Genomic DNA, 144,179 nt, shown 5'->3' with positions numbered 1-144,179 from the left:
ATGTCAATTCTTTTTTATTTGTTTAAAATAGCTATCGTTTCTATGAAGCTTTTTTCGTTTCGATATTTTCCTTTAGATTAGATAAATAAAGTGTTATGTTAAAGATTTTCAGATGTAGATTTTTAAACATGCACTTCTTTTTTTCTAATATTTACTTTACAGCCCTTTCTTTTCTTACTCTTGCTCAGTTAACTGTGAATTAAATTTTAAACAATCTCCAGGTCAGGCGCAGAATAGATTTAATAACACTTTAGAGTAAAAATTACATAATATCAGAATAAATTCTATAAGTTTCAAATTTATGAAATACGAAAGAATGAAGCTAATGGTATGAAATAAATTTCATATTATTTCAATATATCTGTTGAAGCATATGAGAGTAATTTGTAAGCTAACAAGTAAATTTGTTAAAATAAAGGCAAACGGATGCAAAGGATGTTCAAAATGTTTAAGCCTAATTATAACTAATACTTCAAAGATGGCGAAAACACAAACTATTGATCAACTTTCTGGGATATTAAGAGCCCACCAGCGGCCGTAAAGTCGCTGAACACTGGTAGTTCGGTCCGAGGTTCGAATCTCGCGAACGGGCTGGCTGCATGGGCGTTTTCGTGGTTTTCCCCATGTGTAACGTGTATACGAGCCAGTTTCCCTTAGAAAGTCCTCCACGAAGGCACCCCTCCCCTTAGGCAGATAGCCCTCGTGTGCTTTGCCATAACTGAACACATCATCATCATCACCGGGATATTAAGAGAATTCCAAGAGTCTCTTTTTTCTGGGTCTGCGAAATGTTTGTCAGTAATGTCTGAGAAAGTCAAAAACATCAAATATCGTTCAGCGATACAGCTCTTACCAAAAGAAGACATAATATCAGAAAATATTCCTAAACATATGATTGTATTTTACCATTCCTTCCACCCCCGTATTCTCTACACACGGCTTCAAGGTCTTAGTGTCGTTTCATCTTTTCCCGTTTTATCCTCACCTCAAAATCGTGTCGATTCTTCCGCAGGCCACCCATTCTGATTCCCTCTTTCCCATTTCATCCGCTCTTCGAAAAGTCACTTTCTGATACAGTGAACACCTACTTTCTTCAATTAAAACGATTTAGAAGAGGTGTCTGGTATTGCTTTGACCTGGTTTAGCTTTCGATTTCTAAAATTTATTAAATATTTTCTTCAGACTATTTACATTTTGAGCAGAATAATGAATGGCAAGTTCAAAATATGTATATCTAAATCTAATTACGTTTTTGTTATATAGTGACTTTGTTTTATTTGAAGTAATTTTATAGCAATAGAAGTATAGTCGCATTGCTCTGAAAGAAAATGAACACGAAACAAATCGCTAATTAACATTAATGTACATGCTTTATTAAAAGTTGTCCTCTTTAAACATAACCATCCACGGTTCTAGAGGATTTTGGAGCTCTCTGGAAATAGTGATCTTAGAGAGATGGTGTTCAGTCAGTACTGTTAGATGGTGATGTTCTCAGAAATACGGTTGTCTTTCAGAAGTGGTCGCCTTAGGGAGATGATAGCCAATAATAATTCTTTTTTAGACAAAAATTCTACATAGCAATTGTTACATCATGTTTATTTTATTAATACCTCCATTAAGAGGTCCGAAAATAAAACTTTCCCTAGGGCACACGAAATGTTACTTACAGCCCTGACAAAAACTGTGTGATTAATGTGAGAGGAGAAATATTTGAAATTTTAAAAACAATATTTTAGTGGAAAGCATTATTAATTTGTTGTGTTCATCATTACGTTTTCATTCCTTGCAATATATTCCCAGACATAATTTTTAATTTTTGAAAGTATGTGTTCTTACTAGCTGTATTTGATTTTACAGTGAATGAAATACATCCGAAAAGAATCGACTGCGAAATAATACATTACAGGTATAACTTATTGCATACCTTATTGTTTGAAATGCATACTCTAAATGATATGAACCAAAACAGTAATAAGCTGTTATCTGATATAATAATTAAATAATGTGTATGAATTAATCAATGTAAGGAAGATACAATGAATTATCGAAAACTTCGTAGAAAAATAACTTAAAGCTAGCAACAAAACAAAAAAAAAAAAAAAAAAAAAAAGAGGTATATTGAAAGATTATTAAACCAGAAACAAATATGAAAATAGAAACACTTTTATCTTAACGAAGATGCAGAGGCATGATCAGATTTAAAACTAATTATAATTCGTTTATTGCAGATACGAAACATTGAAGACTTTTATTCAAATTCATATATTTTCACTGTTTTCTTTTAGCAGGCATATTACATTCGAATACAGTTCCTTCATCATCGAAAACGTGTCTAAGATGCACCACAGAGCGACCAGTTTCACACCCACGAGAAGTTCCGTCCCAGTTCTGACGGAAAGCACCTCGGGGGGGGGGCGGGTTCGAGCAACTTTCATTCTCCTCTGCCACCAAACCACTCAAGAGAACTTTTGGACTATTTTGAGATGCCTCCCCTCCGTATAGACACTATACATTTACAAACATCTATATCTTCTCCAAAATTCGAACCCGAGCCCAATGGCTCAGCAGGCAGGAGCACTAAGCCATCAGAGCGGCAATTTTCATCATTTACATATAGTAAGGATGGGCAGTTATGAATACAAGAAAAGTTGTGTTGTCCGGAATGGCGTCATCAGAAAGTGTGTGTGTATGTGATTATGGCAAAGCCTCGAGGGCTATCTGCCTAAGGGGAGGGATGCCTTCGTGGAGGACTTTCTAAGGGAAACTGGCTCGTATACACGTTACACATGGGGAAAACCACGAAAACGCCCATGCAGCCAGCCCGTTCGCGGGATTCGAACCTCGGACCGAACTACCAGTGTTCAGCGACTTTACCGCTCGGCCGCTGCTGGGCCCGCATCATCAGAAAGAAAAGAGCGTTTGTGATTCAAAAATAGAGACGGAGCAGGTGTTACCAGCGAACGCTCACCATAGTTATAATTAATTTCTTAATATATATATTGTAAGGATCTTAAGTTTTACTAACGTTTATTTTATTTTAAATCTTTACTATCACTTCTTATTTTCTACTTCCGGCCAGAATTATAAGCGTGAAGGTTTTTATGCAAAGTTTGTCTGGCGAACGCCAAGTATTTAAGTGTGGCCTTTTTACCAAGCGAAAGAGAGGAAGCAGTGAGTTCGAAGCAGGCCGCTTACCTTAGAAGTTACGCAGTTGCTATTTGCCTTCCAGGCCAGAGGTTTTAATCCTCTTGATAAATTAAACGTATTGTAGTGTTCACAGTCTCTGTGCTACATACGCTTCCTGTTATTATAAGGCCAATCTTCCACGTGTGTTATTCTAAAGTTAAATTAGAGTTTAGTTTTATTTTTTATACCTTTTACGTTAGACCCCGAGTGGAGGGTCATTGTATTCCGAAGTACGGAAGTCATTGTATATAAAGAAAAATAAAGGGTTTTGTATACCCTTCGTCTGTATCCTGTCTACTTACTACAATTAGTGAACATAGCTTTAGTAAGCTCTCTGTTCCTAGTCAGGTCATTGTATGTTTCCGAAGAAGGTTAGAAGAAACATTGAACCTGATAATATTAATAAAATATATTTGCTTTGTAAGAAAATTTGGATTAATAATTTCGGTCATCTGGAGTATCTACGATCTCTTTGGCGAGCCATCATTAAGAAAAATAAAAAAGTATTTCCGTTAGTCGTTGATCAACAAAGAAGAAAGTTCTACTCATATATCGGTGTAAATCCTGATTCCTGAACTTTTTTCTATATTCACTAATATAAACGGTAAATATAACTAATGAATATAGAAATATAATGGGAATTATAACCATTAATTTCGGAATAAGGAAATATATTCTGTAACGATGCGGCATAGCAGTTTCAAAATCAGTTTTCTAATATTTAGGTGGCTATTGTGGAAAGCGGTTTTTCATTAATTTCAGTAATTTTATGTATGATTCTTCTTTATTACTCGGTAATAATACCGGTATCAATAAGGACTTTTGGGGAAAAAAAAGATGAATCGAAAAGAATTTGCCTTCTGTACGTAGAGGTTATTGATGAGAGGAATAGTGGTTATTAACGGATGAATCGGGAATGATTCCGTCAGTAGAAATTACTGATAAGGGAAATGAGGGATAGCAGAGGAGGAATCGGCATGATTTTGACCACAGGATAAAGCGGGAAAGAAAGAAAGTGACAAATCACTACTCCAAGTAACTCTTCTTTCCTTTTGCCTGCTGATATTATTCTTTTGCTTTGTTTCAAAAATTTAAGCATTGTAGCAGCGCATACTGATTCACGTTACAATAAGAATGATGACATAAAAGTTGGGATTTAGGAATGGTTTCATATCTGTGACAAAATACTATTCTCTGTTTGCAGAGAGACTTCAGCAGTTTTACAGCTTTTTATTTCTCATAATATTAGCTATGTAATTATTTAGTCATCATCTTGGCTAATAGTGCTTTGAACCTACTGCTTTTTGCATCCCCCTTCCTCCAGTCAATAAAGGTTGCTACTATCTAGGGAAGATAAATAAACAACAAGCAATTGTTAGAACACTGTGGAAGATATATGTATGAATCCTGGTTTTGATCAACGTTTGAAAACTTTGAAAATTATTTTATGTAAATTTAAATTATCAATACTCAACATTATAGTTTATGCGTCAGGCATATTAAAAGTTTTTTTACCTATTTATTATGAGACAATGCATTGTCTCGTAACAAAGTTTCTTTTCAAAGCTAGTTTTTATTTCTCTAAGCTTTTATCTCTACTGAGCTGTGAGGAATTTGTGATAGAAGGTAATCCCTGATGAATGCAATATATGTCAAATGTCACTTCTGTTTTCTTGTGTTTGTTGCTGTACAGACTACACATTCGTTTTCTGGCAACAAGCTTCCAAGGGTATGAACCAAATAGCTCTAAAGAAGAATCTCATTCTTAAAACAAACAGATATTTAAAAGTGAAATTCTATTTTAAAGATAAATTGCAAAAGTTATAAAATATTTTTATTTTTTAATTTTCATTTTTTAAGTTAAGATACTAATATAAAATTTCCTTGCAAGCTTACATGAGAAGTTTTTTCAACACATTTATCTTACAATAATTCAAATTTTAATACACTGCCACACTTAAACTTCGAAATCTTATAAAAATAGTAGTTTTATTTACCTGAAAGTGGGATAAAATCAAACCAATGAAATGAGCTTTTGTAACCGCTTTTCTTAATTTAGAATACTTTACTCTGCAAAAAACGTTTGGAGCATATCATATTTTTAAACATTTTACCGTGTATATCAGTGCCCAGTATTGCACTAAAGAAAGGAATCAGAAAAGTATTCCTCTGGGGTAATTTAAAGATATGCGTGAACTTTTAATGTGGCCAAAAGATGACGATACCTATATTTGCGTAGATAGTATGACTAATTGATAACTTAATAGTAGAGATTGATAATAGTAGAGAGGATAAAATAATAAATATTACTAAATAATACAAAAGGTAAATGTTACAAACCAAAAGTAACTTTGGTGAAAATTTTTAGCAAAACTAAACTGATTTTGAAAGAACTTAACCCCACTTTGTTAATAGGACCAGAAGTTTTCAAATATCATAAGATGCAAAAGTTTTTTTATAGTACCATAAGATAACTCTGCTGATTCTCATCTCTACCTAGCGAGGAAAACGAAGACGAAAAAGTAAGTGCATTTAGATTTATTAAGAGAAGTAAAAGATTACTAAGACATGAGATGCTTAAGAGAAGATTATAAAAGATTACCAAGAGAAGTAAAAAGCGCTGAGTGTTGAATTTTGAACTTGCTCTTCATAGTCTTATTTGAGTGTCAAATTTTTTCAGTGCATTCTCCGGTCAATTCTCATCTGCTTCTTAAGGGCTCCGGTCTCTTGAGGGGAATATCGCATGCCTTATTGGTTTAATGGTTATTGAGAAGAGTGGTAATTTTACTGAGGGTAATTTTTTGGCAATATTTGTTTAAAATATGATAATCCTTTTGGCGTTGCTCAAAACAGCCTGTTTAATTCAGAACATACGCTAACACCTAGTTGGCATTATTCTATCATTTATCATCGAAAGCTTAGTAAACTTCGCGCAAGTAAATGGAAAAGATTTGATTCATGAACGAATATAGCAGTGTATTTTCATTCTCCTAATGCGAAGGAAAACCAGCGAGTAAATTTGAAAAATATGTTGTTGGAGAAAGTTTGCAGGAAAAGCGTATCCAAAAAGTTTTCAGTCACTAAGACTTTTTTTTTAATGTGGGAGACGTGAAAATGAGAAATGCTCTCGCCGAGACTCGAACCTGGACCTCTCGAATATGCGCCGAGTGTGCTAACCGGTTACACCACGAAGGCATGCTGGAGAGAGGGCGAAAATACCTACTCCCTTGAAATTGGCCTGTTAAGACCATAAGACCAACTTGTTTGGTTAGGTAGGTCGGGCTGCGCCCACTTCTGGTACCTTAGATACTCCCCATTTTAAAGGGCGACTGGGGATTAGAGGACCCAGTCGCCAAATCCTAGTGGTGGAGAATAATCATCCACCAACATTTTTAGCTAAGGCGGCACTGTAGAGTCATTAGAATTTTTTTTTCTTTTTTTATGTGGGAGGTGTGAAAAATGTGTAGTGCCTTCGCCGGGACTCGAACCTGGACCTCTCGAATACCCGCCTAGTTCGTTAACGGTTACGCCAGGAAGACAGACTGGAAGAAGGAAAAAAATAACTTTAAAGTTTTAAAGTTATACTTGATAATATGTTTCGATTCTTTCGAGACAGTAAATTTAAAATGTTAAAATTTTCTGCTATTACGATACGTAGAGCTGAGAAAAATACTCAAAATATACATTAATATTTTCAATTAAACTGCTTAAAACAAATGAAAAGAGAAACAAAATTAATGAAATTATTCTCCAAACAGTTTATCCCTTCGTGAGAATAGCATGATCATTGTAATGTAATTCGTAAACAAATGATTTTATAGAATCAGCTATCTGCCTTCATTTATAACGTGGCAGGATATTTGTATTAATTTTATCAGGTATCGATTTCAATTTAAGGTCTGACCAGATGAGAGGTTATCACATAAATGAGAATTCTGTAAAAGCATTAATTTTAAATTTGCGTATTTATTTATTTTACATAGTTTTATATTCATCAATATTTCCAGCTGTTAATTAACATGAAGTAATTTAGGGAATACAGCAGCAAATTTTAACTTTTTATGTTGCCGGCTTTCTGTAGAGCTGTATTTTAGATTCCTTTATAATTAATTCATTTATCTGCTCTTTTTCTATATCGTAGTGCTTAAGAAAATAAAAAAACTATTGTAATTTTGTATAAAGACTAATAGGATTATGCTCTTAGCAATTAAATTACCTTTATTAAAAAAAACTACTAAAGAAAATAATTGAGAGAAATTTATTTCTTCGTTACATTACAAATGTTTTTCAGGAAACTTAACTTCACGATATCTTAATTTACTTAATGAGAGTTGAAATATTAAAATACGTAACGAGAGCAGACAGGAAATTAGTGCAATACGCACATTTTCGAAAGAGGTTTCATTCAATTGACAACAGTTCATTAAAAGCGTATAAATTTGTCTCCTTTCTTTATTATGAGTGACGTAGTTTTTTCTCCTTTCTCATCGGAAAATATTTGAATGGTTTCTTTAAGCAAATTTTTGAAGCTGAAGTGATAATTTAATATGAAATATTTTCTTAATTAGAAATTATTTCAAATATATTTCGTAGCTGTACCAGTTACAGTGAAATTTTTAATCGTGAATTCAGATTACTAAGGAAAATCTAGGCAATGCCAGGCGTATGATTTAAAAGCTCAGCATCACAACTCACGCGGCAAATGATTACAGTTGGAAAAGACTAGTAAGAATTTCAAAACGAAAAAGTAAAAAATTATTTTGCAGTATCCTTACCATATTACTGCTTAAAGAATATGCTACTTTGGTTTATACCTCATTTGATACCGTTTTAAATCGTGTACCTGAGAGAATCCCGAAACAAATATCATCTCCCTAGACAATCCCTGCGTACTTTGCGTAACTAGTTATCAAATCTAACCAGTGTCACATTTATGTCAAACACAACGCGTTTAATTTCGTTTAAAAAATTTATATATGGTTTGTTATCAAAAATGTACACGAGGAAACCGTCTGTCAACTCTCTTGGTTGCAAACAGACGCGAAAATAAAATTAGGCGGTATGCAGCTACAATGCCATTTTTTTTCATTTCGATAGAAATAGCATCTATTTATTAATTTTAAATAATTTGCAAATTAATGTTAATACAATCACTTATTAGCAAAAGCTCACTTCAGTCATATAATTTCAAATCCACTTATGCAAAATTATAAATCACACAAATGTTTAACATTACTAAAGTTACATCATCAAAAAACCGTTAAATTTTCTAGCCATCCTTAATTTTCTCTAAAAGACCAGAAATGAATAATATAGTTTAGGAAAATAAGCCAGCTTTTCGGATTTCTTTGGTCAGGAAACATTATAAGGTATTTCTCCCACTTTCCTAGCATGCCTTCGTGATGTAGTGGTTCTGCACGCTGGGCCGGTGTTCCAGAGGTCCGTGGTTCGATTCCCGGCGAAGGCGGTTGCTAATTTTTCATCTTGCTTGCTTATAAAAAATCCTAATGTGTCTACATTGGCCCCCCGAACTAAAAGGGTGTTGGATGAGGTTTCTCCCCACCCAGGATTTGGCAAAAGGGTCCCCTAAAAACCCCAGTCACCCTTTAAAAAGGGGACTAAATAAGGTATTTCTCCCACTTTCCTAGCGTGCCTTCGTAGTGTAGTGGTTCTTCACGCTGGGCCGTTATTCCAGAGGTTCGTGGTTCGATTCCCGGCGAAGGCGGTTGCTAATTTTTCATCTTGCTTGCTTATAAAAAATCCTAATGTGTCTACATTGGCCCCCGTACTAAAAGGGTGTTGGATGAGGTTTCTCCCCACCCAGGATTTGGCAATAGGGTCCCCTAAAAACCCCAGTCGCCCTTTAAAAAGGGGAGTATATAAGGTATTTCTCCCACTTTCCTAGCGTGACTTCGTAGTGTAGTGGTTATGCACGCTGAGCCGGTATTCCAGAGGTTCGTGGCTCGATTCCCGGCGAAGGCGGTTGCTAATTTTTCATCTTGCTTGCTTCCAAAAAGTCCTAATGTCTCTGCAACATTACGTTTTACTTTTATCATCTACTTCAGAAAAACCTCTCTGCTGATAACAGGGAAACGATTTCATCCTTTCTACGTAAAATTATAGAAACCGTCAAATACAGAACCTATTTCTTGAATTTATCAAGCAGCTGATCTCTGTTAATTCTTTATCTTAAAACGCATGCAATGTTCCAAGATACATTGCAGTCTTACTGCCACCGCGATCCCTAACCTCACTCCGATGCATTTCTGGTTCTAGAGTTATCTGAAATATAGGGTGTACGCGTCTCCACGAGATTTGTCAGAAATGATGTTATGAAAGGTGAGTTATGCAGACTCCTCCTGCGATGTTACGTTCATACTGTCATCAACAATCTCCCGCATGCAATGCGTTATCGTCTGCGACAGAAAGCAGTTGAAAACTTGTAATTCCTATAAAAGCTTCTTTCTCTCTCCCTTCTTGTGTTGTCATTGGTTCTTTACAGTACTGTTCTTCGCCGGCAATTTTCAACGTACGTGTATCGTTCCAACGCCTATGTTTTTTTCAATGCGCGGATCAATTTGCGCAGGAAAAAAGTAGGCGTTACCATTGGAAAATTTCGAATTTGTTTCACTGTAACCGTAGCCGTGAGAGCTCTGTTGTTTTAAATCATCACAATCTCAAACGCATACCTTCAAATAACAATATTTGAAACATCATTTCGATTCGTTGAGCAGGTAGACGGCTGTGTATTCTTATACCGTGGAAGTATTTTATGACCACCTTGTATATACGTAAGATGAAAAATATGTAAATCAAAATTATAACTTAAATTGGCAATAGCTCCGTTAAAGTTCATTTTAGTTTGTGTATCTCCCCTTTTTCTATTCTAAAAGTAGCAACTGTTTATAATTTTCTGAACTATGCTTTTTCAAAATTACACCGTTTCATGCTTTCGTATGTAATCCTGCAGTGCGAACAGCTCTTATCTAATTACAGAACAAAATTTCAGCAAAGACCCGTCACTTTATCTCTCGCTGCTTCTGAGTGCCTGCTTTACTTTCCCTCCTCTTTGCCTTTATTCTTGCTAACACGCGTCGCTGTCCTCTCTGCTTCATCCGTTGTCTAAGATGTAAAGTTCAAAGAATCTTATGAAGATTGGGTGCATATTGCACCCATGAGGATATATGAGCCTGATTATGCGTCTCAAGGCATGCTTTACCAAAAATTAAAATTATGTGATGTATCTACGGCCAAGTCTTTCTGAAAGTATCTTCTTTGTATGCATCATTCGAACTACGCAGTACAAGTACCTATAACTGCCCAAATCCATTCCAACTCTCGCACAATCGACAAAATAATTACATATTATATGCCGCCCAACCGGTAGAGTGGTTAGCGTCGTTGACTGCCGTGCCGAAGGTATATATGTTTGTAAATGTATAGTGTTCGTGAGGCATGACGGCACTCTAAATATGAGGCATGCCGAAAGTCCTCTCGAGAGGTTGATGGTAGGGGAAGAGGGGTGAGAGACCCTCGGACCCGTTATCCCGGGGTGCTTTCCATCAAAATTAGGGGGGGCGGAACTGAGATAAATCGCACTGTCACCTGTAAGGTGCTCAAGGATGTTGCCAACGACAGGCGTATCTTGCGCTCCTTGCCACGAGGAATTTCGTGGACTTGGGCTGACTATGCATTAATTATTAACAGATTATATTACATAAATATTACATATATGTACGCATTAGTGAACAAATGATTATATTACATACACATATATATATATAATTACAAAAAAATTATTTTGAAAACAAAACACAAACATGCGCAGCATTTTCGCGCATTAAGCTGCAGAAAAATAATCATTAAAGATATAAAGTAAGAAATTTAGAACTAATATTTCACAAAGACCAGAAATTGAAATTGATAATTAATATATATATATATATATATACAATTAACTTTCTATATTTCTTTCCTTCATTTTATGTCAACAACATCTTTTTGTATTGAAAAGATGAAATTTTTGTCAAAAACTGATCTTCAAAACATTTTTTTTCTTATTTTGCGCAGAATCGGAAATCATTCCTCTAGAAAACATTTTTCAATTTGAAGATTTGTACTTTGAAACATCAACAGTTGCATGCCCCTCTGTTTTGCGTAAACGTTGAAATTTGAATGATTTCAGAAACAACGAAATGTAAAAGGATATTTTAAAACGTTTTACAGTTTAAAAATATTGTGGAAAATGAACGTTTTCGTTTAGAATTTTAAAGAGGAATGTCTCCAATAAATTTTAATTCCTGATAAGGCATAATTTATTTAATATCACAAAACCAAAATAGTTTATGATTGAATTGGTGTATTTAATTATGGAAAACCACACTAGGGCGATCTGCCTAAGGGGAGGGATACCTTCGTGGAGGACTTTCGAAGGGAAACTGGCTCGTATACACGTTACACATGGGGAAAACCACGAAAACACCCATGCAGCCAGCCCGTTCGCGGGATTCGAACCTCGGGCCGAACTACCAGTGTTCAGCGACTTTACCACTCGCCGCTGGTGGGCAGTTTATGCTTAAAATATTTTCATGACGTGATTGTAGTGTGAAATCTATTCGTTAAGGAAGATAATTCGGCGAATAATAAAATAATCTACTTTCCTTGAAATTTTCATGTCGCATCATTTCTTTGCACTCTCCTATAAAAATACTTTAATACATTTTTGAGTAAAATTTTAGCTAAAAAGATAGCTACTTAATATATCAGTTACGTCTTCCAAAAACAAAATTCGTAAACAGGATTTATGCCTTCGGATACTGTCAGGCATCTGATGATAAAAAATGCTCGGCTACGTCTTGAATAATGAAGTCTTTCCTAGTTAAATAAATGCAAAAGATTCCATCTGGTATTAATTTCTGAGAGTATAGTCCTTTTTTTTTTTTACTTTACTTTTATTGGTTTCATGAATATTAAACGTACCGCCTGAAAAACAGAGAATTGGGTTTATGTTCAGTTCGCTCAGTAGTAGCAACTACTTACTTAATTAAGTTATCACTATTTGTACCACAAAATCCTTACTATTTGTTGCCTCAGGAATGCAATTTTAGTGTGTTACTCGAATGAAATTTTAGTAATTTTAGTGCAATTAACTCGAATGCAATTTTAGTGTTTTTTGTTAACTATGATGAAGAATATATTTTTCTATAAAATTAATATCATTTAAAGGGAAAAATATAGAATCCACGTATTTTCTCGAGAGGAATTATTTAGGCTTTTGGATTCTTTTTCCGTACATTATATTTTATTAGATTCTACATATGTTGCTCCTGAAAAAGAAGAACTGAATCGACACTTAATGAAAAGGTACTATATTTAATCTTTTAGGTCGCTAATTATTCATTCGGTTAATGAACAGTTATTAATAATTATGAATTAATATTAACTTCGTTCAAAATTTAGAATTTTTTAATTCATTTTTCGTGAAAGACTTAACTTTCTTATTAAAATTAAGTTCATAAAAATGGTAAGTATGCTATTATCGATGTGTTCGAATGTTGGCAACGTAATGGGCAAAATATAGTGCTACTATTCTCTTCCATAGGAGGAGACTTCATAAGTTAGTTAATTTTAATCTGCGCTCAGTTCCCGCCTCCTCTTCGTGGGGTGTGAATTTTTTTTCCCTATATTACATTAAATTTAGCGTAGATCGAACGAAATGTACGGAAATCAGGAATTCTGTTTAATATAAACATTTTGTTTCAAACTTAAAAACATGAAGGATTTTCAAAATATAATACGTAGAGCTACACAATAATGTCTAAAATAATATTTACATTAACGAGAACTTTTTTTATAAACACCCCTCCCCTCTAATTTTTAATGATAAACTCGTACTCTGAAGTTTTAAAAAAGGAAGTTTTATTGCTGTTATTATTGTTTCTATTTACTTTTAAATTTCGTTAAGCTCGCCGAATGCAATTACTATTGCTAAAAAATATACATTTCCGTATTTCGCAACATTTACCGTATGTAAGTATTCCTCTTATGTTTCTTTGTAATGTAGTTCTCAGGACTCCTAACTAACAACTGAAAGACTTGAGCTTGATTCCGCAGTTGATTTCTCAAGATTTTATGACTCAGAAAACCTAATATGTCTACGCACTGATTGCGAAAGATGTTCAGAAATTATGGTGTATTTAATTATGGCAAAGCACACTAGGGCTATCTGCCTAAGGGGAGGGATGCCTTCGTGGAGGACTTTCTAAGGGAAACTGGCTCGTATACACGTTACACATGGGGAAAACCACGAAAACACCCATGCAGCCAGCCCATTCGCGGGATTCGAACCTCGGACCGAACTGCCAGTGTTCAGCGACTTTACCGCTCGGCCGCTGGTGGGCTCAAAGATGTTCAGAAAACGCGGAATCTAGAACGTTATCTCCGTTTTCAAAATTAATATAAACTTTCAGTGGGTCTAAAATGAGTTGAACCAAAATAGAACCAAAATACAAGTTTTTTAGATTACTCTAGGAGATGACGTTTCATGTAAAAGCAGTTTTATTCTAAAAGCAAACTGAAAGTTCTTATAAACATTTTCAAAATTTAATACGAAAGTTATTTTGACTCAGTTTCCATCCCTTAAAACCCTATTGGGCCACTGTTTTCCGTAATAATATCATCAATTCTGTCACTGATAGAAACGTTTAAAAGGAGAAGAAAGCCGTTCTGAATTCCGAATAACATTTCTATCGACAGGGTGAAAGTTACATATTAGATGAATGAAAATACTGCCGTATTATAATCAATTAGAAATCAGTAATTCAATCAGAAAAAACAGAAAACAATCACTCAAGAGCAGCTTTTAACGAAAAGACTGCCAGCCTGAAATTCTTTGTGAATGGAAAATTGTGAAGACTGGACATGTTAATCAAAAATGTACCGGCGACAAGCCATGAAGAAAACCTCATGACTTGTCGCCGGTGATGTTGTAAATCTCATTTCAGTTTTCCAATTGCACTATGTTTAGCATTTGAAGTAAAGACTGCTTGCACTGTTTACAAACCTCAGTTTGAGATCATAGTGCTTAACAAGCCAAGTAATTCCAGTCAGAGCCGGCTAAAGGCATAAGCGATATAGGCAACCGCCTAGAGCTCCAATTTTCTGAGGACGCCAGCTGTATTGGTCTAACAGCTTAGCTGGTGGGTAATAAATAGTGGATGCGTAATAAATAAGTAAAGGCATATTTTGCTCTAAATTATTAATATGTTTAATTTTCACAGGACAGCAAATGTACTAAGGTGCCGAATGTGCTGCAGTCGGGGCAGATCACTGCAATCAGCGCAGTCCATTTGAACATGCAACTGCGCAGAGAGACTGCCAGTGTTCTACAAATGCTTCTGATATACATGAAGACAGACTACAAAAGACTATCAATAAGCTAAAATTGCGTTTCCTGGAAATAATTAATCACTTTAAAGGTTATAACAGATTGTAGTGGAAGATGCGATAACGAAAGGTCAGTGTTTCCTGACAAGAATCCGTTATCAAAATAGAGATTGACTGAGTTCGTTTCCCTAATTGTGCCTCTGACGATAGAATAATATGTTTCCAGTATTTTCAGACGTAATAGGAGGAGCTATGACACAGTGTGCTGCACGAATAGTCGATAACATAAAGATCAAAGTACCTTCGTTTATCCTACGAAGAATAAGAAAACCTTTCAAGCAAAATGATTATTTCTCCAATGGCATTTCACCTGAATAGCTTAAGTTGCTTATTCTAATGCCACTAAAATAAATATCTAGAAAATGTTTAACTCTGTTTTCTATTTGTAAGCAACTTGACTATTAAACACTTCTTCTGACGGCCTCCGCTAGTCTTCAAAATTATCCAACTGACGTATTCTTGCTTAATTTTATCCTTTCTTGAAAAGCAGTTGCTTTTTTTTTTTTTTTTTTTTTTTTTTTTTTTTTTTTTTTTGCGAGTTGGCCACAAAATCGAGAACTTACAGGATGTTTCTGAAATGTTGGTCACTTTTTCAGAATCTCAATTAATCGGTTTTTCGAAGACGGAAGTTAATTCTTATATATTTTCAAAACAGTTCTGTCCAGTTAAGAAAGATTAGTTTGGTTTATTTGATTGTGTAAAGCTCGCGAGGTCTATCTGCCTAATGGAAAGGATACTTTCATGTAGGAATTTTTAAGGGAAACTGGTTCGTATACACTTTAGACATACGGAAAATCATGAAAAGGCCCGTTCAGTCAACCCGTTCGCCAGGATTCGATCCCATGTCAAATTACCAGTGTTCAGAAACTTTACCGTTCGGTCACTGGTAGGCCACAGTTAGGAAAGGATATTACTGTTCTGTTATCTCACAAGCATAACAGTAATATCTGCATGTTGAGCTTGTGTCGGTGTCAGCTGTAGGGGTGTCTTAAATAGTATTAGAGGGGTGTCTTAAATAGTATTAGAGGGGTGTCTTAAATAGTATTAGCGAGGAAAATCACTGTTTAACACAAAAAGTAAAGAGCTAGTGTTATTGTGTACCAATATTTTTTCTCAAAATCAGGAAGTAATACTTAACCTTCATAATCTCAGAGATTCCCGCCCCCATCAGAATTTTTGACTGATCAAACTAAATTTTTTGCTGCAACTGCATATTATTTATATCTTGATCAGTAACCGTTCTATCCTGAATTGAGACTATTGAGGCTATTTTTGCTGTAATAGAAGTGACTAACTAAACTTCTTTCCCCCCCCTTTAACTAAGATGAAGTCTTCGGAACAAAACTTAAAATATGAACATTTATAGTTAGGTTATAAATTAATGCATAATGATTCTTGAAAAGGTTCATGTATCACTGATAAACTTGACTGTTCTGAACTACAATTCAGCCGGGCCCAGTGTGTAAGAAATTTTATGTGGAAATATATTTTAATCGCCAAAGAGGGCGTAAATCTTTCATGATGTTATACTTCTTGTTCTTGGGTCTGGTAGTGCCAGTTGAATGTGTGTTAGACGTGAATAAACTTGGCAGTTTTGAAAAATGATTCGTAATGTTCGTTTACCTTGGTGATTACTGTGGGTAAAAAAAGTATTTGCACACCTATATTTTTGCTTGCAATTCATAAAAAGAAGCATTGAGAAATAAAAAAATTGTATTGCCAAATCAAAATAAGTTTAATCATCCAAAACAAACAGAAAAATTACAATAATATAAATAACAATGCTTTTTTGTAACAAAATTAAAATATCTCGTATCAAAAAAAGTATTTGCACACGTGCATGAATACAAAAGAAATAAAATATATAAGCAAATTTCAAATAACTAATATTTAGTATGCATTCCTTTAGCATCTATTACTGCTTGCAATCTTGCTGGCATTGATTTAATTAAATTTTCTGTAACAGTAGGGTCAGTATTCGACCATTCTTCAATAAGAGCTTGTTTAAGGGCAGATTTGCTTGAAATCTTCCTTTTTCTTATTTTTAAATCCAAAGAATTCCACAAATTTTCCAAAGGATTTAAGTCTGGTGATTGTGGTGGAGTGGCAAGTTTTCTGAGTACATTATAAAGCATCCACATACGTGTTATACCGGCAGTGTGCTTGGGATCGTTGTCTTGCTGAAAATAGTACGAATTACTAATACCCAATTTTATTGCACTTTGTGGCACGTTATCTCGCAACACATCAATATAGGTTCGAGCTGACATATTCCCATCAATGAAACACAAATTACCAACTCCTTTGCTAGCCATGCACGCCCAAATCATAACAGAACCTCCTCCATGTTTAACTGTAGATAACACATTTTTGGTATGAAAAGCAGTACAAGGTTTTCTCCAAACTAATTTCTTGCCATCTGATTTAAAGATATTAAACTTACTCTCGTCGGAAAATATGACATTTTTCCAGAAATCAATTGGCATATTGATATATTCCTTAGCGAATTCAAGTCTCTTCAGTCTATTTCGTTCAGTTATGAGAAGTTTTTTCCTTATCTCCCATAAATGTGTGAATTTATTTATAATGTGCAGAACATTTCGAACACTTTGGACACAAATTTGAACTCCAGATGTTGAAGCGACATCATTGGCTAAAGTAATTGCACTAACAAATGGATTTTTCGATGCTTCTCATGATTTTTCGCTTTATTCGCAGCGAAAGTTTCTTTGGGTGTCCAGAGCGCAAGTTATTTGATGTAGATCCTCTTTCTTTATGACGTTTTATAATATACCGAACAGTAGAGAAGCAAACATTTACTTTTTTACCTATTTCTCGATAACTTAGGCCATTTTAACGTAGAGAAACAATTTTTTCTAGCAACGAAATCGGCAATTCAGATTTCTTAGGTGTCATTACAATTTGAAATCGACAATCAACTGATAACGTTTCGACAACACCTCCTATTATAGTCGTCTTACGTATGTTATTTTATGCGGGATGACTGTCAAATAATAGCATAAAAATGCAAATTTGCTAAAGTTGAGTTGAGTGTGCAAATACTTTTTTGACATAAGCTATTTTAATATTGTTGCAAAAAATGTTTTTTATTAATATTATTGTATTTTTTGTAATTAATTTAAATGAATAAGCTTATTCTATTTTTTAAATGCCAAGTTTTGTATTTCTTAATGCATTTTCTTATAAATTGTGAACAAAAATGTATGTGTGCAAATACTTTTTGTACCCACTGTATGTGTGATTTGAATTAGTGTTTCTTGAACTAGGATAACTTCAAATCGTGACGGTTATAATATTTTACAGTAATGCTTAACCTGACTGTTTTTGCTGTAATAGAAGTGACTAACTAAACTTCTCTTCCACCCCCTTAACTAAGATGAAGTCTTCGCAATAAAACTTTATATGAACATTTATAGTTAGATTATAAATTAATGAAAAGTATATTTTTAGAGCATTTTTAATATGATGTGTGAATTTATTTTGAATCCGTAAAAAGAATATTCAGAAAGTTGCTTGGCACTGAGATTTTATTCCCTTCAAAAGGCTAGAAAATCAGTAATAGGGAGCGAACAATAAAACGCAAAGCCTTACCCTTAATAATCGTGGCTTTTCTTCACTGGTCTAAAATTATAATTCTTTTTAAATAAATAATTAGCTAAAATTATTTGTTTACATTTTACACATACACTTAAAAAAAAAGAGGATGCGTTCTGATTATTCCCACCCCTGATTCCAGCTTTCGGTAAACAATGTACATGTTGGTACAGAATTGGTTATCAACATTTTTGTTTTTGATGCAAAATATGCTGCACAGGTAAAAGAATAAAAGTAAAATTCTGCAGGTGAACCACATGACATGTCATGTCAGAAATATATTTTATTAATTATATTAGCGTTATGAATGCCTAGAACATCTATGAGCCCACCGATGCCCGAGTAGGTAAAGACTTAGGCTCGAAATCCAAAAAATGCGCTGGCTGCATGCAGTTTTTTTTCTCACGTATAACGCGAATATGAGGTAGCTTTTCTTCAAAAGTCCTGCAGGAAGACTCCCTTTTCCTTAGCCAGGTAGCCCTTACAGTCTACCAAACTCTGATAAGCACGCGCATAACAGATATTCAGGCAACCATGCACATGACAGATATTCAGTCGCCATTTTCGTATGTTCTTTTTTTATGGCCCAACAGCGGCCGAGCGGTAAAGTCGCTGAACACTGGTAGTTCGGTCCGAGGTTCGAATCCCGTGAACGGGCTGGCTGCATGGGCGTTTTCGTAGTTTTCCCCATGTGTAACGTCTATACGAGCCAGTTTCTCTTAGAAAGTCCTCCACGAAGGCATCCCTCCCCTTAGGCAGATAGCCCTCGAGGATTTGCCATAATCGCACACACACGTATGTTCTTTTTTATTATTATTATTTATTCCAAGTTTCAACGGCTTTTATATAAAAAAAAAATTATGATTACTTTTTGTCTTAAACTTGATTTTAAGATTTGTACTTGTAGGATTTTCCTGTAATAGAAGAAAGAGAGGTGAGATTTCTGCAGGAATCCATTACTTTGTCTCAAAATCGCTAAAGGAACAATGCTTCGAATTCTTTCTCGCAGCGGAATTTCCACAAAAACAAAAACTCGTTTGTAACTAGGTTAACTGATTGCCTTTAGGAGTAAATATATCGTTGAAACGTAGAATATGAACGTAATAACATGTAGTATTTTACAATAAAAGTAATTGTTCTTTTTCTTCCTTAAGATTCGTCAAACTGCTTCAAGTGGGGTGCGATAATACGTAAGTACCTAATCACTTTGTCAATAACCGCCGGCTAGCGTTCAGGTAGGAGTTCAGTGCCTCTTCTGCCTCTCTTTACCCAATGGGGCGCAATAGCTTGTGATTGCATTCCATAATTTCTACCAATTGCAAAATGTTCTACCAGTTCCCATACACTTCACAAATTCTTCTCGTGGCTTGTACAGCATTAGATCCTAGATTAAACTTGAAGAGTAAAATGTCTTCTCGACTGCCCATACTGATTAGCTTTGAAAATAGCTTTAACGCCTGTTAGTTATATGCAAGCTCTTGCCCGCAGTAGTCAAGCTCCAAACTGAAGAGAAACAAATGAATAACGAAAAGCAAAAGCTTCATAATCCAGTGTTCATAGTCCAATCAAAAATGGCACGGACTTACGCACTGACCCAATAGATAGTGAGTTAACTGCCGAATTTCACTAATCACCGTTTAGTTCAGTTCGTTTTCGTAACTGTTTATGACATTTGGCGACAAATCGCCCTTTCTTAAGCCCGAATTATGTCAAAATTAGGCAAAGGCTGAAAATCCGAATGCCGAAAGTCCAACAGACTTATCAAATTTAAGCCTCACGCCTCGGAGGTTGGGCAGATGTCAATGCAGCCAATCAAAAATATTGAAGATTATACGTCATTTCGCGGAATAAAGAAAGATCTTCATAATTAATCAAAGTTTTGAAAATACGGAATTTACTGGAAATTTCTGTACCTTCTATTAAATCCATGATGTTCATTACTATATATACTTTGTCAGCACTGTAAGAGGCTTTCCGACGGTGCCTCTTACAATGCTGATAGAGTGATTATATCATTTATGGGCTGTGCGATAAAGCTTCTGGACACTGGTGATTCGGTTCAGGGTTCGAATCCCGGCGGACAAGCTAGCTGCATAGACGTTTTTACGGTTTCCCCATGTGTAAAGTGGATACGAGCCAGTTCCTCTGAAAAGTCCTCCGAAGGCATTTCCCCCTATAGGCAGATAGTCCTCGAGTTCCTTTCTCCTTTCTATTAATCAAGTAACCTAACATAATAAATGCAAGCAGCAACCAAGACCTCTTTTTCTTTTTTATTTCTTTTCTTGGGCGAGCAGTAGTGTCAATGTCGTCAGTCTTTAATTTCTTGGATATGGTAATCAACAGCAACGATTTTTTTAAAAATTTATTACGTGCTCCGCCATTTTGCACTACGCAGAATACGCGTTACGCATGGAGAAAATCACGAAAAGGTCCATGCAGCCAGCCAGTTCACCGGGGCTCGAACCCGAACCGACCCCACAGCAACGTCGTTCGTCACGGATGTCGTTGTAATATATCGTCTTTAAGACGCCCAGATGTCCGCGAACATCCACTGTTTTGCAACCGTTTGTAGATGAGGTTTTTGTCGCATAGACGTCGTTATTGCGTCTTTCGCAGGTGATATTTTGGTTGTGAAAGCATCGTATCACGACGTCTTAAAGACGCCTAAATGTTCGCAAAATTCCACCTTTTTGCAGCAGTATGTATGTATGCAGTGCAGATAAATTGTTTATAAATGTTGCCTAAGTTAATTAACTGTTAAGCCCATTTTATGTTATCCGAAAGCTTAATTTATAAATCTTAGAATCGAATTGTGATGAGACCACTTTGACGATACCGGTATTAAATCGAGGACTGCCTGCATAATAACTGTTTCAATTGGTCATCAGAATATATAATATCTATATTGTTTTTACAAATTAATTTTAACTTCTTTACATACTCATTTCCTTAGACTAAACAAATTTGAATATAAGAATATTTTAAATTTTTCTGCATCATTGTTGCATAACTTATTTCTACGAGCAATTTCAGTTACGATATTGTCATAAATAACATTAAAAAATTAAAAATGAATTTTTCGTATGGTGAAAAGGATTTAGATTTTTTAGTAGTTTATTAAAAGAAAGACTTTTTTGTAATCTGTGAAACTTGATTCTACGCTTCAAATACTAAAAATTCGACTGCTAAATTTATGATGAAATTGGTAATGAAATTTACGATGATTTTAGAAGAATATTTTAAAATATTAATGCTTTAAATAGAGATTGATTTAAATTGCATCCTTTAAATAGTGGTTGGCCGAGTATTTTTCTGGTGTTAATTATTCTCCATAAAATAATTTTCCAAATCATGAGTACAGTTTCATATTTGTTTATTATCTTAAACTAACATACATTTGGCACTACACTTATTTCCCTTCTGTACTTTAAAAGTCTTGATCTGAATAACACTCTTTTGATGTGGTTGTAATGCAGTTCCAATAGCACTAGGGTATCTAGCGTTAATGATTGTTTTGTATCAGGCCTTTTTTAACTTTCACAATACAATATTTTCATGCTTCAGTTATCTTGCAAAATTTTTTAGCGTTGACGAATACAGGATCTAGCAAATACCTTTTGCCCAAATATAAAATTCTGAACGGCGATTCTTCAAACTTCTGGAGCAAAGCTGTCTAAATTTAAAAGAATCAGTAACCCGAAGGTCGCATTGATTAATATCAGCCTGTAATCCTGAGTACTTTTCTGATAGGTCTGTTGCCCTCGACAGAATACCTGAGCTTAATGTTGCAAAAATGAACAACACTTGTTGTTTCAAATATAATGTTGTATGGTTTTTTTAATCGATACGAAAGTATGAATTTTTCTGAACTTACGTATTAATGCAACTACTTTGGCGTAATTTGGCAATTCTTTACAGACGAAAAGGTAAAAGTTACTTTATTGGGTGCAAGATAGTGGTTTTCGAGCCTTTTTTTTTTTTTTTTTTTTTTTTTTTTGAAAGATTCCCAAACTATCGATATTTATCGTTAAGTCGGTAAATATTATCAATATATATATAAAAAAAGGTACTTTAGTAATCTAAAATACAAATTTAAATTATTATATAAAGATTAGGGGATACATTAAAAAAAATAATAACTTACATTCTTCTTTAAATTCTTCTACAATTTTTTTTCTTTTCGATATTCTTCTCTCAAAGTACACAGCGATCTGTTTTCACTTAAAAAAACATCAGAAAATTGTGGACTCGGCTTCGTGCAACCCTGGGCAGCAGCGGTTGTCGAGGAAACGCATTTCCTCGTTAGTCCCTTTAGAAAATTTTCAGCAAAATTCTGTACTGCTGTAATTGCAAAATTCTGTATTACTCTGTATAGCTGCAGAAATTTTACCGCAGTTTCTTCCACTGCTGGCCAATTCCCCAAGCTCATATTTTAAAACTAAGTTCAAGGCAAAAAAAAGGATCGCGATTTATTTATAATAACTGTTGAAACTTGGAATACAGCAAAAAAGAATGCATAGAAAAATCCCGACATTGCTTGACTGTTATGAGCAGAGTCGCCAGAGTTTGGCACATTCTGAAAATTTGGCGATTTTTCTTAAGGTGGTTGCGTTAATACTTAAGTACCAGGCTTTTTTTTTTTTTTTTTTTTTTTTTTTTTTTTTAATATTACAACTTATTAGTACATAGTTACAAAAGCTAATCAAAATGTGAAGTTCAGGAGTACAGTATAATACTGTAGTAATTTGCAGATTTAATTTCTTCTTGCTATTGATGCCTATGATCCTGTTGCAAATATTATATCTAATAAGTCAATAACATTTCCTAGTCCTGAGTTATTTTTTGTAATAAATATGGTTTAAAAAAATTGCCATATTAACTTAGGTATTACAAACAAAGCATGTCAAATTATTTCCCTTCAAGTTTTAATCTTCAGTGTGACATCTGAATGTTACTCCCAATCAATATTATAATTTTTTTATATTATTGATTATTTTTATATTATTTTAGTTCATAGTATTCTTTACATATCGTTTGTTCAATGATTTTATATATATTCTGATAATTGTAGTAAATTAGTGTCGATTCTACATTAAATTTAGGTCTTTTAGCTAAAATATAGACAGATGACATATGTTTTCTCGAAAGTTCGCGGTTGACAAATTTGCAATACATATAAATTTTCAGCTTGTTTGAAATTATAGTCAAATCATAAATCGCAGATTTTCAACTTGATATGGAAAAATTTTACATGGATAGCAGCATACATGCTTGTTGGTTTCAGAAAATACCAACCAACTTCTTCTTCAATTCGTTTGTTTCCAAACAGTTAAAATGATCATACGTGAGACCTCTGTTATGCATTTGATCTCTGTTCTTATTGACTGATCTTAAGATATCTATATTTCCAACACTTTTTATTTAATTTCTTCGTAGATTCCGAACTCTTTAATTCCATAAATTTCGCTAAAAATAGAAATCGGCAAGGAAATCGTATAAATAGTTCTCCTGGCTTTCTAAACAAAAAAATATACTGGTTGGTGTCATTTAACAAAGTCAAGATTTTGTCATTTAAATAGGTATATATAATAATAAGGGTAAATAATAAAAATAAAAGTCTGCAAACTGTTATTTTCAAAATATTACTTTGCGATTCTCTAATATAAAAATGGTAGATAATATTACAATTGAGTTACTTTTACTGCTCTAAAGGGCCTTTGTAATTACAATACTCTGCATTTTTAAAAGCTAGCTGCCGTCAAATACGTATCTAACTTTTTTAAAAACACCAGAAAAGAAGGCATGCAGAAGGCCTATGGTAGATCAAGGCTTTATGGAAGTAGACGAGACAATTTGAGGGAAGAGGGTTGCATTGTGCTTATTAAAAAGTATGCTAATATTTTTTGCATTTTTATAAAATATAGTAACAAAGGTCTTGCTAGAATAATCATGACTTATTAACACTAAAGCTATGTCATTTCCTCCTGACAGGCAAGACGAAGACAGGCATAGTCTTCGCCCAAGGGAAGAAATTTTTCAGGAGAAAATATATCAAATATCATATCAAAGGCAGAAAATTTTCCCTTGGAATGATATCTTAAATACTTCGAGCAAGGGGAAGAAATTTTTCGGGAGAAATTATTTTAAATCTTATATCTTTATCGATTTGTGGCTTCTAAACCGAATATTCAGAAATTTATTACTTATTTGCATTTAATGTAATAACCAGTTTGTTTCATTAACTCTCTTTGATTATATAATCAGGTCATTATTCAGTCATTGGTGCCTCTGGCTGCGGATAGGTCCCTTAGCCGGATAACCCTCCTCGAACATTTGAGTAGCCAATGGGTGATGAAAAAGGTGAAACGTCTCATATCGGACTCGATAGAAAGTTTATACAATTCCGCCTTTGCTGGGAGACACTAAAATTACATTTTAATTTCAGTTTTCATAAATAAAACAATAATTTTTTTGAGACAAAGGTATTTTTTGATGATAGTCTTTCGTAGCTTTTCGGCATTCGTTAGCTAAATCCAATATCTTTAAAGAAAGTTCGGGAATTTGAATCCATCATTTGTTTGAAGATTACTTTCGGTGAGGGAAGTTCGTAAAAAGATGTCTCTTGTACTTGCGTTCTTCAGGAAAAGATGCTGCAAGGCGAGGATATTCATCTTGTTTCGCACATTTTTCTTCAGATTTCTGTTTTAGCATTTATCAACGTTTAATCTTCGGAAGTTTTCTAGGGATTTTTACTCACTGCTGCAGCTTTTCAGGTCCATGGAAGTCTACCGAGAGCAAAATCACAGCAGTGAGTTAAATCATTTTGTGTACACTTGACGTATCTTGGGGTGTTTAAACATCACATTTTACAGTGCTCATAGATAGCACTGAATTATTAATTTCTTAGCTTTGTAGGATCTCATACATACAGTCGTAGGTGTTTCTCTGCAAAGATTTTCCTTTCTTCGTCGCTTCCCTGGGAATCCCCGAAGAAAGTAGATATTTTTTTTTATATAACTTTCTCACGTCTTTCGTAAATTCCCTGACTTTCGCAACGGGAATGCTGATTGCTCTGACAGCATCGAAAATTGCTTTCCCTCTTGTATCCGGTGAAGCCAAGAATTGCGACTTTAAAGGACAATCTGGATCTTGTGTTGCATTTCCTTTTTTCTCTGTAGCTTGATCTCTTGACTGCGTCATTTTCAAAATCTAGTCATATGTACTCTTGCTTGAAAGTGCTAACAAAATCGAAGATTTTATGAGCAGTAAAATGGCTAATAACATGTTTCTACTCCACCTCAGAAGTTGGGTAGAACATTGACTGAAGTTTCCGTTTAGGCAGAGTGCTCGTATCGGCATCCGCTGATATTTCCGTCTCGGTGACGTCTGCCTCAAGCGAGGCGTACTGACTTTTAATGGAAAATTCAAGACCTTTCAGGGTGGACAAGGGAGGCTGTACTGGCTTTTTCGGCGAAACACAACCGTTGTCTTGATTTGGCGTGGTAGAGTCGTCTTTTCCTTGGTTAGCAGTGGGAAGAGCTGGTAGTTTCTTTTTCTTTCCACCCACAGTGATTTTGAGAGTAAAATCTTGGGTTTAGTAGCTGCTGGTGGGGTAGCAAGGACTTTAGCTATGCGGTCGTCGGAAATGAGATCAGGATCATCAGTTTTAGACTTCTTGACTTGTGGAGTGCTGTTAAGAGGGAAGCGATTGTCGTTAAACCGAACAATCAGGTCAGCTTTCGTTTTCGTCAGATTTTCCTTAAGCGGCTTGCTCAGGCAAATTCGGGATTGCAGACTTTTAGAATCAGGAGAAGTGATGTCTTCTAGTTCACATCTGTAGAACATTTTCCTTGCGAGGGCAGCATTGATCAGAAAGCGATCATAAATAGGCATTTTGAAGTAATCAATACATTGTTATTAAAAACGGGTTTCGAAGAAAGCGTACATAGCGCAGCGGCGTCTGACCTCGAATCGAAATGTGATGAATAATTAATAACGATGATGGGTCGCGGGTACATAGCCAGGACATTTTACGCTGTTGACAAAAATGTTTCGCTGCTCCTGTTCTGTCTTGCACAGGAGGGAAGACAGAATATACTTCTGGAAAGTCTTTGCGTAATTCAACCAATCAGATTTGCTTGAAGCGAAAATTCTTGGAAATTTTTCTTTAAACGGATCTGAGAGCGATTTAACGCACTCAGGTACCATACACACCCAACCCTGCTTCGTCACATCCGTCGAGAACAATACTGCAACAGGGAATACTGCACTTTCCGAGTCCGTGCAAACAGGAAGAATATTTTAGTAATAAATGTGGAAACTAGAATCTCGTAAACAGAACTAATTTTTTAACCACTTGTCAGCCCCCGGGGAGGGGGAACTTCAAACATCCTTAAAAAAATATTCAAAAGATGTCAATGTTGCTCACATTTTGTGCGGAAAACAAAAAGAAAATCACCGTTTCATTATAATGTTACTCAGAAAAATAGACCCATTTCATATCATTTCATGTAGCAATAGAAATAAAAAATTGTTACCTATTTAATTATTTCAGAAAAAAAAATTGTTACCAACTTAATTATTTGAGAAAAAAATTGTTACCAACTTAATTATTTGAGAAAAAAATTGTTACGTACATAATTATTTCAGATGTTTATTTTTGCCGTTTATATTTATTAAAAAGTCCTTTAGAATTAGGACTTGGAGGATCCCTGTAGGAATTGACAGAGCCCTAGGCTTTGCAGAACACAATATGAAATATTGATCAATACTTATTTTCATGAATGGTAACAGTCTGTTTATAAATAACAATGAAATTATTGCCCAGAAACATACACGCTAAAACACAGAATTTCTTAGTCTTGGGCTGCCCTGATCAGTATAGTGGTTAGATCTGCTGGCTGTGGACTGCTGGGCCCGGGTTCGAGGTTCGGAAAAGGCTTGAAGTATGTATAGTGTTTGTGCGGCATTAGAAGCACTCAAAAAACAAAGCTAGCCGAAAGTCCTCTCGAGTTGTTTTGCGGCAGAAGAGAATTGAGATACCCTTGGAATCGTCTCCTGCGCCCGAGATATTCTTCTTTAAAACTGAGAAAGAACTGATCAGAGTTATGCTGTCACATCTTAAGATGCCCATAGCCGCAAACCATACGCAAAAACACTCCTTTCCTTGATAAAATTCGTGGATTTGCTCTGGTGTTACTGTCAGACAAATAAGATAAATCACAACAACAACACTTAATTTTGTTGCCACCAAAATATTATTTAAAAGAGTTTAATTTTCTCCCTCCTCATTGGGGTGCCTTCGTGGTATAATGAGAAAGACACTGCATTGGTTAACAACTGGAAGGTCCAAAGGTCGAATGCCAGCAAAGACATCTTCGAATTCCTGGTTTCCGGGGTAAAAAAATCCAATCGCTCTATAATTGCTTCTAAACTTCTCTCTTGACTCCGCTGATAAACAGTGTGCTGCTACAGTTTGAAAGTTAATGAAAACATTTTTTCCGAATGGATTAGGAACAGCTTCCTGTTTGGCCAATAAAGGATTTTTTTTTTTTTTTTTTCCAAAATGAAAGCAACAGCATCTCATTATATCATTAAGATTCTGTACTCTGGGTAAATGAATTTTAATTATTCTGGGTGAGAAAATTTGAAAATGGCTTGCCGATGATATTGACCACGCGAAAAGAATATCTTATGTTAGAAACTTACAAGCACATACTTACAAGCACTCGTATATATGTAGTACATGATACTACATATATACAATATCGTATCATGAGCTTTCCTAATTTTCACGTCTTTTTAAAAGTTACCTTTTCTTGTAGATAGTAGAATGTTCAGAATTGTGAATTTTAATTTGAATTTTTCTGTATTTCACTTGTGCGGCAGCAGTTTTAAAAGGGTTTCAGTAGGTTTAAAACCACTGAAACTATTTCAAAACTGGTTGAACTCGTCGATCATTTAGCCATCATGTATCGGAAAGTATCTTTAAAGCATCATTTCCCATATGCAACGTGACAATTCTCATGCCTTGCTTAAAAAAAAAAAAAAAAAAAAGAAGCCCTTCGAAGCAAAGGACTTCTTGTTTCACATCTTCAATTCTACCTCGTATGGAGAAATCTCATCTTCGGACTTCATCATATGTCAGGCCCACTCGGGATTCTGTGAGGATACTGGCAAGAGCAGGAACGAATTATCCTACTGAATGCCAGGAAAAGCACCAAAGCATCCATATGCAGCCTTATTATATTTTTCGATGGTTAAGTAATCCAATAATTATAAGTATAGTTTAAAAGTAAGAAGAGATCCAACTCATCAGTAAGAAGACATCCAATAATGTAATACATGATAAACAGCAATGTAAAAATCTAAGCATCTAACACATTTATCTTAATGCAGAAATTAAAAATTAAGAAAGTAAATTTGCAAAGATTAATCTCCCTTGTTTGGAGCTTCATAACAGAAATTGTCAAGGGAAAAGTGTTTTGAAATTCCACTCTTGTAAACTCACAGTGTGTACACATTTTTGAATCTGACTGTAACTGTGCATATTAATTCATAGCGAAAGTCTTTGTCTTTATCTTCAAAACTGTCAGAATATCATCGCCATTGTCCGTAAAACTCAAATAAAGGGTAAGTAATAAAAATGGGTATAAAAGGAAAGTGAATTTGTTTTTTTCTTTATAACACATCAGATCTTGCAATAATTTTGTTATAAATAAGATTTCTAGCAATAAATCTTGTTTCTGGTGATTTCTCTAAGCTTTTAAAAAACTTCTGTACTTTTAATAAAGTTCCACATTATCATACTTTGAAATTTTAAAATCTATTGCATTATCTCATACACACATATACTTTCATTCAGGGGGTTGTAAAAAGTTTTGTTTCGGGAACATTGAAGATAATAGAGGTACATTATTATTGAAGTTTTAAAAAAGATTTGTAAAGTTTAGCTTTTGAAGTATTTTATTAAAATAAATATTAAAAAAGAAGTAAATTACTTTGTTAAGTCGCCAAAATATTTTTAAAAAATGGAAATTATTGAACAAGTATATTGAACTCAGGTTCTTAAGATTCTGCTATATATACAGTTAGTTGTTTGTTGTTTTCGAATTAGTGATTTACCTAATTAATGAAGTATATTTGTTTAAATATATTATTTTTCCATGCTAAACAATATCGTAGTTCCGTGACGTACTACCAGATCTGTCACAAATTTTTAAACATTTACACGAATTTTATAATGACGGAATGTTAATGCAATTTTATTTAATCTAGGGCTCCAAAAGCCGAGACAACTGATTGCTAATAATTTGGCCTTGGCTCTAAACCAAGCTGATGGGAAAGCTAGATTGGTGCTTTTCGTAGCTTTTCGCATGTGTAACATAAATTCGAGAAAGCCTTCCACGAAGGCCTACCTCCCTTTAGGCAGAGAGCCCCCATGTCCTTTGATACATCCAAATATACTAACCTAACCATTTAATCCAGATTCATGTTTTATGTTCCTTATGTACGTCTTTCATTGTATTAAAAAGGAATGTTTCCTTTTGGTGATGGTAGTGATGGCTAGTAAAAGAACATTAAAAAAAATAAATTAATTAAAATATTCGGGGGGGGGAAATTTTCTGTCACATTGGTATAGTTAGAGATTTTACAATATCCCTTCATGTGTATTTGCACAATCAGTGGCATATTGAAGTTTTAAAAAAGATTTGTAAAGTTTAACAGTTCTAAACCATCGCTTTCTAACATAATTATTCTCATGAAATACTACCGCATATTCCATTGATGGAAAGATATTCTTGATATAGAATTTTTAAAGAATGTATTGCAGCGATACAGTTGTTCCTTCAGTGCATACAACAATATTTTTTTCCTTTATCATCTTTAAAAAAAAAATTACCATTGGTTAATTTTTTTTGGGGGGGGTGTCCTTATCTTTGGGAAAGGGGAAGAGGACCCATCTGCCCTTCCCCTAAGTGCGCCCTTTATTCCACTTATTTTATTCGAAAACTATTTCATAAAGCACAATTTTATCTATGGCCAGGGCACAATTGGGGTGCAAGGCGTCTGGGTCCTGACTTGTAGAAGGGTTCCCCCCCCCCTACAACCAAAAAAAAAAAAAAAAAAACACGTGAAAAATTATTGATTAAAATTGATATCATTTTGCAGCCTCATTAACACACTCTAAACACGAAACTAGTAAATACCGCAGTTGTGGTTGTTGGTAATCATAACATGCGAGGGCTGGTAAAATAGAAATTAGGAGAAATATTTAAAATTCTTTTTGTATCTGGTATAGATACGGTATTAATACGAATAGCGATGATAAGAAGAGTGACACTGAAGTCTGAATATGAAATTCTTACAAAGTGAAATATGCAACTGCAAAACATCTCATGATTCGGAATTAACTATAACTCTGAAAGTGTTTTACTGAAATCCTGACTAACCACTCTGAAAATATTCATAGTTTCGTAACCGTCTTGTTCAAGAAAGAAATCTGTATGTGCTTAGTAAACTAAAAGCAACCAAAATGAAGTAAGCAAAATTTTTATTGTTATGTATATAAGTCTGGATATTTTATTGTCAGTACGTAAAAACAAATAATAATACACATGTGCTTAACTCAAAAACTTCTAAAAATATTTGAATAAATTTTAGTGCCAAAACTGAAAATGAAAATCAAGAGGAAGTGGAAATAAAAAGTATAAAGACTAAAAAAAAAAAAAAAAGTTTTAAAACTCAAGTCAATTTTTTAAATCGAATTGGAAAAGGAGGAATGCCTTCGTGAAGGAATTTTAAGGGTCTGGATTTATTAGATTACGCCAAAGCATACTAAGTTATCTGTCTAAAGGTAAGAAGGCTTTCTAAGCCTTCCTTCATGGAGAGCTTTCTAAGAGAAACTGATTCATCTGTCTTACACATGAGGAAAACAGCGAAAACGCCCATGCAGCCAGCCCATTCGCAGGAATTCGAACCCCGGATCAAACTACCAGTGTTCAGCGACTTTACCGCTCGGCCACTAGCGGGTTTCCACCCGAGAGAGAAAAGTTCTAAATTAGCAAAAGATGAAGTATTAAAAGATTTTGTAGAAAGACACGCGTAATTGATGCCACTGATTGTGCAAATAGAAGAAAGATAAAAAAAATAATAAATAAATAAAAATAAAAAAAAAAATGCCTAAAATTTGGCTTATATTCACAATACACTTTGGGATAAACATCCAGGTTTAGATTAATAATAGCAGATATAGAAACATAGGAAAACAAAACAAAAAAAAAAAAAAAAATATGGGACTTCTTTTCATTTTAAAGCAAAAACTAATAGAACGAAGATTTCATAAAAAAATTGAATTTGAATAGAATGATGCGTATGGTACATTTAAATATATATTAAATATTACTTATAATGAGCTTTGCTTCCAATTATCTTCAATATCGCAAAAATTTCCTTTACATAGCCTGTGACTATAGCAAGTGCAGAGCATTCGTTTCATAAATTAACACTAATTAAAAATTATATTCCTTCAATAATGTGTTCAAAACGGTCAAAACTTGCCGTATTAAATATCGAGAGATGCAATGCTAATCCCCACCAGTGACCGAGCCGTAAAATCCTTAGTATTCAAATCACCCCCCCCCGAACAGTTTGGTTATGGAAATTTTCATGGTTTTCCCATGTGTAATAAAAGTGAATATGAGCCAGCTTTCCACAGAAAGTCCTTCAGGAAGGCATTATTCTCATTAAGCAGATCTTCGAGTGTTTTTTCATAATCTAAATGATCCAATTCATGACTGATTAAAAAACTACAGTTTTTCAATTTTAGTAATAATGTGGCAATAAAAAAGTGATATATTTAAACATGTTAAGAAAAAAAACCGACCCTATCTCTTATTAGAAAAACTGATTAATGTTCTTGGATAGTTGAGTTACTTTTCTCTCACAATATTTTTGTATACGCAAGTATCTACACATTCTTACAGCTCTAAAAATTTAGAACTAAATAGATTGCGGGGAAACCCAGCCCCTTGAGTCATCCCTCTCGTTGCGCTACTACCAGGGACCATTTTGTGCACTCATCGCTCTCTGGAGCCATTTTAAGCCCTAGTATTTTATCCTAAGTCCTGAACACTTGTCGAATCGACGACAATATGGTTTTCAAAGACTTTTTAGAGAAAGAGATATCCTATTAAACTTTAATTCACCTTTTCGCTTTTATTCCTTTATTTCGCTGTCTAAATTTTCTGGAAACATAGGAACCATCAACGTTTTAATTTCAAAAATTAGAACAGCCGGTCCACTATGGAAGTGTAAACAATGTTAAATATATAAAATAATGAGTAATCACTAATCAGATGAAATAAAATTTCAATAAATAAATAAAGCTTTAATAAATTCATTAATGACATATCGTTAAATATAAACTAAAATACCGGAATTCTTTTGGGTTCCAGCTGGAGTAACGATTTTACACAGACTGAATAATATATGAACTCGTTTCCGATGAGCTTGGGCTGAATTTAGGATTATGGATTGGATTATTTAATTATGGCAAAGCACATGAGGGCTATCTGCCTAAAGGGAGGGATGCCTTCGTGGAGGACTTTCTAAGGGAAACTGGCTCGTATACACGTTACACATGGGGAAAACCACGAAAACACCCATGCAGCCAGCCCGTTCGCGGGATTCGAACCTCGGACCGAACTACCAGTGTTCAGCGTCTTTACCACTCAGCCGCTGGTGAGCCTGTGTTGAATTTAAGGCTTGATTTCATCACATGCAAGAAGATTTTCATTTATCTTAAGATTATTTCAATTAAGATTTTTCTTAATTTAAGTAAACTTAATTAAGAGAAAATTAAATTAAGATTAATCACAAATTAAGATTTTTCTTTCAAGAAGAAAATAGAGCGAATATAGCGTTTTATTATCGATCTTTATTGTAATGAGCACCAATAAGATCGTATCCTCCACGTTATGATAGTTACCCGCTGTATCCATAATGAAGTAAAACAGTATGAGCAGGGCCTGATTTCGGCAAAGGCAAACGGGGTCCGTGCCCCTGGTCTCCACTTCCAAAGGGCGTCTAAATCTTCTTATAGTATTTAATGTATGTAAAATTTTATGCATATTTTCAGTTCTATGGTAGATAGGACAGAATGGATTTACAAAAGAGTTGGATTGTAAAATTTTAACAACAAAGTTGGATTGTAATTTTTAATGTAGTTTTTTAATAATTTCCTTCGAATCCAAAATTGTTCGTGGAGTATGTAAAAGTAGTTGAAAAAAATTGCGTTGTAGTAAAACTCCTTCCGCGTACTTACGCAACGCTTCTATCTGCACGAGCTGCATAATTATGTCTCTATAACAACGAGAAAAGAAATTTTTCTTTTATTGCATATTTTTTCTATTCTACTTATTTTATGTGCATAGATATGAAACTATACATCACTACTGCTGTCATTCACAGCGAAAGCTACTGTAAAATTTATCCGACACATCAAAATATTCTCTTAAAAAACGATCTTAGAGAAACGAATTAAACCACTCTAATAAATGATGTAATTATTTTGTCTGTAATTTGTAAGTATTTTGTCTGTAATTATTAAGTCTATTTTGCAAATTAAATATAGTAATTTCAAGTCTTTTAAAATCTTTAAATCTTAAAATGAGAAACCAAATTATAGCTTAAAACACGCTGAAAAATAGAAAATGATGAAACGCCCATTCTTCGCTCTGATAGGACGAGACGGAAAAAAAATTACGAACTGGAAAATGTTTGGCGACAGAGTAGAGCGCTTTGGCGAAATATATGCTTTGGTAACCCTTGTTCTTTGTCTAACTGAAGAAGAGAGGCTGCCGGCCGGCGTTTCGTCCAAACAAAGGAATTACCCGGAAGGTGACGGCGTATAAAGTGTGACGTCGCTATAAAACGTCAGAAACGGTTACGATTGTTTCATCGCAACTCCCTGCTCGCAATTTCATCTCTTCATTAAACTTTATCTTCCGATATCGAACTATTCCAAGTGTATCAATGGCTTATTCTGTCAACCGTTGGCTGCCAGGTAAGTTAAACATTCTGAATTCTAATATTTTTCGTACTCTATTGCTTGATAAAATGGTTTCTAAAATGAGTTTAAATATAATTTTGAGTTTTAATTTATCGTGTATTTAGTACTCTGCACTGATAATCAAGAGCAATCTGCTTATCATCTCGCGCTTTTCTCCTGTCAGATCAAAACAAACACCGATACACCACATAAAAACTTTATCTCAGATGATATCTAAAAATAGAATGAATCGGTGAGGGAAGGATCGCTTTTGTATTTGTATTCTTGAAAGATTTTCCTATGATTGCCAGAATTTTGACTTTTTTTTACCGTTTAGTAGCTGATGTATGTTCATTTGATCTTAATAGATTTCTACATGTGCGTATCTTACGTCTCAAAAGTTAGCGGTGTAAAATTTGTAATTGTTTATGTTAGTATAGGGGTAACCGTATATTTACTGTAGGAGTAAACAACAAAAATTTATTGAGAAATCTGACACATGTTTATTTGATCTTCAAATTATTTGTACACGTGCATATTTTACGTTTCAAAAGCCAGCCCTGTAACATCTGTTATTGTTTATTTTAGTAACTCGGAGTGGGGGAAAAAGTATATGTGCTGTAAGAGTAAACAACAAAAATTTATTGAGAAATCTGACGCGTGTTTATTTGATCTTCATATAATGTTTCAAAAGCCAGCGGTGCAACATTTTTTGTTTATTTCATTAACTAAGAGTGGTTAAAACGGTATATCTACTGTAGGAATAAATAAAAGTTTATTGAGAAATCTGACGCGTGTTTATTTGATCTTCATATAATTTGTACACGTGCATATTTTACGTTTCAAAAGCCAACGGTGTAACATCTTTTATTGTCTATTTTAGCAGCTGAGAGTGGGAAAACAGTATATCTTTGTAGGCGTAAACAACAAAAATTTATTGAGAATCTGACACACGTTTATTTGATCTTCAAATAATTTGTATATGTGCATATTTTACATTTCGAAAGCCAATGGTGTAACATTTGTTATAGTTTATTTCAGTAATTAAGACTGGGGAAAAGTATATCCACTATAGGGGTAAGCAAAAAAACTTTATTCAGAAACCTGGCGCATGTTTAGTTGATCGTCATGTAATGTTTCAAAAATCAACAGTGTAATTTGTTAATGTTTATTTCAATAGCTAAGAGTGGGGGAAAACAGTATATCTACTGTAGAGTAAACAACAAAAATTTATTGAAAAATCTGACACATATTTATTTAGTCTTCAAATAATTTGTATATGTGCATATTTTACGTTTCAAAAGTCAACTGTGTAACATTTGTTATTGTTCATTTCAGTAATTAAATGGGAAAATAGGAGTATAATATATATATATATATTAAAATTAAAAAAATAAATTAAAAAAATTAAAAAGGAACCTAACCTTACAGCTTCATGCTTGCTTGTTGAATGTATCAAAAGCATTTGCTTTATTTGTGTGTTTACACTGTGCCTTTAATAAGAACGGGCACGCTAATTCGGCATGTTACTGTTTATTTGTACATCTGTGTATGTTTCCAGAGAGGAATTATCATTTTCTGGGCCGGCATATTTAAAGTGTAAATGAATGTGAAAAGATAATAGTTTAATTTTTTTAAATTTAAGGATAATAAATTCATTATAAGACTGTATATGAAAAATAATAGATAAATCTTTTTTAGCTACTGATTCTTGAATTAACTGATATTTGAAAATCAGTACATACATTGTATGATATATTTTAGCCTTTTTTTAATGCTTCCTCAAAGCAGTAAAATTAACTGCGATCTACGAACCAAATTCGCAGAATTTAACATAGCCAAGCTCTAGGCTAATTTACGATGGAGCATGTGGAAGTGAAAATCTTGATCTATGTTGAAACAATAAATCCTGTGAGTAATCAAATTATGTTTATGGTGTCATGATGTTTGTACCGACATAAAAACACTGTAAATTAACAGCTACAGAGGAGAAGAGCGTACTAAATCGGAAGCATGATTTTCCACTTCATCAGTTATTAAGGATTTTAAACGTCTACTTAATTTCTCTGCAAAACCATATCCAACAAACACATGACATTTCTATGAATTTGTATTTTAAATATTGACAATTTAAATTTCCATTAAAGGCATGAAAAAGTAGACTATGAATTGATAAAACATATAGAATTTTAATAATAAAATGTTGCAGCAATGAAATAGCGTCTTTTGTTTGATTTTGAAATCAAATCTGTTAAATGCAGTAATTATTGATCTCAAAGTGATCAGTAAATTGGTGGACCTGTCATCTATGTGCATTTTTAAAATCGTTTTTAAACTGCTTTCAGTTAATAATTTAGTTGAAGTATGTGTCAAAACTCTTTTTAGCATATAAAAACGAAATTTAACGCTGTGTTGGCCCGCCTTTGGTAGCAAAATGTGTATTTTTCTAGTAATTCTAAATGGAAATCTCGCATTGGAAGTCATTAATTCATTATATCGTATTCGTACCCATGCATACGTAATGTCATCAGGCAATGATAAGGAAGATTTTTGATTTTATCATGAAATATCCAAATATAAAATTATTAAGTTAACTCTAAATATGTAATTTTAATATATAAATAAACTAAAACGTTTTCCTCTTTCCACTTTTTTTTTTTTTTTTTTAACTGAGTGACTTATACAAATGAGGAAAATTACCAACATTAAAATATCGTTGAACAAAGTGAATTAAATGAAGTTAAAATATAGTGAAACACAAGCGACCTGTTTGCCTGCCAGAGGAATAGCATCTGTAGACAACTTCAACAAATGAGTCTGACATTTTAGTTCTGAACCTTGGAAAAAAGTATATGAGTAAAGCTAAAATGCGAAGAGCCTGATATTATTTTGGAAGGAGATAAAACAAGAGAGATTAGTACAATCTCAGAAAGAAAGACGACGGAAATTTAGGGAATACTTTTTTTTAACCTATTTAAAGTTGATAAAATCTTCAGTTACATACAAAATGTCGCTAAAATTTCTCCGATTTATTTATTTATTTTTTACGTTGCATTACTTTGCTTAGTTATATAACAAAAGCTGATCCACGATTGCTATCCTAGTACGCTGAAGTTATGATTTTGTTTTTACGAAAACATCATTTTTTTAACTATTACGACGAAAATCTGGAGCATAATTATTTTGGTTGTTTATTATGACTTACTTCTCCGCTGATTCAAAAATTCTTTTATGTGATGTTTTTGCAATGAAAATTTCCCAGTTTAATGGAACTTAATCAACATTAGCCTTTAGAGGCCTGCTTTCATATAATGGTAGTTTAAATCTGACAAATTTCTCTCACCTCGGTCTAATTAAATAGAGTCTGTTATACTGCCATTTTAAAATGTGTATAAAAGTTGAATGTAAACAATGCAAATTGACTGTGCCGCCTGGGTTTTTTACCTGATTCTCTAATCAGTCATTATAAATTATTTTATTTTTCCAGTTTATTGATGATTCATAAGTAGAGCAGTAATTTTTGCTTCGCAGGAGGAGGCTGAATTTACGGGGCTATGGCGGTTTAAATCGTGAAATTTTGTAGGCTGGGATTTATACTAATAATTTCGGAGAAAATTTGCCTAGGACCTAAACTTCGAAAATTCGTGGGCCGAAAGTTTATGCTAAAAATTAAGAAGGAGAAAAAAAGGTCTACCATGTGCAAAGCACTAACCAAATAATTAATATGTAGCTGAACAAGTGTTATGTTAAAACTTTTTTTAAACTGAAGGCATAGTGGAAAAGATGCATACACCTTATGCCTATCACTTTTTAATACCTCTCCCCCTACTTAAGAAGCTACCCCTCGTGTGCTTTCAGCATTGCATAAAAACCCCGATAAAGCAGCTTGTAATATCTATTCTATTTAAGAAATATTGCTACACTAACATGTGCCCCTTTCGCTGAAAATAAACAAAATGAAATATAAAGATTTTAATATTGAAATATCATGAGAAACTAAGTTTTGTAATCAATTAAACTGCTTCCTGAGAACTAATTGAAGTGTGTTGTCTGTATTGTTATGAATTAAAAACACCGAAAGATCGAAGAACCGAAAGAAGAAGAAAAGTTATGAATTAAAAACACCGATCTTGGGAAGTCACATGGGCATGCAATTATTATTCTTACTATTTTCTAGAATGCTGAACAGTATGCATTTAGCATTCATATCATTACTCACAAGTGTCAGGACATTTCTGCTAGAAAGAGATTTTAGTATATTTTTTCCTTTATCATTTTGTGGCATGTACCTCTTTTCTACAATCCTGGCAAACGAATTGGCTGCATAGGCGTTTCGTGTTTTCTCCAAATGTAGCATGTTTCACCAAGTATGAAAAAGCTTCCCTTATAAAATCCTAAAGTCATTCCGACCCTTAAGCAGCTAGCTCTCGTGTGATTTACCTTAAACAAATGATCCAATTCTCTTTCCACTAAGCCCTTCAAATAAAACCTAACATTTATCAGCCAGTCTTATTCTAACAATATACTCAAAGCCTTAACGTTAGATAAAAATTTCAATTTAAGCGAACGGTGTTATGTAACATTCTGCTGTGCACAAAAAGATTTTCTGAAGTAAACTAAGAAGAAAGAATAGTTTGGCAGGGAGATGTTTTGCGGCCCAAAACGAAATAAGTAACTTTATGTAACCTAAGAAAATGACTTCTGTCCAAATTCCAGAAAGTCTCCCTAAGTTTCCCTAATGTATGATAAGTACTACCCAGTTATCATTAGGAAGTCCTCGAAGGAAGGCATTCTTATCTTAGGCACTAGTAGTTGAGTGTATAAGACCCTGAATACTGCTAGTTTGACCCAGGTCCAATACCTGACGCAAAGGCTGGCTACACAGATGTTTTTGTTTGTCTCCCCCCCCTCAAATATAACGTGAATACCTAGGAGAGATCAGCACAAAGCTTCCCTTAAGCAGATACCCTTCCTGTGTTTTGCCACAGTCAAAATATGCGATCCAGTTCCTTCCCTTCATCAGATACTTTAGTCTGTTAAGCAGTTAATCAGTCAGAAGTTTAGCGGAACCGAAGTTCAAAGTTCTGAGTGGGTTTTTAAATAAGGTGATTGCTTTAAAAGATGAGGTATGAATTACTTTTAAAGTGTTCATAGAATAATTTTGCAGAGTATTTTTCTGCTTTAATTCTAATAAAAATGTAATAGTACTAAATTGTTTGAATTTTAAAAAAATAGGGAAAAAAATCTTAATTTCGCGGTCCTTTCGATATTAGAGGAAAAATTTTCATATTTTCAAAATTTTAGAAAAATATAAAATTCGTGAAAGTAATTGCAGAAATTTGCTTCGCGAAGGAAACTACTGCCTTAGACATAAGCTTCATTATTAAAAATACACTTTTCAGTCAGAGATGTCAGTCATAGGCTATTGATATGTATTTTATAATGTTTCCGTTAAGCTTTTTGATATTGATTGCGAGGAAAGATAAGTAGTATTATTTTAAGCCCTCGGTCTAGGAATTCCATTTCAGAGAGTTCTTAAAAATATTACTTTTTAAAAAAGATAATTGCTTAGCTTCTATCACATATAACGTATTTTTTATTCAACTTCAATTAAAGATGATGCAGATAAAATGATTTTGAAAAAAAATTTAGTTTTGTAAAAGAATAGAATTATGCATATTACTACTAGCCTACTTCCGAAAGGAAATGTTTGCTTCGATGAGATTCTTTAGTCATCCGGGTTAACGACCCAGTCTAGCACACATCATATTTTGCTTAGTTAAATGTTGAACTAACAAGTTTAGAATTTTACAATCAGCTGTTACATGGTTTTAAGTGGAATAGGTAGGCCGGACGGATTGAGATGTATTATGAGGAGATCTTTTACAGCTTTTCTAATAAATCCTTTAAAACATGCACCTAAAATCACTTCTAAATTAAATGTCATAAATTTAGCTGTTGCTTGTATTTGTGAACTATACTACATTATTTATAGTTCACAAAATTTATAAATAAAAATTACAAATTTATAAATAAATAACAATTACATACAGGACCTGCTGTAACTGGTCCTGTTTGTAATTGTTATTTATTTATCAAATGCCTGGCTATTGACCATCAGATCATTAGGCAAAAATTTGAAATTTTATATGCACTGTTCAAAGAGAAGGACAAATTTAATCAGCATATCGATTAAATAAAGGATCTTTAGGGAAGGGAAAAACTATCTTAACTGTCATGAACATGAAGGGAATTGCTGGAAATAACAATTATTTCCAACACATTCTAATATTTTAGAGAAGATAGAGTTAGTTTGGTATATAAGGTATTTCTCCCGCCTTGTTAGCGTGCCTTCGTGGTGTGGTGGTCTGCACGTTGGGCGCGTATTCCAGAGGTCCGTGGTTCGATTTCCGGCGAAGGCTTTCCTCATTTTTCATCTTGCCTGCTTCCAAATAACCTAATATGCTCTACAATGGCGCCCGAACTAAAGAGTGGTGGATGATGATTCTCCACACCCAGGATTTAGCGATTGGGTCCTCTAAAAAACCCTAATCGCCCTTTAAAAGAAGGAGTATATAAGGTATTTGTCCCGCCTTCTTTGCGTGCCTTCGTGGTGTGGTGGTCTGCATGCTTGGCGCGTATTCCAGAGGTCCGTGGTTCTATTCCCGTCGAAGGCGTTGCTCATTTTTCAAGTCTCCTGCTTCCAAAAAATACCTAATGTCTTTACAAGTAAATGAAATAAAAGCAGTTTGAAATTTAAAATTAGGAAACTTCAGCCTCGGAACGAAATTTACCTAAATTATTGTTGTCTTCTGCTCATTGTACTTGTACACCTTCTAAACATTAGAAAGAAACAGAGAAATACAAGTAGATTAGAGTTATTTCATTTTTGTAGCGCTTTAAATAATGTTAAAGTTAAATCTACAATACCAGATAAATATTTCAGATCATGTGCAAAATGTAAGGAAACTGAATTGAAAAAGAAATGCAGAAAACTTCATCAGTAGTTTAATGCCTTAATCTCTCAAGACGTTAAATGCTATAAGCAGATATACGCAGAATAGATAATCCGGGCTCGATTCCCAGTGAGATGGAGTCTTTTTCCCATTTACATGTGAAAACGAGTCCCTTAAGAAGCCTTTCCGGAGGCTTTCCTTCATTAGACAGGTCGTAATTCTTAGGTGATTTGCCATTAATCGATTGACAACAATAGAATCAGATACATATTATTTGTTACTCTTATATCAAGTTAAATTCATAGTAGATTATCAGGACTGAAAAACACTAATTCCTCCATTTTTGACGAATAGACGGAGTGAATGGAGAATTACCGAAAGAAAGAATTTCAGTTTGAAGGATTCAATCTTTCGTTTTGTGTCTTCCTTAAAACCACAGTTTTATGCTATTAATCTGATACTGAAGCCTAATGGGATGAAGCGAACGCCTATGTAAACGACTGAGACATGAGTTCATAAAAAGTGATAAAGTGGTCTTGCAGTAATTTAAACAGTTCTTACATCGCTGTCAACTTGCAGTTATCTAAACGCAGTATTTGTCTGCCGATAAAACTAAGATAAGATACGTTTTGACTCATGTCCCTTAGACGGAAACCGTGAGTGATTTTGTAAATGATTTAATCTTAATGTTCAAAGCAATTCAATTGCGATATATGGGGAAAAGAACTGAGGTTACCGTCGTTAATAACATACCAGTTATAGTTGCATTTCAGTGGAATAGAAACCCTGTATCAAAAATAATTAAATCGCTCTGTTTTATCGATCAGAAACATAATTCAGTATCCTTTCATAGTTCTAAAAATTTGTTCCATTCTTGTAATATTAGAAATAATTTAGTCGCGGAAACTGCAAAATGAAAGATTCCCGGTAAGAACCCACGCTATGTAGCTTGGAGTTTCAGTCATCTTTCTCTCCTCCAGCTCCTCGTTGACATTTAAAAGCGAATCACAAACTCAAGTCCTAGACGAGAAAAATATGATAGTTATTCGATTAGAATGCGTAAAGTGAAAATCAATTTTATAGGAAGTATCGATTCTCGTGTATCATTACATTCTTAATAAGAGGAATATTCTAAACTTAGCTTTAAAAAATTCATTTGACATATATTACACACGCTTGGAAGTAAAATGACGCTTTAAAATATATCAGCGTCTGCAGTACATTTAAGTGGCCCAAGTGAGGAAGACTGCTGATACTAGTAGTTCATGTCGAGTTCGAATCCCAGCGAATGAGCTTGCTACAGAGGTGTTTTTTGGCAGATTGATTTGTTTAATACGAATGTGCATGCATGTTTCCGACATATACGTCAATGAGGTTATATGTTACTTAAATAAGGGCTCTAGTATAAATAAAAGAAATACTTTCATGGAGAATTTAAGAAAGGAAACTCAATTCATTACATATAGAGAAAAACATTAAAATTCAATGGAGCCAGCCTGCCGAGTTGCAGATTAATCCACTTGAAGAAATATTGTAAAGAGAATTGATTTTTAAATAATTTTAGTATATTTAATTGGTATCTCAACCAAAATATTCATGTATAGATGGCATTGAACTATTAAAATTTTATCAGAAATATGCTGTGCAAATAACTCAAATTATATTTAACCATTTCATGGATAGCTAAATGAGTTTTAAAGTACAAAAGGGGAAAAATACTTTAATAGCTTTTACAATGTGCCAGAGACCAAAACATTTACTTCATTAAATCACTTTCTGACTCTAGTACAAAGTTACTTGAAGTTTGATTGAATACGTAGCATTATTTTCCCAAACATAAATTTCGCTATTTGATCGATAAGTAGTCGAAATTTGTGTAACATAAAACATTCTAGCACATAAAACGCGTATATAATAGTGAAATCTTTATTATTTAATTTAATAAGAATGTTTCTTACAATAACCCTTGCGTACGTTTTTAAAAGCTATAGCCTTAATTTCGCATTTCCGAAACTCCAACAGACACAACGTAGTTTTGATTTACACCACAAAGTGCCATTGTCATTCTCCTGAGTAAGCAAAATTCTTTCTTATTCAGAAGGGTATGTGTAGCGTATTGCGTTTGACATCCGTTGTGCGAACTTTATCTACTTCCCAGAAAGTCGTTGGCTTGTGTGCGAGAAAGAAAGCGCTGTCCGTTGTGTGTGGACTGTCGTGGGGGTCTACTTTTTTCTCTCGCATGTGACGGATTCTATTTAGAGAAAGACCGTTATTTCTTCAATATTTATCATTCGTACCTTTCATTTAGTGATATAAAATTCACAAGAGTGTACTGTGATTGAATATAGTCTATTGTGTTTCGGAAATTTTCCTTGCTTATTTTTATTCCTCTCAATGTATTTATTTCCCTTTCCCCCCAGTAATGTTTTTCAGTAGAAAAGTGCCATGAACTTAAACATCAAACACTGTATGATATTTCTGAATATGAAAACTAAACTATACTTTAGTGGCAGTATCGGATAATATACAGATCTAAGTTTATAATGGATTCGTGAACGTCGTGCATCATCCATTTATTTCTGCGTTGTGTAAAAATGTAAGGGTTAATATTATCCGTGATACTGCATCACTAATTCCCTAAGATTAAAGTGACCACATTTTCATTAAGACAAGCGGGACAAATAGAATGAATTTAGAATTTTAATTTGTTTATGAAAGCAAACCAATAATTCAAAAAACATATTTTATTGTATATATATATGTCATAATAAGAGCAAAGGAAATAACGGAGCAGTGTAGATGCGTGATTAGATCCATATTGAAGAAGAATTTTGATTGCGTAGTATTTAAAGAACTTGGCAGTCGAGGCAGTTTTAATTCCATTTTTATTTCCAATTGATATTTGTGGCCACAATCACTTGGCACTCTAGTCGTGCCTTTCCGCAGAAGATTTACATTTTTGATATTGTTGGGATAGAAAGCGAGCCAGCGAAATTACATCTTAGCACAGTAGAGAGCAAAAGCTGAAGTGCGTAGTTATGAAAGATGGAAGCACGCGAAGAGAAAAGTTTTGGTTTACAATCGGTGATTGGTTGTCAAGAGGCATCTGGAATGAATGGTTACGTAAGATCGCATGATTAATTTGAATGACGCAATGCAGATAAGTTATTACGATTTTAGAATAGAGAGGAAAAATTAATGTTTATAGTTATAATTCTGATTCATACAATTTATCTTACATATATATATATTCATATACTTGTCTATAATTATACTTGTCTATAAAACTATATTTATTATTTAACTATTGGTAACTATAAAAATATTTGTAAAAAAATTATTATGTTTTTAAATTAATTTAATATTTTATTTTAAAAAATTATATTTTTCTTTCACGGTCATATTTTTTATCCGAGTGAATACTTTGTAATAGATTCGGATCATTTATTAAAATGTGAAATTTCTCACATGAATTGGTCAAATTATATTTTAGGCTTAATACAGATTTTAAAGTTTTAATGTTCAACTGCGTTTTTTTAATTGTCCATATTTTATTGATACTAGAAAAACACGTTCTGTCGCTGCATTTGTTCCTGGAAGGGAGAGCGCGTGTTCTACAATTTTCACAATATTTTCATAAGGAATATTATTCCGTTTAAAGTGAAGGAATAACTCTACATTTTTTTCTTTGTTTCCACATTTGCAGACAACCAACATTTAATTATTTCATCAGTAACGTATCTTTTTACCAATGACATCTCATCAAAAAGATCATTTTCGCAAATATTTTTTTCGGAAAATGGTTACAAATATATTAAAAAAATTTTTCCACATATTCCCTTAAAATCTCCTTTTTTAATGTCACCCAATGAAAGTTTCTAATATCCTCGAATCGAACTGTCCATTCTTGAAGATATTCCAAGCAGTTATTATAAAAATTTTTGACTTCTTTCAGAAAATCAGATTGCTTAATGGCATTTTGTGCTTCCAACCTAGTGATGTCCTTTCGAATAACTAAAGGAACGTAATCGTTATCAATTCTTTCTCGCAATTTTGTTTTTAAATTATTGATTTCATTTGACACTTCCGTATTTGAAATTTTGTCCCCTTCAATAATTTTCACAGCATTGGGAAATAATGTAGCTTGGTTGTGGATGAACTGAAGCTAAATTTGTGATGTGTCATTTTTTTAAAAAGAGCTGCAATATTCTTGGGCATTTACCTTGTGATAAAAAGTATGATTTTAATGGTTCGTATATTTTTTAAATATTTTCTACAGCTGGTAAAAGAGTTAGCCATTGTGTTTTGCTGTAATCAATAATTCTTTTATATTCGATTTCTGCGCTTTCACAAAAATCCTTCAAACTTTCGACACGTACAGTATATATATATATATATAAAAATACGAATAAAAGTTTTCAATAATATTTTCAACATCCACTGGAAGTAAATCAGATGCTGTTTGAATAGTATTGTGCAGAATGTGCGCTGCACAACCTACTCGAATAATATTTTTGTTCAAACGTTCGTTAAGTTTCGTAAAAATGTTATTGATGCCTCTTCTAGCTTTTCCACCAAAATTTTCGTTAGTCTTATCATTACAATGGGCAATAATTTTATTGTTCAAATTATTCTTTTTTAAAATAGTACTTACTGAATCAAAAATTATTTGTGAAGTTTCACCCGGCAATGAAACAAAATCTAATATTCAGATTTTAATTCCTGTTTCTGGATCAAAAAGTCTAACAATTGTGGGAAATAATTTTAAATCTTTGTGGTTGGAAGCATCATAAGATATAAATGTGCATTTATCTAATTCTTTCTGCAATTGTGAAAACGAATATGGTGAAAAAACATTACAAATAATTGTTTCGGTTTTTGTCCTTGCACGTGCAAATTTTTTGTCGTACAATGTTTTGATTATTTGAGAAGTACAATCAATTGATCTGAAACTTTGATTGTGGTTTATGGCTGGAAATCAAATAAATAGCCCTTCAGCTAATGCTAGCTGTTCCTCCGTTAACAATACGTATTCCTTGACGAGACGTAACGACAATGATTGAACACCACCGAGTAAATCTAACTCGTTACATCGCCTAATTTAGTTTACTCTGCATGCATTTTATATGTTTTTTTATTTCATTATATTCACTATAATAATTAATAAATAACAGGTAATATATTTTTACAGTACATTTAAAATAAGAAATGCAGATGTTTTCTAAAAATCGGCGGGACGTGTGGTCACTTTACCTAAGCTATACTCGTATATTCAGTACATAACGGCCAACGGATAAAGTGATAGCTAAAAACCGAATTTCCAGCTGTGTGCTTCGGTTTTCACCTGTAAGGGGTTCTATAGAGGTTTCTCTTCATTGGTCAGTAGTATTTCCCCTTCATTGCTGTAAGCTATTCTTGTTCCAAATGCCTAGTGGCTATCACCAGGTGAACGCGCGGGTGTCCATCGTTTGGCTGCTTCGAACAATGAAGGAAATTTCGCTGGAATTTATGTCTCAATACTTGTACTTAAAGGTCAAATTAGCTTCTTGTGTGCTGATGTCTGACAAGCTGTTGCCGAGGGAAGCAAGTGTAATTTTTGTTTCTGTTGTGGTACATTGCATAGGAATGATGGAGAAAAACTTAAAATGCCATTTGCATGATTCTGTACTTTGGATATTATGACTAAAAAGGCAGGACATAAAGAGTATGAAAAGTAAAGAGCATTTCCAATTAAAATTGACATAAAGATTTAAAATATTTCCAGGGCGCATTTCTAAACTTTTCATTGCATTCGCTTCTTGGAGAGATGAACTGTTGAACAAACAAACAAAAAACTCTTTACTACTTTAGAATCTACTTTAGAATAATTTAGCAATTACTTATGGTAACTATGCCAGGAATAATTTAATTGTGTGTTAAGCTTAATTTTTCTCTTTACATCATAAGGATAAAAAAACGGAAATTTTGAAGTCCAAGTAACATACACACGCACAAGCACCTGGAACCATATGAAGAACATCATATTCATAACATAACATAATGTTCTTCCAATATGAAGAACATAAAGCATCATAAAAACATTATCGTGTGGATATTTCATTAGGTTCTATTAAAAATAATATATATATATATATATTAATTATGTCAAAATAAATGTGTGTCTATCACACATAGATTAAAAAAGGTTTAAAAACTCGAATTTGCCCTTTTTATGGATGGACGTAGTTTACGTATCTTTGATTCGAAATAATAACCTTAAAACGGAGAAGGGAGAAAAAATGCTATATTAAAATTAAAATATGTTCCTCCCCCCTAATATTTTCATCCTCTCTTCCTTTATTATTGTTTTCTGTCGGTAGAAGTAAAACGTCTCTTACATTTAGCCTCTGCTTTGAAAAGAACAAATTTTTAATATAATTGTAATAATATTTATGAAACAAAAATTTCCTGTCTTAATCATGTAAAAAAAGTAAACGAATTCTACACGACAAAACTCTCACGTGAATCAAACCATCGCATTTGTGTACTGAATAACTAGAGCGTATGAGCGGAGTTGCTTGAGAAATTCTGTCTGTAGACCAGATTCCTAAATCCAGGAAGAACCTTGCCTTGGCCAGTCAACCACTAACCTGTGATTGCTCTTTTTTTTTTTTTTTTTTTTCCCCTTTATTTCTTCACCTGGAACGGAAGTTATTTCCAATTCAAAGCAATTGAAGCACAGAAATAAACTCTAAATATGTCTATGTGTCTTTTTCCGGCACATGTTAGTCATAAAACTCAAACGATTCTAATGTGCAAAGAATCGTGTCGTTTAATTAGAATAATAAACTTTTATTACTTTCTATGATACCAATATGCATAAAGGTCTGTAATTTAGATTTTTAATAAGCTTGAAACGATAACACCATCTTGCGATTTCTACTTTCCTTTATTAGCTCCAAATTCTAGAAAGCACCCAACTTTTTAACTCTTGCATCATGCTAATCATCCTCCTACCGAATATTAAGCAACCGCCTGCTATTTCGATTTATTATGTGGGAGACAGATATCAGTACAGCATTTTAAATGTTTGCATCTCCTAGTAATGAGAAGCTATTCACTTCAAAGATGTCCTGCTGTTATAATTATACGGGAATGAAAGTGTGGTATCCGCTATTAAGAGCGTTTGATGCAAGTTGGAAATGCCGGTTGAAAGAGCATTTTCGGTGGGCATGCATATATATTTATATAATTTTGTACAAAGCGACACGGGCAAGTATACTTTTAGAGCAGACTGCCTCATTCTGAATAACGCATTGCATACAGAAAAATGTGATTACACTCCTGGTAGGGCAGGTGATGTCTGTCTGGTTCGCTTATGTGGTGATGTCTGGTTAACCAGGTTATGTCTGGTTTAATGTATTATTATTTGCGTCTCTCTGTGGCCTAGTTGCCCAGTCTCTCAGCTGACTGAATACTGATAATTTCATAGGAAGTTTCAACCATGAACGACTTTCTAAGGGCTGACTTGTTGTTCCCATATTTGTTCGCCTGAAGGAAACGAAGTCCTTCCACAGCCAGTCCTTCATTTAAAATGAGATTTAATGGAAATGGGTTAGATTAAAGAACTGCGGCAAGGCTTGCAATGGCTATATGGTTAAGACTGTTGGTCAGTTGATTACTACAAAGCATGCGAAGAAGATGCCTTTGTGTAAGATTTCCTAAAAGAAACTGGCTCTTCATATTATGTATGGGAAATATCCCGTGCAACCTACTTTTTCGCCGAGACCTGAACTCGCGGGACGAACTGTCAGTGTTTATCTATCTTGTTCACTTCACTACTGCTAACAAAAATGCCGTCTTGGAAAATTTTTAAGGGAAAAAGACCAGTATTTAAGTGGGAAAGTCAGGAAAATCCTTCATCCACCGCTAACTGAATCTTGAAAAAAACTACCTGTATTTTTGAGCTTTTGCTCCTCAGCCGCTGGTTGGCCTTGAACAGCGAATATTATTTTCAACAATATTGTATCCACTGGGCCACTGATAAACGCAAACAATACTACGTAATCACTAACTCACCCGGAAAAAGAATTTCCAACTGAAATTCATGTAAGCATGGAGAAATTAAAATAAATCTAAATGCCAATATCGATTTCATAGAAAGAAACTATGAGCACTCCTTAAGGAATGCGAGTGATTAACTAATGGATTTCAAGAGGTCCAAAAATAGCTGAATCAAAACTAGTTGCAGATAAGCTAGCTTAACATCAAATAAACATTGTCATGTGATGCAAATATCCAAAATCTTTATAATCTAAAAATTGAGCTATTTGACTCATTTTCGATTATCTTTCTACTTCATTTCGATTAAGCGGGTTTTTAGAAAATAGAGAATAATTTGAAAAATAGACGTCAAACAATTTTTGAGGAGAATCAGGTACAACTTTCTATAATGTAGTGGTTTCCAAACTGGGATATGAACCGAGACATTAAGGGATATGGGAGAAAATATGCATAAAATGTTAAAAAAAGTACAAGTTGATAGTTGGGAAATTATTTATTGTTATGACGAGTTAATATTGATTTCATAGAGTCATTAGCAGGACCTAATTAAAACAATTGTACGCCTCAGAATAAGCTAAGAACTGCAACGAATATTGTTGTGTTTTTATAAATATTATTGCAAAGCACGAAGTTCTTTCATTATTAATAATTAGCAAATCTATTTATACTGTATATTCAAGATTTAGATCAAAATTTTATGATCTCCCCCACCCTTTTTTTCCCCCTATTTCTTTTTTCCTCGAAATTGCGTTTCTTTTGTTTTGTTAACTTTCTAATGCTTCTTTCTAAAAAGGTTTTTCTATCATCTAGCCTTTTTCTCTTTGAAGGAGGAGAGATACGTACGATATAAAATAGGAAAGAAAACTACTCATAAATTTAGAAACTGTCATTTTTAATTCCTCATTTTATTTTCTCTACATCCCCTTCCTGTCTTAAAACAACTAATGTATCATCTGAAAATTAATCTTCATTACGCACTGCGAATATTTATCCAATTGCAGTTCAACATTTAGATAAAGGAACCCAGTCTATAAATACCGCTGTTATTATTGCGCAGCGCTTTCTAAACTATATTGAAACAACGTCTAACTCTGCTAATGTTTTTCCTCTCCGTTATATCATCTTATGAATCTACGCAACTCTATCATTCTGTATACGCCGTACAGAATCATTAGATATTTTCAAAATGTTATTACAATTTAATTAGTCGACATGATCCTTCAAGTGCGGAACGGGGAATCTATTCAGCCAGCCCTTTTTGTCCAACTTCGCTTGTTGCTTACTTAGAAAGTCCTCCACGAAAGCATCTCTTCCCTTAGGCAGATGGCCCACCAGCGGCCGAGTGGTAAAGTCGCTGAACACTGGTAGTTCGGTCAGAGGTTCGAATCCCGCGAACGGGCTGGCTGCATGGGCGTTTTCGTGGTTTTCCCCATGTGTAACGTGTATACGAGCCAGTTTCCCTTAGAAAGTCCTCCACGAAAGGCATCCCTCCCCTTAGGCAGATAGCCCTAGTGTGCTTTGCCATAATTAAATACACCACACCTTAGGCAGATAGCCCTGGAGTGTTTTGCCGTAATTAAATAAAGCAAGCCAAATCGCTTGCTGCTTGCAAACACGCATCTGTTGAGTCTGCCGTTTATCGCCATTGTCTAAAGAAATATAAGCTGTATAAAATTGTGAGGGTGCACAGTGCACCCATAATGATGATGTGTAATAAAAAAAGAATATGTGTCCTAAGAATTAGTTATCAAGGGATGAAATTGTGTTGAAAGGTCACGTCTGCCTTCAAGTATCATCTGTTTATCTACTCAGTGACGAATTTCGAAGTTATTGCAACGCAGAACAATTCATTGCAACTATTCTCGAATATATATGTTATATAAATTAATTTAATTTAATTACTGTGACGATTTTCTGAGATTTTTAGGTATTTTATTTTGCCTGATCTGTTTATTTATCATTAATAAACGAGCTGTGATAACTATTATAGCATCCAAACAATATTAAACAATATACAATCGGCTCAAAAAACAGAGGAGGAGTATGCAATGGTTACATTGGTAAAATACCAGTCCATTTTTCCCATTATGCACCGTGTGTTTGGGGTTGTTGATCTTGCTGAAATATGAAATTTCACCCACTGATTTTATACCACTTACTTTTTAGATTCTTTTTGAGAATATCTAAATTCATCATACAGTCAATAAAAACAAGCTCCCAAATTCCAGGCTTGCGACCGTGTAATCCCAAATCATGTTTTACTGTTCAGACTGAACGTCGTAGTTATTTAGCTTCCTCCAAACAATGCGACGACCATTACTACCCCAGAATGTTAAATTTGCTTTCATCGCTCAAAATTATGTTTTCTTTATTCCTTTTTCTCCAAATAGTTTGTGTCATTAATTAATGTGATTAACGAATTCTAAACGTTTTCTTTAATTTTGACGGTTTTTTCTTTGCTACCTTGGTATAAAAATCATCTTTTATTTTAGAAAAAAAATCATTTTAGAACAGCTTACACACGAATACGCTTACCAATGGTACCTTCTACAGCAAGTTTGGTGACTCTTTACTCTGGGATCCAGCTTGCCCTTGACATTAACCGTTGCGGTCCCACCCATGATGTTTTGCACGTGATATCTTCCCTAATCGGGGTTTCTCTCTCTGTAGAATGGTGTTTGAGACACCAGGGTGCCTGAGCCAAGGCTCTACCCCTTGTAGAACAGTTTGATCATTTCGAAAGATAGTATACAATAACCGAAAGATAAATCGAATAGTTTTTTTTAATAATTTTGTTAAGGTCAGATAAGAGTATTATTAACGTATTAATATCAATGGAGTTGTCTAAATTATTGAGAGCAGAAAAGTCGAGAAACTGGTGACTATGACAAGAATGAGAATCGGGGTTTCTTTAAGGTGCTAGTAACAGCGGCTTAACATAAGTCTCTACATGTATCAATGCGTCAATTCAGCTTGACTGTTTTTTCAGTATTTTTTCCTTTTTAAAAACTGTGTTCAGAGTTTCTTTTCTTCCTCTTACACTTTTATTTCTGGCCAATTCCTTGTGTACCTTGCAGTTATTTTTTAGGCACATATGTGACTTCGTCCTGTAATTTAAGGGATTTCATGATAAGATTTACCATTCTTTGATAACATTAAAACAAACTTTCTTACATTAATACTGGCCTTTTTTTTTTTTTTTTTTTTTTTTTTTTTTTTTTTTTTTTTTTAAAGGTTTCGTAATGCCTTCTAAAATCCCGGATTAACGTATAAGAAACAGGTTGTATTGAAGAATAAATAACAGTTGTCCACAATGATAATACGAAATGATCTTTAAGTCTGCGGCTTTAAAAGATAATGGTAGTTAGACACATTTTTTTTTAGAAATGTATTCTGTTTTTGTAATATGTATAGTTAATGATCCTAAATTTCTTAAACAGATACGTTTCAATCTAATTTTTTAATTTTATATACGTAGATAATCAAATGCCCACACTTCTAGGCATTATCATAAAATTTTATATATTTTATCAAAATAAAAAGCAAATTTCTTCAGTTTTTGGAGTCACTAAGTGTTTGCTTAGTTTTTTCCGTGTGTAATGCAAATGCGAATTAACTTTCTCGTCTTTCATATAGATATTTTTCCGTAGGCAAATAGCCCTCGTATGCTTTACTATTATTAATTTAATCCAAAAATGCAACAGTGAAATTGTTGTAAAAATATTTGTGTGTTTTGGGGGAACAATATTTTTTCCTGAGAAGACTTCAGTAATTTGTAGGCTTATAAAAAATTATGAAAAGTTTTTCAAATACGATTTAAGGTACCTTACATATGAATTCACTTACATTTGGTTTAACACATTTTCGATTTCTCAAACAGATATTTTGTAGTTTGGATATAATTAATATTTTCCCTCCCTTTTATCTCATTCACTTCCGTTTTTCGCCTTTGGCCCACCAGCGGCCGAGCGGTAAAATCGCTGAACACTGGTAGTTCCGACCTGGCTTCGAATCCAGGCGAATGGGCTGACCTCATTGGCGTTTTCGTGGTTTACCCTGTGTGTACGTGTATACAAGCCAGTTTCCCTTAGAAAGTCCTTCACGAAAGCATACCTTCCTTTAGACAGATAGCACACTAGACTAGCGTACTCTAGTGTGCTTACGTAATAAACTAAACCAAACTAAACCTGTTTTCTCCATTTCTCTTGCCCTCCTGAGCAATGTTATTAACATCCCGATTTAAAACTTTGGCTAGTTCGCTTTCCTATAATCGATAATTCAGTCTTTGTTGAAAAAGATTTGTGAGAAGGAGGCAAACTAGTTATTTTTTCTCGCTTGATTTCTCAGATTCTCTTGCGAGTTTATGTGTGGTACTCGAGGCATATAATAAAACAAACCTGTGAACGCTTTATATTTTGAGAGCATATAAAGTTTTTTTTTTTTTTATTTTTATTTTTTATTTTTTTATTTTTCAGTAAATAAATGACAGTTTTCTGGTAATTTTCATTGGTTTACTCAAGTATTCACTTTCATTGTATAGACACATTCATTTTCACTTCTTAGGGTGGCAGCTAATGTGTTAAAGAAATAATGTGTATTTATCATCAGATTTGAATTGTTAGTATCTTTTCACTGTAAAAATAAGCAGAAAATATTACAGAATTACTGTGTATTATTTATGTTTTCTGTTGTGAACAGAATGAATGGCAGCTGCAGCCAGAGATTTCGCGTGAAAGATTGGGTGTGAGCAAACTGTTTTGCAGGCAAAATAGGATTTAGGAAACCCCTCAAAGATGATTCATTCTGGATTGGGTTATTAACGTTCTGGCGTCGTACTTTATGTCGGCTATTGCTCCGCGTCGCGCCGCCATGGCGGTTGTCATATGCAGGTAAGTCTGTTGTGGAAGGCATAGGGCGTACTTTAGGAGTACTTCATTTTATCAGCTTGGTTTAGAAGGAAACTCTTAGTTTAAATTCTGATTTTGTCTTCTGAGGGATTGATACCTTCTTTATCGTCGTACGCTTAAATTTTATTGACACAGTTCGAATTTTAGTTGGATTTATTCTTCTGTCTAAGGCAGGTAAGCTTTCCTCTCGGAAAAGAATCAGTTACATTATTCGTGATGTCCTTTTAAGTAATGTGCTTACATTACTTAAAAAGGCAAGCTCATGAGAACAGTCAAAAATGAAAATTATTTATCATAGTTGATATAGAAACAAACGAGAAGTAAGTTCGTTAAATGAAAGTAATTAGAAATCAAATGTAACCTGATTTAACTAATATATAAACTTGCCGTCTAGCTGGGATCCATCCGACTAGGTTATTAATAATCTTAATTCATACAGTATTTCGAAATCGTTTTGATGGCTATGATGCGTACAGAAAGTTAAAAGTAAAATATTATGGAAATATTTTACAGCAGTGTTTCCCAAACTTTTATAGCTTTGCGACCTACCTGAATTTTATTTACATGTCTGTAGTTAGTTGCTCTTTGGGAGGGGGGGGAGAGAATAAAAGTCTCAGAAGAAATAAAAAAAATAATAATTAAACGCATAAAATTAATTAACAAAGTTTTAAGTGGTAAACTAATTAACAAGTAATATGTATTATTATGTAGCAGAACCAAAATTTCTTTGACTTTTCCCCCGACCCACACTTTAATGAATTAGTGTACTAATCAACTGCAGGTGACACATTTTCTAGATTTCTAAACATGATACTTTAAAAAAATTTTAAGTATGCTATTTTTCATATTTTATTGCTCTGTACAGTTAGGGTAGGTTGACCAGTAGCTGAGTGGTCAAAGCCGCGAACACTTGTAGCTTCCCAAGTTCAAACCCCGCGAAATTGCATGGTTGTTTTCGTGGCATTCCCCATGTGTAACGTGAATACGAGCCAGTTTTGCCTCAACAAAGGTATTCTCCCATACGTAGATACCCTAGTGTGCTTTGCCTATAATAAGATAAGCCAAACCAATCTTTCCAAATTCTTATCTTAATAGTTGAATAGGCCGGTATGAAGCACGAGGTATTCGTGGTTTTCTTCATATGTAACGTAAACATAGACCAATTCTTTCAGAAAGCTTCGTCAAAGCCATCTCACCTCATAGGCAGATAGCCCTTGTGTGCTTTACCACAATGAAATATTCTGCTACAATCCATTGTTTGGCATGGTAACAAATAAATACTCCAATGAAGAAGGCAGAATGAATACAGAAGATAAAAATGAAAGAAATTTGTTTGACCTGGTTTTAGAGCTTGTTTATATATACTATATGCATACCCAAAACAATTCTCCGTGCTTTGTCTTAATATGATTTACCTGTTTTACTTATTGTAATTTTTTTTCTGGCATTTGAAAACTTTAAATACTGCCAATTTCTGACCTGGAATGAGCCATCAAAAAAGCAAAGAATGTTAAAATTAAGTATTATAAAATTAAGTTTCGTGTGCATAGTATTTCTCTTGGAAAATATTATTTTTTTGTATTCAAAAGTAAATGGCAGCAGTTTTAATAAAGCAATTCCATTATTATAAAATTCCTCTTAATTTATAGATAAAATGATAGTCTGGCGAACCTAGTTTGTCTGAATTTTCCAGTCTTATTTAACAGTTTTACTTGTTTTCGAAAACCATTTGAAAAATTTCCATTCCGAAGTAAAAGGCAAACAATACAGGTCTACTAGTCTCCCTTTGAAAAATGAGATGAAAAATACATTACACTTCTTCCTCCTCGTTTAAAAGAAATTTTTGAAGGGAGGGTCTGAAGCTATATGAAGAATAGGTCTCTTATGTTGTTTATTTAGCGTAACGCGCTGGCTTGATGATAGTGTTTAAATAACAAACTCTTATGACAGAAGTATGAAGATGAAAGATTAGTGCTGGTTTTTATACTGAATGTGACAACATTTACCAGTTTTATCAGAATCCTGTTATCACTTGAGGGTAGAGTTTGCATCAAAGCCGGAAGCATATGTAAAAAGCATGGACTACCGTTCAGCGCGCTCCCGCTGCGCTTATTGACGAAAAGGCTTTCCTTACATACTCACTAGGGTGGGCGATGAAAAAACAGTCCTAACCTGCCGTAATACTGCAGTCATGCAGTGAAGCTTTCGAGAAGAAATCTCAGTATTACTGAGAGATTATTTTGGAATGGCTGAACAATTTATTAAAGAATGCTTAGATTTTTACAGACCTGCTAGTAGAGCGTACAGTGCCTTCTTTGTCCATTGTTTCTCATACTTTTTTGGGTTACACCCTTCCTTGCTTATCTAATATTTTTAATGTACTTAGATACATTTAATTTACCAATTAATTCATCATCGTTTAGATATATTTAATCATAATTAATCATAATCGTAATTAACATTATTAATGATAATAGTAATTCGACCTGCGACTTTTTTGCATTTGCAAAGTTTACTAATAGAAGAAACATCTTTTAATTTATCTGCAGTTATTACTGGATATATAGTCATACAATAGTGGTAATAATAGCAACAGTAATAAAATATAGTTGACATTCGTTATAATGATCCTTTACGTTCTACAGGACATTATAGCCAGCTGTCGTTATAATGAAAATGGGTTTACTATAGTCACAACAGCTGGGGACTTTCTGTACCGCTCATGGTACTGGAGTGATGACTATGATGAATGAGTATTATAACGAACGTCCTCTGCACAGTACTATTAGCATTATAGTAATAATTTAACTTTTAGTCGGGTGAGCTTAAAAAGTTAACCGCTTAAGCTTTGCTAACAGAAGTCGCAAATAGCTGCATTCAATAATATATAATCGATTTCTTTGTTTTTTCAAAACTGGTATACATTTCAAAAACCTCAGTTCACAAACATATCAAGAATATGAAAAAAAAAAAAAATTACAAAGCATGGTGCTTTTTTTGTGTGTGCATGATACATGGAAGTTGTTGGATAGTATTATGACATTATCATCAGTATTGCTGCCGCCTTGAAACCTAAAACGGGTGCCTATCATTTACAAGAAATTTACCTAAGGAGAATCTTAGCAATGCTCACAATGAAGGAAACTAAGGCACAATAGCCATTTTGTCCATTTCCCCTATCTTATAGCCAAAGGAAAACTCAACAAAGGAAATGCTGGAATAAACAAAGTAGTATGAATTTGCTTTTGCCTTTCACTCTTTTCTAAGAGCTTGAATTTACAAGCACACGGTTGGTACAAAAAGACGTTTACCCCTTATAAATAGGACATCTGGCTAAGACTACAAATCTCCATTTTCAACTTTCAGAGAGTGTATAAAATTGTGCACGCAAAATATTAAAGTGAAAACTTGGTATACACTAAGGTAAAAAATGAATTATACTGACGCTTATATTATACTTTTATAATGCTTAAAAGAATCATAAACCAGCAGCAGCAAAAGAATCATAGGCAGCTAGCCCTTGCGAGCTTTGCCATAATCAAAACAAGCAAATAAAATATGTTAATGTTATCCAGAGATTCAGAAATCTACCTTTAAAAACTTCCCTGTATATATATACTTAAATTGGAAATATATATGTATCGGGGCAGGAGATACTGCTATCAGTTCGTAGAGCGGTTTCTTTTAGTCTTTCTAGATTAAATATTAAAAAATCTTCTTAGTTCATATAATGCTTTTACCTTATTTCAATTTTACGACTTTATGTAAATAATTCTCCTGTAATTTATAAAATTCAGTTAATTGAATCTGAAAATTCACTTTGTTAAACACCTATTAATTGACACTAGTATTATTGTAGTAGACGTTTTATTAAGCTATTACTTACCTTTTCATGACAAAAAATGTTTAGCGAAATCTTTCGAAATTTTTAGAGCTTTACGTTAAGTAATAATGCATTCGTTATCCATACAACTTGGCAAGTTTTTCCATTATGAGGTAATATAAGGTTAATTTATCTTCGACATGAATTCCCAGTTTTTTCCCAGGGTGATGATATTTAATGCTTAACAAACCGAAGGAATAAATTCAGGTTTTAATAATTTAAAGATTAAATTTTTTAATTGAGTTAACAAAAGATGTTTTTAACACCTTATGTATTTAAGTGTGCCGCCTAAAATCCTGTGTTTTCCATATAGTTTGAGGCTTCAATGATTGCATTTTGGGGGATGAAAATTACATTAAATTACAGTGGAAGGAGCAAAAAAAAAAAAAAAAAATGGACTGGGAAGGAAAAAGAAAATAATCTACTAAATAGTGCTAAGATGAGCAAGGGAAAAAGCTTCATTTTTATGACAAAACTAGTCGAAAATCAAACTGATTCTAGTGCTAATGTAAATAAAACATGGCATTTTATAACAATATATGCAAAACTGTATGTTTGTAAATGTATAGTGTCTTTGTGGCATGGGCGGGTCTCTAAATATATGACGAGCCGAAAGCCCTCTCGAGAGGTTGCTGGTAGGGAAAGAGGGGTGGGAGACCCTTGGACCTGTCCCCCTCCCGGGATGCTCTCCATCAAAACTGGGCACGAAACTGAGCGAAGTCGTACTATCACCTGTATGGTGCCCATTGTCAACGACAGGGGCAATCTTGCTCTCCCTTGCCACAATTAATTTCGTGGGCTTGTTGTGATGTTACTGTCAGACAAGTGAGATAAGTCACAACACAACAGACCTGTAGAGTTTGACAAGGACGTCTTGCAAATCCTGCTGAAACGAAATCTGGTCGTAACTGGAGGAACTAGCAGAGAATGAAGGAAAGCGTATTTTAGTTTACAAAAGAACATTGTTATCTTATTTTGGAAAAATAAAAGAAGCATTAAAAAACGCATAATTTGTGTGATAACCCACGCTTCTACTCATTTACATCGTTACTTGTTAGATATTTATTCACTGAAATATCATAGGCAGAACTTAGCACAATATTTAGATCAATCAAACAATGTGTTTCGAATATTAAAGAATAGCATCAATCAAAAGCATGCTAAAAGGACGAAGACGTCATAAATACAGTGTAAAACATGTCAACCAGAAAAATGTAATAATTATGATAAAGTGTACACCCCACCCCAAATAAGTTTGTCTAAATAAAATAAAAAATTAAATAAAAAACTGTAAAGTCGAATTAAAGCTGCAAATAAATTCCATGAACAAGCTTATTAAAAAAAGTAACATATTCAAATATTCCTTTAGTTGGAATCCTTTTTCATTCATCCAATCGATTTGTATAAATATTATTTAGCTTTTAAATATAAGCAGGTAATTAATTCGAATGCTTTGAAATAAAACATTGAAGTTTCGGGGGGAAAAATTCGTTTTATAATCTTTACACATATTTAGACATAAAATGTCAAAATAATATTTCTGGTGTATAAAATTTTGTGTGCGAAAGAATGCGCTTAAAACTTTTCCTATTACCCACTTTGGCATCGAAAAGTAGAATTTAGTCGTAACTTCCTAACTTGTTAAAAGGGGGGACTTGTTGAAAGAAGTAAAGCTTCAAGGACACAGCAACACCACGGAGAAGAATTGGCCTGACAAACTTTACAAGAATAAAGACAGGCCTTGAAATTCATCTAGTACGAATGCGATCCAAAACCGCCAGCAGCATCCGAGCGCTATATTGAACGATTTAAAAAGGTGAATTCTTCACATAAAACTTTTGATTCTTATTTCTTTAAAATTAGAAATATCATTAATCTGCCAACTTTGTTAAAAATCCATTTCTCGACATGAGAAAGTAACCAAAAATTATATATAAAAAACGATTGAACGGAAACTCTCATTGGAACATTTTATTTTAAAATTATAATACAGACTTTTAAAGAAATCAGAAACATTTGAAAGTATCTAAGTTTGCTTATGCAAATGCAGATTCCCTGCTTTACTTTTTAAGGACCGATGGTTGCTCAAAATTTCTAAAAACCAAACTAAAAAAATCAGCCATATTATATTTAGTGTCCCAATGATCCAATGTTATGCGATGCACTCTCATTTCAAACTGTACTAGTTTAGAGTTTTTGCATACGATATAAGAGGTAGTCTTAATTATGTATGGGTAGCATCCATAAAGATTATTATAATCAGTAATAATGGTCTTCTGAAAAAGGTGCACTGTATCATCTTAAGTCCTTAACTTCGAGTATTTTTTCATTCAAAATTTTTAAGATATCATTCCTTATCAAATATCCATCAATGGAATGCTATTGATGCAAAGCAATAAAGTAGTTGAAACCGCTGAACCCCCTATGTTTCGTCCAAGGTTTGATTGGAAGTGAAGGAGATGACTAAATTGGCTGACTGTGCTGATGTTTAATATAAGCTAATTAGCCTTAGAAATAAGATTGCTGAATACTAGTAGTTCGATCCTTGGTCAAATTCCGGTGAAAGTGCCAGACTACCTGGGATTTTCTTAGTTTTCCGCATCTGTAATGAGGTTAGAGCAAGTTCCTTTAAAATGTCCCCCACAAATGCATCCCTCCTCCGAGGGAGATAGTCTTAGTATGCTTTGCCGTAGTTCAAATGACCTTATAATTTTTCCAAAGAATATTTTCCATCAAGGTATTCCTAGGGTAAGTAACCTAGCGTGTTTTGCCATGATCAGATATAGTATATGCGCCTGAAAAAGCAATAGCTTTATTTTGATGTACATAGAGAGAGAGAGGGATTGCTTTTAGAATAGTCATTTAATTGCCTACGCTCCGATAATTCTGTGGATTTCATTTTTATTCTTATTAGAACATTTTCTTCCTTCCCCCCATTTTTTTTCCTTTGATTAAAAAGCCCACCAGCGGCCGAGCGGTAAAGACGCTGAACACTGGTAGTTCGGTCTGAGGTTCGAATCCCGCGAACGGGCTGGCTGCATGGGCGTTTTCGTGGTTTTCCCCATGTGTAACGTGTATACGAGCCAGTTTCCCTTAGAAAGTCCTCCACGAAAGGCATCCCTCCCTTTAGGCAGATAGCCCTCGTGTGCTTTGCCATAATTAAATACACCAAACACCTTTGATTAAAAAGGTTGCTAACTTCCTGTCTGCTTTTCTCATCACTGAACTCGGTTTCTTCAGATATATGTAGTTAAAAAGAAGTATATATATATATAACAAACGTTTCTAAGTTTTCGTTGGGTATATGGTTAAATATACTTTCTTAAAATCATATGCGAAACTCTCATCAGAAGCTCGAATTATAAACATATATGCCTGAAATGGGAGACAGGCTATAAATTAGCATTTTTCACTAAACCTGCTATATTAAATCCACTACTCATTTTCGGTATCATTTTGTCCAAGATCGTGCAAAATAAAATAGCACAAATCTGTATTATATAGTTCAATTATGTTTTTCTTTTTTTGAATTCCATACGTGCAGATTATTTCAGCTTTATGCCAATGGATTATATGTTTTGCTGTGTAGTAATGTCACACTCCCCTTTATTTTAAAAAGTCAAAATTGTAACTTTGCTTCTAAGGATCATTCAGCACCTTATTGGATGAACACCAGAATGCGGAAAATTTTATCCTTCATGAGCTGCGCCAGCTTGATGGCACTTCGCCATTGTTTACAAGTTTTGAATTTTTTTTTTTTTTTTTTTTCCAAGGCGCAATTTGGAGATCATTCCATTATTTCGACATCCGGCTTTTAGCAAGTCATGTATAGTATACTGAAGTAGAAATTTTTAAGAATATTATATTCTTGAACTTGTATGCAGTTTGCTGCTAAATTAAACGCAGTTGTCAAATATTGAATGTTTTATTTAATTGAAAAAAAATAATTTTCACGATTTTTCTCCAAAAATAAAAAAGGAAATGGGGTTTATCTGTGACACATGATAAAGTAATACGTGAATGCACTTAATACCAGTACCGGTCCTAGAGCGTCGGCCGCCCACCTGCAAATCAAAATTGACTGCCTCTTTTTACAGAAATATAGTATGTTTGATAATCATTTCGCCGCCTTTAAAACTTTACCGCACGTGTACCATCTTGCACCCTGCTAGGATTGACCCTGCTTAGTTCTCGAGGTTATGTTATTTTGATTACGGCAAAGCAGTCGACAGCTATCTGCTGTCGTGGAGAACTTGCTCATATTTATGTTATACACATGGGAAACCTAGAAAACTCTCATGCAGCCGGCCGGTTCGCTGGGATTTAAACTACCAGTGTTTAGCAGTCTTACTGTTAGCCTAGATTGAAAAAAAAAAAAAAAAAAAAAAAAAAATTATTTGTACGACGCATACCAGGAGAAATCTCTTTCCAGATGTATTGAAAGTTTTGCAGTTTTATATGGCGTAGCTTTTTGTTCAAGTGTATGAAGAAGAAATTCCTTCCTATTTAAATAGTTTCTTGATTACACGAAGTCTTCTCTTAAGTCCCTAACTGGCCATTTCTTCGCGGACATTGATCAAACTTTACACGAAACTGCCTCAACGACACACACAATAGTGGCGGACACATTCATTATAAATTCCGCGCGGTCGCACTTTTAAGGTTCATCTCCGTCGCATCATGTTCATCTGAAAGTCTGGTTCTGATGCTGTTGGTGCAGTTCATTAGGCTATATCTGTTTGGAAACTTAAATTTTCACAATTGGTGCTTTTTGTATTTATTGCCACTCGGCGTGAATTTGAGGTCATCTTCCAGTTGTATCACGTACTAATTTTCGAATGAAGCTGCTTATTTTAGAACTGTATGAATATAGAGATTTACCGATGAAATTAGCGACATTTATCCATCATTATTCATGCGAAGCTATGAACGGATAACGAATGGATTTTTAAAAATAATTATGCCACATATTAAAAAAAAATTCGATTCATCATTTAATTAGGGACTCGCAATAGACTGAGTGGATAAGATGATTGAGCCTTTTCTTCGGTTTCCAGCGAAGGGACTGCCTTTATAGACGTTTTCGTTATTTTCACCATGTGGAATATAAATAAGAGCTAATTTCTCTCCAGAAGTCCTCCAAGAGGGCATCCCTACCTTGGCAGACAGCCTTCGCGTACTTCGTCTTAATCAAACATTTACTTTTGCAACTCTGGTGCAAGCTGCTTTCGTTGTTCCTTATTGCTGCCGTGGTTGACTCATAAACGTTGAGCACTTTCAGATGTAGTTGATATATTAGTAAATGGAATTTGTGTATTTATCCGGAAGTTTTTAAACTTAGTCATTGAACTCCATTGTAAAATGTTTGCATATATTGTGTTTCCGTTTTTTGAATAGCGAATGTCTGCTTATTTTCTTCCTTTCTTGCTACCTACTTAAATATAATTCATCAGTTTGAATTAAATGTGCAAGTATTAACTATGCTTTGTTGTTATTATTAAATTTTAATCGTTTTCATATTTCTTTACGCTGCATCCCGTCTAATATCTCGAGATTAGGTATTTGCTCCAGAAAATCTGTGAAATTAAGTATTCTTTGTTTTGATAAGTACTTGCATCTCACAAGTATTTTCATGAGCAATCAAATATTACCTTAAATTAGATTTTCCGTGGATCATCCAGCTGCTGTTATTTCCTTTATGAGAAATGAAATCGAGTGAGCTTTAAGACGTAATACCCTTCTACGGATCATCTGACTCACAAATGCTTTACCAGAAACCAAGCGGTAAAGTTGCTGAAAACTGGTAGTTCGATCTGGGGTCAATTCCAGGCGAATGGGCAGGCTATATGGGCGTTTTCGTGGTTTTTCCATGTATAAAGGGAGGATACGAGCCAGTTTTCCTGAGAAAGCCCTCTCCGAAAGCATCCCTGCTCTTAGACAAATAGTCTTGTCGTGGTCTGCCACACTGAAATAAAATCAAACTAAACTTATTTACAAAAACTGAATGGCAATCGTAAAGCAGCGAGCAAAATTTCACGATTATTAACTGCATTTTAATATTAACGACTAAAATGTATGTTAAAAAATGGCTTTTAAACTAACAGGTAAAATCTTTTATTCTGAAGCTTTAACGATAATCTTTAACATCATCATATACAATAATCAAAGTTATCACGCACACTTTTTCCGTATCACTTATAAAATATTTTCTTTAAATATTCAGTTCTGTAGTTTTAGTTTCAACAGTTCCAAAAGCTGCATTTAATATAGCTAATTTAAAGTGCTAATTAAAATAATTATCGCACAGCATTTTTAAACTATATTTACAGTGTAACAGTTATGGTTATTTCCTATTCTAGATTTTAAGTGATGTGTAAAACTACTTTGTATTTTTATGCCATTTATCGTTTTTTCACCTAGTGCTGTAATTCTTTATAGATGAGTCGCGACCCTAAACTGGGTCACCTTACTTTTTTTTTTTTTTTTTCTGCCTTTCCGAGATGCAATTAAATAAGATTCTTTGTGTTTTATTAGAGTGTTTTTGAGGGTAATTGGAAGATCATCGTGACTGCTTTTAAGGTTATTAACGTTATTAAGTTTTTGTCATAAGTGATGCTCATGAATCTTTTTTTAAAATTTTATTATTATTATTTTATATAATTTTTACTTTACAAATATGTTACACTGATGCTTAGAATTATTTAGACTACATTACCCACGATCATCTTTGACATGATAATATTTGAATGGAGATGATAATTTTGAAAGGTAATTTCAACGTTGACGTTTATTTATTTCTTTTCTTCACTCAAGAAATACTAATCACTTCTAGAAGTGATCATCTCAAGGAAATGGTCACGACAAGAGGGTTTCAGTGTTAACACCTAATTAACACTTTAAATATTAAATTGTTTTCCGGGCTTTCTGTTTAGAATGCAAACATCAATCGAAATTTCGTTAAGGTTTTTCACTTCCTTCTTCAGCTCAATCAGCTAACAAAATTTTGAGACTTAAGTGCAATTCTTTCCCATTCTCAAAATTTGGAGACTTCGAAATGAGATTTTCAATAAGAAGCGTCTCTCACGTATGTATTTTTCTCAAAAACAAGAGTAGCAGGAGGAAACTGTCCACATTTTCATAGTTTATTGTTCAATTTATTACACAAAAGTTTCACGTGCGCGTATGTAAACACGGACCATGCCCATTTTCTCAAATCTAATGGCTGACTGAAGTAATCTTTCCCAACAGCGTGCGAAGGATAGCGTTCGAAACTTGTTTGATGTATGGTGGTCAAATCTGCAGTAAACAGGGTCATCGAAATTTGTTCCACGTGTGGTGGTCAAAACAAGTTTCGCAAATTTAAACTTGTATTGACCGCTACAAATATTTTGTTACTGGATAGTAATGCCCAAAATCCTAGTAAATTGAAAGTGGCAGAAAAAGCAATGTGCATGTGTACTTATACTTGAAAGATAAAATAATAATTTAAGTTTATTTAATGCATTCTGCGATATTTTTCGTATATGAACACACATATAAAAGTCACACATATAAAATATGTTTACCGTGTTTCAATATAAAGCGTGTTGTTGTGTTGTGATTTATCTCACTTGCCTGACAGTAACATCAGAACAAGCCCACGAAATTCATGCTGGCAAGGAGTGCAAGGTTGCGCCTGTCATTGGCAAACGCCTTGACCACCATACAGGTTACAGTACGACTTAGCTCAGTTCCCCCAATTTTGATGGACAGCACCTCGCGGGTGACTGGTCAGATGACCTTCCACCACTCTTCCGCTACCACCAACCACTGGAGAGAACTTTCGGCTCGCCACATACTTGGAGTGCCCCATGCCGCACAGCCACTATACATTTACAAACACCCTTGCCTTTTCTGGGATTCGAACCCTTCGACCCGGGCCCTTCGATACGACAGTCAGCGTCGCTAACCATTATCCCGGCCGGGCGGCCAATGTAAAGTTAAAAATTTGTTTACTTTCCAGAGGAAGATCACTAGTCGAAAATAAATTCATACTTATATCTTTGGCGAGTTTGGAAGTATCAGTATCTTCGTTATACATTAAGGTCCCACCAGTAGCCAAGTGGTTAAGACAGCAGAATACTGGTAGTTCGACCCGCTTTTTAATTCAAGTGCACGGGCTGCCTGTATGGTTGGTTTTTCCCATGCGTAATATGAGTACTAGCCAATAAAAAGTCCTCTACAATGGTTTCGCCTACAAAGGTCTACTGTTGTTACGCTAACGTGTTTGTTGTTGAGAACGATTATTACGTAAAATCATTAATAATCATTAATATCAAGTTACCTCTTAAATTTGCAAAATTTAACACAGTCAAACCTCCTGGGCTAATCGCTGCTGGAATGAGGCGGACTCAAAGTGTGGAAATCACAATAAATCTTATAAAGTGCCTATTTTGCAGTGATACGATGTGTGCGTTGATGTGTAAAAATCTTATCTGATAGCCATGATCAGCCATATCTGCCATTATGCACTTCAGTTAATTTAAGTTGACGAAATTCAGAAAGCAACTGTTTATGCATTAAATAATGCATTTTCAACTGAGCTAGACATTTTAAGGAAGGAAGAAAATTCATTTTATCCGTGACGAATAGTTTTCTAAAAATCAGTCTGGTTCTCTTGAGGGAAAAGGAAGACATGAAACTGAGACATCGTCTGGTTTTTCCCGACACCAGTTAAAAGAATATTAAAGTCTACGCATTGCCTCGATGCGTTTTAATATTTAGATTCACGTTTTCTATCGAGGTTGTCGGGGTTTTAACTGAAAGGAACGAAGGGAAGTCAATATTCGTGTTCAGCCACTTTTTCTACTGTTTTCTTTAAAAATCTCTATTATATTATATAGTCAAATATGTATATCATGTTTGTGCAGCTTGAAAATAGGTAGAGCTTCGCTCTATAATTCTCAAAATTGGAATTTAAATTGAAATCTAACATAAAGAGGCATATTTTTTTAGCATAAAATTATTTTAAAATTACTTTCAAATAAAATTCTGTTTTTATGATGAGCTTTATAAATTAAATGTAAACTGAAATGTTTTCACAAATTGCTTATCGAATAAATCAAGGGATATGACTGAAGCAATAGCATATTTAAAATATTCAATTCTTATCTATTTATAAATGAGTGATCTTTAAGAATTCCGAACACTTCTGCGGCTTTTCTCGTGAATTCCTAGGTAAAATGGAATAAAATTTTTAGCATAGTTCTTTTTTACTTACATCGTAATGTGTATTATGCATGGGAAACTGTAATACTTTTGCAGATATTTGAAGGGAAAATTTAGTAAGTTCGAACGCTTTTGGATTGTTGCGAAAATCTGCATTTCCTGAAATAGTAAATTTTAAATGTGTATATACTGTATTACACAACTCATGAAACAGCAAAAGTAGAGTAGAAACTAAAATCTATTAAAACCTAAAAGAAGTGTTAAATCATATCATTCAGTGGTCATATAGGAATCACATATGAAATTTTCTCCTCTTATATTATTTATTTATCATTTAATAAATGTTCAGGCAGGAATTCTTTAACACATTAATATTACGAAGCACGATAAAATTTTTTGGAAGATTATAAAGTATTGCTGATTGAAGAAAAAAGCTGATATAAATAAATAAATAAAACTATTCCCATAAACTGTTGAAAAATTCGAGTAAGGGTTACAAAAGAAAATACTAAGTAATGCAAGTTTGGTTTGGTTTATTTAATCATGGCAAAGCACATGAAGGTAATCTGCCTAAGAAGAGGGGGTACCTTCGGGGAGGCCTTATTAAGCGAAACTGTCTCGTATCACATCACACATGGGTTAAACCACGAAAATGCCCATACAACCAGTCTATTTGGCCAAGATTCGAGCCTCGGTCGAACTACCAGTGTTCAGCGACTTATCCCTTTGCCGCTGGTGGGCCCTAAGTAATGAAAGAAATGCGTACGAATGTAAGGCAAAATGTTAGCGTATTCATTGATAAATATGTGAAGATCTTCGGTTTTTCTTGTATGAACTATTAATTGGCGTCTCCCTCTTTAGCGAGTTTTAAACTGCCATTGGTATTTCTTAACCGACCTTTAACTGAACAATGCCGATATTTTAATAAATGGTAGTAGTAAACTTTTTCTTTATCTTAAATAATTATCATATACATGAATCATATACTGTGCACTGATCTCAAGAAAGAGCTTCTTATGTCAATCCATCATTATTTACTGGATACTGAATATTGATTATCTTTATGCTTAATCGGTTTAAATATCCAATTTCTGACACAGCACCATAACACATTTACTTAAAAGTGATTAGAATATCGCTAGCTGAGTTTTAAAATTTTATGTGCATATAAACATTTCCATTTTATCGAAATAATTTAAAATCGCAACTGCAATTCGTTGAATATTTAGTCACAGAACTCCTCATGTATTCTTAGGCTTTGAAAATGTAAGTCATTTTCGCTTCGCGATGCAGGACCCAGACATAGAGATTTCCATGTGTATGTACAACATGCAGTAGTACATGGAAATATCTATAACATGTAGTAGTATGTATTAGTAGTACATGGAAATTTAAGACATTTCTGAAAATTTGAAAAAAAAATATCATTAGGTGGTGTTCTAGTGTCGTGTCGGAGATAATGATAGGAACGCCTAATAAAATATCACGGAAGGAATAAGGGAATTATGTGACACGATTGTTATTAAATGTATACTTTATAAGGTTTCATTTATATAGGCATCATTTTCATTAAGATTATTTTGCTAACAATATTCGAATTTCATCAGATTTTTTTATATATAACTTCAGATTCATTTCATCAGATTCGTACGCATTTCTAAATTGATGAAATATATTTAAAATAGCGAAATAATAGTGAACGAAATCCTTCTTCATCCACATATTGGTTTCGCTGAATTTCTTTAAGTTGTTATTAAGACATAATTTTTTAATACGGGCGATGTTTGAAACTCTTCCTAGACATGCTTTTAACTAATGAATATTCAGAAGTGTGCAAGAGAAAGCTGTGTAAGAATATTTTTATCTTAATAACTAAATATTGTTCTAAGCACTTTAAATGTTTGAATGTATAGTGGGATATGCACTAGTTCATCAGTTCACGTACTGTTACTTAACTCCAGTTGCATAAAATTAGTATTTAAGTGTATACAAATAAGAATAATGTGATTTTTATAGAGATCTGATGAGAGATATGTTACAGTATTAATTACCTACTATTTTCTTGAAATTGTAAACTTAGCGAATGTAGGAATAGATAAGACCGCTAAATAATATGATTTCACGATCGGCTCCCGGCAATTAAACTGACTTTTTTACAGGGATTTGTTGGAAACCCGAACTGTGAATAAACTAAAGTAGCTCAAACTAACTAAAAGTTCGATGTAATTCCTAACGGATATTCCTAGTTTTGTTAAAGAAATATTAATTGACTCTGGTATTTCAGTATATCAAAATTCTTTTTGTGTCTCAAAGTCGTAAAAAACTTCTTTTTGCTGTAAAGTTTTATGTCTTGTGTAACATATTTTATTTACAGTCTTTTCAAATTTCACTTCAAACTTAAAAATGCTTTTGATATGCTCGGATTTCACTTCTTGTACCAGTTAGAATAACTGCACAAGATATATATTTGAGTGTATATGACTGTTTAGCTGACTCTTGTTATAATGATCCCTCGCGTCCTAAAGGAAAAAAACACTGTTAATGAGTGATCTTTATAATAAAGTAGGATTTAATATAGTCTCTCATTTGGCGATATTTTGCACCCGTTGTTGGAATGGAACGGTAGTTGTAAAGAGCGTCAACTGTGTAACACGCATTAATAATTTGTTAAATCCGGCACATTACGAATTTCCATTGTTCAATGAGTTGTGTTTAGAAAAAATGGTATTTTTTATTTAAAAATTTATTTAAAGTAGCGATTTGTATTCAGTGACTTACTTATTTTGGATGAAAACCTCTGCTCTCTCGTAAGCACGGAAAGGCATATGATTGAAAACATCCTCAATGAAGTGAATAAGAAGTAAAATTTGAAAATCAAAACGGAAGTTATTAAAACTTATGTATACACATGGATAAATTTCTCGGAGATTTTCTATAAAAATTCCTTTCACTTAAAAATATGATATCTATTACATTTAAATGTTACTACTTTTTACCATGTAGTTGTAAAATGCACTTGCCTTCATGTCGCAATCTAAAAACACTACTATTTTAATGTGCGTTAATGTAAGTATTAGTTTTGGTATAAATATAGGAAGCCTTTTAAGCTACCGGGGCTGCCTTAAAATGAGGGCTAATGGTAACATTCATAGTTCAAGAGAAACCCACAGAAATCAGACATACTGTACTGTGTAGGTTAGCTATGGAAATCTACCGTGAGAGTTAAGGGGGGTGGCAGTTTTTTCTTCACCTGGGCAGGATGTTTGTTCCCTGCACCGGAAACTCGTATCCAGTATTGGCACCCAGCTTCCTTCCAGGAAGCTCTTTCATTTATGTATGTAATACATGTGATGTGCTTCATAAATAATAAAAAAGTATTCCAAAAAATTTTAGACTTGAAGTAATAAGCTTAAATCTGAATTTTCTCAGAAAATATTACACATTTATATAGAAATATTCATAGAAAATACTATTTGTGTAAACGTATTTCTGAGAAATTTTAAATATCAATGAATGCACCTTTAATGAAAACGTTATTTCATGTAATTTCATTCTCGAAATTTTGATAATTACGTTCCATATGCAAATAGGATATATATGCAAACAATGTATTGTTAAAGTTTGGTGTCAAGTTTCGCGTACTACACGTGCAGGTTGAAGGAAACACCTCTGAGGTGATCCGAGTTTTTTCTATTGTAATAAAGAGTAAAGAGATAGAAAAATGCTTTTTGGTGAAAAACAGTATAACATACCATAACTCTCTTTTTTTTGCGGGGGGGGGGAATTTTTCAAACTCATGCAAGAATTCTAGATGAGACGAGTTCAGCCCGCTGCTCTCTGAGTCCGTTATTGCGGCCCGCGTCGTATAATCGGTAAATGAAAAAAAGGATGAACACCTGCAACGATGCATTTGAAAATAAGAACTGGTTGGATTCTTTTTTTTTTTTTTTAATTGAACATGCTGTATTGAGGGTTTAATGGCACTTGCACGCACGCCACTTGCATACAAATCGAAAAACAGGGACACTTGACGCACAAGAAGTATTCATTGTTGGGTGAGTAATAGTATTTTGTATAGTTTATTGGCAATTCCACAGAAAAACCATATCTTCTTTATTATCTCTTTATTATCTTTATTATCTTTATTCTTTATTAATTTGCTTTACAAAATTTTGAGCTATTGGACAATACAAATATAGATTTTTAACAAAGTGTTAACGTGTAAAGAATGATAAATTCTTTAAGGAGTCAGGTACCTTTAAAATGTCAAAATATCCCCAAAATACAACATATTTTAAAGCTCAGTATCTTTATAATTGGTTTGTAAGCATGGAATATTGTATACCTATTTCGAATCCTTAATAATGGATTTGCTACTTTTATATTCCAAATATTCAAGTATTCCATATAAAATACCTTTTTTATTCTTCACATTATAATGTAATATGTACTGTGCTCAGCATTATATAAACAAATCAGCATTTTTAGTTGATATTTTTTTCTCTTCCCCCCCCCCCACTTTTTTTTTTTTTTTTTTTTTTTTTTGTGTGTGTGTGTGTGTGTGTGTGTTTTGTTTTGTTTTCCAAAATAGAAAAATAATGTACAGTTAAAAGGTCTTACCTTAAAATTAAAAAAAATATATATTTTAAAAAATAATTCGTTGCCCCAAAATCGATTATTTTAATCATAATTAAAGGTAATTTCTAAACTTTTTAGGTGAGAGGTTTTTTTTTTTTTTTTTTTTTTTTTTTTTTTTTTTTTTTCTCATGAATTTGGTTAATAGAGCGAATTTTTACATGGGCCTTGTTTTGCCTATACTTTGCTTTTAAGAAATAAAATTTTAATATAAAAACGTTCAAAACAAATTTCTATTTAAATGTGCCTGACCCCCTTAAATATGTTTTGCAAGCATTTGTAATTTCTTTTCACACTTTTAAGATTAGGATTGGCAGCAAAATACTAGCATGCTTAAAAATTGCCAAGGGATTTTGCTGTTTGTCGTTGAAACAATTTTTTTTTTTTTTTTTTTTTTCATAACCACTGCCTTGTTTCATGAGGGGCCAACAAGATACGTACCCCCCGCCTCCACTTCAAATTTTTCCCTACAGTGTTAAAATATGCAAAAATATTATGTATTTTTCACAGTTTTATGTTTTAAAATATAAAATTAAAAGCAGGAAGGCAACGTCACACGTCGAATTTTAATTTTGTTAAGCTTTTTCTTTTAAAATCAGACTTTGATCTTTTAAATTACTGAGAAATACACAATAAGAAAATATCATTTTATCATTTAAAATTATGTGTGATTTAATTATAATTTACAGCGATCGAGATTACATGATTTTTATTAATAATTTCAAAACTCAGATGGTCGAGACATATAAATACCACAGAATAACCCATCAAAAGCGATGACTTTCCACACTTGGAAGAAACTAAATCTCTAATTCTGCATTTTGAGCATATCCTTGGTTGTTGAGTTGAATTGATAAAACAATTTAATTTTATTGATTTGGCTATATCTGTATAATTCTATTAAAGTTTGCTGTAAAATCAAAAGTTCCTGTGGCCATTATTTATTTATTGTTTGTTTGTTTCTTTCAGAGCAATATATTTTTATAACTCTCTTACACCAGTTAAGAGGTGAATGCTGGAGTTTTGAAGCATTTTTTTATATCATTCCTCGTCTCTAAGTTAATTACGACATTTCCAAACTTCTTGTCAAACTGAATGTATTTATTCTGGCCGTTTCTTTCAGAAAAAATTAAATGTGCACAATCAGTTTGATAATCGTTTTATTTTGTATCTTTTCTGGTGTTTTGCTGAGTTGCTTGATGAGGTCTTTGAATAAGCTTGTTCCGTCAGTGATTCCATCCTTCTTCAAAATTATTTGTTCTGTATTTCTCCTTATAACAATTCTGCTCTTCCACAGGATTTTCATTATCCAGCCATTGACTTACAAAATAATCAGAGAATTATCTTAACGTAGGTTGCTGTGGGTAGTTTTCTCCTACTGTTAATCAGCCTTCATCGAGGAGTTACTGAGGAAGATAAGCCAATGCTGCGCACACTCTTGCACTTAGTTGAATTTCTTAATTCTCCAGATATATGCTATCATTCTAATGTCTTGGACGCATCTTCCAAGTGATTGTTAAAATGGTAATTGCATCCTTCAGTGGTTGTTATTGAAATCCTCTTGTAGCGTTAATTACTGCTTGCTCAAGATCCATTATAATGTATTTTGAATTCCATCCATCATCGTCGATCAATGCTTGCAAAATTTTGTAGCGAAGTTTCTTCTTTCTTTCATGGCATCAGAGCATATGCTATAGTCATCACTTTATGATTGTCCAATGAGCTTTTTGAACGTTCCATTCATAGAGGTTGAAAATAAGAGGAGAGGTCTTAACTGGTTTTTCCCAGACTCTGTCGCCCACCATCGGTAAAGTCGCTAAACACTGGTAGTTCGGTCCAAGGTTCAAATCCCGCGAACGGGCTGGCTGCATGGGTGTTTTCCCCATGCGTAACGTGTATACGAGCAGGTTTCCCTTAGAAAGTCCTCCACGAAGGCATCCTTCCCCTTAAGCAGATAGCCCTAGTATGCTTTGCCATAATTAAATACACTACACTACCCCAGACACTGCCTTGAAGTAGTGGCACACCCCTCGGGGAGACCAAAACATTCAGTGACTTGCCATTAAGGGGATCAATATGTTTTGACATGATCGGAGGTAAACATTTTGTAATTACGTCGTAAATATACGAAAAAATGTATATATTTCTTTTTCTACAATACTTCAGAGTCTTAAGTAGCTGAAAAGAATACATTTTTTAAGCAACATTTCGTTCTGAACGGAAATTAAATGCTATACCGTTCCCAGAACAGTTTGCTCAGAACACTTTCATTTGAATAAAATATTTTCACAAGTTTTCGTTAATTACATTAGAAAGAAATTTTATGGTAATTCGATTTCATTCGGTTAACGGTTACAAAAATTAAGATTAAAGTTTACTGTATTATTAATATTAAAATTAAGCATTATTTCTTTTCTATTTACAGAGCTTTTTCTTGAAATACTTTTTCAAATATGAGAGGATTTTTCGGCTTCTGAGGAACCCTTTAAATCAAAAAGTCACTTTATAATTAGTGCTGTATTCGGTTCATTTCAAATTAGAGCATCTTTTATTAATTAAATATTGCTGTTGATTTCTGTGCACTTAACTTTCTGCAAATATTTCTGAAAAGGTTAAAAAAAAAAATATTATTTAAAACTCGTAACAGAATTATTATGAAATGTAAGGAAATAACTCTTTTAATACTTATAATTTTTTTTACTCTTAATTTCAACAATATATATTCTAAGAATTCTTCTTTACTATTTTCTTAAGTACGCATCGCATAGACTGTGATTTACAACACCTTTTAACAGATTGCTTTCCAGTACGAACAATTCTTGCTTAAATAGTTTTATAAATATATTTATCAACAGAATCCCAATTTATGTTTATAATTAAATGTTAAGGTTATTATATATTTTTAGATAATATTTATAATCATTTTAAATTTAGATATATTTAATAACTAGATTTATTCACAGTAACATTCACAAGAGTTTATGAATGAATAAATCCTTCATTTCCAAATACATTTATAAATAGTTTAATAAATATTTACGTACTTTGTAGATGCTTTTTACAAGAATGTGCATAAATATATTTTTCATTTTCGGCATGTGAAAATCTTTAATTTCTATGCATTCGTTACATTCTTCGAGTAAAGTAATTTACAATAATTTAGCACATACCAGATGTGTATTTAATTATGGCAAAGCACACTAGGGCTATCTGCCTAAGGGGATGACTTTCTAAGGGAAACTGGCTCGTATACACGTTACACATGGGGAAAACCACGAAAACGCCCATGCAGCCAGCCCGTTCGCGGGATTCGAACCTCGGACCGAACTACCAGTGTTCAGCGTCTTTACCGCTCGGCCGCTGGTGGGCGCTAGCACATATCAGAATTTTTAACCTAAGGAATATGTATAAATATAAATTGAATGAAAATTACATGCATTATCTTTAATACGCACTCAAAGATCAGTTCTTCGAAATTTCTCCACGAAGGCATTTCTCCCTTTAGGCAGGCAAGCCCTTGCATGCCTTGTTTATGCACCCAAAAGCACACAAAGCTCCCGTGCTGAATACACTTCTATGAAGTTTCTCGTCTGCTATTACTGGTTCTCGATTTCTCAGATAAATCTTTAATCCAGGAGAGAGTTAATCGAGAATCCAAAATTTCGCCACATTTTAATTATGATACTGAAAGGAAATATTCTTACATGCTCCAGTTAGCCATTCTTTGTCTACGAATGAGACTTGCGTACGTAAAGAAGCGAGCATGAACCTCGAATTTCCGGGAAGAAAAGACTTGCGTGCGAAACATTTAACAATCTGAAATGAATAAGAGGTTCATGATAGGACCTCCTTCGTCGGGCTGCACAAATGTTTCCACCTCCGTCGATTACCCTATTTTCAAACTCTTAAATCATCTTGACTACACATGGTACTTCGGCCGAATTGGCAAATATTTCTGTAAACAGTTTTAAATAAATGTGTAGTTATAAATGAAGGAAAGTTAACTTATTAGCATATCTCTTTCTATATATATTTATTAATTTTGTCGAGGATTACAAGATTTCGTGGTAATTTCATTTTTCAAGCCTCTCCCCTAAAAATTTTACACATTACATGTTACAATATTATACTGATGACAAAAAATGTATTTTGTTTAAAACGTTTTTATTTTAAAAACAATATATAAAATTGTAATATATAAAATAAAAGTAGCGAATACTCTATCTAGGGCATCCAAAGAAGTGTACAAATTTTCACGCTTATCCCACTTGGCTATGAGGAAATTGAGGTTTAAAGAGTATTATATGTTTGAGATATTTTGACATTTTAAAGGTACCTTAAAGTATTTTCTTTAAGCGTTGGGCCCACCAGCGGCCGAGCGGTAAAGTCGCTGAACACTGGTAGTTCGGTCCGAGGTTCGAATCCCACGAACGGGCCGGCTTCGTGGGCGCTTTCGTGGCTTTCCCCATGTGTAACGTGCATACGAGCCAGTTTCTCTGAGAAAGTCCTCCACGAAGGCATCTCTCCCCTCAGGCAGATAGCCCTAGTGTGCTTTGCCATAATTAAACCAAACCAAACCATTCTTTACGCGTAATATAAACATTTTGCTAAAATCTATATTTTTGTACTCCAGTAGCTTAGAATTTTAAAACAAATTCATAATCAACAATCTGTGCATATCTCTTTCTATATATATTTATTAATCATATCTCTTTCTATATATATTTATTAATGGCAAGTTATCGAAAAATAAGCAAAATTTGATTTTTGCGTAAATGCTACTAAACTGCAAATTGCTATTACCCATTCAAGAATGAATGTTTCTTTTATGCGAAAGTGTCCTCCCTTTTCGATTTGTGTGGAATTGTCGTATGCGAAAATACTAATGTATGCGAAAATACTAACAAGTATGTGGAAGTCAAGAATGCTGTGGATGTAAACAATAAACAACCCCTCTGGAGACTAAAGCTTGGAAGCACTAACTTCAGTTGTAGTGCGGGCTTGACGCCTTCTTTTATTCTTACCTTCAAGATTTCATCCTTGAAAACATTTGCGCTATGTTTCAAAACCTATTTTCCATTTTTAGTGCTAAAGATGAGAACTAAGAAAAATCATGTGAATAAATCATAAGGATGATTGATTGTTTCTGGGAGACTGCGCGAAAGCGTAACTTGTTGACCGTAACTAGTTCACCTGTTAGAAAATTTTTCATGTTCCTGCAGGGATGATATGGGCAAATGCCATTTGTGCGGAACTCCCATGTGCGCAAGTGTCACATGACCATTTTGAGAGCGAAAGCAAATAATAAGTGCATCAAAGACTGACAGCGTTCAAAATTAATCTAAATTTGCGACGATCTAGCATCAGCGGAAACACATTATTGCAGTCTAATTCTTTTCTGGACAAAAGTATAAAACAAACAAACAAACAAAAAATGCTACATTGATTGTCATTTTATCAAAAAACTCCAAGAATACATTTTAAGATCTCAGAAAACGCCTAATGCATTTCAGTGTCTTTGCTATAAGGTATTTTCTCCCTCTTTCTAGCATGCCTTGTAACCTGTAGCACACTCGGCGCACATTCGAGAGGTCCAAGTTTGAGTCCCGGCGAAGGCACTGCTCATTTTCCATGTCTGTTGCTTCAAAATAACCTAATGCTCTACATTGCTATTCCATACTTAGTTGATTCATCAAGTTTCTGCGAATATGGAAATACATTGTGAGCAGATGCAATCAGATAAGTCATATAAAGATTACCTACGCCACGCAAACATATTTAAAGAGACTTACCTAATGAACCTAACGAATGAAAAAAGTTAAAGCGCTTCAAAAATATTCTCAGATGAAGACGTCTCTTCTAAAAATGTGAACAATATTAGCAAACAACTTTTCTCCTGTACGTACAACAGATAAAAAGTAAAATACAAAAAATAAATAAATAAAAAAATCTGAAATGTTTCAGATTTTAAATTACGTCCAAAGGGGCGTTTTTTAACGTTTTGTGTGTTACCTTTATTTATTAAATATCATGTTCTATCCCGTAGAGTTTTGCCATTGCTCATTTTTAAATCGTTGAGTTCGTTACTCAAAAATTCGTTAAAGTTTTACAAAATATGAAATCGATAATAAAACAAATTCCAAATTTAGGATTTCAAATGCCCATATTCGCAGTAGGATTACGTCATTCAAAATTGGATGGCTCTAGATACCGTTGTTTATCACAGTGCAAGAAATATACGTACATTTATATAAATTTTCATTATTTAATTTTTTTTCAAATATAATACAGGACTCTTAACATTTTGTGGCAACGGTTTGAAAAGTGAACCGACATTTATAGGAGTCCGACGCAAAATACCAAAACGAAAGTAATAGTCCTTCGGGACTCAAATCCCTTTGGACTAAAAATAAAATAAAGTAGATAAATAAATAATAAAAAAAAGCAAGGGAAAATCTTGAATATGCTGTACACAGTCTTTATCACATGGTCCAAATTAGATATGGTTGCAGTTGTGTGCAAAAAAACTGGCTCAACGTGTGTATCAACATATATATATATTTCCGATTGAAAAGTTATCAAACGCAGTAGGAATATAGGTTGTACTGTGTTCGTCACAAATATTTTATACGGTGGCAAAGCTCCGAAATACTAGGCATTCATGTCTACGTTATATGCATTCTCTAAGCTCTGAAATGCAGATCTTTTGGACGTTTTTCTGACAGCTTAATTTTAAACTCTTGCCTACGAATCTCAAATGGAATTCGTCTTTAACAAGGCTACTGCAATGCTGCTTTAATTAAAAATAAAGGAATAAATAAAATAAAATAACGAACTAAAATTTTTTTTTGGGGGGGAACAATGTTACGGACTGCATTCTAGTGTTTTCCCCACTTCTTTTGGGGTCGTACAAATACTTCTTTAGTCAGTATCTGAAAATTGTGTGATATTTTTCAAATTATTCTAATAACAACATGAAACAACAATTTAAAAATCTGTATATGAAATATGAAAATCTGTATGTTTTTTTTTTTTTTTTTTTTTTTTTTTTTTTTTAATACTAAATTACTTAACTTACGCTCAGGTCTTTAGGCAAAGTACTTGCAAATCCCTTTCGAAAAGTTTACGAAAAATGCACGCAAGGTGAATTCGCGCCGAAAATCTCTGTGCATTCCGCTTGCGCGCGCGCATCATGTTTTAAGTCGCGTATTGGTTTCTGCTGCCCAATCCCGGACTTTGACGCAACTCCGAATTTGGTATCTTGCGTAAGAACCCAGAATCATCAAGCGGCGTACCATCTCGAAAAATAAACATAAAAAGTGCTGAGTCTTATTTTTACTTATTTCGATCGCAAAATTATCGATGTAAAATAACTTATGGTCATTTGGCCCATGAGGAATATTCTCAGAAGAATCAGGAAAAAAAAATCACATATCATCTTGGTGAAGTGGGGGACCGGGTCTAAACATAACATTCCATCTGGAGAACTTCTTATCGATCCAACTTGGCACGTGTTTATTGATCGACGAGTTACTCGTTGGGGCACGTGCAGGATTTTCAGACGGGTGGTAAGAACCGCTTGATTACAGCCCCTCCCGGTACAAAATGATTTTTTGCCCCTATTTTTTTCCCTTTGGGTGAAGAAAATTGCTTCTGTGCAAGAAATTTCTCTTCTTATAGTAGAGTTCAGGCATTGCACCTAGGTACATCTAAAAATAACTTAAATTTGGCTCCTAGGTGAGAAATTCCACGGTTATTGGATTTTGTTTTTTTAATTCTTATTTTCTTTTTCAAACTAAACGCCTATGTGATGAGCACGAACTAACTACCTTTTTCTGGTTGCCATAAACTCCTCAAAACTCCAAAAAGAACTTGAATTATCAATGTACAGACATTCAAAAATTAACAATGATTTATAGATGGGGTTTCCTTTTGGCTGCATCAAAGTTACTTACAAAAGAAACATTATTCCAAAACAACTTCTGGGCACGTGTCTGAAATCCTCCCAGAAAAAGAATAAGAAGGGGGAGAGCGAAAGAAGTGCAATTTCAGCATTAAAAGTGGTTCGAAAAACAGGAAACTATTAGTCCGTTCTACGTAGGCCGGAAACTAGAAGTAATTAATTTTGATATTACCGAAAACATGTCGGTTGTTTATACCTATCTTACTCATATTATTCTGAGAGGTTAGCTCGATTTCGCAGCCCAGTTCTTCGAAGTTTTTTTTTTTTTTTTTTTTTTTTTTTTTTACATATACCGTAATATATATTTAGTGATCTTTTGACTTCAGCAGCTTCAAGTTATTTCCTTTGATAACAGGGAAAGAGGTGCTCATCACAGACACTTTTTTCTTCTTTTAAATTTCGACTTCAAACATTTTTAAGGAAAATTTATGTGTTTGCGACTGATGCACCAAAGCTGATATTCTGTAGCTAAGGCCACTTAATATTTTTAGAAATGTGCATTTTTATCAAAGACAGGTTCAGAGTCCAAACTGGAATATTACTACTGTAATTAAATTGCATCAAAAAATGAAATTATAATCCTTTCGTAAGGTTCTCACTAGTGGTTTTGTGGGGGTCCGATTTTCATTGGCGGTTGGTGTATTAGTTAATTGATTACGGTAAAGCTTGCGATGGTTATCTTCTTTAGAAGAAACGCCTTCGTGTAGGACATTCTGAGAGAAACTAACTTATATGGAAAAAACCCGAAAGAATGTATGTAACTGTCCGCTCTCTGGGAATCGAGCTCAGCAATGTTCAGCAGTTCTCTCCAAGCAGCTAGTGATGGTCTTTTAGCGCAAAATGAGTTTACTGTAGTGGTATTTTCCAAGGTTTCCTTTCACGTAACGAGCTTATCAATAGTCGAGTGAATAAGACACGGATACTGATAGTTTGCCACATTTTCTCTAAGAGGGCATCTAGTAGCAGCCGAGAGGTATCATTACTTCGTTACGGGTTAAAATCTTACCTGCATGGGAACGTTTGTGATTTTTGCCCATGTTTAGCGTAATTACGAGCCAGTTTCCCTTAAAACGTCCTCCACGCGCAATGGTTATAAGCATGTCCTATGCATATAACCATTGCGCGCTTAGCGGTAATTTAATCCAATTTTTAAAGAAGTAGATATCTTGTCTACTGTAATCAATAAACAAATCTGTCAAGCCATATGTAACGTAAACACTAACTAGTTTCCTTCGCAAATTTCTCTATGAAAAGCATGTCGGAGTCCAGCAGTGGCCTTGGTTCCTCGATGAGAAATTAGATCCCAATGAAAAGGCTGGCTATATGACTGTTATTAGTTGTTTTTTTTTTTTTTTTTTTTTTTTTTTTTTTCTTGTATAACTTGAATACAAGTCAGTTCTTTCAGAAAATGCTCTACGAAGGCATTCCATCTGTTAAGTAGGCAGTCCTCGTATTCTTTATCTAACTTCTATTAAACAAACAAAATCTATATTATTCACTTTCTTTATCAAGGTAAATTATATTTGCATACAGATAAACGAACTCTAGCAAACGAAAGAAACTCTAGAAACGAAAGAACTCTAGCAATGATGAATTTCAGTAATCGCTTTATTTGCAAGCTCATTAGTGATATCTTCTTTAGCAATATTTCTAGAACGAATGTTTATAATTACAAAAATAGCAGTGATTTCTCCCCCCCCCCCAAAGTATGATTTTCAGGATTTAGATTATGTGAATATAATGAATTTATACGCCTCTATTTCTGAAAGGTATTTTTAAAGTCTCCAACACTGTTAGGTACGGCATATACGAAGTCAAATTATAGACTTTAATGCCAATATAACTTATTTGGAAACATCTAATTTTATTTAAAATAGCTTTTAGTCTATTTAAGATTGTTCAAGTGAAAGCATCCCATGTGATTAATATAATACCCTAACCCTCTTCCGTATCAAATTTCAGTTGTATAGAATATCTGTGAATCCTTTTTAAAACCTGTTCATACTTAAACATTTCCCATGCTACCTTTTTGTTTTTAATGTTTTTGATTTTGACCAGAAGTACTATAAAGTATTTCTCCAGCCTTCTTAGCATGCCTTCGTGGTGTAGTGGTCAGCATATTCGGCTCGTATTCGAGTCCCTGCGAGGGCACTGCTCATTTTTCATGTTTCCTGCTTCGAAATAGCCTAATGTATCTGCAAAAAATCGAATAGCCTAATGCCCGAATTAAAAAAGGTGATGGATGATGACTCTCCACCACCAGGATTTGGCGATTAGGTCTCCTAATCCCCAGTCGCCCTTTAAAAGGGGGTATATAAGGTATTTCTTCCGCCTTCTTAGCATGCCTTTGTGGTGTAATGGTCAGCACACTCGGCGCGTATTCGAGAGGTCCGTGGTACGAGTCCCGGCGCGGGCATTCCTCTTTTTCATCTCTCCTATTTTCAAGAAATACCTAATGTCTCTACAGTACTTGCTCAGAAAATGAATAATAGTAAAAATTTGGTGCTTATTATTTTGTTCTGAGTTTCAATATTATTGATCTGCTGCCTATGAAGTAACCGTTGCCTGTTTCTTAGAGAATTTAGTAATACATATGTTTATATTAAAGGTTACGCTGACAATTACCAAAATTCTGGGAAGAATTAATACTCTTTGATTTGGAACTGCATGAGATGTTGTCCCCCCATCTCACAACTCCACATATTTGAACATAGAGGGAGGAAAAAGAGTAGAGGCCCGAACTGGTTTTCTCATACACTCCCTTGAAGCAGTGATCCCCCTTCCCCAAAGCATTCAGTCAATTACCATTAAGATCAATAGGTTTCTGCATACTCGGAGGTAAATATTTTGTCGTTATTTCTTAAATATACGTATAAATGTATGTATTTTCTTTTTCTACAGTATTTCAGTAAAGTTTGTCTACAATCTTTCTCATACTTAAGTCAGTAGAGTCTTAAGTATGAGAAAAACATTTCATTCTGAGTTAAATATTATACTTTTCCATACTCGGAACGGTTTTAATTTGAATGAAAAGTTTTCAGTTTCGCTAATTGCACTGGAAACAAATTTTATGCTAGTTCGATTTTATTCTATTAACTATTACACAAATTAAAAAATCAAAGTTTATTGTTTTATTAATAGTAAAATGACGTATTATTTTTTTCTATTTACGGAACTTCTTTTTGAAATACTCCTCAAACAGGATATGATTTTAGCTTCTGAAGCATCTTTTAAATCAAAAATTATAATCGTTCGATAATTAATAATCTGTTTGGTTCATTTCAAATTAAGAGTACCTTTTATCTTAATAGCTGAATATGTTAAATATAGAATATTTTTACTTTCTGAAATCTGGAATATTCGGATTTGTGAAATGTAGACTGTGTAATCAGTAAAACAAATACTTTTCAGATTTTGTCAGCCAGGCGAATGAACTGGCCGCATAGTTGATTTTCGTGATTTTCCCACGTGTAACATGAATACGAGTCAGTCTCTCAGTAAATCCACCACAAAGCATCCACACTTCCTAACTTTCGTGTGCTTTCGCGTATTCAGACTGCCTAACCGTTCTAAGTTAAGCATGAACTATCGCACACAAAGAAGTTTAACCTCAAATTTGGTAGTGTTGTCATAATAGTGTTTATACAGGAATTTTTAAATGTATTTTAATTGTCCGATTTTCTACTGATTCGAAATAATGGAATTTTATCATTTGAAGCATTTTGCAAATGGCGTTTTCCGTTGGATTTTCACAGTTGCAAAGTAATGTTGCAATCGTTTTATATCTTACCCCGTTGTCTTCCAAGTAAGAAAGGTCATGCCCTTGCCTGACCTTATGTATTGTAGATAAGGTATGCCGAAATTTCTTGTGTTCATACATAGGGGCGAATGCGTCACTAGTCCCCGATAACTACTTCCGTGGACAGTTCAAAGAATTTCGTTATTGTTTGCTGCCTGAGACCTGCAAACCACACACTCTGCATTTTTTTTTAAGGGAGTGAAAACAGCACTCCAATCACTACACGTTCGCACGTCTTCTCTGAAGCTCTTGATGAAAGCATAGCATGGCTGCAAAAATTTAACGGCGTTGGTGTGAATTTTACTTAAATCTGGAATAACATTGTGTTTATTCGTGATTCATTTTGTTTTTAATTTTACTTGTTCAACGTTATCAAAATTTTAAAGCCAGATCTGCTGTTTCTAGAAGGTATGTATGTTTTTGCTTTTCATTGTTTCAAATACATTGTTACTCTACAGTTGGTATAACTCAAAAAATTCTGAAAAAAATTGTTAAGTGGCAATGCAAAATGAACGTCTTTCTTAGAAAATTTTGTTCAAAGAATCTTTTAATTTAAAAGCTCGATTGAAGGTTAGTCACAATTTGGAACCATACTGTTATAGTTACTATCTGCTGTAGTTACTGAACCGAACTATCTGTTGTCGTTTCTAATCTTTGTGAAACTGACAGAAAATGTGATATGCTTTTAATATTCAACATGTTAATTTTCAATATCTTACAATAGAATTGAAACCATTATAGATAAAATTAATGAATCCTTATCTTCAAAAAAAAATTTCGTGTTCTAAATTTAGATCGAAAAATCAATTTTTAAAAACTAAACCGATTAAAATATTCTAAAATTTAGCTAAAACTTTCCCTCATTTAATTACTTTAAAAATATGTAATGTGGTGAAAATATTTCATATACTCATATTTAGAATGTTTTTTTACCAGTGTCTTCGAGTTTTCTCGATTCTTGTTTGCACAGTTGTCAAAAGCTTTCCTGTTTCCGTGAACTCATCAATCTTCATTACATCCCTACCCATAGGGCTTTATACGAATGGACCGCTCCCGAGATACGAGAAAAACAAAGTTTAGATGAAGAAAAATATTTTTAAGTGATCTCTGAATTATATGCATGAATGAAGCCAGTGCCATATTAATACACCCCAAATGTCATCGTAGAAATCTGATAAGGTTTACCGTACCGAAAAGAAGTTTTTTTTCCTAGCCTCAAGCTATATAGATAGTAATTGTGAAATAAAACATCTGAATGATCAGAATGATAAACTATAACATACTTGCATTCATCGAAATAAATGAAAAAAATTATTGACCGATTTGTTGGTCACTAAAGATAAGTTTGTTGGTTTCAAAGATTTAATTCAAGTTACTGTAGAATAATTTAAAATATTTCTCTTATTTGAGCAGTGTAATACAGAAGCTCCCAAAATATGGGAAAGGATCCCGCGGTCACTTTTGGTAAGTCGCCAAAATTTGAAAGCTCCGGAAACAGGATTAATTCTTTTTATTTATGAGAGTTCAGATAAATTAATGTAATACATAAATTCATATTGGATATCTAATCGTTTATCGTCAGATATACCAGAACTTGTTAAAAATTAAAATTTTGTTTCTTGAAAATGCATGCAATTACTGTTTTCATTTAATCATATTTCTTCTGCTTTAATATTTCCGTAATATCCTTTGCTATTTTGAAAAGCTTTTTTTTTCAGTTCAAATTTAATAGTTAAATCATAGCTATTTCTAAATTATCGCTCATATTTTAAAGTCTGAAATTGCGAATGATATGTATTATGTTTTTTAAGCAAACCTGTTTCTTGTTCAAAAGTCGTCCACGCATATAGCTAACTTCTACGGATAGCTTTGCGTGCTTCACAACAATCAAATGTCTTCGTCCTTCACCTTCAAATTTAAATCCGATACTTAGTAGGGAGGGTTAAATCCTACCATGATTTAACACTTTCTTTATTAAAAGCTGTAAAGAGTTACATCAAGTTGTGCATAAATTTAGCTCTTTCAAAGAGATCTTTTTATACGGATTATTTTCAGATAGTTCTGATTGGAATCTAGAATCTCATTGGAAAGTAATCACAGCAGTTTGTAATTTAAATCACATCACAGAATTATTTGCATTTATTTCAAACGTAAGTGCTGAGGTGAACAAAACTTAAGAAATAAAAGCTTAGCAGAGATAACTTTGCGTGTGTTATTTTGTGTATTATGTGTAGCTTTCTCTACATTACTCTAAAAAAATATTATTATTTAAATATCTTAGATGCTATGTAAATAATTACAATTGCTTTTATAAAAATTCGAGGGATTTTTCTCCCATTGTCTATCATTTCTATGAACAGTTTTTTGGTAATAAATTTTCTTGTGAGTGAATTATCTTGTCGTAGGATGTTTTATTTTTGGCCTTTTTTTTCCCTGTATTTTAAGTTATCAGTCGCATTATTCATTTTATTTCAAGTTCTGTTCGAAGTAATATTTGAAAAAGTAGCAGTTGCCAATGGTGGTGGGGGTCGTTATGTTTTATTGCCAATGGCTAACAATGTAGTTTATAAAAAGAGTTACATTTTATCAAACGTGGTTAAAATAAAATAATTATATGTAATTGAGGAACAGTACTTAGGAATGTAAATATTGTATAATGGTTTCGAATTATCCGTAACAAGAATATTTGCCGAGCGAAATAATATATGGTAGACCAACAACTGATCACGTACAAACCCACTGTATTTCGGTTAACGTGTCGAAAGGAAGAAGTTTGTATCCTCCTCGAAATCGAAGGCATGTAGGTGCTACCCCCCCCTTTTTTTTTCTGTTTACGCCGAAATTTGATGTCTTAGCAGCAGATGCCAATGGTCAGCATAGCCCCTGTAGTGAGAGGGCGTTCACATTTCAAGGTCAGGGTTGGATCGGGTAGTCTGCGGAAAACATGAAATTTTGATTTAGCTCTCTTTTTTTTTTTTTTTTTTTTTTTTTTTTTTTTCCAGTTTAAAAAGTCGGTATTCATAGATTGTTGCGTGCTGGGTCGGAAGGTGCATGTTCATCGGCATGGGAGAGTTAAAATATAAATAAGCGAAGTGATTTCTTATTCAGGTATACGTTGCAAAGAATAGTTCTATGTTTAGTGTCCATTCGTTACTTAATTTCAGTGTTCTAGTAACAGACGATTTGTTAGATTCGACTAGTAACGTCTAACAAAAGGTAAGGATTTGCTTCAAGTTTTTTAGTATTTCAATGTTAAACAAGTAGTTATTAGGAATAGAAAATTTTCCCTCTATTTCAACTTTGCCGAAAGATATTATCACAATTAATTATGATTCGTAAAAGTTTGCATAGTGCTGATTCTAAACGCTGAGTTGCTGGGGCCTACAGTTAGATATGCGCAAATAGTATCTCTGAGATAAATATTTTAATTTTTACATATATGAAGAACTCTTCTAATTATATCTGTCGAAAGGGAAATAAATTATGTTGTAGCGTATCAAACTACATATTTATTCGTATAATTTCAGTAACGTCATAAAAACATAAGTGACGTCTTTCTCAGATGACTTTTCCCGCAACGTTTGCCAACAGTTTTGCTTGCGCATTTTCAAATCATCAGAATTCGTTTACTCATCTCAAACCTGAAGGTTATATGTAGAAATAAAGTGATATTACATTAGAAATGTTACTTTACGTGCTTCGAGTATTAAAAAATGTTGTTTCTATGTATAATAGTGATAAAACCTAAATTCTATAAATATAACTTTTCAGTTTATTAATATTTTTATTTCACAGCATTCTAAGTTATATCAAGGGTAAATGCAAATTAATTTGCACGAGATATTACTTATATGTCAATTCTGTTACTAAAAAAAAAACTCCATCAGTGGCAGAATGGTAAGATCCCTGATTACTAGTAATTCAACCTCGTCTAACCTCAAAACTAAGTTTTTGGATTGGAGAAAGGGGCAGTCTAAATTATTTGTATTATGACAAAGCACACAAAAACTATTTCCCCCCCCCTTCATGGAGAACTTTCTAAGAGCGACTGGTTCGTATTCATGTTACGCATGGGAAAGCCACGAAAACTCCCATGCAGCCAGCCCGTTCGGCGGGATTTGAACCCGCGTCGAAGTAACAGTATTCATCGATCTTACCACTCAGCCGCTGGTGGACTCTGTTGAAGGATGGAAAACTAGTAATAGTATTTATGTTATTGTACTGTATCAGTATGAAGGCGACTTGCACCATTCCAGTTTGGTTCTTTACTTTCATCATTTATTTAGTTACTTCTATGTCGCGAATAAAAGCTCAGCTGTTTTTAGAATGTCCTTTTAGCAAGATATCTCACGCTTCTCGGTTTCATGAACTGGAAAGAGAGATGCTTCCAGTTAAGTAGTTTAAAAAGGCCTATTGTTGCCTCTTCAATAAAAGGCCTTTGTTTTTATACGTCTCTCATTGATCTGATTTTTAAGGCACTATCTTATAGACGAAATATGATACATTGACAAAAACCATACAGATTGCAATTCTGCATGAAGCGGGAGTATTTAGAAGTCCGTCAGTTATTTACGTCTGGCAGAATACTGTTTTCAAAAAAGAATTTTCATTTCGTTACTATAGGAAACCTAAGTAGCAGACTTCAATTCATTTATTCAATTTTCAAGCCTTGGTTTGTATTTTAACTACAAAGACTTGCGAGTCTTGCCAATATTTAGTTCCGCGTTTCGACACGGGAACAAAACACTATTCTTGGTGGTAGTAGCATCGGTTGCCAGAATTGTTTAGCTAAAGTAGGTCAGGTTAATTGTATATGGCAAAACTCACAAGCACTGATCTAAGAGGAGGGATGCTTTCGTGGAGGACTTTCTAAGAAAAGCTGATTCATATTCACATTACTCATAGAAAAATCCAACTAAGCAGCTAGCTCGTTGACACTGGCCGAGTAGTAAAGTCGCTATCACGGAATCACATTTATATGTTGATTTTCCCTCACTCCTCTCTCTTGATTTAGCTGTACTATACATTATACGATTAAACTAACAATGAAAAATTTTTTTAGGTGTCTCCTTTTTCTTAATGCCCTAATCCAACATCGTCTCCAAGATTATCTAGAAGGTATTGCTTAAGCACGTGCTTATTTTACTTCACGGTTAAAGCAGCTTTAATTTATGCTCTATGATGATCGCAGGATTAGCAGTTGCCATTAAGCCTAAATAAATTATTACTGTTTATTAAAAATTAATTTTAATAGGTACATTATATTAAAATATATGCATTTTATAAAACATTAAAAGAAGATGAGGTAGCAAAAGAAGCACAAGGAAATTATGGAGTAGAAATAAGCATAAATTTTAGTTACAAGTTTGTGAAAAGTAGAAAATTTGCAAAAAATCTATGATCTGCCAACATTGGATAGCAGTACTGGAAACGAAAGCTCTCTTTGCATCTCGAACTTGTTATTTTTTTCAGCGGAAGTTAATCTGTGAGATGTATTCGAATGAACCCGACGTAAGCATTAAAGAATATAAATATCGCAAATTTATTCGTATTTTCATAACATAGCTTATTCGAGGTTAACATTAAAAAGTAACATTTAAATTTCTGGACACATGCATTTTTCTTAAACTGAAAAACTGACGCGTTGTTTCTTACAAATCTTCTATTATCCGAAATCCCGTCCCCCGAAATCTTCCGTTTCAAGTTTTTTTCCCAGTAAACATACAGCAGTTGCCAAGTCGTTTTAAAAAAAGTGTGACATATAGCATTCAAATACTAAAATTTTTAGCACCGCTAAAGAGTGCATTAGTAGCGTATACAGCAATGAAATCCAAGCAAAAATAATATTTTAAATTGCATTTTAGATTAAATTTCGGAAGGTATTTTTAATACTAATTTCAAATTCTAGGATTTTATGTTAAATCCTAGAATTTGAAATTAGTATTAAAATGCGGATTCAGATTGATTTTATATACATTGACATGACATATTTTAAGTGCTAAAATAGCCAGAAAATTCCTTCAGATATTTGGGAGAAATGGGATTCTGCAATTAATTGTGATAACTGTGAATTTGAAAATATGATACAGGACATAGTTCTTGGCTATCCTCAGAAATCTACATTAGTTTGCTCGTCCCTGTGGCAGATTTGTTTAATGTGCTGCTAATTCATTAGCCATATTAAGTTTATTTTTTTCTTCCAAAATGAAGCAACATTATGAAAGGTAATACTCGGGGGAAGATTGCCCCATAACCGCCACCTTTCGCTGCAGTTTTTCATGCTGTCATCATAATCAAGCTATTTATATTTTAATTTTATACTTCTGCTGCTCTCCCCGCTTTTCATCTGCTGGTATTCACGGTAATTTAACGTTTTATTCACATTATTTTACTTTTTATGCATCATATTTAATTTGCTGTAATTTATTTCTGTACACATTTACATCTTCTACTCAATCACTTCGCTTGCAGATATTTTCATTGCACTAACCAACAGAACTTCTCTCAGAGTCACATAATGTATACATACTAATCAGATATTACACGTGTAATACATACTTCATGCAAAGACAGATTCTTTTAAGTTCGCTCGTAATAGATAATAATTTTAAGGCCTAGGAACGTGCTCGCTTGAAATGAATAAAGCAGATGTTACTTTTACGATATATTCTTTCAACACCAATATAAATTAAACTTGTTGAGAATTTGTATCATATTTTTCTTATGATATTATTCTTAAAAAGAAACGGATTTGTTAATGGCTGTGTGGTAATCTCTGTGATAGTCCGACTTCATTAAAGGGCCCATTAGCGGCCGAGCGGTAAAGACGCTGAACACTGGTAGTTCGGTCTGAGGTTCGAATCCCGCGAACGGGCTGGCTGCATGGGCGTTTTCGTGGTTTTCCCCATGTGTAACGTGTATACGAGCCAGTTTCCCTTAGAAAGTCCTCCACGAAAGGCATCCCTCCCCTTAGGCAGATAGCCCTCGTGTGCTTTGCCATAACTGAATAATCCAAATCCAAAAATCCGACTTCATTAAAAGTCTCTGTGGACAGGTGGCGGATTTGTTTGCCCCCAATGGCGGGCACACACCGTCCATAGACGTTAGTCGAAGCGGTGGCCCCTTTATTATGGAGAAATGTAATAGGTGAGCCACCTTTGCCTCCTATGAGGGGATGGACAAATACAACCATGCCGCGAACGGGCTGGCTGCATGGGTGTTTTCGTGGTTTTCCCCATGTGTAACATGTATACGAGCCAGTTTTCTGTAGAAAGTCCTCCACGAAGGCATCCCTCGCCTAGGCAGATAGCCCTCGAGGCTTTGCCGTAATTAAATAACCTAACTTAACGTTCTGAACCATGATAAAATTGAGAATGCAAGAGATAGTATGTCATCAATGCTTAGGCACTAAGCAATACTTCTAACAAAAAATAAGTAATTTACCAAAAAAGTAAGCATTTAAAATCGTGTATTGTGGCTAACTAGCGAAATAACAATCTTCAAGAAAATCTAACTTTCGACGACACGACCAACAATCCTGGTATCAGCCATTTTACCACTGATGACTCTAGTTATTTAATGGCTGGTTGACTGCAACAAAGTAAGGAAAGGCTTAAAACAAGATTGTAGAAAAATCGCAAATTAAATATTTGTGTATCCATGCGTAAAGTTTTTGCTGTTTGTAATGAGTTGTTTTATTTCCCTGGAACTTTTAATGGCAAATTAATATCGGACGTACATATTTACTTTTAAAAATAAAAGTTGGCGGACATCCTGCCAAACTTGCTATAATCATTCCAGCGAAAGAAACAAATTGTTCTTTACTTAGTTCAGTAATAATACTTAATTAGGTAACAGGAACAAGTTAACGGCTTTTACATATAGAAAATTGATAGGGATACACTATATTGAGGCCAGGATCTTATGACATCACGTTTGTCCTATACTAGCCGCTACGCGACCAGCCTTCGTCTGGCTTTTAAATCACAATCTTGATTTAAATTTACCGGGAAAACGCCTAAAGAGAGCACCAAATATTAAATTTAAAAACTGCACACTTTTACTTTGCAGAACAACTTTATCAAAAAACAAACAAAAAATTCAATAAAAATGTATTATATATAAAAACATTACATGAAATAAGCAATATCCCTTAATACAAATATTAGTTATCCTAATAAATAAATTAACCAACTTCCCGTTGCAAAATCTTAAGAATTCAAATGATATAGAGGAAGTTAAGAACTTTGTTTCCTAAAAAAAACATGCACAACTTTTCAATATCTTAACAGTGAAATATGCAATAAATAACATGAAAGAAACAAAAAAAAAAAAAAATCTGAAAAGGGAAAGTGTAATTAATAATATTATATCTCATATTTTCAAGAGAAAACAGTTCGCAGTCCAGTATACATAGCATAGCGAGAAAGTATGTGTTTGTTCACTAATTATCCTCACCAAACCTTTCTACAATTCTTTTCTGGGTCCTGGAAAAGGTCGACATCCACGTTTTTCAAAGGAAAAAAAAAAAAAAAAAAAAAAGGTTAAAATCAAAGATATTAATTAAAAATTATTAAAACGCTAATTTTCGCCCTCATTTTTCCGAGTGGCAACAGTGATACATCAGCAACAATGGCTGAGTGCCATTGTTGCTAGTATGTTCATTATGTCTGATGCAATTTCACCAAAAAACATAAAATAAAAAAAAATTCATTCCAATTTTTAAAAAAAAGTCGCTTTGAGGTGCACTGGCTCTTGTCTAGATACACCTGCGCACCAAATTTCGTAGCTTAGTCAATGCGCAGCACGAATGAATCACACACACACACACACACACACAGATAGAACTTTGGAACTTTGCGGTTATACTGGCTTTCGGCAGGAAATTAAAGTCCTGCTCTTGCCAGTTCCTGATGTGATCCCATGTGGGGCCTGACAGAGTAGAAACCTGAAAGAAATTTTCTCTCGTTGAGATAGACAGACAGACTCTTCCTTTTATAATATTTAGAGATTGGGGCTAAATCATACTGTTTGGCAACGGTTTTTTGCTTGTCGAAAATGGACGACCGGAAAAGAAATTGAATTAAAAGTCGACCAGTATGGCAGCGGTAGTACTGAGATGTTTACATTATTCAAGTGTCTGATTTCTTAAAATATCTTCTGTTGTGTGGTTTTGGAGTGAGTAATTTTATTTATTTGTTTCGTTTTATTTTGATTCACCTAATACCTACGTGAAATTGTTAAAATACTATCTTAATTAAAAAGCATTTCGACCATTCTTATTAAATACAAAAATTTCGTTAAAATATGCCTGGAAAAGAATTTCTGTTCTCCTTTTAAAAAACAAATATTCATTAGGGATTTAAAATAATTCTGTTTAATTCCCTAGCTAAGCAGGAAAAGATATGAGTGCGTGTTTGATATTTTTTATGTATAGAACTGATATCACAATCTTGATTGACAACTGTATTATCATATACAGTAAAATAAGTCTACAACAGTAATTTTTTTAATTCATTTTCTGTTTATTGTACTTTATCACATTTTCTGTTTGTGTAGGAGATGTACAAATCCTAGACAGTATTGGTATGATGTCAAGGAATTAGAAATTACTAAGAAGCCGATGTTGTGCACCTTACACATACAAAGACATGAAAAACGCACGTTAAATTTTTGTCAATCCGCCCAGTAGAACAGGATATTTCCCGTTCTACTGGGCGGACTGACAAAAATTTAACTTACGTTTTTCATGTTTCGAAAGCGCGAAATCTTTTTTTTTTTTTTTTTTTTTCTTTTCTTTTCTTTATTAAACTTACAGAGTACCTTCTTTCAAAGTTCCAAATTTACATTCAAGCGAAATAAAATTCGCAGATATTTTCTAATTTATTTTTATAATTTGTACTTTTTAGTAATTTTTCGAATATATTTGTGAAACACAACCTATAAAATTTTTACCTTAAAATAGGCACACCTGAAAAAAAATCAACAGTTTTCAAATCTTCCGAAGATATACGGGAATTTAATATACTGATGCGTTTTGAAATTTAGCATATTTGTTATAAGCGATAATAATCCCAAATATTTTTTACGCACTTTGTTAAAATTATTTGAAAGTGCGAACGAAGCACCTTTTTTTTTCCGATAGTGCACGATTAAAAAAAGGGGGAAATTAAAGTAAGTTGCTATAAATTAAGAATTTCGCCAAGTGAATTATTCTTGGCGCAAATTGAAAAAAGTGCGCCAAGACAAATTTTAACATTTCGCGGTAAGTTTCTCACCAAATTTTACAAAATTTAATATTTAGGCATAGTTTAAGGCGTAAAATAGAGATATGGAAGAAAAAATGTTATGTTATTTTGAGAAAGTCCAATTTTGTGTCAAAATAATTGTTGGGACGATATATATAAATCTAATCCAAGTTTCGCTTTTGAGACATAAAAAACGCACTTTAAATTTCGTCAATCTGCCCAATGGGACGGGAGATATAGAACGGTCCCCCCTTTTTTGTGCGTTCCATTTTGAAATTCAGTATTTTGATCCTTCATATACGAATCACTATTAGAAATAAATCGACTTTAAAATAAATGGCAGTGGTAGATGAGAGGTCGAAATTGCTTAGAATAAGATAATTCCTTCAAAATGCTGTTACGGCAAAATGCTATTTTCCCATTAAACCGCGTGATATCTTTGAATTTGGATACCTCCTGTCGTGGTTTGAATCTAACTCTTAATTTTGTACCGACAGTTAAGTACGTTTAAAGTAGAAAATTTTGTTATCTAGTGAAGGTAGCAAGCATTTGTAGACTAGAAACTCGTGTTAAGCAAGCATTTGTAGACTAGGAAGATCACAACGCTTATTTAACAGTTATCCGATGCCTTTTAAATCATGAAATCTATGCAAAATTAAATGAAGTAAAATAAAACATTGTATCGAAAATGGGCCGTACTATACTTTATTATTAGTAATTTACTTTTTGTTTTTAAGTGGACATAAATTTTCTCTTCCCTATCTTTGCAATTCGACTGTTTTTCGATTTAGAAAAGCCCGCTGTGTGGTTATGACCATCGAATACTGATAATTCGCTCTGGGTTCATATTCCTGGGTAGAAGCAGGCTGCATGAGCGTTTTTATGATATTTTCCATATGTAACATGGATACCAGCAAGTATTTCCATGTTTATGTAACATGTTTATGTTAAGTTTATGTAACATGGATAAATACTACCTAGCAAGTATACCTATGGATAAATACCTAAAATCTATACTATACCTATGGATACCTACTACCTATCTATACTATACCTAGCAAGTATACCTATTTTAAAGCCCATGTGGGCTTTGCCTTGATTACAATCAACCGAAATGAAAAGTAAGTTTTTTTTAAAACAGTTAAAGGAATTTATAGATTGTATTTGCCTGAGGAGGTCTTCGTGAAAACTTTCTGAGGTTAACTGGCTTTTGTTTTTACACTATACATTGGGAATACCAGGAAATCACCCATGAAGCCAGCGAATTCACCAAGATTTGAACCTAGCTCATAATGTTAAGTGGTCTTATCCACTCAGCCATGGGCGGGCTTCAAACTGAAAAGTGTTTATATCATTCCTCCACTTCTAGTTCATATTTTTATTGTCATAATTATATATTTTAACATTATTTGTTTGAAAGACTTTCATATACTAAGGTACTCCAGAAAATCATGGTTTATTGAAAAATGAATGCGTATCTTTACTCTCCCCTCTTAAGGCTCGCCAGCGGCCGAGCCGTAAAGTCGCTGAATATTGATAGTTCGGTCCGGGGTTCCAATCCCGGCGAACGGACTAACTACATGGGTATTTTCATGGTTTTCTCGATGTGTAATGTGTATACGAGCCAGTTTCCCTTAGAAAGTCTTCCACGAAGGCATCCTTCCCCTTAGACAGATAGCCCTTCATGGCTTCGCCGTCATTAAATAAACCAACCAATTTATCTTTCCCCTTCAAACAAAATAGTCTGCTAGAACCCGAGCAACTGGAGCCATGGTCCCAGATTTGCTAGCTTGTCTTTTCTTAAGTGTGTGTGGTTATGGCAAAGCCTCGAGGGATATCTGCTTAAGGAGAGGAATGCCTTCGTGGAGGACTTTCTAAGGGAACTTTCTCGTATACACGTTACACAAGGGGAAAACCACGAAAACGCCCATGCAGCCAGCTCGTTCGCGGGATTCGAACCTCGGACCGATCTACCAGTGTTCAGCGACTTTACCGCTCGGCCGCTGGTGGTCCCTGTCCTTTCTTAAGAGTATTGATATGCGTTGTTCCAGTGAAAGTGGAGGGTATAAAACTCTTTCACTTGGTTTACTTTCTCTAGTTAGTGCAGTTTAGCTCAGATTAATGTAGTAATTAATGTTGTATAGTTAAGTGCTGAGTATAAATAAAGCCGGAAGTATACGAAGTAAAAAAGAACTGGGCCGTTAAAGCGAATACTTTATTCAAATAACTTTTGATGAATAGTGGTTCTGACAGTTTTATGCTGTTTTCCAGGATTTTCTTATAAGCAGTTTGGCACTCATTTTTTAATATACAGTTGGGATATGTAATTTGTAAAAGGCTAAACGTAAATATTTTACAAAACCCTGACTCAAATAAGACTTTCATAAAACAATGGGTTCGGTTTCGCCTTACACTGCCATGGCCTAACCTCTTGTTGTGAATGAGTCATTTTTTGATAGAAAAGGGTAATCATCTGAAGAATCTAGAAATGTTTTATTTTTTAAACACGAGTTAAGAAACTTAAAAATGAAGCATAAAAAATATCCCAGCTCACTCTTATCCGGTGTTGTGTGTATGGGTGCGTGAAATGACGGCAAGCCTTGGATCTCACCCTGCTCTCTCCGTTTACTTCGAAGCTTGCAGACCGATGCATGGTCGAGGAAGGTTTTTGGCTTCGTTCACTTCCGTTTGTCGACCTCTGCAGTTGCGTACGGGTTCGCAGATGTTCTGCATTTCCTGTTAATTCCCTTTCATTCAGAGGATGTCCTGTCTTCCGTAGCAGGAAGGCAAAAGCCTCACCTATGGTTCAGCATCTGTTGCCTTAGAAAATATCTTCAGATATTCCTGCTTTTTTTTTTTTTTAACATACTTTAGAGCACCTTCGTGTATGATATCCAACCAAAAAATTTCAAAGTGATTAATGTTTAGATTCAAGAACGTGTATAATATTTATTCATCAGGCAAGGATCATCTGTTGAGGCTTTCCAGCAAGGTCCCGGTTCATAAAATAGCTTTTTAGGTCGCATATGTATCGTTTGTCTGTCAATTACATTTTTTGTTTCTTCATACAGCATACTCATTTTATTTGATAAATCCAACAATAGGAAATTTCAAATGCTAAAAGACATTTAGATGTGGCTTATTTTAATTTTTTTTCGGGTATTTTCTCAGTATTTTTATTCATTAAGACTTTTCGAGAGTCTTCACCTCTGGACTTTGGGGGGGGGGCAATAGAACTAGGTATTTAAGTTGGAACTGTTAAAAATGGAGTTGCGACTGATTGCAAAAGTAGCATAATTCTGAGGAAAATAGCTTGACTGTGTGCAACTAGTGACCAAGCTCCTAACTCACTGAACTGTAGTCGTCTTCTGTCATATCTGATAGAGCCCCGAGCGGTAAAGTCGCTAAACACTGATAGTTCGATCCGAGGTCGAATTCCGGGGAACGCGCCGGCTGCTTGGGTGTTTCCGGGGCTTTCCCTATGTGGACATGAGTCAGTTTTCCTTAGAAGGTCCTCCACGAAGGCAGTCCTCCCCTTAGGCAGAAAACCTTCAAGTGCTCTGCCATAATTAAATAGAGCAAATCAGCCATATTTGATATATAAGGTATCAAATATGGCTTTGAGTATGTGGCGTTAACTTAGCAGTCTAGTAATATACAATTTTAAATGCTGTTATTCAGCCTTGCATGAGTTAACTTTCGTAATAATTTTATATAGAACATTTTAAGTTTCAAAACAGATTTTCATATGCTGTGTAAGTCCTGCTAAGAGACAAATGGTTTCATAATTACCTTTGTAACTTAAGAATCAGTTAACGCTCTATTGAGTGAAGTGTATAATTTTTTATAACTTTATTGTTATCTACTGGCATGCACCTAGGCTTCCGCGAAATTTAACTCTCCGCTCAGCGCGTAGATACCACGCTGAGTCATCTTGCTATAGTGACCATTCCACATAAATGTCATCGTAGCTCAGTAGCATCGGCCGTCTGGAGAGCTATCTCCTTCCCTTCTCGGTACTTGAAATTCGCCTACGCATTGGTTTTTGTCTTTCCCCCCCCTCTCCCAACCGGTGGACGAAATTATGTGCTGTTTCAAGTGAGGCTCCCCGTCTCATTTTCCCTTTCATGCTGACTGCATAGTGAAGTTCATATTGAGAGAATTGTGTTCAACTCTTGGGAGAGGATGCAATATAGTTATAACTTCGTGTGGGTATGCTAAATGAATTTCGGTGCTCTAAAATTACTCATTTTTTCCTCAGATGATCTATAATCTGCAGGCATTTTGACTGTCATGAGCACATCGTAATAACTAAAACGGTTTTATTTTTTAAATTCTCATTGAAATCTTCGTAAATTTAATTGCATATTTTCCATTTCATTAATACATATCAAATATATGCGATGTAGATTGATTTCTGTTTGTGTATCTTAAACCAAGAAGAGTCCTATTTATAACTTTTTTGTCTTTAAAACTCCAAAGCATGGAAAACTTTCATACTTTCTAATACTATTACATATGATTAATCAGTTTTAGCCAGTCATGTGCATTCTTCTGGTTCAAGAAAAATCGACTTCAAAGAATTCTATTGTATTTACATTACATATATGGTTCAATATCATTTATCATCATATCTTTCGTTATCTTTGAAGCACTATTAACTGCATTACTGACAATTCAATTAACTATCAAACTATTATATTTACATACAAATGGAAATTATTTGTATCACTTTATTTGCAGTTACTATATAGTTAAATGTGTAGCATTAATGTTGTGTAGCATAAAATTGACCAGGATGTCAACCCTACCATTCCCCCAAGAAGACTTGTTTCAAGTCCCAAAGAACGCACATTTTTTTATTGAAAGTGAATTCCTTCCCCTTTTAAGCCGGCCCACCAGCGGCCGAGCGGTAAAGTCGCTGAACACTAATAGTTCGGTCCGAGGTTCGAATCCCGCGAACGGGCTGGCTGCATGGGTGTTTTCGTAGTTTTCCCCCTGTGAAACGTGTATAGGAGCCAGTTCCCCTTAGAAAGTCCTGCACGAAGGCATCCCTCCCCTTAGGCAGATAGCCCTAGTGTGCTTTGCCATAATTAAACACACCATCCTCTTTTAAGCCAAACAATGGGTTTTGCAAGTTTTACGTTAATTAAATGGCTGTAACTTAAAATTGGTTAAAGATAGGATTGTGAAAGTAGTCTCAATTTAAAGTGCTAATTTTTCTGCATCTATTGATATTAAATTTTAAGTGTTTAACTTAATTTAAAGTCATAAAAATCCTAGTTTATTACGTGAAAATTTACCAAGATCCATTGCGTGAGTAATCGCGAATACAAGCAAAAATGAATGACGCTAGCTAAAAAATTTGTGTGCAAGTTCAGATAAATAATTGACCAAACAATAACAATAATTAATTGGACAAATACATGTTATGTAGCATAAAATTTAGAATAATTAATACATTAAATTTTGATAGCTAAAAATTAGATTAATTACGTTAATTTGCTACACAACATTAATAACTTTTTAATTTCCTTCTCCCTTCTAAATATTCATAATTATTTAATGAAACCTATCTTAGTTAACTGTATATAGGCATGCTAGGTTAATTATATAGTGAATGATGAACAATATTATTACAACTAAGAGAAATTTATTATTTGTTAAGTAAAATCTACATGTAAAAATTTATATATCGCATTTTTCTAGTAATTCTTTACGGAGAATTAATACTAAAATTGCATTTTTATGTGGGTGTGTATTATATGCACCTACATATAGAAGCTATCATAGCGAACGTTATTCTTTGCTTTTACTTGAATTTGAATCGAAATTTTATGATTTTAAATTTCACGGAATATTTCTTGTTATTGTCTAAATATTTTTGCAACTGGACTACATTCCGAAGAAAATATTACTGCAGTATGGTGGCATTGTCTAAATTAGTAAATTTATTAAACAATAAAAGATAAATTTTCCCCCGTAATTCTCTCTTATCTGCTCGCATAGGTAGGTATCTCTCGTTGCAATAAGCTCAACCTTGATCAGCTAGTCTTCCATTTATCCGACACACTCTACTTTTTCTGAATTCTTGCAAATAATTGAATGTGGTGTCTTACACAGACGTGCTCAATAATTCTTAATTTCTGTAAATTATTTTGAAACCCATTTCTGCTGAGAAGCACTTATTCCTGGAAATGCTAAAATAAGGATGTTTTTGTCATATTACCGACGAGCTGTAATTTCAATTCAGTTCGAAACCAAATCCTACTTTTATTTTTCGCGAGCAGAATTCTTAAAGATACACCAGTCTATAATAGCAAGATGTATCAGAAACACCCTGTTCTGAAGCAATGTAAAATCTCTGAAATATCCTTTCATAACTTAGAAATAAAAGCTTTTTAGTTAATCTCCCGCGTCTTTGGTTAATATTATGAGTAGTGGTAAAATGAGGGTTCTGCAGCAGAAGAGCTGAAGGCGTGGCCAGGGGCAACGTCTCAAGGACATCAGTACACAGAGCGTAGCCAACAACGTCACGAGTAGAGGTGAGTTGTTTTAGGCTGCTGGTTGAGTTGTACGTCTCCTGGTGCTTCAGTGAATTAAGTTTTTCAAAATTAGCAACGGATCAAGGGGATTTTTGTTTGGAGGAAATGCTCATATCGCCCTTTTGACGGAAAAAAAAAAAAAAAAAAAACTTATTTTATTTATTTTAAGTACAGGGTGATTATAATTAAAGTTTAAGTTTCAAAACGCTATAGAAAAAGAACCACTCATGAAAATGATGCCAAATTTGAAAGGAATGTTATTGAAGAAGGCGGAAAGCGTATGGCAGAAGAAAAAATTTAGTTTCAAAAGTTAGCAACAGATGGCGCTGCAAGCGGAAGAAGACAAATTAAAATGTTAGTTAAATTTCAGTGTTATAAAGCCGTCAGATACCAGGCTGTTCCTCATTTCGCGTCTCAGACGTTCGCCATGGGTGTTTCACTGCAGGACCGCGCTCTGCTGGTAAAGCTGTATTACAAGAATGATGATTGTGCAAGAGTAGCTCTGCAAAAATTCAGGACACTGAAGGGTATAAAAGAAAGCGTTGGTCCAATGAGTGTCGTAGGTCTAAAGAAAATGATGCAAAAATTCGAAACGACAGGTTCGTTTGATGTGCAATCTGGTAGAGGGAGAAAACGAGTGCATTCGACGGTAGTTGAAGAAGTGGCCACAGCATTACAGGAGGGGTCGGCCGGTGGTGTGCAACCGTGCAGTGCACGAGGAATTGCCCGAACATTGGACAGGCCTACGAGCACGGTGCTGAAAATTGTACGAAACATCCTGCAATGCTATCCGTACAAAATTGGCCATGTGCAGGAGTTGCTTCCGCCTGACCTGACAGCTAGGGAGACGTTTGCGTTAGAATTCCTGGCTCGCATGGAAGTGGATAATGAATGGCCGTGGAAAATTTTGTGAAGAGATGAAGCCCATTTCCATCTGACAGGATACGTGAATACCCAGAATTGTCGAATATGGGCAACAGAAAATCCACTGGCAACGCACCCCGTACCACTTCATCCTGAAAAGGTCACGGTATGGTGTGGCTTTACGGCATCATTCATCCTAAAACCACATTTTTTCGAGCAGAGTGCTTCCGGTCCAGTTACTGCAACCGTCACTGGTCAGAGGTATGCGTCTCTTTTGCGCAACCACGTGATTCCAGCTCTGCAACAGCGTGGATGTGTGGATGAAATCATTTTTATGCAAGATGGCGCTCCTCCGCACATTGCACATCCCGTGAAGCAGCTGCTGAGGCGCCATTTCGGAAATGCTCGAATTATCGGCCGTCATTTCCCTACAGCCTGGCCGTCCCGATCGCCTGATCTTACTCCGTGTGATTTCTGGCTGTGGGGATATCTAAAGGATGCTGTGTTCCGTGCTCCAATTGCAAATTTAGCGGAATTAAAGGCACGCATTTCGCAACACATTCTGAACATCACCCCGGAGACACTGCGATCCGTTGTGGAACATGCTGTTTGTCGCTTTCAACTTGTTGCACACAACACCATATTGAACATGTTTTGTGCCAGTCTCGCGACAGTTCCGAACTTCTTTGATGAATGGTTCTTATGCGGTATGTCGCCGCAAAACTCTTGAAACCGATTTGTCCCTTTCGATGTGATATGTACAGTCATGCAAATAAAATTATTCAACAATTCTAATTTGTCAATGCATTTTAATGTGTAACTTCCACCTTAGCCATTGTTTTACGAATCGCTTCTCGTTTCTCGTCGCGATTTTGCCGCTTACAGCGCCATCTGTTGCTAACTTTTGAAACTAAATTTTTTCTTCTGCCATACGCTTTCCGCCTTCTTCAATAACATTCCTTTCAAATTTCACATCATTTTCATCAGTGGTTCTTTTTTTATAGCGTTTTGAAACTTAAACTTTAATTATAATCACCCTGTATATCAATTAAATCACTGCCTGAAAACAATGTACATTATGATGTGACAAAAAAATATAAAAGCAACTTACCTCTGAAGACAGTTCTTTCATAAAAATGAAATTGTGGAAGGGTGAATTTTTCCCGGTATCCCAAGGCGTTTAAAATGCCGCAGCAATGTATTCTTTTTTTTTTTTTTTTTCTTGTTAAATATCTTTTATTTTTGTAGGACCATATGCAAAGGAAGGAATTCTAAAAGCAGAAAGGGCTAGTTTATTTATCGCGCTACGCTAAAAAGATGAAGATTTTTTCCTTTGAATATTATATTACAATTCTCTAGTTAATGTAGATTCCTTTAGACAGTTTCTATAACTTTTATATTTAAGTTTACTTAATATATTCAAAGTAGTGATACTACTTTGAATATTATACGGCAATTCTGTAGTAAATATAGATTCCTCTAAGACAGTTTCGATAACTTTTATATTTTACTTTTAGTGACACTGCGATTTATTTCTATTGCTTTTTCTTCTCACTTTCCTTCAACAGTAATAAATATATTTCAGCCTCAATCCTATAAATTCAATAACATCGTTTCTGAATTCATATTCTTTTTATTGCTGATATTGTGTAAAGGATGGTTCTTCGAACAATCTGATGTATATACGTATGCGTATGGAAACTCATATCTCGATGTATATCTTCAGTTAAAATCTCGTACGTGAGAAAATCTGTGTTGGTAGAAAGTAACTTAGTTCTCTCTCCATATTTTGTCTTTTGATATGATTATAATGAAAATTGTACATGTTTACTTCCAGTTTAACAAATCCTACATAAACGGTTCACAATTCCAATCAAGTCGTTATAAAAAAAATTCTGAAATTATGGACATAATTGCATTTAGGGTTTAGATTAGGAACTAATTTAGTATTCGATTTAAATTTCTTTTTTAATGCACTGACTGCATAACGCGAAAGATAGTTAGCATAAGCTCCTTAAGATATTTATTATTTGCTGAAGTCTTACTCTAAAAAGTCGTGGATACTCCTGCGAAGTCCATGCTCTATAAATAAGTGCATGTTCATATCCGTTAATAATTCCAAAATTTGATTGGTCATTTTGAAAAAGGCTTGCCAAGGTAACGCGGGTGCAGTCAATAAATGCGCGCTGTCAATAATGCGGTAAAGCATACCTGTACGATATTTTGTTAGGTACTTAATAATCTACAGTAAGTCTTAAAATTTTTGAAAACGTCTGCTCATTGTAAAACATGTTTCACATATAAATCATGATATTCATCTAGATTTTGTATGTGAAAAGCTTGCCAAACATTTTGAGCAAGCATATAATCATTTGTTCATACTTTCATCAGTTAATGTACATTGAAAGTCTTCTATGGGTGGTAATTTAGTGTCCTTGAATTTTTCAAACGAGTTTATGTATTCGTAAGGATATGCGCCCTTCCATAATAAGTTTTATATTTCGACGATGATGAATATTTTCTTTTAAGATCTTAGATTTTTCTTTGGGTAGGTTTGATACAACTTTCTCCAAAGATGCTTTCATAAATTGCAAACTATAAATGAAGATTAGTGATATTCTTACATTGTTACACTTTCTTCTGATACTAACTTTAATGTACAGCTAACCCTCGTATAACAAGGTAGATAGGTTCCTAGAAAATGCCGTGTTGTATGAGACCTAGAGCCAGTATAAAAAGGGGAGGTTACATTCCGAAAACGTATTAAAAACATATTTTTTAATTATACATAAGTAACTTAATTTTTATTAATATATTGTATGTATGTATGTACAACACAAAACAAAAAAATTATATATTTTAATGTAACGCAACTTTAGTTTAATAAATTTCTTCGTTGTCATTACTCAGTATAATCAACAGAGAACGTTTTTTCGGTGGAATGAGATCGCTCTCATTTTCAGAATGTCTTTCTTCATTTAAAGTTATGGCATTTTTTTTTTTCCTCTTTAAACAATCTGTAATTTTACTTTGCTTACTAGTTCTTACCGGGTTTTTATAAATTTCTCGATATAGAGCTAGACCCTTTTGAATTTTCGGCTTATTTCAGCGGAAGGGTCTGCACTCAAGAAAAATAACTGGAGATTTTCCGCTAAGCGTAGGCCTTCTTTTGATATTTTTAATGTTAAATTATTAACTTCACAATCTTCATCAATGGTAGTGTCCTCAGAAGCGATTTGATTTACAGCTTCGGATGCCATTTCTATCAAATATTCGTCAATTTCTTCTGCTAATAAATCGTGTGAACGTCCTCAATAGCCATGTTTACAAAACCTTCGCCTCCGATTGATTTAGCAAGTTCTAATATGCCACCAGTTTCATTTTCTGACGATTTACGCACGTTTTCTATTTGAACCGAAGACAGCTATATCTTCTTCTAACATGCATTTAACTTTGATGCTTTCAGTGACAAAGATACAATGTTGATTCAGTTCTTGATTGCAAATGTCTTCCAAGCTTCCATTACATTAATTGATTTTGAATCGGTTACGTCTAAAATCTGCTGTAATTCTCTTCTTATGTAATATATTTTAAAGGTATAAATACCTTGATCCAATGGTTGGAGTAACGAAGTAGTGTTAGGTGATAAGAACAGTATTTTGACTATGGGATGATTCAAATCTTGTGGGTGACATGGAGCATTATCTAATAGTATTAAGCGCCTTGAAGCTTAATTTTTTTCTGCCTTAAATAATGTTCAGCGTCTGGCACAAAACAATTTAAAAACCACTCTTAAATATATTCCCAGCTACCCAAGCTCTTGGACTTGCTTTCCAGTATACCGGTAAGGTTTTTATTTACGCCTTACCGGTGTACTGGAAAGCAGTGCACGAGGATTTAAAGATCTATAAACTAACAAGTGTTTTGTCATAAAGTCCAAAGTCATACTGCACAAAAGTTGCGTTAACAATTTTTAGACACCTTAAATCAGGATGCAGTTTTTTCTTTTTTCGTTATAAAGGTTCTACTGGGCATTTTCCCATCAAAACCCAGTTTTGTCGGCATCGAAAACTTGAACTACTGTGTATCCTTGTTCTATAATATTTTGAAAATTTTCAAGTCAGCTTCATAATCAGCCGATGCAGATTCTCCTTGAATTCTTGTGCTATGAATTGCAAAACGCTTTTTGAAATTTTCGATATATGGGTGCTTTGCACAATATGGAAAATTTCGTGCGGAGTTAAATTTCTTCCGATTGCTCGGGCAATTTTCTTATCGTGTTAGAGCGAAATCGTGTTATAGGAAAACCATGTTGTAGGAGGGTTCTCCCAATTTATGAATCGTGTTATAGTGAAACCGTGTTACAGGATGCTGTGTTGTAGGAGGGCTACGTGTACTTTTCTAAATTATAAAACTTCTCTATACTTCCCCGTAAGGTGATCACGATCTTTCAAATGGTCATTACTCAAACTTTTCTACACAAGAAGCAATGAGAAGTACTTTTAAAATGTTGTTCCTCTTGAGGTGTCATACAAAGAGGTACGTTTATGGATCATTTTTCAACTGTTTTCTTCTTCTCATAAAATATTTTCTATGAAATGATCTACAGCGTTAGGAGCTCTGTACGTTGTTATAAGTTTAATACTTTTCCCATCAGGTCCTACAATTATGTAGGCATTATCCGCATGTTTTATGATGTTTTTTTTTTTTTTTTTTTTTTTTTTTTTTTTTTTTTTTTTCCTGTAATAGGCGCAGTAGTACATCACTTTCACAAGTATGTGTTTCATAATTGCTTCAAAATCGGCCTAAATTATTTACGGAATAGACTCTTCAAACTGATAGTTTGCATATTCTAATATTTTTTCCTCTTCTGAGAGTAAATTTATGCAAACATCTTATGCCATAGAACTTACTTGTATGATGTTTTGTTAGGTTACTTACTACTCTGGACGCATATTTTATTACGCAATAATGTTGTGCAGTATAGTATCATTACCGACTAAAAGTAAACTAATAAAATCAATCTCTTTTCTTTCTGAAATGCAGAGAGGAAAGACATCATTCTCTTGATATCCAGATACGTTTATTCTGAGATCATTTAACTTTTCAACAGCTGATATTTTTTGTAACAGTAACAGGGCATTCAATATTTTCTAATTTCATTTCCCTTTCGTGTGGTTTATAGTAATTTACTCGGTATGGATTATTTTCCCTTGAAATAATATATTTATGTGTAAGTAAGCACGACATTAAGTATTTTTTATCATTAATCTTAATATTTAAAATCGCTTTCTTCATTCCGAGGTCTTTCAGAAAGAGGATGATCGAGCTGTGCATTATTGTGACTTTTGAATTTGAGCTAATGTCCATCCGGAACCATTTTGCAAAAATTCTTTAAGCGATTTCTTCATCTTATTACAAGCCTCATTCAGCTGTTCTTCAATATTCTTTGTTGTCAAATTTATTAAACACGTGGATCTAAAATGTGGTTGATAACTTCCCCATCGTTCCAATTCTAAAAACCTGTGTCGTTACCATGCTATACAATTTCAGGGCATTCTCATTTATTTCTTTTTCAAGTTTCAATGCAAATTTGGATTTTGCGTTTTTTAAAAATATAATTAGAACTTGATTTATTTCTTTAGTTAAAGTAATAGTAAAAGAATTGAAAACATTGAACTAGATGTGGTGTGTTTTATTAGCTTGTTTGATGGCTGTGAGTTATTACTTTTCCTTTGGATATTTTTAAGGGTACTATGTTGAGTACGGACGTGCTCGATTAGATCACGTATTTTGCTAAATACGTACATGGTTGCATTTTTCCGTTAGACAGTTCCTTTGCCCGTTAGATTTGTTCCGTGTACCGTAACTATTTTTTACTTTCACATGTATATAAGAAGCAACTACATCAATATAGTCCACCAGAAATATTAAATTCGATAAGTCCTCCATCCAGTATGAGGGGGTGATATTACACAAACTGACTTTTTTATATAACCGTCTGCATAGGAGGAATGGTGAACAAATCCAGTTCAGATATGATGTAAATGGAAGAGTCGCGATGAATATACGAAGTCATATTTTTTTTTTAAGAGAAATGTTCTATGCTTTCACCTTCTTTAATCGTTGAGAAATGGTGCGCTTTTCCCCCTATGTTTCTACTTTTTATTGACTTGTTCACAACCAATCATGCTCTTCACTTCAGCGGCCGCTTTATCCGTTAATATATTTCCGGCTTCTTTCACATCTTGCCATAGTAATACATCGTTTAGCAAGTTTAACCCATTAAGCCGTACTTCTTTTCCAATTGCTTTGGCGCCTAATTTAATAAGAGGCAATGCGAAACAATGATCTGAATAAACCCCTTGGTCCATACCCTCTTCTGATAAAGATTACCTTGATATTAATTCATTCCGTGTCCCGTTTATTGTACATAATAATCATCAAAAGATTTTTGACAATATTGATAAGGTACACATACCTTATGATAAATATTTTTGACAGAAATGAAGTTTCACGTATGAACTTCTCGCTCAGACGACACAAATGCTCCCATATGAGTTCTTATATTCATTTTTTAAGTATCTATTATTTTCCTGTTCACGGTTAGATAATAAGGCTTGTTATATAGCGCAATGACCACTTCTCTATTGTTACCAGTTATTCTTACGATTCGAAGAAGAGAGGCTGAAACATCTCCCCCGATTTGAGGTTCCACAATATCCGTATATATCATTAATACACGAAAGTATGCACAGGGGTCGTTTGCAAAAGGCCTTTCTACAAAGTTTCCAGACTGTCATCCGTAATGTAATTTCCATAGATTCGAAGCCTAGCACTTGAGCCAAACTGTCATGTAAAAGCACTTTAGTAGTATCTTTCACTAGTTTTGTTCCTGGGTCACTAGTAAAAATTTCATATTTTGTCTAGATGTTCTTTGATATAAATAGCTTTTGAAATGTCAGTCACTATTTCATAACATCCTGAGGATAATCTACGACTCAACATTTTACCATCTTTCTCTGAAACAAATCCAATTAAGTTTTTTTTTTTTTTTTTTTTTTTTTTTTTTTGGGATTTACCTTATACCACGCATGTGGATACAGCAGTTCAACCAAACTAAATTCGACATACCTTTTCAATGAGCAAACGCGTCATAAAATGTGAAATTTTATTGAAACTGCTGTTGCAAAATACACTTCCTAGAAAATGTTTGCATACAGGTAGTCAAAATTACGTATGTAGAAAAAATTATTAAAAGACTTCTATGAAAATTCTTGAAGTTTTTATTTCACATTTTTATTACTTATTTATAATATATTTCATTACTTATTTATAGTATACCTTTATTATTCAAATATTGCTAGTTGAAAACAATTTCATTTTTACCCCCAAAAAAATTGTAAAAAAAACTGCACCAGGAAATGTCCGCGTACATCATATTAAAACGGAAAAAATAATAATTAGCTTATAATGCATCCTTTTTCTTTTAAGAGTAGGACGACATCAAAATTATTTGATGTCGTTTCTTCAGTAAACATTTCAACTCATATTTTAAAGTTGTACTGTGTTGATGGAGACCTACGTTCCAATTAATGTCAATGTTTCGAGTAGGGCGTTTCGGAGATGTCCGACACAAACAGCTGAATTGGCACTTTATCTTACACAGAGCTTCACAACTCTAACATTATATTATTGGGTGTAACAACCATCCTACCTTAAGCTACTCAACACTGCTCTAAATTTCGTTTTAAAAGTTTTCGCGGACTCAATACAATGTTATTGCACTAAGCTACTCTTTTCCATACACCCCCTATCCTAAATCTTTTTGCTATCTTCATGATGTTTTAGAGTTAGCGTTAGATTTTCTTTCTTGAAATCTGTCTCAAATTTTCTCTAAACAAGTTTACATTCTTTCATGCAGTATATGTCGAGTTCCTTCTCGTCCGAAAATATTATCCGTTTCATGAATTATTTTAGGCTTTGTTAATGAATTCCTCTGCAAACTCATAGTAGTTATGTTTGTCAGTGCTTTTTGAACAGAATCGATAATCTCCTCTCCCCAATAGCTTCTGGCAGTTCTGATACAGAATAAGGTGAGAATTTACTTTTAATTGCTTTTTAATTATACTGCAAATTTTCCTTTTGATTAGCGTTACGATAGCTACTTTTACGTTCAGACTCCTGTTAGATCCTGCAGATCTTAAATCCTCCCTGGATCGAAGAATCTGTTCTTTCAACTGTTTGGCTTTTTTTTTTTTTTTTTTTTTTTTTTTTTTGGGGGGGGGGGTGTGTGTGTGTAAGGATTTTTTACTTTTTCGTAGGTCTATAATGATTTTTCTTTCATTCAAATTAATATCTTTGTAGGGATTATTTTAATTTTCTAATAGTTATTTTTAATTTTGAAACCCTTTCCTTTAAATTCTTCTTTCCCACCTACAACTCCCTGCCAGAATTAGTTTTCAGTATCGCCTTTTATGTAAATGAGATAGAACTAGTATTTATGGGAAGTTCAATCACTTCAGTAGAAGAGCTTAGAAGCTCTCAGTAGAGCGTGTTCTGCCTTCCGGCCACGTCGTTGCTTTAAGCCTATCTTACTACGTTCGGCCGTAGTCTTACGTGCCTTTCAGTATTTGGCGTAGAGGTTTAATAACGGGCTAATTCGGTTAGTTATTTCTGTACAGCTTCGGTTAAATTTTAGTTAGTTCGAATTAGTTTAGTTTCTTATTTTCAGTCTTAAGTTAAAGCCCAAGTGGAGGCTTTCCTATGAGTCCGAGAGGGGCCAACTATCAAATATTTCTTTGAGATGAAAATTTAATTTCTTTGAGATAGTTATTTTAACCTTTCTTTGGACTTGGTTCTGTAGTTGTAAGATGACTAGTCGCTATCTCTTCACCAAGGTTCTAGTTGCCAAGGACACGTAATTTAACTAGAACCGTAAATCTTGTAACTTAGGACGCACAACATGATTATTATTTCTGAAATTCGAAATTCTCATCTGAAGGAACACACTAAAAGCAGTGCTGACGTTTACAACCACATTCCAAACGTTTGCAAAACATTCCAAACAAAAACCAAGCATCCTTCTTTCTACTTCGTATAAGCAAGCTTTTTCTAGTGAATATTTCATTTCTTAAATTTTTTAAAATTTATTTTTATATAAAAACCTCATATAAATTGTACTCAGGACTTTTTTTTTAGCAAGTTTACTGTTTTAGTGTTTAATGTTTTTTCCGTGTACCTAATTAAGTGCATATGAAATAATTATGTAATTGTTTCGTGTTTTTTTAGAAGGAACTCCTTCATATTTCGCCTTCGTATTTGTTCCATGTTTTGATTATAAAGGAATTCCTTTACGAACCCGCCCCACCACTGGCCGAGCGGATAAGCTCGCTAAATACTGGTAGTTCTACTTGCGTACGAATCCAGGCGAAAAGGCTGGCTGTGTGGTTGGTTTTCATGGTAGATATTTTCCCACGTTTAACGTGAATATAAGCCAGTTTTCCTTAGAAAGATCTCTTCGAAGGCATCCCTTCCCTTAGGCAGAGAGTTCTCGTGTGCTTTGCTGCAGTCGAATAACCTAACCTTTGCGTCTTTGGAACAACTGTCTACTATGTACTAAAATGTTGCTTTGTCACTGAAGAAATATATTTACATTATAAATTCTAAACTGTTGCTCAGGAAAAAAATTATCGGATTGCTTGGGGAGAGTTAGCGTTTGTCAAAAATATTAAAGTGCAGTATTTTAAACTTTTCTTGAATTTTGAATAAAAGGTATTCAATTTTCAAACATTATGCCAAAAATTCTTAAGAGTAATATTTTTGTACTGTGACAATCTCGTACCCCCTGTCACGATCTGATGAAAAGACTGATGTTTTCTGAACTTCAGAAATATCATTCATAGTGACATTTTGCATTTAAAAGTGCATTATACTTCTCTGTATTTTATTACGAAGTCTTTGACCAGCAGATCCTTTAAACACTTGACTGAACGTAAGCTCTGTGATGCAACATTTACTCATCCTGTCTTCCATCCGTGCATTTACCTCTGTTTTGAATACAGGTAGTTTAGGGTCAGATCCTCAAGGTCGTAAACCAGGTTACGTCAAAATCGTAGTAAACCCGCGCATTTGAATTGCAGTCGTCTGCTTCTTCGATGTGTGCGCTTTAAGTTTTGTTTTGATCGAAGTTAGGGTTAAGATATCCCAGTAATTTTGAAATGAGGGTGATAGGTAATTTATTCTCCTCATTATGTTTGTTTTGGAATTCTAAAGTGAAAATCTTGATCTTGAACGTAAGTGCACTGTGGTTAAATTTCCTCCTGTTGCGCATCGACCGTAGCGCACGTTCACCTTTTGCTTTTCGTAGCAAAGAACCCATACTTTGGCGATAAATTATCAAGCTGGCGAATTGGCGGCATAAGCATTAACTGCATCTCGAATTTTCCGCGCTATTTTTTAGGGCATCCTGCGTTTATCTGTTTAGATACGAAGTTTCGGGTCGATTTCAAATAAGATGTGTTACTCTCGTGCTTTGTACAGAAAATTTCCCTGTGTTTTTGAAGAACTAAGAGTTTTAAAAGTTGGTATTAATAGTGTTATTGTATATTTCTTCATAGTCAAGGGTTTCTAAAACTTTTTAAATTATATAAATAAGAACCAAAAATATATGTACCGAAAGAAGCGCTATTTTCCATTTAAATTTTTTGTGTAAAAATTTTGTATCACTAGCCCTGTGTCTTTCCCGTATTAAAATAACATAGCCTAACCTGAAAGCTAGCCATCGTTTGTTTTGCTGTATTCAGTTAAACAACAACAAAGAACAGCCTTCCCATAGTTATGTCTTATCAACATACTATTAAATTTTCCAATTTAAATATATTAACTTGATAATTTTGTGTATATATATGTAATAAGGCGCAGCTCTGTTTTCCCTTGTCTTTTCTTTTTATTAAAAGAAACTTAAAGGGCACTTTATTTTGCTTCACTTAATACACTTAAACAGACTTGCGAATTATCATTTAAAGCAGAAGGTATTTGTTTCTTATTTATCATATGCTATTTTTTGCTTCATGTGAGTTACGCTAGCTAACAACGAACAAAAAATCAACAGTGTATGATTAGACAATTAAAAGAATAGTAGTAATAAATAACGAATTATTTTTAAAAACACCAAAAGGAAAGCGTACGATAGATGCGCGATTATTCATTGTTATTTAATACTATAACGAATGGGGCTTGCTTATTCAATAGACTAAATTTGCCCTTTGACCGTTGCGCAATAGTAGCGAAAGGCGGAAGTAGCAATAAATAATATTTATTGCCCCCTTTTTTTTTTAACTTCACCATACTGGCGGATATCCATTTAAAGTAAGGATAATTTTTCACATTATTGAAGCAACAAGAAAAATATTACATTCTTTAATCTGTTTATAACGTTGATGTTTGAGTATCAAGTTTTAATACTAATGTAATTTGTTGCAAAAACGAATCATAAAAATAAAGGTCTGATTTTCATTCTTTGCTTAAAAATGACGAAATAAATGTCTGATTTTTAATTTTTTATTTCAAATTTTTATTCATTTTTATTCGCAAAAACGAAAAATAAAGAGCTGATTTTCATTCGTTATTTTGACTTTTTATTCATTTTTATTCGCAAAAACGAAAAACTAAGAACTGGTTTTCATTTTTTGTTTCGACTTTTTAGTAGTTTTTATTCGTAAAAACGAAAAATTAAGAACTGATTTTTATTCTTTAGGAATGAAAAAAATCGAAATAAAAAATGAAAAATCAGTTCTTTATTTCCATTTTATCAAAGCAAGCCCCCTTTGAGCAAATGGATAAGGCTGCATAACATTAATAGCTCGTTCCGGTTTTGGATAGCCCTTGTGTGTTTTACTATATTTAATAAATAAATCTTCCTGAATTTGATTCTTTACTGGATTTGATTTACTCATGGGCTCACTGCATGGTCTTTTTCTAACTTTCCCCAACTGTAACTTGAATACGAGTCAGTTTTCCTTAGAAAGTTCACCGCGAAGGCATCACTCTTTTTAGTCCTCGCGTACTTTGTTGTAACAATCAACTAACCAATTCTGTTTTGCTGAAGCAGGGAACAGTTTTGAAAATTTGTTTCGTAACGCTTAACTTCACGTTGTGCGTTCTCTGTGTCTCATTTGGATGCTTGAAAATATAGGATATCTTTAATATGTGAAATGCAGATTTTAAGTCCATTAGTTATGAATAGAATTGTAATTCCGAGTGCGAAAATCATAATTCTAAAATAAATAGGTAACATTAACTAAATGCATCTTTTTAAAACTTATCAGTCATGATCATTGTAAAATCATTTTATGAACAGGCTGATGGAAACAGATGTAATAACGATATCGAATAAACAATAAATGGAATTCGAAATAAATCCATAATGCTGTTTCTTTCCTTACCCTCAGTTCACAACACATTACAAAATGCTCACAGTTAAAACATTTATGTAGTTTTTTTTTTTTTTTTTCATATCAGTTTTGCCTAAGTGTAAGATAACATACTGTAAAAAAGACCTCTTGAAATTTACAATTGAGTAGTTTTTACAAAACTTCTTTCTTAGCAAAATCCTGATTTTATGCTTTGACAATTAATGTTAGAAAGCATTTATTCTGTTGATATGTGAACATGATATGGGGGTAATTTTTAATTAACGTATGTCTCACTTAGCACTTTCAGGTCTACTTTTCCTTCAGCTGCCTGACTTATCTATCACGTTTACCAATATTTAAAGTATCCCAATATACTCTAGTCAAGAAACAAATCTTAATGAAGTCGGTTCTCTACTAATGGACTCACTACATGGGCTTTTCTTAATTTTCCTCGATTTTAATGTGAATACGAGCCAGTTCTCTTTTCATTCAGATAGCCCTCGCGTGCTTTGCTGAAAAACTGTAGAAATAGATAATTTTGAAAATTATAATTCGTAACTCTAGTGTCTCATTTGGATCCTGTATCATTTTTTATGGAGACTAACCAAATTTATCTGGTAGTCAGATTTCTGCTATAGAAGATATAGGGGTTGCATGTATTAATTTATCTTTAAGGGAGCAATTAGAAACTAAATGATAAGCTGCACCATGATGATATCGAGTATATAATTCACAAAAATGATGATCATAATGCGTAGCGCACTAATGAGAAAAGTGCATCTAGTGATTTGTTTTTCGGAATGCTGCTTTTGTCAGATGTTCCAGTGATTAAGTTTGTGTCTCTGCTATTATGCTACCGTTATCGACATATCACTAATAATGTGTCAAACATATGTATATCAAATTCACTTCCTTGATTTACATTTGTGCCTTATTATTTTTTTTTTTTGAATAGTTTTTAAAGCTATTTAAACGCTTTTTTTTCCTCATTCTACGGGTTATACGAAGAAAAATTTATTGCGCAAAATATTGCAACATAAGTTTAGTAATAACATTAGTTTCATATTTTTAATTCGGAATACTGAGATGCGCGAATAATTTGCAAATTAATTATATATACATTGCAATATTTGCTGCTAATAAGAAAGAACTGTTTTATTAAAGTTTTTGCCCGAAGAATTTATAAATTAACTATAATATTTAGGAAACGTATTTTTCTTTGATAGAAGCTAAAGTTACTTTCGGTTTTTGTTTCGAGATTAGACAAAAACGGGTATTGTCCGCATTATATTGGCGAAGTCTTAGTCTCCCTTCGCAACACAGAATTAAGAAGCGATTGTCATCCTGTCGTATTTGGCGATGTTTCGCGATGTGAAACATTCCTGCGACAGGAAAGCAACCCTGTTCTATTGATAAGAAGAAAAGTACGGTAGCTGGGTTTTGGCGTCGAGGCTATTTCAATAGCACACTAGACTCGTAAGATGGCGGGCTAGCTTGCTAGCGCCTCCTGCCAGTCGAAGCCAAGACTGGATAAACTATCTATGCAAAGGTAAGCGGGATAATGGTGAAATTTTATAGACAATATTACTCTTTCGATCGGTAATAATCTATAATTCGTTTTAATGGCTGTATTCCTGAATTTCGAAGGAGCTTTAGCGTAACTGTCAAAATGTACTGTCTGTTTTCTATTATTGCTTGATTGACAATATGGCGTTTATAAACGCCAGTAAAAAGTCGGTGCGTAGTTGAGATTAACAATTATACTTTTAAAATTTCATGTTATTGTGTCTTTTGATATAAGTTTAAAATGAACATGTTATATGTTGTACTGTTGGCCTTCATTATGAGCCATTCGAGTTACATGTCGGAGTATTACGCTGCTCATTTATAGACATAACTTTGAATTGCTACCGTACCAGATCCTTTAAAATTTTATAAACAAGTTTGTCTTACTTTTGAGTCTTGATATTCAGCCAGACTAAAAAGAAAACTGGAAACTTCGTTGCAGTTTTTTTTTTTTTTTTTTCACGTTTCCGCTGATGTTAAAGTGCACGGCCAGCAGACTATCATTTTTTGGTGGAATTCAGATATTATCGCTGAATAATCATATTTCTGGTAATTGTAGAAAAACTTTTAAGCGTAATGCATTTTTTCTTCTCTGATCCCAGAGGAAACAAATCTGGCACACTGTAAATTTTTTAACTACCTTGAAAATGTCATTGCTGAATGTGTGCTTTCATAAACGTTAGACTGAAAACTATAAAATGTTGAACTGTCATTGCTGAATGTGTAACATAAAAACATGTTTTGAAATTCATGATGAAACTACTTCTATTGCAGTATTATTGAAGAATTTTTTCGAACTACAGTAAAAATTGATATCTTTAATGTTTTCAAATAGTAAATAACTGTGACCATGGCTTATATATGTTATGAGAAGGATTTATTTACATAATTGGTCACAATGAGGGCTCAGCCTTCATTGTCAATATGAAGTTGTCAAATAATTTCTTTGAAATATTTCTTCTTGCTGCTATTGTGCAGGCTAGTTAATGAAGCAGAAAATGCTGTAAACGCAGTTTGTATCATGTTCGATTCTGGCAGAACAAGCAGACATTATATTTTGCGGTTATCCTCATGTAAATGCGAGCTTATGTCTTTTAGATCATCCTTCACAAATGGCCATTATCCTTGTGCATATTTTGCTGGAATAAAATTACTACTGTTAGTTATGAAAAGCCAATTTGCATTTGATTCACAGCAAAGCAAAATAATCTGGTTGTTCATCGATTCAGCTTATGAACTATTTTGAGACGAATATTTATTGTTTTCGTTATATCGTAATTTTTCTGCTTCAAACAATATGAATTGCAAAAATTTTGAATTATCGCCATTACGAGCGTGGGCATACGTGCCAGTTTGTTTACATTTAGTTAATGCCCACTAATGGAAGTACTGGAAACTATACAACATATTCTTCCACGCTCTTTTTTTCAAATTTTGTGTGCTTTCTACAGTCTTCTTAAAAATGTACTTGTATTTGGCTAAAGTTTAATATCATGATGTTCTTTGAAATCTAGTTTCTTCCTGAAGTTCTGAGGACCGAAAATGCTGCTGTTATTTTCAAAATCAAAGATGAAAAATTTTTTAAAGAATTTTTTTATATACAGTGTAAAAGATCTGATGGAATGATAGAATATATACATTCGTCAGCCGCTTTTTATATTGTCAACATTTCGCGGAATTTGGCGGCAATTTTAATTGTTCTTTTCTGCTGTGAATTTTTACTTTAGAAGCCTGCTGTTTAAGCAAGTTTGCATACATCTGTAATTTTCACTCTACCTTTTCTGTTTAAAATTCCATTTACGGCTTAATTTTATTTCATTTAAGGTGGAAAGAATTGCAAAAATTGTGTGAACTGTATTCAATATATTAAACTGAAATATATATATATATTCTCTCTCGCCGATGTAAATTGAATCGGCGATTTTTCGTTTAATGTTCCGTAGCAGATTGTACTTGGACTGTTAAATTTGTGTTAGGAAATTAAATTCTGTAATGAAACAGTTATGTAAATTGAAATATATGTACTCGATTCGCAAAACGCAACTTAAATTTCATTATAGTTATTGTAAGAGTTCGTATAGTTTCTTATTCTTGCGTTTGAATGAAAAATTATGTTATTTTCCAAAACGTCTTAGGACAAGAAATGATCATTTATATAATTTTATTATGTAATTTCATAGTTGGTCACAGGTAAATGGGACACTTAGTTTTTCTGATGGCAAGTCTGTGAACTTTTACTAAGTTTTCGGCGGCAGTAGTTGTACTGTATTATTGTTTAGTTTTATGTTGGGTAAAAATTCGTGGCGTTAGTAAACTGGAATTTTAAAAAATTGAACATATTGGAAATTTGCCAGTGTTTGGAGAGAAACCTCTTAAAAACGATTTGGCGCCAAAATTAGTGCCGGATATTTTGTATCGTTGGTGTTTGTGTTAACGAATCATCGGTGACCATGAACTTACTTCATTTCATCTGAATATCAATATACTTTGTAACGAATAATGGATTAGCACTGGAACTGAAATTTTTCCGAATAATTTTGAACTAATTTTTTGAAATTTCAGGAAATCTCAAATATTCGAAGTAACGGACCGAAACTTGGCTGTTAGTCACCAGTCATACATATTGTGATGCGTTCATTGTTCTCCGTGTTTTAATACTGTTTAATCATACAAGTGCAGCGTTCATAGCTTTCGCGATATGAGATTTTTCTCCCTCATTTAAAAGCACAGAAATTACTGGAGAATATTCAACAAATATAAAATTTAGTATAATGAAGGCTTTAAAACGCGGAAAGTAGTTTATCCGCAAATTAAATTTTCTTTCACATAAAAGCCTTTTTGACAGAACTATACTAATGGCCTTCAAATTGTTTTCCGTATTGTCGCGAAGATTCGGATCGTTTACAACGAAAAGATCTGAATTTTAGGAAAAAAGTCGACATTTTTTATTCAGATTAAATCTCTGATCTCTGATTTTTTTAGATTGTCAACTTTTGGCCATATTTTCTGAGCTTAAGCAAATAGTTTTAATTTCCGTGATTTTGGATACTTTTAGAAAAATTATCCTTTGTTTTCATGTTTCACTTCAAGCAAAATTACCTGCCTAAATGAGCATTATGATAATGTATTCTAATTTTGGTAAAGACTGCAACAACATTTTATATGAGGTGAAATTCTCATAAAAAAAAGGTCTTTGCTTAGATGTTTTTTTGGAAATATTACAAAAAACGTTTTTACATGAATGGACATTTTGGTACCGAATATGTGACTTATTGAACTGCTTAAAGTATATGTGTAAATAGGGAAAAAGGTATTGTGGTGCTCTTACTCTCCTGTCATTGGTATTTAGTGAGAAAATCAAAAATTGAAATGCTTTAGTGTTGTAATCACAAGCTACCTGAATATGCAAACTATATTTCTCAGTGTGTAAAAAACTGAAGATTAGTATTTATGAACTGTATTTTTAAACTGCATTTGAATGTTTCTAAATTCTGTTTTTAATAATTTTGTGCCTGAATTTAATAATTTAAATGTAATGCTGACTTGTATAATGTCATTATATGATTTATTTAATGAATGTAAATAAAATAAACTTGCCTTCTAATTTTGTAGTTGGCTTATGTTTCATGTGTGTTTAGTTATTTTAATCACATTGTAATCTTAGTTTTGAAAATTTCAAATCATGAAAGGGATTGATATTAAGTTAATTATTTTTAATTTTTCTTTTCAGTAAGCTACATAAGTCTTTCAATTCATATAATTTTAAATACGAGAATGATTTTTTTGGCTTCTTAATTACATTACTTAGGTTTTATAAATATCCATTTTTGATTAAATTTTAGAACTATTACTGTGTAAATTTTACAATATGATTTAAAATTTAACATGATCAGTTTGATTGTGCCTGAATTCATGTTGATATATATTGATAAAAAAATTGAAATATCAGCTCATTGTACCTGTTTTCATGTAATATGACAAGATAATCAGTTCAGTCTTTTCCCCCTTAAATGTTGCATAACCATTTGTTAAATATTCCATGTCATTTCTGTATTCTTGGAATATTTTAGCTGACTTTACATCTAATGTTTAATATCCATCTAACTAGACTTGGATTTCCAGAACTGCGAAAAGTTATCAAATCGGATGTTAAAACTGAACTTTATAGCTGTGATAATAGCCTTGAGGCTTTTTGCTTCTGTTGCTGAATATTGTCATGAAAATAGATCTAAAAAGCATGAAATGCTATTTTACATTTAAGGTATTGGGAATTTTTGTAGGAATTTCAAATAAGACAATTAATGTAAACATTTAACCCATAGCTTTACAAAGTAACTTGATGAGAATTTTTCAGTAAGACTACATCATCTTAATGATGCATGTGAGTCTTGTGTAATACATACTGTATTGCATAGTAACATTATGTATCTAATCCCCTCCCTTCTGTATGATTTGATTCTTTCATTTATACTGTATGATTTAATTCTTTTCATCAACATTGTCATCTCATTTCATGCTCACAGCATTGAGATTGAAACATCAATTTGAAAATTGCACGAGTCATTACACTGTATCAGTTGTGTTGTTGTTAGTTGTGAATACTTTAACATTTTGTATCATGGCAGCTGTCTGGTGTTAAAGCCCATATTTTAGCATATTTCTCATCTTTGCAAGCTCACTTGATCATTCTTTGTAACCAGTTGGGAATGTCTTAAAATGAGATAAAATAATTTGTAGGTGGCCGTGTAGACTCCTTCAGTAATACATACTGTTTCTTAGTAATTTGGAAAAAACTCATGTCGTATGATAGCAATTATTGTAGACTAAGATAAATCATATTTGTGTTTTTTACGTGATTGATATTCTGTTACCAGCCGTTTCATTTGCTATTAACAGCCTGACCAATAGCCAAGTGGTTAAAGCCTGCTGAATACTGGTTGTTTGCCTCGGATGTGAACCTAGCTGACTGTTGACTTAGGTTTAAATAAACCCTGGCTGTCGTGTTGGTTTTATGGTTTTTCTCGCATGTCATGTAAATTCAAGCCAGTTTCATTTAGAAGTCGTCCTGGGTAGCATATGCCCCAGTGGCCAAGTAGTAAAGTCACCGAACACTGTAGTTTGGTGTGAGAATCAAGTCCTCGCTGCATAGGCATTTTTGTGGTTTTCCCTGAGTGTAATGTGTGTAGGAGCCAATTATTCTTACAAGGTCCTCCACGAAGGCATCTCTCCTCTCAGGCAAGTAGATGAGGTCTGCCGTAATTGAACCAAATCCCTTATGCATATAGCCCTTGCATGCTGTGCCCTGCTTCCTACCAGTCTTATTGTTAATTAGGTTTTTCCGGTATTTTTAAAATTAAGGTGTCTAATTACCATCCAATAAAAAATTTTATTTTCTCATATAAAATTTTTCATATTAGTGTATAACAGTCGCACATTAAAATTTTTTTAATGGCCAGGCACTTTACTTAATAGCCATATTAGCCTTGGCTGGAAGTAGTGGCCATTTCATTATGGAAGCACCTAAATAGGTGGCTACCATTGCCTTCTATGAAGGGATGGACAATTACAACCATGCCTTTTCCAGGATTCAAACCCAGGTCTATCGCTATAGCAATCAGGGTCCCTTACCGCTATACTAGTTGGGTGGCTAACATTAGAATTTAAAGAATGGAAAAAAGAGTTTAAATCTGTTAAGCACATATTACATCTCTTGATATTTTCCAGTTTTAAAGAGTTTACCCATATCTTCAATAATTTTTGTTTTTATCAGTTATTAAATTTAATTTATAAATGCTTAATTTTCCCAGGGAAAAAAACTATCCAGAATAATCTTAATTTATTAAAGTTAATATATGTTTGACTACTTTTTCTAGACATAAAAATAAAGGACATAAAAATGTCTGCTTATAAGTATAAGTTTGTGATTGAGTTTTTACATGTATCTGAGCGAACATATATTCACTTACATTTTAGTAGCAAAAATCTAAAGATCTTGTTTGAGTGAGTAAATCCATCTTTTACTATTCTGTAACTAAGACAGATATTTTGGACGTAGAAAGAAATTTAACAGTATTTTTATTGAACGAGTAACTGTATAAATTCTGTATAAAATTGATAAAAATAATGCATTGCTAATTAAGATGCACTATAGAATTCAAAACTTATTTGAAGTTTTCAAAACAGTGATTTTGTTTTGAAACTTGATAGCAGATCCCTTATATATTGGGAATATTCTTCATATATGTGCGTTGCATATTATTTGCATTTCATGCAAAAATATGTATCTGAAGTCTAAAGAGACAGTATTTGAGAGAGGTGTAGTGTAGAGTAAAATGAATAGTGTTAATTTCAAGTATAAAGACTGTATTCATTCTGAGCGACAAACTAATGCATTCTTTTTCCTTAAAAGCAAATATTCTAATACATTGATTTTCATTCAGATAAATTAGAAAAAATTATTTTGATTAACTTTTGAAAATACTTAATTAAATGTAAGAAAAAAAATGCAACAAGTTGCAATATTGCTCTTCTCTTAAATAGGGAAAAGTTACTTATTTTGGATTTTACTGTGTTAAAATCAGTAATTATATGTAATTTTAATGTGCTATTCTATCACTTGATTTGTTTAATATAGTAGAATATATCATAAATTCAATTTTGGGTGCTTTTAGCTCTTAAAAGTAAGTAATCAGTGGGCACAAAACTTGGTTTCATCTTGAGTTTAATTCTAGTGGCACTGCTGTTTGGTTTAGATGGAAAGCTATGAGATTTCTCAGTAACTATTCTTAACGAAACTTTCAGGGGTGCTCCAGCATACGACCAAATGAAGTTGCAAAATGTGATATCTCGTAATTGCCTGTGATCCCTAGACTAGAATGTATATTGTGGTGTGTGTATATGTAATATTTACAGCTGTGGACTGGCAATGTGTTATGAGGTAATTATGCAAGAAGTTGCATTCTTGGTAGATAACACATTGTAGAAACTGTTGTCTGAGTTTCTTCCGGAGTGTGCAATTCAGAGCATGAGTATGACTGCTAACAAATAGTATTGGTTAAGTAATAAGTATATTGTTTGGTTAGCCAAGTTGCTTATAATCCTCGTATATGGAACAAATATTACCAAGATATATCATAGGAGTATCTAACATATGACAACTTACGGTGGTGCGCACTTTCTGCAGGAGCTGTGTATCCTGTTGGAGAAACAATTCATTAGCAGCAAGTGTCCAAAAATATAAGGTAACACTGAACAAAATGTGGCAAAAATAATTATCCTACAAATAAACATAATGTGTCTTCCAGAGTATATGAAAGTAGTATTAGCAGATATTGCTTAGGTAAATTTACCATTTATTTGTGCTTAAATATCAGTTGAGCCTTTGGTAGTCCTAATAAGTAATTTCATTATTTACCATTTTATTTCTCTTCCTAATTTCCGGTAATTTTTTATAGCAAAATTCTCTATGTTAATACTTCTTGGGTATATGTAAAAGAGATTTAATATTCTTCCTTCTGTAAAATGACTGAAGTAATAAACATGTAGGTAAAAGTACTGAATGCTGGTAGTCAGAGCTGGGACAAGCAAATGGCAAGTGAGGCACTTGCCTCAGGTGAATCACTAGAAGGGCGCTAAGTTAAATAGACAAATTCTAAAATTATTTTATGTTTTTAAATTTGTCAGTTATTATTAGGGGAAATAAACTTTGGTAACTTAAATTAACAAAATAATAGAAAAAACTGCAAGAAAACCTGGAAATTAATGCAATGTTCATTTCGATGTTATTTATCAAAAACGAATTTTTTTAACACTTTCATTTTAAAGTTATAACTAATTGGCCATATTATTTTTCTGAATTTATAAAGCTGAGCTTAAAAATACTTTTAAGAACTATGATGTAATAATGCATATAAATTACATTCAAGTTACTTTAAAACACAATTTTCGGAATTAAACTTCCTACATATGGGTTCCCTCGGTTGATCTTTGGATTATGGTAACTTGGCGAAAATTTGGCGACCAACTCTGCTACAACAACCCTCTATTTTTTTTCCCTCGCCATTTTGTCTTCACGAAGTAAAGACATGTTTCTTTTCTTTTTATTTACTCAACACTTTTTCCAGCAATCTACTAGCTGAATTACACTGATGCTAGAAATTTTATGTAACAAAACTGCTTAATCATGACAAATATTAACTGCAAAATTGGGAAAAAGTGCAGAATCGCAAACTCCTTGCACGTTTTTCAGAATAGCACATACACATAAACCATTTACACGTCGACATATTTTTACTTAAAAAAAATCCCAGAATTGCACAAAAAATGGCATTGCGCACACTCTTAACTTTATCCATCTACACTGCTATTTTCTCATAAATTCTAAAAATTTGCAGGAAAATTTTCTTAATCTTTAAACTTGATAAAAAGCACATATATGAAATTCCTGATCGCGAAAAAGTATATACCCTTTCCAATGATGAACATTTCCACATATAAAATAAATAAAATATCCAAAAGCTTTTACCTCTAAATTATCTATTACATTATAAACGTCACTAACGAATTTATATGCAAACATTAAAAATAGTTACAAATACTTAGTGTCAAATATTTAAATAATTTCCATACACGTTTACTTCAACTGAAACGTATACCAAATTCCTACAAACATAAAATTCACAAAATAACTATCGTTTAATTAAAATATCACTAAACCATGTACAGGTCGACTTATTTTTACCTAAAAAAAATCCCAGAATTGCACAAAAATGGCATTGCGCACACTCTTCACTATATCCATGTACACTGCGTTTTTGTCATAAATTAGAAAATTTTCACGAAAGTGCATGAAAATTTTGTGAATCTTTAAATCCGGTAAAAAGAACATATATGAAATTACCTCATCGTGAAAAAGTATATACCCTTTCCAAGGATGAACATTTCCACGTATAAAATAAATAAAATATCCAAAAACTTTTACCTCTAAATTATCTATTATATTGTAAAAGTCAGCAACAAATTTATACGCAAGCATTAAAAATACTTAGTGTCAAATATTTAAATTATTTCCATACACGTTTACTTCAACTAAAACATATACCAAATTCCTACGAACATAAAATTCACAAAATAACTATCATTTAATTAAAATATCACTAAACCATGTACATGTCGACTTATTTTTACTTAAAAAAACATCCCAGAATTGCACAAAAATGGCATTGCGCACACTCTTCACTATATCCATGTACACTGCTTTTTTCTAATAAATGAGAAAAATTTCACGAAAATGCATGAAAATACTCAACGTATACTATTCCAAAATACTACAAATATATAACTCACAAAATCACGATCATTAAATTAAAATATAATTAAATTAAAAAACACTACTTAAAATATAAATAAGCACATACATTAAATTAATAAAAATTAGATTACAATCCTAATTACTTTAAACTAAATCATTGCTAATAACAATTTTCCAATAATACCACATTAATTTATTTACTCCTTACATTTAGAACAATGCATAAAAATAATATCCTGAAATGATTAAAAATACTAACTTACCTAATCTTCTTCAGAATCTTCATTACGTGGCTGCAGTACTACTGCTAATTTCTAAATCCTAAATCCAGTAGTCAACTGGAAGTCTATTCACCAAGTAATAAGAAATTAATAAAATTTCACCTATACTCATACTACTTTCAGCAAACCATGTACCCTTCCTTACACTCCTTTTCACGAAATGTCCATTTTCACCATATTTCTTGCACCGCCATTTAAACTTAACTGTAATATCCTTCCTTTCGCACAATATCAACTTATTATTATTTTCAGATAAACGCATTAAAATTTTAGAATTCACTTTACATAGCGCCATGCAATCCGAAAATTAATCAACACTATTTCACACAACACACAATGAAGCTTTTCCAAATTAACTCCCTTTTCCGATTAAAGAACTGTAATTCATCCATTAATGTCACGTTTCGCAGAATATAGCTAAATACGAAATTTCCAGATTTCCCCCCTTTTTCCGATTAAACAACTGTAATTCGTCCATTAATGTCACATGACATATCTCATGATCTCTCATTTCCCTCGCACAAAATAATGCGTAATCGGAACTGAGTGCTTCTCACATTATTACCAAAGTCCTAGGTAGTAACCTTTATCGCCTCCAAAATGTCGCCAAACTACCAGTTACCATATTTCAAAGATCAGCCGTTCCCTCTTTTTCATACTTCTACTAAATTTATATTAGGGGATAATATAATTAATATTTCTTTAGTAAATATGTATATATATATATATATATAATTCATAATTTATAATAAGAAAACTTTCCATATACCATCTCCAAGGAACACAAATTCAATTTAAAACCATGAATGAACAAATTTTTTTAGTCATAATTTAAATTAATATTATAAATAGTAATTTCAACTTGTTTAAAAATTTTGCTAAGAAAAATCTCAAATCGAAAAACCAAAAGTAAATTCTAAATATTTAAAAAGTAGTTATTGTCATTGATTGCAGATTGACTTGGAAATAAGATGAAACACTTAAAAATGGTTAAGGGGATAAACCAATTTACTATCAACTAACAGCAACTAAATTAAGAGAGTGTTTCATCTTATTTCCAAGTAAGCATCAAATTATTTGCTAGATTCAAACCATAAGTCAAAATTAATACTCAATCCAAAAGACATTAGTCCATTTAAGCCAAGAATCTTGTTAAATAAAATAGCAAATAATCTTGAAATTGAAGTTTCTATTAATAACACAATCTGATCGAGATGCTTACTTTAGAAGACATATCCCCTACGTGCCTATATATAGGAGAAATTTTAGAGGTTGTAATTATGATGAAAATTGTTTTATATATACAACTTTGTTATATGGCAGTTCTGAATGCTCACAAGGAGAATCCATAACCATAATATTTACATTCAAATTTTTGCTATCTACTTAAATATCTATAGTTCTTACATATCATTATATAATTTAGATACTGTTAACAGCATATCTATAATATTAGAACATTAAACAAATACTGCTCAACTTTAAATTTAGAGGAGTAACTTTTATCTCTTTACCATTCTGGGCTGTTTCTGTACACTGCTTCTTTTGAATATCACATTATGTACAGTTAGTACTCTCTGCTGGTATATAATACTTTTTGAAATGAACTTAGCTGAAGATATTGTTCTTTACTTTTTAAATACACTTGTAACATTTTAAGTGGTCTGTTAGAAGTTTTCTGCTTATAAAAGTGGGGAATTTGTGTTTGGTTAGGGAGTTTTAAAGGAAAATCATATTTCGCACCCCATAATGGCTTGTGTAAAAGTATCCCATCTATAGTTACATAAACAATCTTGTGGAAGATCTTCATTGTTAGGATTGAAGTTTCGAGAATTGATGGCTTGACACGCTGTGTGTGTTAGGATTGAATGTCAAATTTTGACTGAAATTAAATTTTTCTTATTAATGTTCAGTTGTTTCTTACCAATTTCCTTATTTTCATGATTTATTAAACATAATTGTCATCATTAAGTAGTTCTTGGTCTTTTGTAGGCACACCAGTGGCCAAGCACTAAAATCATTGAAACGGTGGTAGTTCTAACCTGAGTTTGAATTGGGCCCTGCAAATGGGCTGGTTGCATACGCATTCTCCTGGTTTTCCTCATGTGTATACGAGCCAGTTCCCCTTAAAAAGTCCTCCACAAAGGTATCTCTTCCCTTAGGCAGATAGCCCTCATGTGCTTCGCCATAATAAACAAAACTCGAACTTGACCTCCTGTAAACAACACAGATTAATTCAATATACTGGGTCATGAGAGCATATTCTCTCATGAAGAAAGTCTTGTTCAGGGCCTTTTTAGAAGAACAGCTAGTGAAAATGTTTGATTGCATCCAAAATGTCCTAAAATATGCAAGTCATCAAAGAGAAGACTACAAAGATTTATACAACTCTCATTCTTCATCTAGGAGACTGGTCTCAAAACGACTTCAGTTTCAGGATTCCAGGAGCTCTGCATCAAGCAAAGTGGATGGCAAAGGCATTATCCTCTTCACTAAACATTTACAATGACTATTGAAAGGAATGAAACAGGTTGTTCATTTTGTCAGCCGCATATATGTTTGCTTTTGGGATAAGCCAGTGGTAAGTTGATGGGCTCTAAAGAATGATTTGCATATGCTACAGCTTCCAAGCACATGTAAAAAAAGTGCTCTCGCATATGCTTACAGACACATTTGGTATCTGCCAGAAACAAATGTAGGATTGAGTGTTTTGGATGAATGTGTTACTCAGGCTGATAGGGAAAAGATGACTAAAAACTTAGGAACCAAACCTGAAGGGAAATTAAATGATTAGAGGGTAAAACCTAGTTTTTGAAGGAAAAGACCAGAGCCATTCACATTACTGATAAAAAAAGGCGTTCTATGAATTTTTTGGGATCCACAACATGACAGAATACTGCAGTGACTCTCTATGAAGCTGTGTAAACACTCTTAAGATAGTCAGTGATAATGCAGAAAGAGAGGAATTGCTCTGATAAAAGAAGTTTAGTGAGTCGGTCAGGGACAAACAACAAAAGCAATTCTTGTTTATTGTAGCTGAAAATCACAGAAAAGTTTTTGCAAAAACTTTTGAAAACAAGTGAACAAAAGAAAGGATTGCATCATTCAGAGTTAATTATTGTTAACATGTTTTGCCTATCATAATACTTATTAATTTTAGTGTCTAGCTTTAATGTTCCTTCGGCTGGGGTGGAGCTAGATCGGAGATTGTCGACCGAGTCCCCAGGGGTTTGACCCCATTCATTTCTCGTGGCGGGGACTGACAGTGGACAGAGCACCCACAACAATGTAAGTTTTGCCGATGGAGTAGTGCCCAGGGGCAAGGTGACAGTTTTAACATAGCAATGTTTCAGTCTGCCCAATGCTTTGTAAAAGCCGGGCAGGGACTGCGGGAGTTGCGCCCGCGAGGATGAGGTCCCTCGGACCATAGATATCTAAACTCTGTATGGGTCTTCTAGAATATGGACCTGGGTCAGAGATCCATTGTCTGGTGTGTCTGTCTAGTTTTAATATTATTGTAAGTTTGCGATTTTTAGTTTTCCCAATAAAAGTAATTAAAATTAAAAAATCTTATTTTTTTCCTACTATTACAAAACTGATCAAAGTATGCAATTATCCAGTCTTCTTGAAATTTGTCATATATATTTTTTACATCACTCGGACTACAGGTGTAAAGCAAAGTGCAAAAATTTTACACCATACTTTTTGTCTTACAAAGTGAAACACCCTAATATATGTCTAGGACATAAGTTTTTATAAAAAATTAAGATTGCAGTGCCCAAAAGCTCTGTATTATCAGTTACTTGAACATTGGGACAAACTTCCCATATTGCTGAGACAGCTGCATCATTTTTTACTTCATTTTATTATGACAATTGATCAAAACAAATATTTAATTTTCCTCAAAAATATTACACGTTTTAAAATGCAGACTCAAACATTATTAGCTCAGTAGTTATTATACCTTCAAAATAATATATTATTTTTCTAAGACCAAGTCATTTTCTTAAAAGTACAATTTTAAATATTCTGATGACCAAAAATGGACTTTGTTTTCGGGGGTTAAAATATGATAAAAAAGCCACAGGTATCATAGCTTAAATTCTGCTGAAATCCAGCTTCCTGTACTTCTCAGTCCATGTATGAGTTAAACCGTAATTCCAACTGAAGCCGCTATAAATAAACTTCAGCAATTTCATTTTTTATTTTTGCATTATTATTTTTTATTTGCCTCTACTGGTGGCTTTCCACAGGATTTCAGCACTTCTAATTTTAGAAATTAAGCCCTGACAGGAGTGCAAATTATTACTTGAAGCACAAGGTAATATTTGCATGTAATTTCTGATTTCAGCTTATTGGGGGGGGGAGAATGTGAAAAAAATTTCCACATGACTGAAGAAAGTATGACATAATGAATATTTTGAGTAAAATCTGACTTAAAAGTTAACATTAATTTTGATGCTTCTCCTGTATAAAACACAATGAATTCATATCGATTATTTCAAACTGTAAGTACTTGATTGTGTGTTTGCTTCCAGCATCAGAAGTTCATTGACAGAGGATCATTTCAAATTCATCCTGTCTTATGTTGATGTGTTTGAATTATTCTATGACCTTAGTATTCCTCCCTCCCAAAACTTTTGTTTCTAAGAATTGCAGTTTACTTAGAAAATAATGATTCTAATTTAATGCAATTAATTTTTTTTTTTTCAAATTAAAATCGGTAGTGTTTGGAAACCAAAAACACGACAAATATTTTCTCATTAACCGTATAAATTACTAAATGAAAAGTATTTTAATTAGATTATAGTATAACATTTCATGGGTATACCCTCTAGCACTGAGGTTCAATATATTGCAGCTTTAACTGCAATGAAAGAAGTATTGTGGGTGTGTCAACTTTTACAAGATGATGAAAAATGTGAAGATAAATCTAACATTATAGAATATGTGAAATGTGAAAAACAGTTAACAGATATCTCCTAAACTATCAGAATTTTAAAAAAATATATTTCATGTATTGGTGAACGCTGATTATAAAATTCTGTAATTTTTTTGTTTAGTATTATGTTTAAGGTGAGCATATCTGTTCTGTCTTGGGAAATAATTGCTGTAAATTTTGTAATTCTGATAGAAACTACAAAAGGTGAAAATTTTTATGTGAAGTATTTGCAAATATTTATTTTCTTCATTTCTTTTTTCCAGGTTGGTTCTTCCATAATCTGAGGCATCTGTTATAATGGCATCACCTACTCCTTCTCTACCAGATTCCTCATTATTTGGATCTCCTCAGTTAGGGTCCTTTGGAGACCAAGCACAACCTGAAAACTTGGGCACTGAGTGCAGCCTTTGTCACGAAACATATACAGTTCCAAAAGTTCTACCTTGTTTACACACTTTCTGCCAACCTTGTCTTGAAAAGCTACAAGAAAACCACGATAAAATCCAGTGTCCCAAGTGTGAACAGGACTGTGCCCTTCCACCTCAAGGTATATCTGGACTTCTCTCTGATTACGCCATCAGCAACGTGCTTGAAACCTCCGCCTTAGAAGGTTCTCCTCTTTCTTGTACTGGTTGCAAGACAAAAGATACTCACGCTGTTGCTCGTTGTTTTGATTGTGCCAATTATTTGTGTGGAAATTGTGTCATGGCTCATCAGTATATGCATTGTTTTGAAGGGCATCATGTTGTCAATCTTAAAGAGCAGTCCAACAAAGATGACTTTAAAACAGATAAAGTATTGTGTTGCCCTCGACACAAGACGGAAACACTGAGATTCTTTTGTAGGACATGTAATACACCAATTTGTAAAGAATGCACGAATAATGATCATCCAAAAGGTCTCCATGATTATGACTACATATCTGAAGTTGGTCCAAGGCAAGTTGAAATACTTGGGGAGATGCTTGAACAGAGCAAAGCCAAAACTAATGATTTAAGAAATGCTGCCAAATCTGTAGAACACTTTTCATCACGTCTACAAATGCAGTATCATAAAGCACAAGCAGAAATCAATGACACTTTTAATTTTTATTGTTCTGTATTGGAAGAACGTAAAGAAGAACTGATGAAAGAGCTTGAAGATCTGTATAATACTAAAATGGTTTCTTTAAGTTTAATGGGCACGAAAGTCCAAGAAATGGTAGAAAAGGTTCAACAAATGTCTCTGTTTGTTGATCGCATTATGAAATTCTCCAGCAATTCTGAAATTTTAATGTTTAAACAGCTTCTTGACTCTAAATTACAGAGCATTATTTCATATAATCCTGAAGTCAATTTGCAGTCTATAGATCTTGAGTTCCTGTCCAATTACCAGGCCATCCAAGTTGGTGTTCGGAACACTTTTGGATATATTCGCCATAATTCTGAAGGTGCTCCAACTACCAAGCCACAACCAATTGCAAGGCCAAATGGTGTGGTTAATTCTGATCGTACCTATCAAAATGGGCATGTGTATGAATCAAACATCATATCTAAAAGATTTGGCTCTGCAAATAGCCTTGGACCATTTTCTACAAGTTTGAGTGATATCAGCCCATATGAAAAATGGTCTAGTGGAGCAGCAGATTTATTCCAGAATGGTACAGCTGACTCATTTCATCTGACTAATGAACCAGTTATTGATTTATCATCCAAATTCATTTCTCCCAGCATGTATCCCCTAAAATCTCAAATTAAAAGGCAAAAAATGATTTATCATTGTAAGTTTGGAGAGTTTGGTGTTATGGAAGGACAATTTACTGAGCCTAGTGGTGTAGCAGTTAATGCCCAAAATGATATCATAGTAGCAGATACAAATAACCATAGAATTCAAATTTTTGATAAAGAAGGAAGATTTAAATTTCAATTTGGAGAATGTGGAAAAAGAGATGGACAATTGTTATATCCTAATAGAGTTGCTGTTGTCAAAACATCTGGGGACATTATTGTTACAGAGAGAAGCCCTACTCATCAAATTCAAATATATAATCAATATGGACAGTTTGTTAGAAAATTTGGGGCTAATATTCTTCAGCATCCTCGTGGAGTGACTGTAGACATAAAAGGTCGAATAATTGTCGTTGAGTGTAAGGTCATGAGAGTGATAATCTTTGACCAACTTGGTAATGTTTTGCAGAAATTTGGTTGCTCTAAGCATTTAGAGTTTCCAAATGGAGTTGTAGTGAATGATAAGCAAGAAATTTTCATTAGTGATAACCGGGCACATTGTGTGAAAGTTTTTAACTATGATGGAGTATTCCTTCGTCAGATCGGAGGTGAGGGTCTTACTAACTATCCCATTGGTGTCTGTATTAATCAGAATGGTGAAATTTTAGTAGCTGACAATCACAACAACTTCAACATTACAATATTCACACAAGATGGACAGTTAGTAAATGCTTCTGAAAGTAAAGTTAAGCATGCCCAATGCTTTGATGTTGCTCTAATGGATGATGGCTCAGTTGTCCTTGCTAGCAAGGATTACCGCTTGTACATCTATCGTTATATGCAGATTCCAGGTCTAGGAATTTAAACTATGTGGAAATCATCTTTTATGAGTTGTTGTATTTGAAATGTTATACTCAATTATTGCCTTTTTGGAACTTTGGCAGCTGTTGCAAATGAAAAGAGAAAGTAAATATGTGAAAGAAGGTTATTGGAAGGAAAATATGTGGCAGGGTTGATGTTTGAAAAAGCATTTTCGGTATTTCGTGCAAGATAGAACTGTATCCATTTAGCTGCTTCAAATGCAATTGCTGGATGTATTAACAGTTTATAGAAAGTCTTGGAATTGGCTTGCATAGAAAAGAAAGTTGTTTTTTAAACCTGTATTTGTAAACTGTTGGTGTTATCTATATTCCCCACCCTGAATTATTACTGCAAATGTAGTTTGCAGAATAAAACGTGAAGATGGCCAACAGTTTTTATGTGCACACCTGAATCCACATAGCAGCTGTCACTTGTTAGCGAAGGGGCACATAATACTCCAAGTAATTTTTCTAGAAGTGTCCTCTTACTTGACAGGCATTGTTATGTTGGATTTGAGATTAAAATAGTTACTTTAAGATATACCATATTTTTTTGCAGTTGTCAAATGGTATTACTGGCCCTAGTCATAATAGTCAGCAGCTACTATTGAAGCTTCTTCCATTGCTTGTTCCCACAAATTTTTGTGCTATGTTGAAATATAACAATGTTTTAACTTATTTATTAATGGTAGAACATAACTTTTTAAGAAAACTGGTAAAGCCAAAGATGCATTGTAAAAAAAAAACTTTTTCCTGTGATCTCTTTGAAGATTGGGGCCACTTGTTGAAAACAGTTGTTGAACACTCTGCCAGCCTGAATTTTCTGCCTTAATAAAATGCTTGGACTACAGCATCTACCTTTGCCTTTGTGACCTGTCTCATGCACCAGGTCTGTTCTCTTCCAATACTGTGCAGGCATTTTTTTCTCCTGTACTGTCAATTTAGATGAACTTCCAGGTTTTATGAGTTATGTTTAACATGGGTGCCAATTTCCCTGTTAATTTTAGTGTTTATTAAATTTTGTGTTGACTTATTTATATTCACTCCTCGTTCTTATTACCTGCCGAACAGATTTTTAAGTACTCTAAGTGAAAAGTGTTGAAAACCGTTATATCAAGATCTGATAGTTGTATCTCGAGTCATGCAAACTTTTGCTTTGGCGAACTCAGTCTCTGTTGTATTCCAAATATTTGAGCATTTAACTTTTAACTAGTTAATTCTGAGCAATGAAAACAAGTTACCGTTGTGAATTTGATAGAATTAGTTTTGTTTATTGTTTAAAGTTTGTATGCTGAGGATCGCACTGATTAATTGATGGACCAAGTTAATGGATAAAACTGATCCTTTAAATAGCCAATGTATGAAGATATTGTAGTGCGGCATGGTTTGTATTTGTAATTTTAGTTGTAATGTGTCTTGCCTATACTATACAATCATATATTAAAGTCGATGTTTACTCGTATGTTACTCTTAACGTGAAAATAGAAATTTGTATTTTTACACTGGTCTTTATAATACTGTTTAAGCATTGGCCAGTATGCCAGCAAATGCACCTTTTCTTTTCACCAAAGATCACTTGTTTTAGCACCATTAGTAGCAATAAGTGAGTTAGGATGTTTGCAATAAGGTGTTTTAAATTGTGTAATTTTTGCACATTTTGTGTTGGTATTTATTAAAAGTGCTTAATATAATGGCAGCAGACTTAAATTTTTTTTTTACTTATGGTTGTGTATTTGGCAGTTGATTTATTGTTTGTTGTTTGTTTCCAGCTTTAAGATTTAATATAATCTATCAACACTTTACATGTTTTTAAAGATTCTACCTCGATGAGTTATGCAATAATTTGATTTTATGCAATCATTCCTTTTTTGTTATCACCTTTTTGGAGGTTCTTTTTTAATTGCTGGTTTTGCATGCTTGTTAGTAATGTTTCATCTTTGTCTTATATTGCTTTAATATAAATGATCTCAAATTACTTCGATACTTATATATTCTTAGTAATTGTAATTTTATTGCGATGTATTAAACTTAACTTATTTTTTAATGTTCTAATTGTTTATTATTGTAGTTTAATGTTTTTAACACATGATTTATTGACTCGTTAAGAGTGATCTTATGTCTATGCTTAATGTTGCACTCAGAGTATATATGTGAACATGTTCTTATTTTCCAAAAATGGAATTAGTAGTTTGCTGCATAAAGTAATGTAATATTGTAGTGCGCATTGTCACAACTTGTTTTTAAATATTTGAAATTTCACTATTGTTTCATTATGTAGCCACTGTAGTGCTCAATTATGTGGAACAAATTAACAGTGCTTTTTACACCATGTTTGAGCTATTTTCTGATGATGGTAATTTTTGTACACGTTTTACAGTAACGTATGTTGTAACAATGAAAAATCGAAGTTACATTAGCATCCCAGATTTTGGTGTTTTGAAATAGCATTTTTAAACTGTTGTTGTGCAGTGTTCATTTACACATGCATTAAAGTAATTTTTCTGCAGTAACAGCTAGTTGCATTGGATGTTCCATTTGGCACTGTTAAAATGACTGTCAGTGGTTTGTGCCAAGGGAAGCAATTTAGTTTTTAAAGTTTTAATTTGAGAATTTAATTTATTTTTTTGCACAAGGCTGACAAGTTAGTATCAAGAAAATATAAGAAATTAAATGCTGCTTGCACAATGTTAGAACTTATTTTTGTACACTATCGAGACTATTTTTTCTACATATTTTCTGGCCTCAGTTTTGTATTCACCTGCAGAACATGATGGCCTTTTTTTGTCAGCCGCATGTGCAGGCTCAATTTTCATTGTTCTGAAATTTGACAGATTTTTTGTGTTGAGTTAGTAGTTACGCTGTTTTGTTAATTTTTATTAAATTTACGTGTTGAAATCTAAATGTTAAGCCTAATGTATATTACATCATTAATCAACATATCTTGTAAAAGTGGTAGTGTTTGTATTGTATGTGTAGACAAATTATATACCCTGGATGTTTAGTCATTTCAGTCACAATGTGTGGCCAGGTTTTCTCCACTATGCAATGTTTCTCTTAAAAATTTTTGTTTTGTTTTTAGCCTTCAGAAAGAACAAAATGTATTTTGCCTTGGCCGATTTTTGATAATCGTGTTGAATATACAGATCTGTTAATTCTCGTGTTGGCTACATTTTAAGCTGCAGCCTGTTTTCCGTGGAGAAACCTGTTTTCCATGAAACATGTAGTTAAATATCCTATGAATGTATTTGTACTGAACACTTAAAACAAAAGTAAAATGAAGCTTAATATTTTAAAATTGCATGTTATAAATCATTGTGCATGTGTTGTGATTGATTGGATACATCTTTATAGTGGTACAAGAGCTTATTACACATTTTTAGTGTACATTCCATTTTTTTTAACTTTGTGAAATACAGTATTACATGTGAATTCTGCCATCACAAGTAATTTGAGCAAATACATAAAATTTGTACTTGTTTTATTCCTCTGCAGTTAATGTAAATATAGGCTTCCATAGCCCATAATGTCGCATAAGGTGCTCATTATAATTTGCCCATCATCTGGTGCTTTAGAAGTGGCAGATTTAAAAATCTCTTTAAAACCCATTGGTAGAACTTGTAGGAAAGTATTTTTCATAAGCACTTCATATAGATTTGAAAATTTTGACAGCTTGGGTATCATATATGAAACTGAAATCAGTTTTTAAATCTTTTTACCTGGCTTTACCCTTCACACTCAACCCAAATATTTTTTTTATGAATTGTGGGATTGGATGCTGGCCTGAAACCAAAAGAAATGGCCTTGCTTTCTTATAACTAGTCAATAAAGTTATTAATTCTGTTAAATTCCTACTCAGGAGTGACTTGTTTTGTTGTTAAATCAACTGTTGATGTAATTTGTCTATTTATCTCGCATTCTTGCCACAAATCTTTGACGAAAAAATATTTGAGAAATGAATTTAAAAAAAAAAACTTGTGCACATACTGATCAACTCAAGTGCCGTGGTGAGTGTTCTAACTACCACATCCTTTTTCTGAGAAGTCATTTTTTATTCATTTGTTTGTTTTAACTTATAACATTTGAATTTTCATGAAGTATGTTTTATTGTCTTTCATATGTTTGTTACTGTACTACTACTGCATTAAATAAAGTATTTTTTGTTTTGCTGAAAAGTTCACAGTGTCTTTAGCACTGGCCCACTTTTTTCTACAGTTTTAGCTTACAGCACTATTAATAAAATGTGAAATGAATTTTCTTTTGTTTTTCTTTTACATGCAGTTTCATTCAGCTGTGACAGTAAGAAAATTTAAGATATGAAATTTATAGTTAAGCAAATTAGTTAAGTAATTAGTAAAGACTCAGTTTTATATAATGCAAAAATTTTCTTTAAATATCTTCTCACTACATAAAATCATTTACTTGAATTTTTTGCATATAAATTCAACATTGCCAAAACTAATTTATGAACTTCCTGAGGGTGTCTCTCCCAAAAAAAAGAACACTAATCTATAAAATTAATAAAGGACAAAATGGGTTTAATTTTAAAGTTTTTAACTTATATGGACTTAACAGTTACCACTTGTGAAAATGATAGCTCAAAATGAAAACATTACTTAATTTAGTTAATATCAACAGTTTTGTAATATAACATTGCTTATTAAATGCGAACAGTTTTCCACAGATTAGATTCAAATTTAACATGTTTTAGAAACTTTAAAATTGTAAAAACATCATTAAAAAATTAGGTACACTGGTAATCATGGAAAGGGCAGAGAAAAAACATTGCATGTTATATGAAGTATGATCTGAATTTTTATTTTTTCATTGCACAAAACTTGCTTCTGCCCCCTGGAGTTCGAAATGCTAATATTTGGCAACCTGTATTTCCAAAGCAGATGTTTATGTCAATATTTTGTCGTCCCATTCTATCTTAGTATGCTTAAAAACCAAGCTCATGAAACTTCTTAATGTTCCGCTTTACTTACCTAAAAGAACCGAGATGTTTTCTGGACAGAATCTGAAAGTATGCAGCAAAATGTTACCAAGTGAATACACTCGCAGTGTAGAAAAACGAACCGTTGCCATTCAGTTATTTTCTAGCGGTGAGCATTATGAGAAACCTTGTAATACTGTAGTAGTAAAGGTGTCTAAAGACTCGTTATTGCTGTAGTCTCGATAAACTCCATGTATTGAACGAATTTACTTATTAAAATAACCTTTTAACAATAAATGATTGTCAGATTTAACCAGAGCTTTAGATTCTGCATTTTTCTTTGAGACATTTACACTAGGGTTAGGGTAACTCCACTCCTTTGCTGAAAGAGGAAACAAAAAGCACTCTGAGATATGCATTTTATTGTATATGAATACAACCTCGGCCATAATATATAAAATTTAGAGAATGAAATATTTCTTCAACACATGTTCTTTTCTGTTGAAAAGCCGTCAAGTTAGCTCACGATTATTGGATACAGATTAGTGCTAGTATATACACTAACATGTGGCAAGGTCATTTATACCAAGTGTTTTTTAAAAAAAATCACTTCTCTGGAAGCAGTGAGGTCTTCCGCTGCCGAATAAATGAGTGCATTTGCCGCATATCTGTACAATATCGCGTTGCATATATCTTTTCACCTCGTGGAAAGAATGAGTAGTGCATAACACCAACAGAAGCCTACCTGTACAGTTAAAACAGCATCTTCATTGGATGCAAAGGGTTCAGACACACTGCATAAAATACGGGAGTTCCATTCACACCTGCGAGACTGGTCTAAGCTGTGGCCACAATACTATGAAAAATTCATCCAGCAATGTATTTAATGCTCAATTATTAAATACATTTTGCTGTGTTGCCAGCTGTTTCTGTACATCTATTTCTAATAATTTGCATGTATAAGCTGCACCCCTGAATTTCATATGCTTTTTCTGAGAAAGGGGGGTTTACACTCGAGAGACTTCAGTACATAACAGTAACGCTAACTTTCAGGAATTTTTGTGGATAATTCTGCAAACTGGTATGTTTACATGATATGAGTAATTCAAATTAAACTCTGCTCTGCTATGAGATGTCATTGATGTAAGTTTCATCAAAGTCTGTTGTCAGAAGTAATTACTTTTAATGATTTTTCATTTGCTGCCAGATTATGACAATTGTTCACTCACTGGCAGACATGCATATTAAAGCAACAAAAATAATTTAATTTCAACATATGCTGTCATTTCTATTTACGACCAATATCTCAAAAGTAATTTCACGTTGACAAATTTAGGGTACTCAAGTCTTCAAATACAACAAAATTATAAACATTCATACCTCATCCAGGAATTTCTACCAGAGAAATAGCATGAACTTAATGATCAAAATTCCATTCAAATGATAGTAATAAAGAGTGGATAATAATAACAAATACTATTCATTAAATTATAGTCCATGTTATGAATTATGTAAATTATTAAAAGTAAATTCCTTTCCTGGAGAATGTAATTAAAAAAACAACATCAACAGGAGACAAAACTGTGTTGACTTGTTTTAAGGATATTTCACTGCATTTTTTTCCTTAGAATTCATAAGACCCTTTTCTCAAAAGATTAATCTTTTATTACTTATACAAAGCTTACACCATTGAATTGACTATTGTAACTATTCTTAAATAAATGAAAATACTTTTTTAAAAAGCAATATTTTTACTGTAAAAAAAAACAGCAGATTCTTCATATTGATTTGATGTTTTAGTAAAATTAATTCATGAAGTTTGCAAAGAAAATCAACATTTGAAACAAATAGCAGTACATTTCCAGCTTTTTCAATAAATTTATAATACAAAAATAATTAAATAGGAAGAAAATGATGGTAATAATTTATACAAAAATAATCAACAGAAAGAAAGTAATAATAACTTACACAGAAAAAATAAAATTTTTGCAAGCATGCATTTTTTTAAAAATAATTTTCATAATAAAATGAAAACTAATGGATAGGATCAATCATCTACAGGATCATACGCACCTTGCATGATCCTGAACTTAACTTTCGCTTTACGAGTTTCATCCATATTTTTCAATTTATTGTGAAAACTCATTAAAAAATGCATGTCATCATCGTAGATTTCTTGCGAGATCAACTCATTCTGATACGATGTGCTCCATATTTAAAAAATGTCGCCTTCGATGTGACGGCGAAATCGTCTAAAGAAATCCGCTTCGCTCTGATTGGTCGACGCTTATCCCAAACCGACCTTGTGCCACGAGCCATAAACCAGATTATGTGACGTAGCACAGACTGGTTGCCTTGGCAACGCAGCTCGGCTTTAACCACGTATGCCCCCGTCTGAACACAGCCGTGGAGTCATTCCTAGGAGCGTCTTCTTCACCTTATAAAGAGGTTATGGCTACAGTCCCTGCTAAACGGGACTTTTCTGAGAAACGAGATTCTGGTAGCACTGGTTTAAACGGAAGGATTCCTAGAATAAGAGCCCCGCCTGAAGCGAAGTTCTGCCTAGCTACTGAAGCAATGTTGCGGCTACGCGGGATTTTTTTCAAACCTCACCGAAAATGTCTCGGCTGGACCTCAGTCCCGGGTAGAGACGGAACCAATCAGACGAAAGTTCTGCTTCTGAAGCCTCACGTGATCCCAATCTGAGCGATAATCGATTAGTATTTGGCGTTAAAGTCTTTGTAGTAAGTGAAAATGGTAACCTAGCTACGTGGGTTTCCTGGAATGGTGAGGATTCTGAGGATTTTCCCTTTCGACGATAAGTCTGGCGTAGCCGAAACATAATGTGATTCAGACTGCGACGAACATGTACGATTGGCGTAGATTATCCACTTCTCACCTACAGTCATAACTCGTTGCAAGAACCTTTCTTCTTAAGAGAGAAGACTACGTTTCTCTCTTACATTATATTCTATTTTCATCAGAAAGCTCCTAAGAACTTACTTATCGAACTTCTTTATATTTCTATTATTGCCTAGTATCTTGAAACAGTTAAAAAGTACATATTTAATATTTGGGAACCTCTGTTAGATTAGTCGTGGAACTGATTTGATTAAATTCTTTAATTCATTCGAATTGATGCAGGAAGGATTGTGGACACTGGTTCATTTTGTAGCCTCAAATTTCCTGGGTGAAATTTCCAAACCAACGGGGAATGGGTCTCTTATCGAGCGGAGTTGTTCTTGCATCGAATGCTTTATTGACGTCGCAGCAGAATTTTTTAAGTTGAAAACATGCGTAGCCACCTTAAATGAATTTCTTTACACCGACCGGGAAGCAGCCGATCCACTAGTGCAGTTACCATATCGGCCAGGTAGTCCAGCTGACGGAATTAGCTTTGTTACAAAAGTTCCTGGATTGAAGGCTATGTTTGGCGAAGGGGGAAGTATACTGATGTGTTCCAGCTCTTTCAAAAATGCACATAACACACTTTGGTGCGTATTGAGGATGAAGAGAACAATTTCAGTTTCACGTGTACACTGTTATAGAAAGATGGTTACAACTTAAGTATTGTTGATAGGCATCCACAGCGTGAACAATAAATGAGTACTGTGGATAGTTAAATTACCTTATATGACCATGTTCCATTATTGACTCGATGTGGATAGTATTTTGTGTTTAATCAAACGCTGCATGAACTATTATTTTAGCAGCAAAAATATACGCCTTAAAAAGCTTTTTAGACATAGAAGGAAAATGCTAAAAAAATATATATGTCTTGTTTTACTGTGTTTAATGAGTTATTTATTGCTTGTTGCTATTTGGTAGCATGAATTCTGTGACAATTCATTTCTCACTACTACTACTTGTACGTTAGAAACTGCAGACACGAAAATGGAACTATAAATTAGATTATGTACCTAAAATTTTGTCACTAATAGGCTTAGTAGGTAGATCATTTTCCAAAAAAAAGTTGCTTTGCATGCTTTACCTTTCTCTTTCATAATACATCTCGTATTATCTTTGACGCAGGGGCGTAGCTAGAGGGGGGCATGTGTCCCTGGGCGCAGAATCCAAGGGGCGCCAAACTGATGTTACGACATTTTAAAATTAAATCTTTTCCATCCTTGGCAAGCAGTTGGGGGCGCGAAATGTTCAGTTGTCCCTAGCTACGACTCTGCTTTGACGCCATATTTTGTGCGGACGGTCTTAGAACACCTCCGACAGCAATTTCATTTGACGGTATTTCTGCCTATATTTAGTGATGGTGGAGTCAGTTTTAATTCAAAAAAAAATTTTTTTTTTTCGATTCACTTTAGAAACAATAAGATTTACTCTGGCAACTTTCCTTTTTATAAATTTGTTGGCAGCGTCATAAATTCCGTCATCATCCCCTTTTTTCTCTTCTCTGTCACTAGGTACTACCATATTTCGACAGTCAATTAATGTCATTAACTGACCACCGTTTTCCCCGCAATTTAAATATTTTTACCACTTGTTTTATTACATTTTACATACATAAATAACGCGCAAAACCGCAGAAAAAGCGTGAAATGCATGAACATTCATCTGATTTATACAAATGTACCACCAGACTCTTGAGTGAATGCATGACGTTGCTAAACAGCAACACAGAATTTCATATATTCTGCGTTAGTTATTGATAAAATTGTCGTTTTTCTATTTCTACTACAGATATAATACTAAGATAAATTTTTAAACAGCAAAAGTCATGTCAGTTCTGAAATATATTACGAATGTAATTTACATAACTTCGTAACATTTGGCTCCACGCCATTAACTACATTTTATACAAACAAGACATCTGGCGAGCGTCTATGAAAGTGATAAAGATCTGCATATGAACGTTTACTAAACACATCCTCTCAAGTCCTGCTATGCTGCCTCACTAGGCGGAATGGGGCGAAGTACGATGGCAGTCTACATCCTGGTAGCGCCATCCTAGTCGGGAAGGTCATTCCAGTATGCTTAGCTAAAGCATACTAGGCGAAGATCCTTCTGGGGCTTACCTTCTTGGTAATCAGATTCATAATCTTGAAGTTCTAGTGATCTTTGCTCGTCTTTTTCCTCCCTTGTCTTTCACTTGTCCCTTGTGGTTTGCTCTAATGGAGGATGGGCCTCACTGTGAGGTGCAGTTACGACTCTTTTGTTTCTGTCTCACCATGGTGAGAAAACTGTCTACGCGTTTACCGTGCATGAAGACTCGTACAGCTGCAAAGGAAAATCTTGGTAGTTGGAGTGGGCGAGGTGCTGTTACAACACGCTGCTTTGGCCTGTACTTCAGGAGGCACTTAGCTGTCTCCACTAGTGTTAATCAGCTGGTCCCTAGTCTTTCACGTCAATAGCTTGGGGAATAAGCTTTTCGGAAGTTCCCGCTTTCGGGAAATTTGATTGTTGGGCTTCGGTCTTGGTATAGGCCCAGCTAGCCGCAGCAAAGAGATCTGTGTTCTCTCGTTGGCCTTCATGGTGGGTTGGGCAGTCGAGCCCAAATCTTTTCTGTTTACAATATGGCAACTTTAAATTCTCCCAATAACATGAAAACGAAAAATTCTGCAACTGTTAAAAAAACTGGAACTTCTGCTATAGCTAGTGAAGGCATCAGATGTCCTAAGTTCTTAGTCACCAGCGGTCAGCTGGAAAATCTATCACCATTGCTTGTCAATAAGCATATTGGGGCCTCAGCTGGAGAGCCAAAAACCATAAAAAAGCTCCGTGCAGGATCTCTGCTCATCAAGACGATATCTAATGCACAACCCTCTTCTCTCCTAAGTATGAAAAATATGGCAATCGTTCTGTTAGTGTGTCGCCACATACTTCTTTGAACACGTCCAGAAATATCATTTCAGAATTAGACGTGATAACAGTCTCTGAGGAAGAACTTTTAAAAGAAATGTCTGAGCAAAACGTGTGTGTGGCATGCCGAATTAAAATCCGTAGGAATGGGTAACTTGTTAACACAAAGCATCTTATTCTGACATTCTCATTTCCAGAGATACCGAAGTCCAATTAGGCTGGTTACCTGAACTGTTCCATTAGACTTTATGAGCCAAACCGACTGCTCTGTTTTCAGTGTCAACGGTTCGGCCATGCAAAGGTCGTATGTCGCGGAAACCTGGTGTGTGTTCGTTGTTCTGTAACCGTTCTGAAAGTCAGGACTGCATTGCCGATCCAGAATGTGTAAAGTGTCATGCAGACCATCCGTCATACTCACAAACCTACCCTAAATGGAAAGAAGAGATAGGAATACAGCATATTTAAGTCTTAAAAAATCTCCTATTATGAAGCTAAGAAATATTTAGCACCGGTCAACAAAGGTCAAACTTTTCTTATGCTAAAGCTGTATCGCATCAGTCAGTAAGTACCCAAACATCTCATAATACACAGGGTGACCAAAACTCCATTAACATTTGAAAATTCAATAATTTACGTAATAATGTAGGTGAAGAGGTAAAAATTGACCCACATGCTTGATATAACATGGAGTTTATTGAAAGGGAAAAAAGGCCAACATATGACGCTGGACCAACAAAATGTCAGTGACGCCGCATGAGAATACTGTATGAAATGAACTATAGTGAAGGAATCAGTGACTTCATGTCACTTTTCTCTCCTCGTCTCCGATAGTTAGTTTATATGTGATGTGGATTTATCACATCAGTCGTGACCGGGCCCTTTGGGAAAATGCGTGGTTCTGCTATTCAGTTGCCAGTGTGACGAGTGAGAGGTAGGCTGATATGTTACAGAATCGCATCATTCCTAGTCTGGCTGATAAACACATGTTGGAAGGTATGACTTTTA

The 144,179-nt window shown here is 33.7% G+C and overlaps 1 protein-coding gene and 1 non-coding gene across 5 annotated transcripts; both read left to right on the top strand.

Annotated features, from left to right (window-relative positions):
• The first annotated feature begins 8,837 nt into the window (after positions 1-8,837).
• Positions 8,838-8,911, top strand: TRNAN-GUU (transfer RNA asparagine (anticodon GUU)). Its single transcript has one exon. It is a non-coding gene; the product is annotated as a tRNA-Asn (tRNA).
• Positions 8,912-34,108: 25,197 nt separating this feature from the next.
• Positions 34,109-136,677, top strand: LOC118193902 (protein brain tumor-like). 4 transcript variants are annotated; one of them, XM_085807129.1, is made up of 2 exons: positions 34,109-34,312; positions 130,125-136,677. In XM_085807129.1, exon 2 carries the CDS (start codon positions 130,159-130,161, stop codon positions 132,430-132,432), a length of 2,274 nt encoding a protein of 757 aa, XP_085663255.1. In that variant the 5' UTR covers positions 34,109-34,312; positions 130,125-130,158; the 3' UTR covers positions 132,433-136,677. The 4 variants fall into 4 exon arrangements, 3 of the variants coding, with proteins under 3 accessions (XP_085663255.1, XP_085663256.1, XP_035220954.2); XM_085807130.1 differs by lacking the exon at positions 34,109-34,312 and adding an exon at positions 92,707-92,867; XM_035365063.2 differs by lacking the exon at positions 34,109-34,312 and adding an exon at positions 115,207-115,311.
• Positions 136,678-144,179: the final 7,502 nt, after the last annotated feature.

The sequence above is a fragment of the Stegodyphus dumicola genome, chromosome X1 (assembly GCF_044657685.1).
Source record: "Stegodyphus dumicola isolate Sdum_Otavi_A_Nest chromosome X1, ASM4465768v1".
NCBI classification, from domain to species: domain Eukaryota; kingdom Metazoa; phylum Arthropoda; class Arachnida; order Araneae; family Eresidae; genus Stegodyphus; species Stegodyphus dumicola.
The sequence above is the reverse complement of the archived record's forward strand: the minus strand, read 5'-3'. Positions and strand labels throughout refer to the sequence as shown.

Bases quoted from the DNA above. Each gene is read 5' to 3' on its own strand.
- LOC118193902 (XM_085807129.1), top strand. From the start codon at position 130,159: ATGGCATCACCTACTCCTTCTCTACCAGATTCCTCATTATTTGGATCT.